General features: G+C 37.3%; 6 protein-coding genes across 8 annotated transcripts; 3 read left to right on the forward strand and 3 right to left on the reverse strand.

Moving 5' to 3' along the window:
• Positions 1-15,170: 15,170 nt before the first annotated feature.
• On the forward strand, positions 15,171-66,403 carry LOC145776935 (paraspeckle component 1-like). Of its 3 annotated transcripts, XR_014290292.1 has the most exons (15): positions 15,171-15,449; positions 16,341-16,510; positions 16,587-16,712; positions 17,057-17,209; positions 17,502-17,620; positions 18,011-18,207; positions 18,918-19,002; positions 20,365-20,440; positions 22,548-22,599; positions 22,686-22,789; positions 62,388-62,521; positions 62,681-62,777; positions 63,190-63,280; positions 63,944-65,048; positions 66,280-66,403. XR_014290292.1 is itself a non-coding variant. In XM_082588177.1 (11 exons), the coding sequence occupies exons 1-11, from the start codon at positions 15,212-15,214 to the stop codon at positions 27,738-27,740; spliced, it is 1,491 nt and encodes a 496-aa protein (XP_082444303.1). In that variant the 5' UTR covers positions 15,171-15,211; the 3' UTR covers positions 27,741-30,333. The 3 variants fall into 3 exon arrangements, 2 of the variants coding, with proteins under 2 accessions (XP_082444303.1, XP_082444304.1); XM_082588177.1 differs by lacking the exons at positions 62,388-62,521; positions 62,681-62,777; positions 63,190-63,280; positions 63,944-65,048; positions 66,280-66,403 and adding an exon at positions 27,570-30,333; XM_082588178.1 differs by lacking the exons at positions 62,388-62,521; positions 62,681-62,777; positions 63,190-63,280; positions 63,944-65,048; positions 66,280-66,403 and adding an exon at positions 27,570-30,333 and having other exon boundaries at positions 15,171-15,437.
• Positions 66,404-69,872: 3,469 nt separating this feature from the next.
• On the reverse strand, positions 69,873-72,390 carry LOC145777695 (protein MIX23-like). The gene is made up of 4 exons (XM_082589129.1): positions 72,313-72,390; positions 71,764-71,889; positions 71,170-71,316; positions 69,873-70,177 (listed from the first exon to the last, which is right to left on the reverse strand). Exons 1-4 carry the CDS (start codon positions 72,364-72,366, stop codon positions 70,070-70,072), a joined length of 435 nt encoding a protein of 144 aa, XP_082445255.1. The 5' UTR covers positions 72,367-72,390; the 3' UTR covers positions 69,873-70,069.
• A 4,713-nt stretch (positions 72,391-77,103) lies between these two features.
• LOC145777115 (delta-aminolevulinic acid dehydratase-like) lies at positions 77,104-82,269 on the forward strand. The gene is made up of 6 exons (XM_082588408.1): positions 77,104-77,247; positions 78,022-78,174; positions 79,625-79,783; positions 79,900-80,073; positions 80,556-80,732; positions 81,091-82,269. Exons 1-6 carry the CDS (start codon positions 77,154-77,156, stop codon positions 81,345-81,347), a joined length of 1,014 nt encoding a protein of 337 aa, XP_082444534.1. The 5' UTR covers positions 77,104-77,153; the 3' UTR covers positions 81,348-82,269.
• A 151-nt stretch (positions 82,270-82,420) lies between these two features.
• On the reverse strand, positions 82,421-98,702 carry LOC145777113 (chromatin assembly factor 1 subunit B-like). Its single transcript, XM_082588407.1, has 11 exons — positions 98,546-98,702; positions 95,160-95,277; positions 92,925-93,027; positions 92,574-92,774; positions 92,039-92,182; positions 87,013-87,085; positions 86,779-86,914; positions 86,035-86,173; positions 84,215-84,521; positions 83,845-83,879; positions 82,421-82,714 (listed from the first exon to the last, which is right to left on the reverse strand). Exons 1-11 carry the CDS (start codon positions 98,669-98,671, stop codon positions 82,522-82,524), a joined length of 1,575 nt encoding a protein of 524 aa, XP_082444533.1. The 5' UTR covers positions 98,672-98,702; the 3' UTR covers positions 82,421-82,521.
• Positions 98,703-106,709: 8,007 nt separating this feature from the next.
• On the forward strand, positions 106,710-112,273 carry LOC145777362 (nudC domain-containing protein 3-like). The gene is made up of 7 exons (XM_082588728.1): positions 106,710-106,961; positions 108,199-108,319; positions 109,101-109,278; positions 109,996-110,125; positions 110,664-110,816; positions 111,159-111,347; positions 111,975-112,273. Exons 1-7 carry the CDS (start codon positions 106,764-106,766, stop codon positions 112,080-112,082), a joined length of 1,077 nt encoding a protein of 358 aa, XP_082444854.1. The 5' UTR covers positions 106,710-106,763; the 3' UTR covers positions 112,083-112,273.
• Positions 112,274-128,476: 16,203 nt separating this feature from the next.
• LOC145776656 (adhesion G-protein coupled receptor G7-like) lies at positions 128,477-134,655 on the reverse strand. The gene is made up of 9 exons (XM_082587887.1): positions 134,521-134,655; positions 134,218-134,277; positions 133,377-133,496; positions 132,690-132,827; positions 132,376-132,482; positions 132,041-132,245; positions 130,865-131,006; positions 129,070-129,227; positions 128,477-128,656 (listed from the first exon to the last, which is right to left on the reverse strand). The coding sequence occupies exons 1-9, from the start codon at positions 134,653-134,655 to the stop codon at positions 128,477-128,479; spliced, it is 1,245 nt and encodes a 414-aa protein (XP_082444013.1).
• Between the last annotated feature and the right edge of the window lie 9,524 nt (positions 134,656-144,179).

Genomic DNA, 144,179 nt, shown 5'->3' on the forward strand with positions numbered 1-144,179 from the left:
CCCACCCTACTTGTTATGTACCGTATTGATTGTATTGACTTGTTAAACTAGGGATTGGAATTTTGTAATAGTTGAGGATTCGAATATATTCTAAGTTTGCATACAGACGGTGACGCAGGATACATGTCAAGTTTATGTGAGCAACATTTTAATTTAATAGTCCAAAAATAAATTCAATTCGCTTTTTATGTTTTGCTAAATTTCAATTCAATTTATTTTTCTTTGTCGGAATGCAAAAGAAACGATTGATGATGATTATGTGTCTCATCTGATACAGACGTTGGCGATCATGGTCTTCCAATCTTTTCTGTCATTTGCCATTCGTATAAAATCGTTCGTTTTAACTGTTGTGTTTGTGGCCCATTGATTCAATCTGTTTAAATAAGTTAATCTTTGACGGCCACTGCTTCTTTTTCCCATCCCAAATCTCCCTGTCGGTAAATATGACCTACAAATTGCATCTGGCGCCTTCTAACTGTTCTTATTATCATATCGTTACCAGGGCTGGAAAACATGCTTGGCTTCCCGGGAATCTGTTTTTTTGTGAAAAAATTTCCCGTTTTTTACAATCACGATAATGACATCATAATTACACATTTACACGTTTTCTGGCGAAAAACCTCACGCAAAAATATATTATAGACGGCCATCTGTAGCTTCATAGTTCCAATAAGCAGTCTTGATATCGTATTTTATTCGTAAGCAGGCATGGCGCACTGTTTGTGCCTGATATGCCCACGTTGATCGGAATAAATTGGAACAACAATAGGTATAATAAATTAGACGTCGCATGCTTACAAATTAGATCCACTGACTCACTGACCACCGTGTGAATGTCATGAAACATTACGCCATCACGGGCGGCTTGTTACGTACTTGACAAGTTGACAATAACAACACTTCATGCTCGAACGAGTTGATAGTTTGTATACTATGTGCAAGTGCAATGTGCATGAATAGCATAACCAATTAGGAAAAATGATATAGGCATTAGGCATATAGCACAAAAAACGGCCAAGCGGATGAACAAATCAATGCATAACAAGTTTCGCTGACAAACACAAGACATACCGGTAGCGAAAATTACTACTACAGTATAACTTACAAAATAACCAGTCCGCTACACGGAGAATAACGAAACGCCATTAACTTGACAACAAAATCAAAATTACGACACTAAAACAGCTGTTTTTTTAAATCAAAGAAACCGCAAGCAAGTTTCGTCCATGCGAGATTGCTACAAATAATACAATACACTACTGGGACATAAAAGATAGTGATGATTTCTCGTTGTTTAGTCTATCTACCACAGCAGACACTTTGTACATTTTCGAGCGAACGTTACTGGTAATAAAATGTCATGGTTCTCCTTTGAAATGTAGATCAAGAGCTTGTTTCACGATGCTGTTACACTTGCTTATGTGTGGCTCATTCCAGTGAATGAGCAGCTCGTCGCTAATGTCTTTAAAATCTTTTTTATTCATGGATGTTGCGCTTCCAATGACTCGACATCACTGTCTTCGACTTATTTACTACTAGCAATAACACCTGTTTCGTTTGTTTTTTTGTTGTTGTCCTTGATTGTTCTCCTCGTCTTGGGGCTGTGGTCTTTTCCGAGTGGATGAGGAAAACATTTCCGTTAGACTTATTTGACCATATTCTTTAATAGGAAAACCTCGATGTTGCTGACGGGTATGTTCGCTAAGCCTGTCCCTTCGCATAGACACTCTGCAATAGCCACACCTAATTGGAAGCTTTGTTTTAAACGTTGGCGTAGCTGCCATTATTTTATCACCAAGAATTACTGAAAATACACGCTGAACTGAAGTGAATATAGGGCTAACTTAATTTATGCAAATAGTAATAATAACGCCAACACGGGCAATCGAATAGCCGTTTAGCATCGGCAAGCGCTAATAGACGCGGGCGCTTTTTGCTTGCGTCACCGGGCAAGCGTCTATACACGCAAATTTTTGTTGCTTAACTTTGGAACAACGTTTACGGTCGTATACAGATTGTATCGCTTCGGTGAATTCCCTAAAGCTTTTGTTGTCTTATACTTTGGGTTCAATAAATCATCGTTATGGTTTTGCTTCCTAAGGAAAAAGCTGGTGTATTTACAAGCAGGTTTGAGAAATTCAGTTCAAACTGGCTATTCAATGAGTCTTTCCACGTTGATTCAAGGCCTGGACACGTTGAATTCATATCACAGCCGAAACGCCAACAAAATATTTTGCAAAAAAAAACGCCTGTTGGTATGGCACCATGACGTAAGCAAAAATGCCGACCCTAAGAAGATAGAGAAAAACTTCCGGCTGAGAAATTAAATTAACACTTTCACTGCGAAGGCTAATCCGCTAAAAGCATCCATTGACTGCTGAATTTTTTCCCGTTGTGCAAACGCCAGCATATTTTGATGAATGCAAAATAGCAGTAGGCCTACCATTGGTATACTGGAATTTAGAATTATGACATCACAATACCAAACTTTATTTCGTAAATAACGTTTCTTGTAAATACGCATTTGCAACGCTCGTATGAAGACGTTAGTAACGTGTTTTTACGGTAAAAATTTCCCGCGAACCGGCAAATTTCCCGGGAATGTCATTCCCGGATTCCCCATTTTTTCCAGGCCTGATCGTTACTTATTGTCTAGCATTCACATCCGTAGGTTAGAATTGATATTACATATGCTTTCAAAAGTTTAATTTTGGTCTTTGTTGTCATGTTGCGATTCCTGAAGACTACGCTCATTTTACTGAAAGTATCCTTTGCTATAGCGATTCTCTTTTTAATTTCAGTGTCACTTTGCCATCGCAAGTTATAGTCTACCCAAGATATTTCAATTTATCAACTTGTTTCACACCATTTAGTGCAACACACCATTGAATGTATGGTTGCAATTTGGATAAGTTTTCATTTTTGATACGGTCATACATTCTGTGTTTGAATTTAACTCTTACCCATTCGTGTACTGTTATTGACAGCACAATTTAATAAGTCCTGTAGATCGTTTGCAGATTCTGCTATCAGGACTGTATCATCATTCATCAGCGTATCTCAAGCTTGTTACATTTTGTACCCCAACCTTTACTCCATTCATATGTTCGATGTCTCTCAAAATCATCTCACTGTAAGCGTTGATAAGATCTGGAGATCGGACACATCTCTCTGTTATCATTTTTAATGTAAAAATTCCTTTTGTGGTCCCTTTGTCTGGAACAAATAAAAATTGTGCTGTTGAAATTTCCGATTGTGGTTTTGGTTTCTGTTGCTCCGGTTTTCTTTGGTAAAGTTATGAATATGGAACGTACCATATCACTAGGGATGTAACCGGTGTCATAAATATGATTTATGATCTCAGTGGTTAGGTCTAAACTCCACTCATCTAAAGCTTCGAGATCAAAATACAAAATTCTCTACAGTAAATAAACAGAAAGCGTCGTTGGATTTAGAATTTTGTAATAGTTGAGGATTCTAATATATTCTAAGTTTGCATGCAGACGGCGACGCATGATACATGTCAATTTCATCTGAGCAAACAGTAATAGTTCAAAAATAAATTTAATTTGCTTTTTAGTTTTAAGATCTCAATGGTTAGGTCAAAACCCCACTCATCTAAAGCTTCGATAATTTCAACTGTAAAAGAAATTTAATTATTCAAACATTTTTCGCTAAATTTGTCGGAATGCAAAAGAAACGATGTTGGATTTTGTTGGATTACAGAAGGATTATCGTTGGATTTTCAAAAAATTGCCGAATAGGGAACTAACCGCTAAAGACTGTAGCCCAATAGGGAACTAGCCGAATCGGATCAGCCAAATCGGACTAGCCGAATCGGGCTGTAGCCGAAAAGGGTAATAGCCGAATCGGACTAGCCGAATCGGATCAGCCGAATCGGACTAGCCGAAACGGGCCATTCCGCTGTTGTCATGCCATTCATTAACAGGCAGGTGCAAAAATTTATGGTTCAGGTTTAACAAGTTGATAAAATAGCATGAATCTTGTCCAACTAAATCACCAAGCCTTGTTGATGGCCCAAAGTGTTGTGGAAATTTTGGTTTTTCAAACCCAGATCCATGTCGCTGTTTTGGGATGGCTGAGTGTGTATCAATGCATTGTAGCATTCGATCAGCAATAAACCAAGTTTTTTCAACAGAGGTGTGTTCTCGGAATAGAGAAAGAGTAATCATTTCCTCTGTCAAGTACCAAAGGTGTCTCTTTAATGCCTTCAGAGCAATACATTTATTGATGTTGCTGTAAGTGAACAGCATCTTGTATAACTTTAGATCATTCCATGGAGCATCAGTGGGCGATGAACATGTCAACCACCACTGAGAATACACATGACATGAGTGACGAAGTTGACAAAGCCTCTTATCTTTGAGGTTTGTTGAGTGGTAGTAACAGTGCCAAGTGGAAGCTCTCCAATGTACTTTCCCAGAAGATATGTCTTAATGGAGTAAATCAGCTTTGCCGTCTATCTGGCTTTATGCAAAGCTCCTGGGTTTTTGAAGGTTATTGGATTTTGCAGTGAATTTTCCAGGAAAATACGACAGAGTTCAATGAACTCTAATTAATCACCCCTCTGGAAACTATGCTGAGCACTGAGCAGTACAGCGTAACATCAGGAGACTGGGTAATTTCAAATTTTAGATCATTAAAGACTACAAGGGACGCTGCAGACTATCTTGATACATGCTGCTGAATACATCAGAAAGTTGGACTTGGGTTATGGTATACGGTACCAAATACATGGACCAAGCCAAACTTGAGTTTCAGTTTGAACTCAAGTTAGATCTTAGAATACAGGCCTTAGTATCCTATCCATGTCCTACTTAATCAGCATTAGCTGTTGCTGTGTTACTATTCATGATTCATGTCCCACTTGTATTGTCGTCACTGAATTTTTATCTCCAGGACGGAAAAATATCATTGAAGCACAGCACACAGTAGGCAGTTTTTGCAGCACTCGCTTTGGAGTTGCCTGCAATACACTGTTTCCAGTGACTTACATTAGTATGACTGAAATTTATTCTAACTACCTATTACTGGATGGAGGCAATTATTTTGACCTTTCTTGCACAAGAAAACAGCAACACAGTGGTTTCAGTAACTAAAATTAATGTAAACACTCTTTGGTGGGAAGACCAATGCGCTAAGCGCAACACAACATCACCATGTTGCTGCCTGCTTAATGGAGGTTGTGTGAGCCCCTGCTGTGCTATTACTTATTGTGATGTCCTATTACTTCATAGATGGTTTTTGATAATATTGTGTCATGTCATATTCATGCCAACTGCTTTTCTTAGGTTGTGCAAAACTGAAAAAAAAAATTTTTTTGATCAGATTGTTATTTTGACAGCATTTTTGAATTAAAGTGGGGTATGGCAATAACTTTGATACCCAACAACCCATGTCTATCTAAAGTGGTTTTTGAGTTATGGCGATTGAAGTAGGCAGAAATTTCGGAGTCGCGGTGGGGGGAGTAAACGGGGGGCCATGAAATTAAAAATTATTTCCAGGTTATTTTTTTCCCAAATGGAACAGAATTAACTTAGGGACAGATCAAAATTAAAATAAAGGGAGCAAATGAAACACCCTAGCGCAGGTGTTAGGTCATGCAGATTTCGCAAAAAACTAAAACGTGTGTTCAATTGGGTATATGCCTTGCGACGTTGCTCCAGCACAGATTGTAGGCTGTCCAATACTGCAAGGAAAAGTTTCACCCGGAATCTGTCTTTAGGTGAATTGTCCATTGCATCTGGAACTCAACGGCCGCTGCCTACATCCTCATCGCGTCTTCGATTTCGAACAATTCTTCTTGTGCTTGTTGGTCGGTAATCCGGCACGAGTCAGCTTCTGCGCCTCTGACTCAAACTTAGCGAATTGTTTTCTGAAAGTCTGTAGAGATCCTGCCAAAGGGGCACACAACGCTGAAGCAATGTTGAGATTTTTCTGCTTTGCAGGAAAAGAGAGGCTTGAGTTGCCTGGAAGCAGTCGAGTAAGCTATTCCAAAAAAAAAACTAAGATTCCAGTTTCGAGCAACTCTATTTTCTCGAGGAGTCCATTTGCCTGCTGTCGACATTCTGCCTTTTGCTCTTGATCATTCGCAAGTTTCTCCAGTGCCTCCTTTATTAAAGGAAAACGTTCTTTAATAACCTTGATGACATCAGCTCTTGCGGATCATCGTGTTGCAGAGAGCCTCTTTAGCACTCTACCACCTAAACACTTAAGAAAGGACCACCGGTGTGTTGAAGCAGCAAAGAGTACATAGATATTTTTAACGAAGTCAAAGAACTGAACTGTTTCTGAACACGATTGTGCAGTGCATACAGCCGGTACCTCTAAATACCCATTGTCGGGCATTGTCGGGCATTGTCGGGCATTGTCGGGCATTGTCAGGCATTGTCGGCTTTTTCTGGGGTTGTGGAGCATTTTATGGGGTTGTAGAGCATTTCTAGGGGTTGTCATGCATTTTCAGGGGCTGTCAGGCATTGTAGAGTAGCTACCTTCAGGCATTGTTGGGAATTTCCAGGCATTGTCTAGAATTGCCAGGCATTGTCGATCATTATCAGTGGTTGACGGGTTTGTTGGGCATTATAGAACATTTTCAGGCATTGTCGAACATTTTCAGGGGTTGTCGAGCATTTTCAGGGGTTGTCAGCCATTGTAGAGTAGCTACTTTCAGGCATTGTTGATAATTTAAAGGCATTGTCTAGGATTTCCAGGCATTGTCGATCATTATCAGTGATAGTCAGGTTTGGTACCGGTAGTCATTATAGAACATTTTCAGGCATTGTCGAGCATTTTCAGGGGTAGTCAAGCATTTTCAGGGGTTGTCAGGCATTGTAGAGTTGACAATTTCCAGGCATTGTCTAGGATTTCCAGGCATTGTCCATCATTATCAGTGATTGACAGGCTTGTTAGGCATTGTCGAACATTTTCAGGGATTGTCGAACATATTTAGGGGTTGTCGAGCATTTTCAGGGGTTGTCAGGCATTGCAGAGTAGCTACTTTCAGGCATTGTCTATAATTAAAGGCATTGTCTAGGATTTCCAGGCATTGTCGATCATTATATCAGTGGTTGATAGATTTTTTAGTCATTATAGAACATTTTCAGGGGTTGTGGAGCATTTGCAGGGGTTGTCAGGCATTGTCTATAGGCCTAATTTGCAGGCCTTGTCTAGGATTTCCAGACATTGTCGATCATTATCAGCGGTTGACAGGATTGTTACTCATTATAGAACATTTTCAGGCATCGTCGAACATTTTCAGGGGTAGTCGAGCATTCATTATCAAGGGTTGTCAGGCATTGTAGAGTAGCTACTTTCAGGCATTGTTGATAATTTCCAGGCATTGTCTAGGATTTCCAGGCATTGTCGATCATTATCAGTGGTTGACAGGTTTGTTAGTCATTGTATAACATTTTCAGGCATTGTCGAACATTTTCAGGGGTTGTCGAGCATTTCCAGGGGTTGTCAGCCATTGTAGAGTAGCTACTTTCAGGCATTGTCGATAATGCCTGAAAGTAGCTACTCTACAATGCCTGACAACCCCTAGAAATGCTCGACAACCCCTGAAAATGCTCCACAACCCCCCAAAAAGCCGACAATGCACGACAATAGCTGATAATGCCCGACAATGCCTGACAATGGGAATTTAGACGTACCCCCTGAGAACCCCTGACACTTGAAAATGCTCGACAACCCCTGAATATGTTCGACAATGCTTGAAAATTTCCGACAATGCATAATAAGCCAGTCAACCATTGATAATGATCGACAATGCCTGGAAATCCTAGACAATGCCTTGAAATTACCGATAATGCCTGAAAGTAGCTACTCTACAATGGCTGACAACCCCTGATAATGCTCGACAACCCCTGAAAATATGTTCGACAATGCCTGAAAATGTCCATAATGACTACCAAACCTGTCAACCACCGACAATGCTTGGAAATCCTAGACAATGCCTGGAAATTATCAACAATGCCTGAAAGTAGCTACTCTACAATGCCTGACAACCCCTGAAAATGTTCGACAATGCCTGAAAATGTTCTATATTAACTAAAAAATGTGTCAACCACTGATAATGATCGACAATGCCTGGAAATCCTAGACAATGCCTTTAAATTATCAACAATGCCTGAAAGTATAGCTACTCTGCAATACCTGACAACCCCTGAAAATGCTCGACAACCCCTAAAAATGTTCGACAACCCCTAAAAATGTTCGACAATGCCTGAAAATGTTCCATAATGCCTAACAAACCCGTCAACCACTGATAATGATCGACAATGCCTGGAAATCCTAGACAATGCCTGGAAATTATCGACAATGCCTGAAAGTAGCTACTCTACAATGCCTGACAACTCCTGAAAATGTTCGACAATGCCTGAAAATGTTCTATAATAACTAAAAAATGTGTCAACCACTGATAATGATCGACAATGCCTGGAAATTATCGACAATGCCTGAAAGTAGCTACTCTACAATGCCTGACAACCCCTGAAAATGTTCGACAATGCCTGAAAATGTTCTATATTAACTAAAAAATGTGTCAACCACTGATAATGATCGACAATGCCTGGAAATCCTAGACAATGCCTTTAAATTATCAACAATGCCTGAAAGTATAGCTACTCTGCAATACCTGACAACCCCTGAAAATGCTCGACAACCCCTGAAAATGTTCGACAATGCCTGAAAATGTTCTATAATGCCCAACAAACCCGTCAACCACTGATAAGAATCGACAATGCCTGGCAATCCTCGACAATGCCTGGAAATTCCCAACAATGCCTGAAGGTAGCTACTCTACAATGCCTGACAACCCCTAAATATGCTCGACAACCCCTAGAAAGCTCCACAACCCCTCGAAAAGCCGACAATGCCTGACAATGCCCGACAATGCCTGACAATGCCTGACAATGCCCGACAATGCCTGACAATGGGTATTTAGAGGTACCTCATACAGCCACTAAATTCAACGAATGAGCATAGCATGGAACATATTCTGCAACAGCACCACATTTTTTAACAAGTGCCTGTACTCCGTTATACTTCCCGCTCATGTTCGACGCGTTGTCATAACTCTGTCCACGGCAACCGACAAGATTGATACCCTTCTCACTTGTTTGTTTATCTTTATCCTGCATTGCGGGAAAGCGGACTTGAGCGCTATGCATCGGTGTACGCCTTCCGACATACACCTGACCCACGCTGCAGCCGACGGCAATGTCTGTTTCCGGTTGTCTACTCTACTTATGAATTAAATTTGGTACTACCCATTACTCGAAATCGATTACTGGGTAGAGGCAATTATCGTAAAGTTTCTTGCCCAGAGAAACAACAGCAAGTGCGGGTGGCTGGAGTCGAACATGCAGGCTCTCGACTGCGAGCCCAACGCGCTAACCACTCGGCCACCGCTGCCGACATTCGGCCACTCATGACATTCGACCACTCGGCCACTCACTGGTGTACAGTACCAGGCTGTCAAAAATCTGCTGAGCAGTATGGCCCTCCATTGGCAGAAATGCCAGAAATCTTTCCACAGGCCCTGTTGGCTTGACATATCTTACCGTGAAACAAAGCTGGTCCGTGTGAGTAATGTCCGGGGTTGAATCTAGTGATATAGAAAAGTATTTAGCTTCTTTCAGTTCCTAACGATTATATCTTTAGCTGCTTTTCCCAATATGTTGATTACCTCTTCGCAAACGGTTTTTGATAAGTAGGAAGTGTGCCCTTTTCCACGATTTGCATTCATCTTGATCTGTTGGCACGGAATAGCTAGTTTGAATTTAGTTACAATGTTCTCTCAGAAGCAATAGGCTAAATCTAGTTCAAATCAAATGTCTTCGCCTCTTCCAATACAAGAGAAACTATTTACACAAAAAATTAACCTTAATATCGCACACAAGTAACAATTAAATTCTTCCATGTGACAACACAATGCGCGAAGTTGCCAATGTCTCGAATGTTCCCTCAAACAAGAAACAACTAGGACTAGCATCGTGGGCTAGTGGCATTCGAACAGGCGGTTGCCTCCAGCGGAAATTACCGGTTTTTTAAGTTTAGAATAATTAGGAAGGGGCAAGATGTTGGGACTAGTACTTTAATCCTACAATTATAATGTTTTCCTATACCATTCCAGTTTGCACGCCAAAAATTACTTGCCATGTTCGACATTTTTTTGCAAAAAAAATGTTTTACTCGCCAAGCGCGGGGCCTTGTGAAGCGCGGGGCCCGTAGCAGCTGCTACATCTGCTACTATAGTTAATCCGGCCCTGCGGAGCCTGCGTTTAGCTTTATGCGCTTGCAAACATACTCGATGTCGCTTTCGGGTCGACACCTCTGCACTCTGCAGTGAAATGTCGCGGCAGTGAATCGCTCGCTGTGAAAATGAACTTGAAGTGTTTGGGATCCCAGCGACCTCGGCTCCAGCGGAGCGATCGTCTTCAAAAGCTGACCTGATCGTCATGAAACTGAGATCCCGACTGACGGGTGACCATGTCGATCAGCTTGTGTTCATAAACACCAACATGGGCCTGGAGCTGTAGACGTTATTTTGTGTTCTTTTTTCGCAAATTTTTATGGCTTTTTTTTCGCGTTTTCTAGCGAATTTTCATGTCGTTTCTTTCAATAAAATCACATTTTGCAGTTTGGTGAATAGTTGTGATATTTAAAATCGAAATTCGAAAATCGAAAATAAATTGAATTTCGAATATTCAAATAATCGAAATTGAACACCCCTAACCCTCGAGTTTGTTTCAAATTGTTTGGGGAAACTCCGATCAGCGACTTCGGCTTTGTGCTATTAAACTGCAATCAGCGACTTCGGCTTTGTTTAATTTTTTCTCTCGATCTTTTCAGGGTACAAACTGACTGTACGAATGGTTCAAGGTACGAACTAGGTTGCACCCGGTCAAGTCAACTGGATGATGACATCATAATACATCACACACATTGGAATGAATGGACTATTATAAAGGAGGAAGCACGGGGTGGAAATGCACTGACAAACGCCTGAAGGAAATTGTCTCCCATTTATTTATGGCAGTGGCTATTTGACCGGCGCCGGTCTTTGAATCTGAAACACTATTTGACCAGTCATGACGTCACTTGTTTTTCTTTTTCTCTTTCAAAGCAAAAGACGAGAAGAGTGCCTAGGCTATACAAGTTGTAAATTCAACACCTATGTTCAACTGATTCTGTGGCGCGTAGGATACGTATCAGGCTGGTGCTCCAGAGGAAATGAGTTCGATACTACGTGGAAGCGTTTTTTTAAAATTTTTAGCTAAATTTTGACCCGAAGTGACTCAATCGTTAGGCTTCTGCATTTTTGTGGTTAATTTTTAATTTGAGTCGCCTACAGCCCAATTTTTCATGTCTTTTCAAATATGAGTAATAAAGGTAGAGTTTGGAAAATTTTCCGTTCGTCATAAGAGGATGTGACCGTGTTTGCCGAACGAAGCAAAAATGTAATGCGTCGTTTGGCAAACACGGTCACATCCTCTTATGACGAACGGAAAATTACCCAGAGAAATTATCAAATTCCAGAAAATTAAAAACTCTAACTTTATTACTCATAGTTGAAAAAACATAAAAAATTGGGCTGTAGGCTACTCAAATTAAAAATTAACCACAAAAATGCAGCAGCCTAAAGATTGAGTCAATTCGGGTCAAAATTTAATTAATAATTAAAAAAAAAAACGCTTCCGCGTAGTATCGAACTCATTCCCTCTGGTGCACCAGCCGGTGGGAGACAATTAATTATCGCAATCACGCCACCGAATCAGTTGAACATAACTGCCGAATTTAGAACTTATATAGGCACTCTTCTCGTCTTTTGCTTTGAAAGAGAAAAAGAAAAAATTCCTATATAGTGACGTCATGACCGGTCAAATAGTGTTTCAGATTCAAAAACCGGCGCCGGTCAAATAGCCACTGCCTTTATTCATTTGTTGTTCAATTTCAACAAATTTGTTATGGTTGGAAAGCACAAGTATAGATCTAACCAACTAAGATAATACCAAGTCCCAAAATAGTATATACTAGCTCTATCTGGTGGCCATCTAAACTTGACTAAATTCAAACCATTATCAAAAGTTTACATTAAATGATAAACTTGACCAAATTCAAACCATTATCAAAAGTTTACTTTAAATGATAAAAACATTAAACGACAACCAATTAAAAGAACATGTTACTGTGTATTGAAGTACTAACTTTCATGTTTATATCTTATTTAATATACGAGCAATCGTTGTTCGAAAACAACCCCCCAACGAAGCTTTTGCCCAATGCATTTCAATGGCGAATCGATCGTCTTTCAAGATTCGCCGTGCGTGATCGCGATAATTAATTGTCTCCCACCGGCTGGTGTTCCAGAAGGAATGAGTTCGATACTATGCGGAAGCGTTCTTTTATTTTTAATTTTTAACTAAATTTTGACCCGAATTGACTCAATTGTTAGGCTGCTGCATTTTTGTTGTTAATTTTTAATTTGAGTAACATACAGTCCAATTTTTTATGTTTTTTCAACTATGAGTAATAAAGTTAGAGTTTTTAATTTTCTGGAATTTGATAATTTCTCTGGGTAATTTTCCGTTTGTCATAAGAGGATATGACCGTGTTTGCCGAACGACGCATTACATTTTTGCGTCGTTTGGCAAACACGGTCACATCCTCTTATGACGAACGGAAAATTATCCAAAGAAATTCCTAAATTCAAGAAAATTAAAAAACTCTAACTTTATTACAACGAAGCTTTCGCCCAATGCATTTCAATGTCAAATCGATCGTCTTTCAGGATTTGCCCTGCGTGATAGCAATAATTAATTGTCTCCCATTTATTCATTTCTTGCTCAATTTCAACAGATTTGCTATCGATATTAAATATCTATCAATAATTAGTGCAATAAGATATTAAATAAGATATAAATATGAAAGTTAGTACTTCAATACACAGTAACATGTTCTTTTATTTGGCTGGACATCGTTTAATGTTTTTATCATTGCAAATAAACTTTTGATAATGGTTTGATTTTGGTCAAGTTTAGGTGGCCACCAGATGGAGCTAGTAGTATTTTGGGACTTGGTAGTAACTTAGTTGGTTAGATCTATGCTTGTGATTTCCAACGATAGCAAACTTGTTGAAATTGAGCAAGAAATTAATAAATGGGAGACAATTAATTATCGTGATCACGCAGGGCGAATCTTGAAAGACGATCGATTTGCCATTGAAATGCATTGGGCGACAGCTTCGTTGGAGGGCTGTCTTCGAACAACGATTTTTCGCATATTAAATAAGATATTTATAAACATGAAAGTCAGTCTTTCAATACACAGTAACATGTTCTTTTAATTGGCTGTCGTTTAATGTTTTTATCATTTAAAGTAAACTTTTGATAATGATTTGAATTTGGTCAAGTTTATCATTTAAAGTAAACTTTTGATAATGGTTTGAATTTGGTCAAGTTTAGGTGGCCACCAGATGGAGCTAGTAGTATTTTGGGACTTGGTAGTAACTTAGTTGGTTAGATTTATGCTTGTGCTTTCCAACGGGTCTGCTACTATTGGTGAGTTCGATTCAGTGAGTCCGATTCGGTGAGGCTGATTCGGTGAGTTCCTAACCCCTAATCCTTACCCCGAACCCTAAAACGGCAATAATAATTGGGCTACGGTACCCGATAATTTAAAAAAAAAATTGAAAAAATCCCCCGTTAAGGGATCGGACTCACCGAAATGCGCCATTCCGCTTTCCAACGATAGCAAATCTGTTGAAATTGAGCAAGAAATGAATAAATGGGAGACAATTAACTATCGTGATCACGCAGGGCGAATCCTGAAAGACGATCGATTCGCCATTGAAATGCATTGGGCGAAAGCTTCGTTGGGGGGTTGTTTTCGAACAACGATTGCTCGCATATTGAATAAGATATAAACATGAAAGTTAGTACTTCAATACACAGTAACATGTTCTTTTTATTAGCTGTCGTTTAATGTTTTTATCATTTAAAGTAAACTTTTAATAATGGTTTGAGTTTGGTCAAGTTTATCATTTAAAGTAAACTTTTGATAATGGTTTGAGTTTGGTCAAGTTTAGGTGGCCACCAGATGGAGCTAGTACTATTTTGGAACTTGGTATTATCTTTGTTGGTTAGATCTATGCTTGTGCTTTCCAACGATAGCAGATTTGTTGAAATTGAACAACAAATGAATAAATGGGAGACAATTTCCTTCAGGTGTTTTTCAGTGCATTTCCACTCTGTACTTCTTCCTTTATAATAGTCCTTTCCAACGTGTGTGATGTATTATGACATCATCATCCAGTTGACTTGACTGACAGGGTGAATTGTGAAAGAGCACCCTAATTCGTACCCTGTAACGATCAAGAGAAAAAATTAAAAAAAGCCGAAGTCGCTTTTTGGAGTTTCTGCAAACAAACAAACCCAAAAGATCGAGAGAAAAAAAAAATAGAACAAAGCCGAAATCGCTGATCACAGTTTTCTCAAACATTTTAAAATGTCTGGTAATGATCCTAAGAGTTTGCCAAAGTTGTTAATCGCACTTTCCGCAAACATTTTAAAAGGGTTAGCTAGGGTTTAGGGTTACTAGGAAAAGATCGAGATGAAAAAATTAAAAAACGTCGAAGTCGCTGATCGGAGTTTCTGCAAACAAACAAACTGAAAAGATCGAGAGAAAAAAGTAGAACAAAGCCGAAGTCGCTGATTGCAGTTTCCGCAAACATTTAAAAAGGGTTAGGGTTGATCGGAGTTTCCGCAAACATTTAAAATTTTCGGTAATGATCCTAAGAGTTTCTGTTTGTTTGCGGAAACTGCGATCAGCGACTTCGGCTTTTTAAAAAATTTTCTCTCGATCTTTTCAGGGTACGAATTGTTCAGGGTACAAATTTGGGTGCATCATGAAAAGATTGAGAATAAAATACAACAGAGCCGAAGTCGCTGATTGGATTTGCCGCAAACATTTCAAGATTTTTCCCTTGAAAAGATCAAGAGAAAAAATACAGAAGCGACGAAGTCGCTGATCAGAGTTGCCGTTCTTTCAGAGTTCTTTTTTTTGTTATACCAATAGCCTATCCATAGTTTTTTTTATGAATTTCGAGTAGGTTTTTAATCTTTATTGCTTGTGCAGCCATACTTTAGTATCACATAGAAGCAGAAGTTTTGTTTTGCAAATTCTTATAATGCCATCTAATCGTTTTGGAGGATCAGGTCGATATTATCATGGAAACTCTGATAGCAGAAACAAAGTTGGTCATCCTTCACCTTTTTCTAAAAGGAATGATCCAAAACCAGTTAAAGATGATAAGATAAAGATAGAGAATCCTGTTCTGAAATCACCAGACATGAATAGGCCAACTCCCGTTGTACCAGAGAAGTTTAAACCAGCAGAAGACAGCAATGCTACAGGTGATAACCAAGGTTGGTACATATTGATGTTTGCTTGTTTAATGTTTTGTTTATGTTGAGCGTCTGCTAAACTGAAGTTTTAAAGAAATTTAGCTGGATGCCTCATTACTAGGGCAAGTTTTTGTTGCACTAAAAACATGAGAAAGTTGCACTTAATTTTAACAAAAGTTGCAGTAAAAAGTTGCATTTATTTATTTACCTTTTTACCATTCATTTACTTCGAAAGACTAGACACAACCTGTTTCCGTTTATGCGGGCTTGGCCAAAAGCCAAGTCATACTTCCACTTCTAATTTAGTTCGGGCGCTGTCGTGCTTGGCTGAGGTTGTTGAACTTCTAGCTTGCAAGCAAACTGTTGCGTCATAGATAACATTGAGACGCAGCTAATCCATCACATAGCTTTTGTTGTGCAAATCAAAGAGAATAGAACCATACTGTACTAGAAACAGTTTTATAGCATGTTTTTTAAATCACTCCTTTACATTTTGCTCAATACTTGATAAAAGTTGCAGTAAAAAGTTGCATGAAAAATAGAAAAAAGTTGCAAAAAGTTGCAATATAAAATTCCTACAAACAGCTTAAAACATCATACTACATAAATTCTGAGTATTTAGGAAGCTGCCGGAAGCTGTAAAAAAAAGTTGCAAAAACTTGCCCTACTCATTACTTATTAAGAGCCTGCACTTGGCTGTGTCTCAGCAAAACAATTGAAGGCATGCCAGAAGGTGGACATAAAGATTGGTTTCTGTGTCTGGTGATCTCTACTGTAATCTTCAACCACCGGGGCGACGTAACCTTCAATATGATACAACACATTAGAAAAATTGAATGCATGTGGAATATTGTGGATGTGTAATGTATTTTAGATTCCTAGTTCATTAAAGATTATGGTTTGTGATTTCAGCTGCAAAAATGCCATTTCATGAACGCAAATTCACACAGCGAAGTCGTCTTTTTATTGGAAATTTACCTTTGGATATGACAGAAGAGGAATTCAAGAAACTATTCAGTTCTTTTGGAGAAATTTCTGAAACTTTTGTGAATGCAGATAAAGGCTTTGGTTTTGTTCGCTTGGTAGGTAATGTCATGCAATTGTTAAATATTACCTACCTTCCATTGAAAAAATTCGTCAAATAATTTTTTTTTTCAGGACACAAGAGCTAATGCTGAAAAGGCAAAGTGGGAGCTGGATGGAATGGCCTTGAAAGGAAGACAGTTAAGAGTTCGATTTGCAACACATGGTGCTGCTTTAAGTGTAAAGAATATATCCCCTCATGTAAGTCCATTGCTTTACACTAATAAATTTGAAAGTATGCTTAATTCAACAGAGATTTCAACTTTCTTTGTAGAGGTCCAGCATTGATTGTGAGAAGTTGCGAGCTTGCTTGAAAGATTTTTATCATATTTCTGTGATTGTCTTTTCTTTGTGTTAATATATTATTTTTGTACTGTACTTAAAGTGTTTAATTAAATAAAAGCATTATCTGTATATTACGCTTTGTAATGAAAACATCGTTTGGAAATATATTTCTTGTTGGCTTGATTAAAAGTACTTTTTGTCACCATTAAGTTTCCTGTAGATACTGCGCTGTTTTTTATTCGTTTTTTCAATACCTCCAGGTTTCTAATGAACTTCTGGAGGAAGCATTTTCTCAGTTCGGCCAAGTAGAACGAGCTGTTGTTATTGTCGATGATAGGGGGAGATCAACCGAACGTGGCATTGTTGAGTTTGCCAGAAAATCTTCTGCAACAAAAGCATTGCAGCAAATCAGAGTAAGAGCTATCTTTTTTACAGTGTTGCTTTCAGAGATGTTGTTTCCACTTTTACATACCGTGAAAGGAAAGCAAAATTCGTTTTATTTTGTTAGGTTACTACCGGGGGTTACTACTTTAATTTTTCTCAACTAAGACTAAAAATAACAATATCAGAAATGTCTCTTTGTATGCATTGGTGACAAACAAAACAAAAGGTTAAAAAACGTTTTTTTACATGACCTTGACCGGTGTAACACTAAACGGTTTGTGGATGCTTTTTTATATAACTTATAGATCCTGTATCATGCAGGATGGTTGTTTTCTTCTCACAACATCTCCTAGAGCATTACTGGTCTCTCCTCTTGATCAAGAAGATAGTGAAGATGGACTACCTGAAAGAAACCTTCAAAAAGGCCCTAATTATTTCCAGTCAGTATTTATTTTATTCACTGCTTGAAGTTGCTTGTTGGATCCGTTAAGTGCCCGTCTTCTAGTTCTTTGGACGTGATGTGTGTTACTGGCTCAAAATTGGACAGTAATATAAAATAATATTGTTGTTCTTGCAATTATAAATAAGGGCAATTACCATACCATATTCAACATTGTAAGATGCAGTGTTGTTTTTGTTGTACTGTTTCTGTAAAAGCTGTTATTGTAACTGTTATTGTAAAAGCTTCTGTAAACTGTAAAAGAAGTTGTAAGACGTAAGTATGGAATAGGGATATAAGCCAAAGATTATTAGTATTTTGAATTTAACTTTCAGTTTAGCCAAAGCCTCATTTAAAATTCGAAATTAACAATGTTTTTAATATGCATTAGAGAGCGCGAAGCACCTCCCCGATTTGCAACAACTGGTACTTTTGAAGAAGAATTTGCTCGGCGATGGAAAGCTTTGGATGACTTAGAGAAGCATCAGCGTGACCAACTGGAGAAAAACATTCAGTCGGCAAGAGAAAAACTTGAAATGGAAATGGAAAACGCAATTCATGAACACAGAAATATGCTCATGAAGCAAGGTAGGGTCTAGCTGCAAAACGAAATAGATTTGAGATTTTATCTAACTTTTTTAAAAACTGATTGTTGCATAGAGTAAGAAAATAATGCGTTCAGAAAAAGTTGGAAAACCACTGTTAGATCTCTAGTACTAAAGTTCAGGTTTAATCTTTTTTATGCACATAATTTTGACACTAAAAATTAAAAGCTTCCTAGTTTTTGAGATGTTTTCTGAACCAGATGAACCATTCGCAAAGTTTCTTCATTTGGGGCTTTTTTAACAACCGTGCTACTACACAAACTATTTTTCATCGGATGCATTGCCAACAAAAACAATATCACTACATTGTACTAATATCAATTGTTTTAAAATGAAAAACGCATTTTGCTTTTAAGGTATTTTCTGTCTATCTGGAGCTTGAAGGAGCATTGAAAGCAAAATGCATTTTTTAGAAATACAATTGAGAGTACAGTATGATACACTGGTATACTAATGATGGTTTTATAAGCAATGTGCCGATGCTCATGCAAACCGCTTCCAGCTACGGGTTCGCCTGGGTTAGGCAAACTTTGTTTTATTATGATTAGACCAATCCTTCATTCGCGTACAGCCGTACATATTCTTAATCAAATTCATCATTGTGATGAAAGGAATAGTTCCAAACTACCCATTAACAATATTAAGAGTTAGCAAGGTGTTGTTTTTGTTTTGCAAATGCTCAATTCACTGAAGAACTAATGAGACGACAAGAAGAGCTACAAAGATTGGAAGATGCCCGTAAAAGAGAATTGGAGCGCCGACAACAGCTCGAAATTCAGTGAGTGTACTCATCTACAACTCATAATTCATTTATCGTTTTGGTAGAATTTATTTGATGCCTTGCATATGAACAAACTCTTAATTTAAACAATGGTACTGCAGTTTTGCATTCATCAAATGCTGGCATTTGCAGTTTGCACACCAATCTAACCTCTTAGGCTCTTGTGTAATTTATTACGAACCGATTTCGCTATAGTAATAGCATCTTCAGCTAGCACATGTAAAAAAGAAAATTTGAAACATACGTAAAACGAACAAATAAAGCTACGGTAACTCCGATATTATCAACACTGTATATTATAATGTATATACAGTAGGCTAGTTGGTGGTCACAAACTTAAAGTTCGAAGTTTTACAAATGCGGTGGTTAACGTCTAGAAACTCAACATTTTTATCGGTTTGGGAGGTGTTGATTGAAATGACTGAAATCAGCTGATTTCAGTCATGCGACTCAGCAGTCAGCACGTGATATTCTGACCGATCTACTCGAAAGATTTTTGATACAAAGAAAATTAAGTGAATGTATCGCCACAAGCAGCGTGGCCTAATGGGTTAAGGTTAGGGCAAGGGAATAGTCATCATTTCGATTGTGTGGGTTCGATTTCCACCCTCTGCTAATGTTCTTTCTTCTTCTGCAACTGAACTGAGTGCAAGAAGGATCTTAATGACTATAATCAATTGAGTTTATAAGGAAAATTGTCCTACCTTTCTTAACCAATGCGCCGCGGCGCAATGGTGGTAGCTGGTTCGCACGGAAAACTGTCCTATGTTAAAGTGCCTACCGTTGATTTCTCTGAAAGTAAGTTTCGAGTTTTGAAACGCTGTAATTAAGCTGTGTTTTATCAATTCTGTGGTCTTTTAATTTAAAACGATAATGAACATCTGACTAACACTTCGTTGGGTAAAGCCATAGCTTGTCTCAAGAACACTTTAGGAGGACGAATGAACGAAGATTAGTTCTGCACAGTGTTCTCGTCACAAGCAATCTCAGCCAGGAATGTCAAAGGCAGAAACCCAAACTATGGCCGGCTGGCCATGTCATGCAAATTTCAATTTCTGCGCAATCAATTTTTAGGCAAACTTTGTAAATTTATTCTTTATTTTGAGATGTTTAGGTTTGATGAATTTATTTTTCTTCAAAATTCTCAATTGATTCTCTGCTATTTTAAAGCTGACAAAAATTTTAACGCGATTTAAAGTTTTATAAAATTAACATACCAGAATCTAGGACCCCCTTAAAATGTCAGACTCGGTACGTATGTTGTCACTTTGTTGCCTTTTGTGCAGTGCGGTTGTGCAAATTGTTCTGTTGATGGCATACTAGAATTTTATAAGTCGTCATAAAGATATTATTGTTTAGGCGCGAAGAGGCAAGGAAAAAGGAAATGGAAGATTTGCAACTTAAGCAAGACTTACTAAGAGCCCAGATAGATGGGGTAATTATATTGCATTGTATATATACAATACACGTTGTATTAAAATAACAGAAAGCTGCTGTAGTTTATTGCGGGACTTCAGTTTGTTAATAAATGCTGTATGGAACCATCATTACATAAAAATGTTTGGGAAGTTGATCGGTACATACTGGTGTCCGACGTTTTTTTCGTAAATAGTTCTTCGTAAGCAATTCTTTGTAAACAACTCTTCGTAAAATTAATTCTTTGTAAAACAATTCTTCCCAAAGCATTTCTTCGTGCCGGAATGGCCCGTTTCGTACGTAACGTAGCAAATTATGTTGTTTTTGGGTGCATTCAACATCTGCTGACATTGAATCGACGCAAAATGGTAGATTTTTGCAATGTCACAGGCAGCAAAATCAGTCATTTTTACATTGATTCAACGTCTGCAGACGTTAAATCAACGTAAAAATGACAGTTTTTTTGTCTGGGGTGGGATTGTAGCATCGCTACTCGTTCTAGTGATTATTTACTGCGAAGCTGTTGCGGTTTGTATTTAAAAATGTTTTCCTGCTGCCGATCGCTAGTTCATCTAATGTTTTATATATCAATGCCGCATAAAAAGTTGCTCCCACGCGGAAATATGCGTGGGGGCCTGGCCCCCACGGCTTAGGCGCATATGGTTAAAATGATTAGTTTGGATCAACAAATGTGTGACCTACACTCCTACAGCTTAGATTGAAAGGAAATTATCGGGTAGGCTACCGTAGCCTAGTTATACCGACCAGCAAAAATTTGTTCCAAGAACCCAGTTAGCCTAACAGTTCATTTTTACATTGTAGTAACAGAATGAAAAGGCTAACCAAATGTGTGGCCTATCGTTTTAACGTCGCTAAACGTTGAAATCGTGTAGAAAAGGGTGCTTTTGCTGACTAGGATACGTTGAAACTGAGAAACATTCACAGGCCCTACGATACGTTGCATTTTTAAGATAATGTATTCAGACGTTGAATCAATGTACAAATGAAATGTTATGCTAAATGGGTTCTTGGAACAAATCGTAGGGCTTCTGTGAATGTTTCTCAGTTTCAAAGTATCCTAGTCAGCAAAAGCTCCCTTTTCTACACGATTTCAACGTTTAGCGACGTTAACACGATAGGCCACACATTTGTTTAGCCTTTTCATTCTGTTACTACAATGTAAAAATGAACTGTGTTCTTGGAACAATTTTTTGCTGGTCGGGATAACTAGGCTACGGTACCCGATAATTTCCTTTCAATCCAACCTGTAGGCCACACATTTGTTGGTCCAAACTAATCATTTTAACTATTGAAAAGTACTAACTTATAGACATAAACATGATCTATTTTATTTTATTTTTGTAACATTTTCTTTGTTTTATTTTTCCTTCATATCTTAAATTTTTCTGAAAGTGTTGCGACCGTGCCAAATTTCTTTCAATTCAATAACTTACTTCGGTCACAAGCACGTTTTAACGTTCGCGTTTTGTCGCTTTTACCTTTTTCTACACCTTTGCTATGTTAACGTATTGTTTTTGATATCATGATCAGAAAGAAAAACAACTGAACTGACATGACGAATTCAAGCACGTTTTAACGTTCGCGTTTTGTCGCTTCTACCTTTGCTATGTTGACGTGTATTGTTTTTCATATGATGGTCAGAAATAAAAACAACCGAACTGACATGACGAATTTTAATTTAATAATTCAAACATTTTCTTTTTATTCCTTTCTTCACGATTTCAACGTTTAGCGACGTTAAATCGATGTAAAAACGGCAATTATAATTAGGCTACGGTACCCGATAATTTCCTTTCAAAAATTTCAAAACCTCGCCGAATAGGGCACTCGCCGAAAAGGGCTCTCGCCGAATAGGGAACTCGCCGAATCGGACTAATCGAATCGGACTCGCCGAATCGGACTCGCCGAATAGTAGCAGACCCTCTTCGTGTATGCAATTGAGATTTGATGTATACGAAGACATGCTTTACGAAGAATTGTTTTACGGATTTCATTTCACCAACAACTATTTACGAACAATTGTTTTACGAACAACTGTTTACGAACAATTTGCCTATAACCGTGCATTCTCCGTTTATTTACTCGCTTGTATAAAATTTTTGCAGGGTTACAAAGGGGAACCTAATTTAGGCTTCAGAGGGGGGCTTCCAAGGCCAGGTTAGTGATCTATCTAAAGAAGTGTGAATATCTCCATTTTTGTTGATTATGTATTATTTTCGGCTAATGCATTCGTTAAACAAAAGGTTACAGCGGTCGCCCGAACAGCCCGCCCAATCCAGGAATGCTGCGTGATGCACTCGCAGCTCGTGAGATGATGTCAGGGCAAGGTGGACTTGGTCCTGCGCCGGTAAATCATCTTGTTTGATTCTCTATTATGACATAGGATAGCCTACGCTTTAAAGTTTTTCCTGAAAGTTGCTGTTGCATGATGTGACTTGTATAGATGCAAAATGTATTACATCGTCTGAGGGTTAGGGTTAGAGACACAAAGCCTGAACACTGTGAACAGTCGGGAATTGTTGCAGGGGAATAGCAATTCACTGCGCAATGTTGTGCTTCTGGCTCAGGTTTCTTCAAATGTTGACAGTAGGTTTGTTTAATCGTGAAGTACAGATTGTCGGAACTTTGTACGTGGATGTTATTTTTCAACACAAGCATGTCAACAGTCACTAGTACTGCGATGAGATATCCTGTGTATGTTTTGCATCCACAAGTTAAAATTGAAATTTTAGAAGTGAAACAGATCATGATTTTGCCATAAAAAAACTAATGCATGGTTTGTAAATACTTTATAATGGAGATAGCGGTACAATTTGTAGAAGTTGGGCCACAGGCAAAATTAGTTGACTACGTGCCGGTATTGAATCTGTCATTTTTTATCAACCGGTCCATGCGAATAGTCGTGTTCAACTACGACTATATAGGATTGCTTCAACCACCCCTTATATTTGCTTCCAGTATCTTACTTACTTACATTTCATCGTTGCTGGAATGGATGTATTGATAGGCTTTATAATTAATTATCCTACTTAGTTGTGTATTTGACGAAAAGCACAACTGTGAAGAAGTAATTTTAGGCAGCTGTGCGAACGGTATGGCTGAACAATAAAGTTATATGGCTTGTAATTGAGGTTAGTTTTAATCTTAGATGGACTCTACCGAGTCCGACTACAAACTATCAGCTGTTTGATGACATTATTTTTAAGATTGTTCGTAAAGTTATCAATCGATGAGTTTTCTTTATTTGGCAGTAACATTACGCAGGAGCTACTACAACTGTTTCTAACGAACAGCTTTTGCAATATTTTTGGTCTTTGTTCGATTTCAAATCAAAACGATTTCTCGAAAGACATAAAACGAAGGCGATATGTAACAGAATCTTCCATCTCAGAAAGCATGGAATGGGATGCTTTGTGTCATGTTCTCCATAGCACTATTCATTCAAGCTAATTATAAAAATAATATTGAGGATTAATACCAACATTATCCAAGAGTGTTTAAAATATGTAGACTACTTTTCATAATGAAATTTTATCTCGTGTGAAAAATTTCATTTTGAACCACTTTTCTTTTGATAAAAGTTCTTTTGAACAGCTTCCTTAGTGGCTATTTAACAAGGTGAGATATTTCTTAGATTAGTAACTGGTTGACATAACGGACAGGTTGAAAAACCATGTTTGCATATCTGCAGAGCAAGCTTCAGGCTTAGTAAAGGTGTCATTTCAACTTTTGTCTTGTCTATCTGAGGCAATTCTATTACTGTTGTATTATTGTGAAAGCGACTCAGTGAGATTCGTGGTTTGTCCTTTACCTGGAGAACTGTTATTTTGTTTGTCACGTAGTAGAACATATCGTAAGAAATAATAAGGTTACTGGTCAGGGCAAGCAAAAGACTGACAAGTTGGAAATTCATGTGATTATGTAAACAGGGATTACAGTATATGTTATAGAGGTTATAATATGAGGATTGAGGAGAGGTTTCTAGTTTAGGATTCAAAAAGTAAAACTCAATCTTAGGTCAAAACTTCCATGTACGGCGGCAAATCTGTGTGATATTTCATAAAATTTGGAAATGATATTTATTTTGTTTTTTTGCTTCAAGTCATGTTCCAGTTTTTATGTAAATATCCTATCGTTGCCTTTCTGTCACAGTTATATTCTTTTGACTTGTTTACTGGACGATAGAATACTTTAGTAGGCTACTCGTGAGAAAGTTCGTTAAAACTCGACTTTTCTTATTAGCCAGGTAAATGTTCTTGCTAGCCATTAGTGGCATTGCCGAGACTTAGCTAGCTGCTGCTCTCGAATTTATTTTTATCGCATTTAATGTTAAACGACCAGCTTCTTCTAAGTCTTGGTGTATGTTGTGTAGGTATGTTTTCTAGCTTACCTCATCATCTGAGGAAGATCAATTGTAATATTGACGTTAACCACGCAGAATTCCTGTGACACAATGCATGTCTAGTTTACTGTGATAAAGTGATGTTTCAAATCAAATATTTGTAAACTTTACATTGCACACTGTAACGATGAAAGAGTGGTTGCCCGATTTATAATGAATATTGCAGTGTAATATCAGTATTTACAGTGTAATATCATTATCAGTATTTACACCAAGATGTAAGTCAATCTCTTGGGAAGTGTGATTATTTGACTGTTGTAGTGAAACTGAACAATCACCAATACATCCAATGTATTGACTAAAGAAGAAAAACAAACATAGCAAATAGTGTTGTATTTTTTTGTCCAACAATGAGATTCGCCAAGAGGTTGCCTACTTAAGGGTCATGCGATTAGCTTTTATTGCAAATTTATACAGTGTTCCAAATTAAATGCCTTTGATTTGGAATTACACCACAAAGAAGTTATATTCTTAGCTTTTTTCAGATCATGAAACTTTATGTTTTGTTGTTTGATTGGTTTGAATATATATACATTATACAGTATATATTTTTAAGTGTCTATGATTTGCTACACCAGATTAATTTATGACAGAGAGAAGTAGTTTTCCAGAGCAAAACAATTTTTTTACCAATACCATAGTGCTCTAATGACGCAATCCATAAAGCCACTATACCCGGATGGTGCGAGACTGGGTATTTTCGTGTCTGTGGTTGCGCTTGCTGTGCACACATAACAAAGTTCAATTTCTCACTCGTACCAAAGCAAAGTTAAATAGGTGTCATGTATTTCTTACAACTTGGACGCATGTCTAAATAAAAGTCTTAAGATTAATTAGATCAGTTTGGCAGGCTATCAGCAATCAGCATACTTTAAGGAGAGCACGTCTTTTAGATGCAAACAGTTAGGCGCCGGTCGAATAGGCATCCACACTGGCGTCAGGATATTTAGGTGCGGAGCAATGTAGCGCCCTGTCATTTAGGTGCTATTGCTAGTAAAATTTGCAGACTATATCAGCTTGGCAGGTAGGGCAATGCTTTTTACGCAAAATGAACAGAAAAATATATTATTTTGTTAATGCGCGTGCATTTGTTTGTTGTTAGTCATGGCTTCAATGAGCTATTTTATCCGACAATGCTTTTCCCACAAAATCTTACATTGAATAGAAAAATATATTGTTGTTTTAATGCGCATGTTCAGCATTTATTTGTTGTTTGTCCAGGTTTGCGTCGGCGAAAGCTTTATCAATAAATTATTCAAGTTTCCGAACATTACTGAGTTCACTTTTAGTTAAGTCAAATAAGATCTACACTAAACAATAATAAACATCAGTAAAAAACATACCATAACCTATATTCAAGCGGGTGGTAAAAATTTTGGTGTGCAGTGCCTGACTATGCAAGTCCAGCAAAGAACCCCTTAGCTAGCTCTTTTGTTTGAAAAGGTACATGAGGAGGTGTAATGATGAAGATTTTTATTAAACAATTAATAAATACGGAAAATGCGCAATTAAACACTGCAAATGCTAAAACAACCTGCCTAAAAAACACAATGAACATGCAAATGATATAATCTGCAGACTTTACAAGGAATAGCACCTAAATGACCGGGTGCCACAGTGCTCAGCACCTAAATATCCTGACGCCACAGTGTGCGCGCCTATTGACCGGTGCCTAACTGTCTGCACCTAAAAGATGTGGACAGCACTTTAAGTGTACGTCTCCTGGCATTCTGCATTTAATCCTGTACCCATCTACGTCATGTTAAAAGAGAAATTTAAGTTTCTCTGAAAAAAAATTAACAAAAAAATTTCATATGCAATTATCCATGTGTACTGTACAGTACATATGTATAAGAGCATACATGCATTATTTAACATAAAAATACTGTGAGAAGTGCTCACGGCCATAAATGATGGCGCATTGCATCCAATATTGACACTCTTCATTTAGATAGGCTATTGAACTTCACTATGCTAGCATTGTAAGCAATATTTCTGAACAGAGCAACCTTAACAACAGAAACACGAAATCACCAAGTTACGCTTCATTCGGATGAAGTCATTTCGATGGTGTGATAAAACTTGTGGACCGATACCAGGGCATTCAATGTTGGTTATAGACAAAGTGGGAATATCTAGGGGAAATCTTTGGCTGTAATGGTCTGTTAGATTACTGAAAACATGATGATAATGACATATTAAGTTGCTTGATATGTATTCTATGAAAATAGTTTGATCAATTATAAAAAAATATTGATATGATTCTGTTGTGATCTATGTCTTGCTAGACAGCACTACCTGTTTTTGTCAGAAAATATAGAAAAAATGTTGGTGTGTTGCATGCCACTTTGCAGCTATCTCCATACCATTGATATGGGGTTTGTTTGGCCAGTGCTGTGCACTGTGCAGTGGTATATGTACTTTAAGTATGGATGATAAAAAGTAATAAATATATTAGCATAGGTATAATATGTCAAGTTGTGTTTTTTCTGTGATATAACAAAGAAAAGTTATGCAGTACTATTCGTTCTACGAGTTGTCTTGTTTTTCAATCATGCTACTAGTAGTCTGATTATACACAAAATAATTGTAGCGTGACTAAATTTTACAATCACAATTATCAACTGCTTACATTTTGTATTTTTCTAACATTTTGTTTCATGTTTGTTCCACAATCTACGATGACGACTTTGATGAATGTGTTCCCTGAATTTCAATACGATAGTCACGCTTTGATCAAAATCGACCCATGATGGGTGGTCGACCTGGAACCAATCCTCCTATGAGCCAGCAAGTTGGTATGGATAGGGGTTATGGGCCGCCACCCCCTAATCCTGGTCAACGCCGTAGCTACGGTGAAATGGATTATGATGGGCCAAAACGACGAAGATATTAACCATGACTTCATAGAAAGCGCAGCCTCAGTAAAATGGTGTGGCACGAAAACACTATAGTTTTAATTGTACTGAAACTCCATGCAACTACTGCCTGACTGTAAATACAAGAACACAGACTTTTTATACGTTCTGCCAACGTTGGCGGACCTTTCAAACAGCGTAAGTCAGAAATGAATGCTTGTTCTGTAACTAGCTTTAAATGCGAGTTTGTGCAAATATGTCAAGATCAGGAAACTGAGAAAATGTTGAGAACATGATTGATGTGAGCATAAACTTATGAACTGGTTATTAAACTTGTCAAGGCGTTAACTCAAATGTGAACCACCTTTCAATGGTTTTCTAATCTTTAACATACTTCTGTTTTTTTATCCTAGTTGTTTAATCTTTAGTATCTTGTGGTGCATTAATACGACTTTCAAGTTAGCAAAAATACTTAGTGTTGAAAATTCAATTCGGAGACCTTCAAAATCCACATAAGCTCATATAAAATAATATTGATATGATGTGAGTTAGTGAGTATATGGAAAGCAGAGGCCATTGTGCAAATATTGCTTCAAATCTGTTTTAAGCCATTGGAATGAAATCACCAATGTAAATAGTAAAAAGTCTGTGAAAGCAGATGACCACAGAATGTATTTAGCGCGATTGTTTTCCACTTTCTGGAATTTACCTGCCGAATTGAATGAGGTGGGCTTGAAATGAACTGTCAGTGATTCAAATCAAGAGCTGGAATTATAGCTTCGTGTTTTGTTACGGTAGTACCGTGCTGTAATGCTGTATCTTAGGCTGTTGGTTTATTTAAACTGTGGTATGATTTGCATTGCTCATCTGTCAATGTTGAAAAACGAAAAAGTAAGCTGCGTTACTTTGCTCATGTTTTGAATGCCCTTCCTTCAGATACTCTCAAAGCAAATAAAATTTGTCCGAAACTGAAACAGAAGTGCAGCTGCATTTTACACTGCTGCAGGGTTGTGTTTGGTGATCTTGTATCTGGCATTGTGCAGTTACTAAGGAGTTATTTAGTGGAATTTATTCAATTTTCTTGATTTCTACTGAAAGATGTACTTATAGTGGTTTTGTCCCACTTCCATTTTGTTACATTCAAGTTTTGGCTGAAGATGTTCTTTAGCAGGACTATATTCAGCTACTAGCTATGCTTTGGCTATGAATTTGTTCTGTCCTCAGCGTTTATGATCAGTGATGATACCCAACCGGTTTATTCGAACCAGTTGTAGGAGCAGGGTAGCAGAACGCACAGAAATTTGGGTTTGTAAACTGACACTGATTCTGAACTGTGGTTTAGTCCATAAAATTGTGCTAGTATAGATTATTATGATGTATCTCACGGATATTGAATGCAGTCGTTAAGTGATGTTGTACCATACAAATGAAACCCATAGCCTACCATCATCCAATGTTAGAAACACAATTATGATTACTTGGCTGTGTGCAATTTTGTGATTTTAACACACCATAGCCATGGTTTGTCAATAGGAATTTACCGTATGGTAGGTAATTGTGGAATGGCCTGTTTCGGTGAGTCCGATTCGGTGAGTCCGATCCCTATTCGATGATTTTTTCAACTTTTTTTTTTAAATTATCGGGTACCATAGCTTAATTATCATTGCCGTTTTAGGGTTAGGGGGTAGGATTAGGGGTTAGGAACTCACCGAATCGGACTCACCAAATAGTAGCAGACCTAGGTAATTGACCAGCTGTTTGTGATGAAATCAAGCATTAAAAATATGCAGTGATCAAGGAAAGGGATTGCAAACTGACGAGAGAACTTGCACACTATTTGCTCTGAGAAAATGTGTTGGACATACAAAACATGAGTAAAGTACCGTACTAGCAATCATAATCTGATTCTTAAGACCTTTGGTCGTATATTCTTTGTAGCAATGGTGACCAAAAGATTTTTACCAATGTCAAGTCTACTCGCAAATCTGGACTGAGCAGAATGTAAAAAAGAATACTCTGAAAACCCAAATTGAATCACGGAAACTGCATTAACATGAATGATATTACAGTAGGGTAGTCACACTAGTCAACAACTTTGTTTCAACTTTAACAGAGACGTGTTTTCAATCATAGTCAACTTTTACAATTTTTACCACAGCAAAAGTTGATTTTTCAAGTGTTTGTAATTCATACCCTAGCTTGTATGTATTGTAAACACAACTATTTTGCATGAAAGACGTTGGTTGGCATTAATCAGAAAAAAAATGCAGTTTTAATTGATTTTATTAAGTGGATGACAATGTTTTTTCATTTGTAGCAATGCTTGTATGGTCACCTAGGAACTTACCTTATGTTTTCTCAAAAATTTACCTCAGATTTACTTGCTCACATTGTCCACATTGGTTGAAAATTTACATGAGTGCACATAACTGTGTAAAGCTTGTCGACAGTGTAAAGTTTTCAGTTGACATAAAAAAAGCTTGAAGCAAAAAGCTCTTTCTGCACAGTGCACACCTAATATGGATTTAATAAATAAAGGATTGTCAATGATGCGATTTATTGTTGTCTAGTAACGATCTTACATTTCACTGAGCATTTATCTTTGTAGTAGTCATAAAATACAGACTGAAACCAGTGCAAAGCTTTATTGATTGAGAAAAAAAGAACAGCTACGGTACTAGTTTGGTGAGGTATGAAGATGAAAGACCTTAGTTTTGCCAATATATTTTTTTAGCCATCTCACTTGCACAGCTACTTGTTCATACAATACAACTTAAATGCTACATACTTGAGTAAATATAAAATGGGGCTAAAAGTGAGAGTCAAGGTTTTTCATGTTGGTAGTTTTTGCCTTCCTCTAACCCCTTGATCTCCAACCTGTGTGTCGTGATCCCATGTGGGGTCAGCTAAACTTTTTGTGGAGTTGCCATAACTGATATGACTGCGGTTTTAGTCCAATTTATGTGTACTTAGCTTGAAATATTTTTCTCCATACTAGAAAACAAAATGGAGTTGCTTCTTAAAAAGGTTGGAGACTATTGCTCAAAGCGAATGCCTGATTAATCAAACTATAATAACGCTTGATAAAGAAAAATGTCCACTTCCAGAGCACAGCACATGTGGTCAGAAAGCAAATTATATATGTGCTTTGGCATAATTTGTTGTAAGAAACAGTTTGAAACAATGTTTGCTGGTAACAAAAACAATTTTTACCAAGAACTTTGCATGTTCCTGCAAAGACGCGTTTAAAAAAAAAAGCTGTTCATTGTGTATAGTGAGACAGTGTAAGGACCACACAGGACAGCTTAACGTTTCGGTGCATGAGTTTTTGGTTGGGGCAGGGTGGGATCTGGTCCTGAAGCATATTAAAATTACAGGTGGTTTATTGGGATTAATGCAAAAAAAATGTAAGCTAGAAAATGCAGCAAAGTTGTATTCAATATCTGAAACATAAATGCAAAAATGTGATTGAGTCAGTGTCAGTTCACCTCCAATCAAAGTTCATGCTCTCATGAAAGCGGCAGCATGCTTTGGACATGAATATTGAAGTTGTTTCTACAATCTTTGTAAAGAAGCACAGGTATTGAATATTTTTTATTTCACTAGATCGGGGTGGTCCAAGACTGCGAACATGAAGGGCCACATTAGGGTCTGAGAAAAACTTCATGGGCCGCATAGTGAGAAATGATAACGCGTTGCTGAAAGTAGAAACGTTGTTAAATAAAAACTTAACTAGGTTGCGATTTTGAACTTCTTTTCTATAAATTTCGATCTGTTTTAGCTACAGTCTTACTGTTCGCAGGCTATGAACATTAACAAATCTTGTCGCTGACAAAATACAGTTGCAATGAAAGGACTGAGTTTGCTGTTCTGATCGACCTAATGTTTTGCTGCAGGCCTAACTCACTTTTTAATTTCTGCTTGCAACTGAAAAAGTGATTTTCAGCTAGTAAAAAAGATGCGATACATAACACGTCAACAAATTAGCAAACCAAAACAATTTATTGTTTTTTGCTTTTGCATATAGTGTCATATAGTTTTTTCTGCTTTTGCATATATAATCGCACACTCTTTTACAATCTCCCCATCTCGAAAAGCTTTTCCATGTTTGGCGAGCGTTAGCGCAACTTCGTATGAAGCTTTAAGGTCTGCAGTTGATTCGGGTTTGGAAAAACCAATAATAATTTTTTTTTGCTTGGAATAATTGCCCTTTAACTTTTTCAAAATTGCTTTCCTAGAAGTTCCATGGTATTGGCCATATTTTTTTCTCATGCATGGTGCTGTAATGACGCTTTAAATTAAACTCTTAAGGCACTGAAATAACTTGCAAGCAAACCAGACACTGTGGTTTACCATTGCTATTGGCAAAAAAATACCTTTTCTCCCAAGTAGGATTGAACTCTCTGTTTTCCTCTGACACTTTTCTTTTGACACTCATGCTTTTAGTAAACTTTTTCCCTTGACTAAATAAATGAGTTGCAGCTAATTTACAACCAAATTCGAGAGTGTACTCTGTGCTAGCAACAAAAGCAAAATATCAACGCACGTTTGTGTCGTCACAAACTGACATTGTTCCCTCATAGTTACCTATTGACCCGATTATGCGCGACTTATTTAGAGTTGTGGCGAATGTAATGTATTTTTAAAACGTAGGTGTATTTTTAGGGTCTGCTACTATTCGGCGAGTCCGATTCGGCGAGTCCAATTCGGCTAGTCCAATTTTTTTTTTAAATTATTGGGTACCGTAGCCTAATTATCATTGCCGCTTTTACATCGTTTTAACGTCGCTAAACGCTGAAATAAGACCCTAACCCCACTCCAACCCCTAAAACGGCAATGATAATTAGGCTACGGTACCCAATAATTTTAAAAAAAAAATTCAAAAATCGACGATTAGGAAACTCGCCGAATTGGACTCGCCGAAACGGGCCATTCCGGTACTTTTAAACCTTGGATTTAGCACTGATAATTCCGGCCTGCACAAAGTGTTTGCATGCGGCCCGCGTGCCAGGGTTTGGACCACCCTACACTAGATGAATAGTTTTGCTTAAATTACGTTTTATCATTGTATAACGTTTTATCATTGTATAATGCATGTCTTTTTTACAGAAAATGTAAGAAATCAGTTTTTTGTCTTATTGTGTGATGGTTTCACCTCGAATTGTCAGTATGAGTCAATATTTTAGAGTGTAGGCTACATTTTCTCCTAGTTTCATGATACTATTGTGATGGATATTGCTCTCATTATCCATATCTGAGTTTGTAGATGTGTACTCCAATGGCTCTTTGCACTGTACAAATTAAAACACAGGTTTTTTGTGTTGTGCGTTGGTACTGTAATAAAATTACTTGAAGTAATGACTTAAACAAGTCACTCTATTGTCTAAAAAGTCCATTAAATAGGGTAACTAACAAATTATCTTCCTGTGTTACAGCAGTGTGGCATGTCAACAAAGAAATGATTTGTTTTACAGCAATGAGCAAACATCAGACGAACTACTGGCAATTGAAAAACATCTTTCGGCTTTGTGTTCGTGTGTCAAACATTTTTGAACTAAAAATACAAGTATTCTGACAGTATTCCGAAGTATTCTGACAACAATAGGCTATATCTTGAAACATTTTGACTTTTGAGAGTGGATTTTGTTGTAACTTAAATTTGTTTTTCTTTTTGCCTTGAAGTATCTACTTTTCGAATTACTTTTTTGTGAAAGTTTTTTCCTAGAACACAACAAATAGTGCTGTGTTGGGCTTGATCCTTAAGTTTTTTTTTTTTAAATCATGATTGGTTTGTAGGCTGTCCGCACTAAATTGTTGTACTAAACGACATTTTATTCAAACGTCTTCCATTGTTCTTGTCGGCAACTATGTTGGTCTTTGCTTTTGTTTGTATTCTGTAAGTTACTGAAACAAAGTTGTTTTGTTTTCTTTTCAATTGGCAGTCAAATTACTTTCCCGTAGTTTCTTAATATGTTGACGATAAAATGCATGTGGTAAATTTTGAGATAGTCAAGAGTATTTCATCCACTATCATAGTCGGCTGCATAGCCGAGTGGTGAGAGCCATGGGAAGGCAATCGAAAGGGCGCTGGTTCGACACCGCACAAGAGCATGTGGCTGTGTCTCTGGCAGGACACTTACAGGCATGCCTGAAGGTGGACACGAAGATTGGCTTCCTTGCCTTCTCGTCCACTTAATCTAAATCTTAAACCACCAGGTGTAAGCCTGGACACGACAAACAAAAAACAATCTAGATTAGGTTTTGTCTCACTAGTGATGGTGGCCAATTTCTTCCTTACGTTGATTGTCTCACTCCTTTTCTCCATCCCATTCTGTTGATTATATCTTCCTTTTTCAGTCTGCCCATGTCTCTTATTCTTCACTCCATGTTTTTTTCTGTTTCCTTTTCTCATCCACTTTCAAAGTAGATGTCTTCTGAAGAAGATTTCTTCATTATTCCTGATTAATTTCCACATTCAGAGTCGTGAGTTACAAGAGGTAAGACTGAAGTTTGGTATTTTTGATTTGGTTTTTCAAAAAAGTTTTTTTCAATGCATGTAATGTATAATTGTATTAATGGTATGTAATATCTATATATGTTAGTTTCTGGCTATGACCATTCTGTAAAAATCATATGCTTCACTTCGTGTGCTTATTGCACAACTATCACTGTTGGGGATATAGTTGTTTTCATGTATAGTGTTTTCATCAGTGAGTAGGGTCATGCGGGGTCAAACGGGACACTTTTTCAGTTTTTTGAATGCCACATAAAACCTATGATGAAATTAAAAAAAAAAATATTTACCACAGAGCATTACACCTTTCAGCAATAAAATAAGACATTTTTCAGAAAAATTAAAAACTTGCAAAGACATAAAAAAATGTGCTAAGCTGGGGTAGGTGTGGCCCATTTGACCCCATCAGCTGTGGGGTCAAATGGGCCACAACTTCTATACGTCTAAATGGTAAGGAAAGAACTTCATTTTTGCTATTTTATCACAGACCTGTTGGGTGGCATGTATTTTGTTCAAGTGATGCTCAACAATTTTAGCAATAAAGGCCTTCTACGCCCTTTTCAGATAAGGTAGAACACATAATTTGCACTGCTCTTTTTTGCAACTAAAATTGAACGATATGAATAAGGAAACATTTTACAAATGTTCAATTTTAAACGAGCAGTCATAAACAGAGTTGAAGGGGTCAAGTCAAACAGCAGGGTGTATAGTTGACAATTGAAATAGGATAATATACAATAGGGTGATTCATAAATTGGGGAAAAATTAAAAGTTTGAAATTCAAATCGGGCACCCTCTCGCATCATGTCAATACCTGAAAAAATAATCTTGTCAAATTTTTGGGGCAACTGAAAACAATTTTAAGGTTGCTACCTACTTTGAAAGCTTCACAGAATACACTAATAGCAACACGGGATTACATGATAGGAATATAATGACAAAATTACTCAAAATTAATTAGTTCAGTGTTGACAGATGTCCAGAATGTTATTAGTTATAGTTATTGCATCGTGTAGACTTATTCCTATCTGGATACAGCTGTGTGAAGTTTTAGACTGTCATGAGGAGGAACTACTTTTGCTCTTTGTCATCAGTGTGCAGAAAATTGTATTTGCTCATCACGCTCAAATTTGTATTCGCCACACTACATTCAGTTATGTCATTCACAACTCTCATACCAAGTAGAGTCGATTTTGTAGCAATGTAGGTGTCATTGGGTTCCTAAAGAGGTGGGTCTTGACTCAAAAAGTCAAAATGCAGTTCAGTATTTTTTTTATATCGTGTGTTGTTTGCTGTGATGAAGTCCTGCAGTTCTTTCCTATTGACAGTCATCAAGTCCACAATGGCACGTTTAGAAGGGTTCTCAAATCTTGGACTTTTCAAAGCCTTTACCACTTTCAGTTTATGCTTTCTATTTTCTTTTTGCTCAAAGAGAAAAGGCATGTCTAGGGCTAATCATGCAACCAACAGCTATGTCTAGGCCTGTTTACCTAAAAAATACCATATACCGTATTTTACGGACCATAAGGCGCACCGGACTATAAGGCGCACTGTCAATAAATTGCTTTGATTAGTTTTTTGTTCATACATAAGGCGCACCGGACTATAAGGCGCACCGGACCATAAGGCGCACCGGACCATATATAATAGTATATCGGTACTGGTTTTGAGTGTAGGCAATAAAGCACTACCGCACTTGATCCATACATAAGGCGCATCGGACCATAAGGCGCACGATCAATTTATGAGGAAAAAAAAGAATTTAAAGTGCGCCTTATGGTCCGTAAAATACGGTAAATTAAATAGAATTAAAAAAGTTATGCAAATGAGCTATAACTTGTCAAAAAGTCAATGTGGCCCATTTGACCCCATTTTATTTAAACAGAAAAATTACAAAAAGTAAAAAAGTGGGACTATTAATATTTTCAACATACTAATTCAGCATTCTGGGGTGAATGCTGTTTAGTAAATTTTCATTCCAGCTTAATTAGTTTTTGAGGTATACCAAAGTTTTTTTGGTAAATTTTCAAATTTTAATATTTTCACATTTTTTGGCCACTTTTTGCATCATCTAAAGTATATTTTCCAAATGTACATCTGTGTTTGTATTACATGATGCAAATCTATGGGAAAGCAGCTTTAAAATGAGCTATTAACTTCCAATTTTGGAAAAGAATAAGTAGGAAAAAAAATGTGATAAGTAAACAGAGTAACAGAATGGCCCGTTTGCCCCCGCGTCCCATTTGACCCCGCTTGACCCTATATTGCTTAGATCAGTGCTTTTTAGTCTTTTTTCTTGTGGTAGGTACTGTATACCTTTCATGTAATTTTTTAAAAACTTTGTATACCTCACAAATAGAAATGTTCAATTGCAGTTACAAAAAAATTCCTAAAATGAAAACTATCAATAGATGGCACATTAAGTCATAAAAAAATGATTGATTTAGTGTGTACTGAACTAGGCTACAATTAATTAAAAGACGAAAAAAACATGGAGAAAATGTTATTTCAAATTGGTAAGTGTCAAAAATAGATTTTGAATTATTTAAACATCAGATTCTAGGTCTTTCCCAATGTTAATATACGAGCAATTGCAGGCTCAGAAAAAAAAAAAAAAACAGCTTTGGAGGGCACCAGAGTTTTGTTGAGACAAACATTTTAAGAGAAATAGACAATAATAAAAATAGAAATCCTAAAAAGTAAACCGATTGACAGGGGTCTGGGGGGGCAACTTTGACATATCCACATTGTTTTGGAGATTTTGTGGCACTTTAGGCCTAATGTGTAAATACATTTTGTACAAATTTTAAGAAATGTAGGCTATCATATTAAAACTAGATTTGTGTAGACATTGGAGTTATGACAGAAACATTTCTATCTCGTTTAGTTTTTAACGTAGTTTGTATGACCTAGTCTTGTACAAAATTGTAGGTTACAGTCCTCTATTGAAATTTTAAATCTCTTTCGAGGTACCCTATAAGCCTAGTATTACAACCCATTGCTGAAAGCACAAAGATCTCATGCCATTGGTTAGTTTAATAGAGTGTGACTGAGCGAGGAAACGTTTTTGCAAAAAGCGGCGAAAAATCATTGTTGTTTCTCAGTTTTTAGGATCGACATGATCAAGTGCTCCCCCTAGAATGCCTAGATCCACCATTGTACACAAGTATAGGCTACTGTATTAATTTTTCATATTTATGAAAAAGTAATCTTAAACTTGGAAGTAATCTGTATGCCCTTTCTCAGTTGTATAATCCCATTTGTGATCTGGTAAAATACTGATGTAATTCGCTCTGCTTGGCTTTTCGTTTGGCATTGAGCACTTTTTGTAGTATTAGTAGCATTTATTGTTTTTACTATGTGATTTTTAACAAATAAACAGATGTGATGAAAATTAACGATGATGAAAAATGTATGTCAACAATGCTGGACAAAAACTATTTCAAGAAATTGTGCAAAGAGGCAAATGCAGCAAACCAAGTGGCATATATTTTATTTTTTGTGATTAATGTGTTGGATAGCTCATCGAACAATATACTGTATGATACTAACTAAACATTTTAAAAGGTATACCGGTATGCCAAGCATAAAAACTTGGTAAAACTGATCATATCTGTAGCTAGTACGGCCACAAACACAAAAAAAATAATGACCAAACAACAAATCCAATGGAAAATGTTGTGGTTAAACTGTCCATGCGAAAAGTGATTTCTTGTAGTTATAATGTTGGTTTGAAACTGTGGATGTGTAGTTTTTTTGTTTTTTTTTCATGTATTTATCCTGCATTGCGGGAAAGCGGACTTGAGCGCTATGCATCGGTGTACGCCTTCCGACGTACACCTGACCCACGGTGCAGCCGACAGCAATGTCTGTTTCCGGTTGTCTATTCTACTTATGACTTAAATTTTGTACTACCCATAGGGGTGTTCAATTTCGATTATTTGAATATTCGAAAATCGAAGTTCAATTTATTTTCGATTTCCGAATTTCGATTTCGAATATCACAACTATTCACCACACTGCAAAATGTGATTTTATTGAAAGAAACGACATGAAAATTCGCTAAAAAACGCGAAAAAAAGTCATGAAAATTTGCGAAAAAAAAACACAAAATGACGTCTACAGCTCCAGGCCCATGTTGGTGTTTATGAAAAGCTGATCGACATGGTCACCCGTCAGTCGGGATCTCAGCTTCGTGACGGTTAGGCCAGCTTTTGAAAACGATCGCTCCGCTGGAGCCGAGGTCGCTGGGAACCCAAACACTTCAAGTTCATTTTCACTGCCGCGACATTTCACTGTAGAGTGCAGAGGTTTCGACTCGAAAGCGACATCGAGTATGTTTGCAAGTGCATAAAGCTAAATGCACGCTCCGTCTACGTAGCAAATTATGTTGTTTTTGGGTGCATTCAACATCTGATGACATTGAATCGACGCAAAATGGTAGATTTTTGCTATGTCCCAGGCAGCAAAATCAGTTATTTTTACATTGATTCAACGTCTGCAGACATTAAATCAATGTAAAAATGACAAATTTTGTTGTCTGGTGTTGGATTGTAGCATCGCAACTCGTTCTATAGTGATTTTTTACCGCGAAGCTGTTGCGGTTTGCATTCAAAAAGTGTTTTCCTACTGCCGATCGCTAGTTCATCTATTGTTTTATGTAACATTACAGCATAAAAAGTTGTCCCCACACAGAAATATGCGGGGGCCTGGCCCCCACGCAGGCCCGTAGCCAGCCGGGAGCCAGGGGGCCTCGCCCCCCTTGACAAAATCTCAAACATTCTCGAGCAACAGCTACAATTATAATGATTTTGCCCATTTAAATTTTTTTACCCTCCCCCTAAAAAAAGTTGCCCCCCCTTGCTCTGCGATCTGGCTACGGCCCTGCCCCCACGGCTTAGGCACCTATGGATTCGGTAAAAAATGGATAAAACTGCAACAAAGCTCAGCCTACACTTTCTGCTATTGCACAACCTAGCTATCTTCATTCTTGAGGGAAATTTAGCATTAAAATGCCAACCTGGCATCCTTGGTGCGGACTAGCTGTTAGGCCCGCGAGAGCGTGTGATAGTCACGTGATCGACGATGCGCATGCGTCGAAGTCTTTTTTCGCTTGCAAAATGCGACAAGACAGATTTCGCGCCACTCGAGTTACTTTCAATCGCGTTCAGCCGAAAGGACGGCTATAATTTCGAATATGTCCGATACGAAAAACGAATTTCGAATATCACCTTAATCGAAATCGAAAATCGAAATTGAACACCCCTAATACCCATTACTCGAAATCAATCACTGGATAGAGGCAATTGTCGTAAAGTTTCTTGCCCAGAGAAACAACAGCAAGTGCGGGTGGCTGGAGTCGAACATGCAGGCTCTCGACTGCGAGCCCAACGCGCTACCCACTCGGCCACTGCTGCCGACTGTAGGAAGTAGGGTTACGAAAGAAAACCCGTCAAAAGCAACCAATTCTCATGCAAAGTCTTATTCAATGTCTCTCGAGAAACTTGGATAGATCCGTGACTTTAAGACATGTCACTGTGTGGGTGCACCTACAAGTCATGCTCTGGAAAACATGGTGATAAACAAAATGTAATATTTAACTTTTTTTGTTCAGGTTATACAGTAGCCTAAGACGTTTCATCATCGTCCAAATTCAGTTTTGCCCCCTTTGGTGAAGGTTACCAATTTTTTCTATGCAGCAATTGTTTTTACTCCTGATCTCCATCTCATTTTGTACATCACATCTTCCTTCAGCCCAGCCTTGTCCGCCTCATTCTTTATCAGTTCTTTTCATGTTTCATTTGATCGTTCCCACTTTTTCAGCTACCTTCAAAGTAAATGCCTTTGTAAGAAAACCCCCCTCTCTTTAGTACATGCCCAATTGCCATCCCATCATACTCCATTTTCCCTTGCAAGTTGGTGTATATATATTTTCAATAGTAATATATTGTAGAATTATTAGTTCCTAATCTGTTAGTAAGCCTACCTCATAACATGCTTATTGCTTACTTGCTTAGCTGTTGGAGCAAACAGTGTGACTATGGCATGGCAATGTATACATCAACTGCCAATAACAATAATTAGATGTCTAGTATTGACCAAATAGAAAAATAGAACTTCCCACGAGTTGTAACTATTAAAAGCTTGTTTGCTGTTAAAATTGAGCATACGTAACAATTAACATTTAGCAAGCTTTTTAAGCATGTAATTTTTAATATTAAAATTTTAGTGTCGTAGTCTCCACACATCAGAAGATGTAGCTGCTTCTATTTTTATATGTAGTAGGCTAATTATGAATAATTTTTTTGTTGTCTGTCTGCACTTATCAGTGTTGTCCCACTAATTTATGCTACACAGCTCTCGACTTTGTGTATTTTGGTAGCTGATAACGATGTTATGTAAAATACAAGTGGAGTGTACAAATACAAGATGAGTTTTTTGCAATGTGAATGCATGCTAGAGTGAGAGCTCCCGATGTTGGGTTGCCCAGCGAAGGCAAGTCTACCCTTGTGTTCCGTCAGAAACAACTTACGTTTGTGGTAGGCTACTACCGAAGTAAAGAAAAATTCCGGAAGCGGATTTAGCTGTTTCGTGCCACATATCTGCTATTTTGAATGAAGTAGCCTACTTAGTAAATAAGCTTATTCAAGAAAATGAAGTATCTTCTGACAGGTGTCAAACCCACAACAATGCTTCATATGAACGACTCGGTTACATGTCTTGTAATGCAAAGAAATTTATTCTCACACGAGTCAGTTCAATCATATATAGCTAAATATCGATTTCGATCAGCTAGAAGCTAGATCATCTTCAGTTAAGCTTATTCAAATAGAATAAGCTTAACTATTTGAATAAGCTTAACTGAAGATGATCTAGCTGATCGAAATCGATATTTAGCTATATATGATTGAACTGACTCGTGTGAGAATAAATTTCTTTGCATAAACTTATTGAATAATTTATGTTATGAAGCATGTGTCTTAATGTCTGATGATTAGATGTAATTTGCTTTCACACATTTTGATTTATGCTGTGCTTTAGCTTGGTGACGGCTTTATATTAATTGCAGGGATTTTTGTAAGTTACGGACAGTAAGGTTGCAAACAGCCACATTATGGGGCTATTGAAGATATCTTGTAACAATATTGTCATCCAAATAGGTGGCCAATATTGCAGCAAAGGTTTCTGCACGTGGTTATTTTATTTGGCGATTCTTTTTGACCATTTTATTTCTCCACTCCTGGAAAGAAAGTGCTTTCCATAACAGTCAAATGTATTAAGAAAACGGAAAGGTAATGTGACAGCTATCATTCTTTCTGCTGTATCAGCCAGTCTGCTACCATACGAGAGTAAGTGATTCATAGAGCCTACTTATTGGTTGAAGATTTTTAAGTGTTTCGAAGATGTGAAGTGTCACTGACGTCTATCTACACTCGAAAATTGAACATTAAAATTGACTGAAGTCGCAAATGCAAGCATTATCGACTTCGTTGATTATTATCTGACAGCACACAACTCCCAAAAAAGATATAATTTTTTTATTAAACTCCAACTACATGATAATTTTGATTATTTGGGTTTGTATTTTGCTCAAACACAATATTTGAGACTTACTATCCTAGGTACATGACTGTTTTTCGTCTCACATGGTTATATACAGTAATGTATAGCCTATGTTTACTGTCAGAGTTAAGCTTTTTGCTCCAGTCAAACTATTTTCTTAGAAATTTGAAGATCCAAGACACTTAATAGCATGCTTGAAGATAAACACAAATAATAACTTTCTTACCTTTCCGTTCACTGTTCCTCCTGGGAACCTAGAAATATGATCAGAGAAATAACATAAATTTGAAAGCAATTATTTGTTTCAGTGACTGCATACCGGTAGGCTACTTTCAAGAATTTTGAAACTGATTTTATGTTCATTGTCAACTTTCAGTGTATAAGATAGTTTTTATTTTCAATGTAAATGAAGGTGAATAGGCTTACATATATATACATTATGCATATAATGTTTGGTGAACAGTAGGTATTTCATCAAGATATTGTAATTTCTTTTCTAGCTACCTATGATTGAATAATTTGACATACCACCATTTTCAGTGACTGCGATTGACGAATGTGTATAGCAGGGTTCACAATCGTTCAATTACGCATGTCCTCCCCGTGAAGTTACACATTTTGGGTTGGATTTTTTATGGCACATTTGATAAGTTACCGATCAAGCCAACTGTTTAACTAGTTAATCATCTGAGGATCAGTAATTGGGAATTCTAATCAGCGGATTTTTGTTGGTTTGGTACACAAGGAAAAATCAATCCCAGGAAAAAGTTGCTTAATCATTGAATTATCAATTGTTAGTGCAACCAACCCAGGGATATCTAAAACCAACCCTAGAGATTGGTATCAGGGGTGGTAACACGTTTATTGAGAAAGTACTGACTTGTTTGATTAAAGTTTAAATGAAGCAATTCATTACATTTACCAACACATGACTGTTGATGGGCACTTGCTGTTTGGAAGCTTTATGGATGAAAGCCAGTTACATGTTGTCCAGTGTCCAGTAAATTATATTTGCTTATTTGGGTAAGTTTTTTGTCGCTGAAGTAAACATTGTGATGCAGTTTTTCATTTGTCATGTGTTAATCATATAAGCCAGCGTGGTCCAACTGCAGGCCCGCTGGTCAAACTTGGCCCGCAAACGGATAGTCAGCTTTGCTTTAATGTAGCAATATCACTTTAATTTTTGTTTCTTTGTTATTGTAATTGACAAAAAAAACTTTGTGAATGATCCTTTCTGATGCATAACAATACTACTTTGTTCAAAAATTTGTCCTATGGGCATGAGAGTTAGTACACAGCCACCAGAGCTTCAACTCCAATTATGTGAACTTCAGAACGATCCGTTTTTGCTGTCAAAGAAAATGGAAAATCTTGCAAGCTTTTGTCAGTGTCAAAAGAGAAATTTTCCCCTTTAAAAAATGCTGTTCTGAACCTGTAGGCCACTCGATGTTTGGAAGTAGCCTACATACATGTGCGAATGTTCGTTTTCGGCAATCAATTATATTAAAACCATAAATCGAAATCAACTTGGAAACGAGGCTCTTTACGCTTGCGTTCGCATGGCTACAACTACGATTCTCGTGGATGCCAACGCTATTGTCTAAAATTAAAATCTAAAGTTGATAAAGTTAAAGATGGCCCCCCTTTTAGGGTAAAACAAGCTGTGTAGAGGTTTTAAAAAGTAGTAACTATATGTCATAAGCTATGTATAATTTGCCAGCAATAAGCCTATAAATCGCTATTTAAAAACATTGGCCCGCAAGATAAAAAAGAAATTTTGGCCCGCGACTAAAAGAAGTTGGACCACGCTGATAAGCTATGTGGAAGATTGGTCTTATTGAGATATTTTTTTTGAATAATGTAGAAATCTTGCAATAAGTTAAAATTACACTTCTAGGTTTTGGTTGTAATGCGTCTTGCACAATGTATGCTGTGTATTGCAAATGTGAAAACACGCGTCATTCCAGCTTAAACAATAGGCCTAGTTTATAATTCCACTTATCAACAATTTCAACAAACCATTTACTTTCAGAGCAACAAATCTATGACAAAATTTGATTGCCTAGCAATGTATAGGTTTATTGGAAGTTATGCTGTTTATCATTCATTCCCATTATTACATTCGTGATAGTCATTACCATCATGAAAGCCTCGATAAAACCTATAAATCTTGTATATAACAGTTTCAGCAGGAGATCGGTTTTATGCTGAAAAGAATCTTTGTATTGAATTAAGATTCGACGACATTGATTTGGCATAATGTCAGTATGGTAGTTGAAACCCCATGTTTTTTGCCACAAAACAGAAAAAATTACATAGAAAAAGCACTAGTCTACAATCAGGCTAAAGCTAGACATACTTCCACAGAATGATTGCGCTTGAACCAACAGGTATTGGCATGTTTGGTATAGCGTCTCACTGTGGAGACAATGGTGCATAATGTAAGAGTTCAGACCTTTTGCCTAACACCTGTCAGTCGTTCCTGGAATACTAGTGTTTTTCGGATTATTATCCGTTGAAAATCACCGCTCTAACTCAAACAATTATTCTTGGTCAGACATTAAAGCACATTGCATTACCAAACCAATGTTCTTGTTTTGGTTTGAGCGGGTATTTTTCACTTTTAAAGAAGCTTAAAGGTCCATCTTAACATTTTTATCGTAAATAATTACAAACATATGGCTACTGTATTATCACCTAATCAGCTTCCATGTGTTAGGTTAGAGCTGTCAATAAAAGAATTTTATTTTAATCAACCTGTAGTTACGTACAACGGAAGAAAGCCAATTGATTCATTATTACAAAAACGACTACAATTTGTGAGTGATTAGAATCAAGTAGAGATATAATTTTTGGTCGAAATTGGTGAGATATTACAATGTGACTGATAATTAGGTTTTGTTATGGCAACAACTGAGTGAGATGAAGTTTCATACTTGATATCATTTTTGTAATCGCTGACTACAAAAGTAACTTCCATGTCTTACTTATCTTGATGTTCACATCTCTGTTTTGAGAAAATACTGACATTGAACGGAACATAATCCATTATGGCCTAAGCTACAATGCTGTTTTTTAATTTCCTTTTCATTGCACGCCGTGCTTGTAGCACTCATACATCCAGTGGATATAGGCCTAGTTTATTGCTTTAGTTTCAGAATGGAATTAACCAACATTGAGTTTTATGGCAACAAGTATCACATTCAAAAATTTGTGTTTATATCTTGTTTCATTTAAAGTTTGTCTACTATGCTAAATAGACATTTTTAGTGGTTTGAAAATGAGTATTCAAAATGTTGACCCATCATGACGTTAGTTTCCTATCCACATGTAACTTCAATCCAATCCAGTTAAAGTGAAGTTTTCAGTTGTTTCTTTAATTGCAGCTAAAAATGCTTCTTTCAAAGTTGATCCAGGTTCACATAGCAATTTTCACAATTTGAAAAATGTCTTTGAATTCACTAGCTTGTTAGTTGCTGGTGTGAGAAAAGTATTTTGATAAAAGAAAACATCATACTAAATCAATGAATTTGTTTGTATTGAAGCTCTGTTATCACCCAGGTGTGACTTTCCTGATTGTGCTGTTAAGAATGTAACAAGGGCACCAAACTTGTGTGACAGAAGCTTCTGTAAAAACGAATTCATTAGATTAGCATGGCATTTTGTTTGATCTCGTGATTTAAACCATATTAACTATGTGTATCTTATCAATATCATGAATCGTCAACCGATTTAAACTGAACGACACTTTGAAATGTTTTTATTTTTTTATTTAAGAAGTAATAGTTTTCAAGTTTCAGAGAAGCTTTATGTTGACGTAATCTGGCATGGTAGCCTGCATTGTGGTTTTCAAACTTTTTAAGTGCAGGTATCAGGTTTGAAATATATATGTTCTACACTCCACAGGACCATCGTAACAACCAATTCAACACTAAGATGGTCTACAAAGTTAATAGATGATTTTTGTAATTTCAATGTGGTATAATCAGTATGCGTTATATATGTTTTGATCACCTTTCCGGCAGAGAATTCTCAAAAACAGATCAAATACCATATTCTATCTTAAAGTGTTGACCACACGATAACAATTTTTGCCATGCTATTAAATGACAATGATGAGAATTAACTGGATGGATAAGATCACTAACAAAGAAGTGTGTAGACGCTATGGGTGGACCCCTGGCGTCCTCATCACAACTATCAAAAAAAGGCAAACGACATTTAGCGGGCATGTCTACCGCAAACGCGGTGTTGAACATTTGGCAATAATGGGGCGACCTCCTGGTCAGAAGCACCGGGGGCCTGTGGAGTCCGGCGTCCACGTTTGGAAATCTTCAAAAATCTTTCAACATGGACAAACCTAGATTTTGTAACCTTAATGAGTACTATGGGCAATCGATCGCTGTGGAGACTCACGGTAGCCGACCCCTCATTCAGGCATGGCGGTGATGATGATGAATGAATGAGTCTTCGGTATTGCAAAATACTTGACTTTAGGCATTGGGCTTGTGAACTTGTGAATCACTGTTCGACACAAAAAATCGGTTTCTTGTACTTTGACAGAAAGAAGTAAAAAATCAAAATCCTTCAATTATAAATTTACGTGAGATAGTAACCAGCAAAGCACTACCACTACATCTGGATACCACTACATCTTGCAGGTTTACAATTTTCCATATAAAATGGATTTGTTACCTGACTCATTAATGCGTCTGCTTCGGGAGCCATCCACACACCCAAACACTCAGCAGGCACACCATACTTGCATGGAAAATACTTACCAGGGAGGCGAGAGACTTACTCTGACCGAAGGGTCCCACCGCGGTAGATGGTAATCTATGAGTGTAAAAAATGATGGTTATTGGCTGCCTCAAGTTTATCTGCCTGTCTCAGCTTTCCTCTTGCTGATGGTGGAGCAGACTAGGAGATGGCGAGTCAAGATCGAAAACTAGCGCGTTTTGGTAGAGAACAGATTTTAATTTTTGTTTGAGTTCGTTTGTGTGTGTGCTTCTTCTTGATGCCCCCTTGAAGAAGGGCACCGGCTAGTGGAAAAAATCCACTGCAGTCTGACATCTCATTTGACAGAGATGCCAGCGGGAAGGTAGCTTTTGCTGACCCCAGAGTCTTCTTTGGATGGGCCGCTGCTATCCTGTCATCCCAGGGCGAGTGAGACGACGGAGAGGGACGATTAATGATTTCTCGGCTGCAATCACTCTTCCGGCATCGGGACGTTGTGAGGTGGTTTGTTATGAGTGAGAGGGACGGGTTAACGGTAGTCTGTTACGCTCCTGGCTGTCTAGACTTTTTCAAAGATGTTCTACGACCGTGCTGAGCTAGTGAGAACCACCGTTGCAATCAGTCGTCCCTACCATGAAGGACGGCTAAGAAGGGCAGTTGAAGAGAGAATCTCGACTGGTTCTTCTGACCGTAGGAGGAGGTTTAGAAGAAAAGAAAATGTCAGATGACAAAAGAATGTTATGCTTTTGTGTTATGTATTTTTTTCGTCATGATCACCCACAAAGCTTGGATAGTGGACCGTTTTGTGCTCCGTATGCATGTGTTGCCTATATCTAGAGATATCTTCTTTTGGATGATGGTATGTTTGGTGAAATTCATCATGGTCAAAAGCATTGGGTCCTTCTTTTGTCCGCCGGAGAATTGATTGTAAAGGATCATGTCCTTTGTTATTTCGATGTCTTCGTTGGTTAGGTCAGAGTATTGTTGTTTCAGGCGCTCCCATGTTCTTAGCGCAAAGGAGCACTCGGTGAGGACGAAACAAAAAATAACTTGCGAAGTGCAAGAATGTCTTGATTGAGTTAATCGTTGAAGTTCGGGTTATCTGCCATGCGTTGTAATTTAAGTTTACCAAGCTGTATTCACAAAGTGTCTTAGGTGAATTACTTTTGACTTTAATTGGCAGATGAAGTTATTACAAGACCAATAAATTATGAAAGTACACCGCCTAAAACAGTGCTTGCCAAACTGTGCTACGCTTACCACTGGTGGTACTATTTTTATATTTGTTTGACCATGAATCGGGCACCCTTTCCTTGACGATAGCTTCAAAAATTCGTTAAGCCTCCCATGCTAGAAGGATGGGTTAGATTAAAAGCAATAGTTGACAATCTTTTTAAAAATTCAAGCAAGAGCAGTTTAGTAACATTGTTAAACATATTGAAAGCATTGTTTTGCTTGTTATCGTTTTTGTTGACTTTTTATCATTATTTTTGGCCTTCGAACTTTTGTTGTACACTGAAAATAATTAAATATGGTACTTACTACTTACTGATATCTTGAAAACTTGGCGTGATAGAAAATATCTGACTTCAGATTTGGGTTCAACGGCCGAAGTTCAGCTAAGATCACCTATTTACACGATCTGCCTCAATTTTTTTTTGTTGTGGACCAATATAATCAATTGACATGAAAAAGAAGTCTTGAATATAATTGCAAATCGACAAGATTCTTCATTTATAAAGACTGTAGGCATACAAACTTGTTTGCTTTTAACTATCATCACAGGTGGAATTCTTCGAAGTGTAGGCTACGGCTCAACTCCCCACTACGCGATAAACCGTTGTTATTGACTTTGTCATATCTTTGTTTTTAGAATCAGATGAGTTAACATGACGTCGAAGTATTTGTCGTCACATCATGTATTTGAGATGTCCTATATGGGAATATGCCCTGTTTTGTGAATTTATGGATTAAGTGGATGGGAAGACAAGGAAGCTAATCTTCATGTCCGCTTTTGACTAAGTTCCTTGCCATAGACACAACCGACAAAGACTTCTTCGTTTGAGCTTCTAGGGTGAAAGTATTCTTTTATCAGCCCAAATTGATGTTTTCAGGACTGCACAAAAATGTTACCAAAGAGCATCCAGTCTTTATGTCTGCTCCATTATATGGGTTGAAGACGATGCAATAGTTGATGATATGGTTTGCGGTTTGTTTCTCAGCACCATAGCCTATTTGTGCGGGGGAGAGTCGCTAGTCCTCACACCCGTTGGTCGACGTTGCCTTACATGCGAGAGTGGGAGCTCCCGATGTTGGGGTTCTCAGCGAAGGCAAGTCGACCCTTATGTTCTACCAGAAATAACTTAGGTTTGTGGTACTCCATCAGTTTATCCATCTCCATCAGTTTACTAGGCTACTAGAGAACTTCAAAGGTTTGTGGTACGTAACGAAGTAAAGCAAAATCCCGAAAACGGATTTAGCTGCTTCGTGCCACATTTGCATGTAAAGGAAGATGTCACTCCCAATGGGTGCACGGTTGACTGGAACTACCCGGCGCCGTACAAAGACGGTTGAGGCATACATGTCCATAGCCGTAGAAGATGGAGGTGCAGGGGAGACAATCGCTCCCTCGCCACAAAAAACATCGCGAATTTAGACAAAACTCTCCAGTTATTTGGGCAAATATTACCCAAAATTGCCACGTTTTTTATAAGTGCGATTATTTGCATTAACTTTTGTTTGCATTCCCAAAAAGTTTTTTCTACGGCTATGCGGCTTTAAGGGAAAGGCGGTGTGTCGAGGACGAACGATCGGAGCCTGGTGGTAGGCTAGTTGACTTCTTATTGTGGTTGTAAAGCTGCTTTGTTTGTCACTTTCATTAAGCAGAAGTGGCAGGGCACGAATGAGTGTCTTGATTTAAGTTGACGAAATGCTCGTTTGAACGAGCAAAGACCTTGAAATGGAGAAGGTGGTTTGGCTCCAAAGCTAGTTGACGAGGGACAGGATAGCATTTCCCAGAGATATCCAGACTCCGGGATGCAAAACTTGTTTTGGCTGCAGCTCGAGGTGGAAAAATAATATAATAAAAATTACTCTCCAATGCGAACAAACTAAATTCATAACCTTAATAGAAGCACTGTGCTGAAGCTAACAACTGGAATCAGAATACTAGGAAATAAGATGATATCCAAAAGATTTTATTTATTGCTAAAGCATCGTTAATGTACACATGCTGCTATGTCACTGTTGAAATTCAAAGTGAAGAGGAGACAAAAACGATATTGTAGACTGCAAACTGCTAGGAAATAAGATGCTTTTATTCTATGAAATAGCCTAAGTATTCCGCAAGAAGAACTTTTAATTACCGTAATATGGGGTAACTTTGGTCCACTTTTTTTTTTTTCTTGAATGCTGTCACAGAATCTTTAAGAAGTGGAATTTTATTCCACAACATGGGCTTATGAACTGACATAAGCGCTACATATGTTGAAACTGAAAATTCAACCTAACAAAGGAGTTTTTTAAAAATAATTTAGGCCATGTAGCCTATATAAAATGCCTTGAATGGCAATGTTAAACCGCCTTGGGGCAACATTGGCCACCATCCAAGTTTGAAGAAAGTGTTTAAAGACTGCTAGGTCTCTGTTAATCACACTGGTACGACATAACGAAGTGGGAAATGTTTTAAAAAAAAAAAATACAATTTGAAGACACAGTAAAAGGTTAAGATACCACCCTGGCCGGTTGACACACTCTAATCTTCAAACACTTCAAGAATATTTGTACCGGTAGCCTATAGGAGTGAGAGGGTTGGTTCCTGGGATCCCACTCAGGGTCAGATCCGGAATCGGATAAGTCTTCCTCACTGGATTTATCATCGTAGTCGGCCTCGGCTTGCTCTGAAACGAAATCCTGCCGTTCATCTGCATTTGGAGGCTCCACCCCTACTGCTTCGGCAACAGAACCATTTGTGTCCAGGAGATCCTGCCGTTCATCTGTGTTTGGAGTCTCCATTCCGCCTTCCTCGGCATCAGAATCACATGTGTCCTGCTCGTCAACAGGCCCACAAATGCTATTCCCTGGCTCAACATCCAACCGACGCTTCTTTGCGGAGCTGTCCCCTACCTTGTTCCATACCGCCATTCTTGAAGATCTAGAGAAGCACTTCTGACACTGATATGTTGAAAAAGGTTTTAAATTTAGACAAACATCGTTTATACTGCATCAAACATATATTTGGCCACTGGTCAAAGTTACTCCAAAATGATGTGATTTAGTGGGAGAACTTTGGCCACCCAATAGATTGCTTTTTAATGTAACGCAAACATAATATTGCTTATATATATTATCAATAACACTTCTTTTCGGTCGAGAAAAATGCAAAAAATAACTTACCACACTGACTCAGTTTCACTGCAGAAGTGAAAGTAGACAGCTCAGAAATTTGGCTTCAAATTTCTAACCTTTTTTCTGATGGAATTATTCAGCAACAGATATCGCAAAAACAAAGTTAACAGCTTGAAATACGTTATAATGTAATGTAAAATCAGAAACAAAAGGTTATAAATGCCTAAGTTGCAAAAAAATGGAGTTGTGCAAAAATAAAAAAATTCAGATGTGGACCAAAGTTACCCCAGAAGGCCAAAGTTACCCCATATTACGGTACATTTTAAACCAAGCACAGTTTTCTCAAAACTAAGATAGGATTGTAGAATCCTTTCGGGAATCCTACAGGGTAGCGGAAAGTTTATCTATGAGGCCGCTAGGAAAGCGGGCTAGCTAAGTCAACGTAGACATGTAGACTACAATACTGTGAACTAAACTTACGATTTCTAAACGGTATTTCGTGTACCCACAAACAACAACGTGTCATAATCATTAAGGTCGGTTCAAATCATTACAACTTCAATCAGCATAAATATGATTAACCTTTACAGGCCACAAACGGCAAAAACTAACCCACTCGTCGTGCTCCTGTTTCCAGGACCAAAACATCAAAAAATGGAAATAACTTGCTGCTAGCCTTTACAGTAGGCTGACACGAGGTCAAGAAAGGCTCTGGGGTGCCAGTCACTAGATAGCAGATAATCTAAATATGGCTGTTACAAAGATAGTTTGCTCTGCCTCTACAACACGGTGATGCACAGCACTGGTCATGGAATATGCTAACGTTGATTAGTTGATCAGTAAAGGGTATCTGTCGAAAATTATAAGACGGTAAACAACATTAAATTAACGAGCGCGACAATGAACGATAGCGAACATACTGCTACGATTTACTTTTCTGAACACTTGCTACTAAGTTTACTTGTAGTAGCCTACGAGTCATTTTTGCTGGAACCTCAAGTGGTTATGAATTGAAACGCTTCAGTTCGTTCTCAGCGAAACAATTAACCCTAAACAGTAATCATAGGGCCTGGGAGGCCTGGTGAGAGAAATAATTTACATGACTTTTTTGTTGATTTTTAGAGCTGTTGCTCCAAAAATGCCTCAAATGGTTTCTCCTGTAAAACTTAAAACCAGACGTTAAGGATTAACAAGCCATAAAACATTAATAGGCTATGTCGAAAACCAGAGCACATCTCAAATTGTAATTAAGGGCCTCCGAGGTTCGGTTTGTTATGTAGAATGAACATTACAATTTGATTGACTTGTTACGCAGCCTACATTGCAAATCTTCCAAAATGAGTTCTTTTTGTTCATTTTCTGTACGGTAAGTTATAGAGTTTAAAAAATGGCTGACAGAAGGGTGTTTCGAAGGCTTCAAGCTGAGTTAAATCAGTGATATTGGCAGCAGCGAATCGTTGCCAGGAGATAAATATGTGCCCTCTGATAGTTCTGATTCGGAGGTAGATGTAGCCTTAAAGATTTAAGTAAAAGAAATGAAGAGGAAGAAACAGGTGATTCAGATAAGGAAATATCGGATTATGGCTATTTAAACGACTCCATAGTGTATTCTGTTTTGTTTTTAAGCTACTTTTGTCTCACTGGCCCCTAGCCGATATTCTGCAAGCTTTACGATTGCGGGTTACGTAGCCTATTTGATAAAGTTCTAGACATTATTGTAACATATACAAACAAAGAAACTGAGCGGGTGTTTACTGAAAAACCTATATCTAGGAGCCGATAGAAGTGGAGGTTGACAGACAGAACAAAAGTAGGCCCAATGTTAGCCAGAAGGCCTACTGGCTAACATTGGGCTTGCTATCATTGCTAGTCTATTGAAGTAGAACTACTTGGCACAGACCTCAACAATTGAGAGCGATAATGCCGCAGTATCGGTTCATCGCCTTGACACACTTCGTGAGTTTTGATGACTAAGACCAAACTTGCACCTATCACCATCAGAGGTGATTTTTTTCTTCATAATTTGGAGGATGTCGCAGGAGTTGCATCCTTCATCAATCGGACTTTACCCCGGATGGAAATCAGGCAAAGCAAACAAGTGAAAATTGTTCCTCATATCTGTAGAACAATAATTGGTAGATGCAGAGATCACAAGACGCACTTGGAAGGGAAAACTTCTACAAACATAGCCTATGCAGTAGAAGTGCCATATTAAGCAAATGCGATGTTCCTTACAGAATTCCGAGTACAAGTATGCCAAGAGCAGTGGTTGCAGCAATGCTCAAAAAGAAATGGTGTTACTTGTGTCTCTAAAATATGCCAGAATTGTCAAAAAAATATTTGAAAAGAGCACTCACAGTAGCAACCAAAATATGTTACATGTGTGAAAAGTGAGATATTGATACTGCCCTTCGATTGGGATGGAGGTAGCGGTTTAGTCAGATGATGCTCAGAGTGTTTGGGGTTAGACTTCTGTTTATCTATCATTTTAGGCCGGTGAACAAACATTTTCAAGGGATCCCAATCTCTGTCCACAATTGCCCCCTCCTCCCCCCCCCCCAAAAAAAAGAGTTTTAATACTATCACAGCGTTTTAATGACACGTTAAATGACGTTTCATAATTGTTTAGTTATATTCAAAAGCTTTATTTTTAAACCAACTCTTTATTTCAAATATTAAAATATTTGTTCCTTTCAACATTTGCTACTCCCCCCCCTCTAATATTTTTATTCTAGCTACATAACTTTTGTCAACCATTGAAGTGGTTAGCTATGGACTACTGGTTATTGAGCATTCTACCACATCTCAATTATATCACTAAGTTAGCCTATGACTGTATTTAAAGTAGTTGTGCTATATATTTTTTACCCTGTTGGTGTTGGGCTACCACGGTTCTTTGATTTTGACATAGAATAGGGGGAAGATATACAGTTTTGCGTTGTGAATTATATCATAGCCTACGCAAGTTTGGTCTAAGATTATGTTTTAAAAACAAATAAACCTGAAATAATGAACTAAACTACGATTAACCTGCTTTTTTCCATGTATGACTTAATAGAATCGGACCTCTTATAGTGCAGTCGTGGGAGCTTAAAAAGTGGTGTTTGTGGGAAAATTTTTTTATCAAGCTGATACTTTTCTCAGACCTTCCCCATATTATGCAGATGGCTCAGAAAAAAATACCCATCAATCGGATGATGGGAACCCCCCTTTTGGACCCATTTTCCAAATGACGTCACAATCCCTTTATGAAAATTTTAAGTTTTTCAAAATAGGACATAGCCTATTATACATCATTTTTTATCTTTTTTCAAGGGGAACAACTTTTTCTATTAACAAGAACCCTGAAAATGTACAGAAAAAGAGTTATTACCGATTAAGCAAAAGAATAAATCTGTCAATTTCAGGCAAATTTGAAATTATTCGTCACTGTTGGACTTATTCTTCTATATTCTATAACAAGAATTAAACAAAGTAAGCGAAATGTAAATTGAAGCTATCATCAAAAACGATAAAGATGTTGCTTTCCTCCTCGTCTTGTCCCGTTTCATATCTTCATTGTACGAGAATTTTTTTTCTTCCGTACCAACATCGACGTTACGCAAAAGTGAAAAAAAGTCTTCATTCTTAAGTTTTTCGTCTAGTCTCTGGAATATGTCGTTCATACAAATTATTACTTAGATACGAAAAAGATGTGAAACTATCTTTGTATTTCAAGCATACTTAGGCTACTATACTATTACATTCCACACCATGACATTCACCACACGAAGAAACACATGCCATTCCATAATTGCGACAGGTGCAAGTTTTCGTTTCACATGGATTTTCGTTCCACATGGATTTTCGTTGATTTCTTACATCTGCATCTAATTACTTTGGTAAATGCTTCTGGTGCTATAGGCATATCCGTCATTATTGGGACAAGTTCGTTGTTGCTATTGTTTCTCCATCCCCATTCACAAACATTGAATTTAAATTCTAAAGACGTAACCCATGGAAGCAGGCTGCTCTTTGGCTCGGTGGTAGCTTTTCGGTGCAACTATCCCTTCGCATGCCATATACATGTAATTGTCATGTCTAAAAGTAAACAAAGATAAATATTACATACAGGGTATCTAGAATTGGACAATATCTTGAAAGTGTAAACATTATTATATAATCCCTATGTAAAAATACATACCTGAGTTTAGTAAGCGTTGAATCTTCATTGCCACAATACCAGATCTTGAATGCAGTTATAGAGTAGGGTGGCTCGTTTTTGAACTTTTTTTTTAAATTCTTTCGGGGTAGTGGGGAAATGGTGCCAATGAGTGAGAAAACGCTCATGACAAAATTTGAGATTGGTAAAAAACTGTCTTCGGCCTCCTCATGGGGCCCAAAAATCGAAAAATGGGGTCAAAAACGCAATTTTTTTTTTAAATATCACTGGTCAACAGCAAATTTTAATCGAGCTCGTGATTGATTGATTCTAGAAGCATTTTTTGCGCTGATTTCAAAAATGTCTGTATTTTTTTCCTAGCACATCATGTTTTCTAGATATTTCAATTTTAAAATTTTGAAGACATGCCACATTTACAAGCAAGAAAAGCATTTTTTTTATTCGCAAATTAAGTGTGACGTCATAATAAAACAATGATAAGCCGTACAATTGATGAGCTGGAGCCGTACAATTTTACCGCTTCGTATATGAACATTGCATGAATCGATCAAGTAATAGAAACTAACGATCGTTGATGAAGTTGATGGCCCCCTGTGAACTACTTGAAGTTGATGCCCCCCTGTGCTTTTGTCATGATATTGAAAAACGTTTTCACAAATTGGGAGAAGTTCACAATCCTCATGAGTGGCGATTTTTCATCGATTCCTCGAAAAGATGCCTGAAAGCTGTTCTTTTACATAACGGAAATGAGAAGCCATCCATTCCCATAGCACACTCGGTGCACCTAAAGGAATCTTATGAAAACATCGAAAATTTTCTCAATGCTATTAATTACAGGGATTATGAGTGAAGTATTTGTGGAAATCTGAAAATGATTGGAATCTTAATGGGGATGCAAGGGGGATTTACAAAGTAGGCTACTGTTGTTTCTTGTGTCTGTGGGATAGTCGCGCTACTACTGAGCACTACCAGAAAAGAGATTGGCCAACAAGAAGCTCCTACAATCCTGGATGAGAAAGTGTCCAAAATGTCCCGCTAGTTAATCCTGACAAAATTCTTTTGCCGCCGTTACATATCGAACTCGGCTTGATGAAGAATTTTGTGAAAGCAATGGGCAAATCAAATTCAAACGGTTTTCTGTACCTCTGTAAGAAATTTCCAAAACTAAGTCATGCAAAGCTTAAAGAAGGAATATTTGTTGGTCCACAGATTCGAGAAGTTTTAAAAGAGACTGATTTTGAAAAATCACTCACTTCATCAGAATGTCAAGCATGGCAATCCTTTAAATGGTTATGCTCTACCTTTTTGGGAAATTTCAAGGCTGCTTCCTTCAGAAAAGGTGTTGAAAGGTTGCTCTCAACTTACAATGACATGGGCTGCCGCATGTCCCTTAAGATTCATTTTCTTCATTCCCACCTGGACTTTTCCCCTGAGAACCTTGGTGCAGTGAGTGATGAACAAGGTGAAAGGTTTCACCAAGATATCCATAGCATGGAAGCACGCTATCAAGGGTTCTGGAACGAAAGGATGATGGGTGATTACTGCTGGATGCTGCATCGCGATTATCCACCATGTACACCTAAACGAAAATCATATGCCCAGCGATTGTAATGCAGCAATGTCTAAGTGTCATTGCAACATTCTAAACACTATCTTTGGTATCATGCTGAGCGTTTTTCTTGTGTTTTTGTTTGTTGGTTATTTGATGTATGCAAGGTGTTGCAGCTGATCTTGTGTAGCTTGTTTGAAGCGCACATTCAGCGTCAACCATGACTGTTTGAAATATAATACAGGGAGCTTAAAAACCTGACACTTCAGTATTGTGCTAGCTCAAGTATTTAGTACCTCAGACAAGGTTTAAGAGGCATTTTTTGCACTTTAGTGTCTATGCATACATATGCGATTAAATAGTGCTGAATCTGTGAAAGCAATGCACAAATCTGAAACACTCTGCTCTCTGAAGCTAATCTAAATTTGAAAATTGTAGCGACAAAATCGGTATTTGAACGCATAATTGACGTTTTTGGTCAAAAATTTTCAGACCAATAACTTTAAAACCTGATGTGCTAGAGCAAAACTAGCGCCAGATTTGAAATCAGCAGCAAATTGTGGTCTAAGAAAAGTTACTCCCATTCTCGATTAAATTTTTTTTTCAAATTTTGTTAACCTGTGTATTTTTAGTTTAGGTAGATACAATATTGTTTAGATATATCTAATTAACCTAAGAAAAAAAATTGGGGTCATTTGAACTATTCCTTCAGCTTCCTCACAACTTCTGAAAATTTCGATTTTGCTGAAAATTTTGCATTTTTGTGGGTGGTGACATGATACATAATTGCGTTAGACATTTTGCCAGCTATAAAACGTCATTGTATTTCTCTTTATAGACCTGCCCTGAGCTGTTGCGTCATTTTTTAATGAAGTTGGGTTAATTTGGTAAGAAAAAGTGACGTCTTTTATTTGAATTTACGTTACTGACGAAGTTTGTAGTTATGTAACCACAAACAAAAATGCAAAATTTTCAGCAAAATGAAAATTTTCAGAAGCTGTGAGGAAGCTGAAAGAATAGTTCAAATGACCCCAATTTTTTTTCTTAGGTTAATTAGATATATCTAAACAATATTGTATCTACCCAAACTAAAAATATTAAAAAAAAAAATTGCGTTTTTGACCCCATTTTTCGATTTTTGGGCCCCATGAGGAGGCTGAAGACAATTTTTTACAAATCTCAAATTTTGTCATGAGCGTTTTCTCACTCATTGGCACCATTTCCCCACTACCCCGAGAGAATTAAAAAAAAAGTTCAAAAACGAGCCACCCTATTATAGAGGCTTCTCCGACCTCGTTTTGGGAACTCCAGACATTGCTGATAATTGCAGAATTCTCTTTCAGCGTTTCTGATTTTCGCAAACTTTTTTTCCCTTTTTCAAATATCGATGACGTTGTGTCGCATCCTGACCATGCATGGAGGAAAAGAAGATTTTCTTTAATATCTTTAATACTTGGGTTGGCTTCTTTGATTCTCCAGGCTTTGTTGAAGCGCTCCTTGGTCGAAGTAAATATCATCATGAGTGTCAGTCTTCCAATGATGCAGTAACATAGTAACTATATCAGTATCATCAGCAATGACATTTACTGGACCTTTTCGAAGAAGAGCATAATCAAGGGATTTCGCTACAATGGAACCGTCAGCATCATCAGAGCATTTTGCCTCGCGTAATTAACCGCCATGCGATGTGCCTTTTTCCTCTGCTTTGCAGTTTTATTCTTGTCCATTTCGTTTTTCAATATTCATTGTGTAGATCAGTTATTTTCAATGTAGATGTTATTGTAAAATCATCAGAGCAGTTGTGAACTTCAACTTCGGATTGTCTCAGAAGGGTAGAAACAAACTTGATGAATTCAGTCTTGGTTTCGATGCAGCTGAGGTAGCGATTTTGAGTAAAAGGAAGTGAATTGTTCGGATCAGTTTTCACAAACGTGCTCTGTGGAACGGAATTTCGGCGCAAGTGCTCGTGACTTTTAGTACTTTCGTCATGATAGACATCAAATACAACTACAGCATGGGTATAATGTTTTTGGATATATTTCACATACGAATTTCAAACTTCAGAAAACTTCATTCCTTTTTTCCAGCGAACTTTATGTAGTAGGCCTAATGCACCACCGTCGATATAATAGAAGTTGCTTGTTGATTTCCTCTAAGGCATGCGACGAAGAACCAGGCAAAAGAATTTTTCGAAGATAGGGTTTGTCAGGCTTTCTCATCATGCCTTCCTTGAACATCGACATTGGCTCTGAAGTCAACTCGAATTCGAAAAATTGCTCAAGGCTTTCCTCGCTTTCAGCAACAGCAAACATCCTATTGAACATTTGAACATCAATGAACATTGAACATCAATGTATCAGGTTTGGTGGCCGTGCTTAACTATATTTATCGATGCATATACCGCAATATTAGATCCTTTTATGCACGTCTTAAACCATTATGGTTTTGCCACCTTTTCCTTTTGTTGGTTTTGTTACTGTATTTCTTTTTCACAATATCATTTCTTTTGTATTCTGACAAAGAAAAATAAATTGAATTGAATTGAACATGACTTTCGAACCAATACCACTTGCACTACTTTTTGTTTTGTTTACTTCCATTAAGGATTCTAATGGTTTGAACAATTGATTGATGCGATAGTAATTGCTACCCCATCTAAACCTTTTTGGATATTTTGACCAATTTGCTCCGCTTGTTCACAATTGACGTCATCTTTTCCGGCGATGGAAACTAGACCGTTTGAAGGAGAAGATAGGTTTACATCTGGTACTAAGAATGGGTTTTTCGTTGTTAACCAGGCCAGAAACTTTTACAATCTTCGTAATCCCTCTTTTTTCTTGAAGCACCCAACTCTTCATGCTGGTTAGCCTACTTCATACAACCTGAGCCTTGTTTAGTTGCGTCATTGCTTCATGAATATTTGCCGAGTGACTCACACCAAAAACCCAAAGATGTCGAACACTTTCTGCATACTTTTCCTTCCGTCAATCCTCCACGCGACTTAATTGAGCGCATAAGAGCTTACTCGATCGCAAGATCTTTCCAAATTCCGGTGAAGTTTTTGCTGTCCTCTTTACTGTGTGCTGCTCGGTTAGAAGTTGATCGTAGGCCTACAACCATAGATGAAAAGAGAATTCTGCAAATACCAGCAATATCTGGAGCCATGGTGTCGAATGTAATAGTATAGTAGCCTAAGTATGCTTCAAATACAAAGATAGTTTCACATCTTTTTCGTATCTATGTATAATAAGTATGAACGACATACTCCAGAGACTAGACGAAAAACTTAAGAATGAAGTTTTTTTTTCACTTTTGCATAACGTCGATGTTGGTACCGAAGAGGAGTGCTCTTACAATGAAGATGAAACGGGACAAGACGAGGAGGAAAGCAACATCTTTGACGTTTTTGATGATGATGATAGCTTCAATTTTTGTTTCGCTTACTTTGTTTAATTCTTGTTAACGAATGTAGAAGAATAAGTCCAACAGTGACGAATAATTTCAAATTTGCCTGGAATTCATAAATTTATTCTTTTGCTTAATCGGTAATAACTCTTTTTCTGTACATTTTCAGGGTTCTTGTTAATAGAAAAAGTTATTCCCCTTGAAAAAAGATAAAAAATGATGTATAATATGTCCTATTTTGAAAAACTTAAAATTTTCATAAAGGGATTGTGACGTCATTTGGAAAAAGGGCCCAAAAGGGGGTTTCCCATCATCCAATTGATGGGGATTTTTTTCTGAGCCATTTGCATAGTATGGGGAAGGTCTGAGAAAAGTATCAGCTTGATAAAAAAATTTTCCCACAAAAAACCTTCCACGACTGCACTATTAGGCCGTAATCGCTGTTAGTGTCATAGAACAGTAATTGCAGTTTAAGGGTGGACTGAATAGGCTAATTCATTCAAAATTATTATGACTGTTACTGCACTTCAGATTAAGCAAATTCCGCAGACTCTGACAAATCAATGGCATGAGTATTGAGCAACAGCACAAACAAACGAGGATAAAAGAAAGAAAGCCATATTTCATGTCTGCTTTGGGCAAGACTCTACGCAAAGCAACTTTCGCTCGAATGAAACTATTCCGTCGTTGATGGCCAGCAACAGTTTCACAGGCAATTTGTGACTTTCCAAGTGAGGTATTCTACAGCCTGAGTATGGGCAGGAAAATGTGGGCATTCAAACTTTTGTTTGTCAAACTCTTCAGTTAATCCAAGGTCAAGTGTGAAAACAAGTGTTGCCGTTTCCAACACAACAACCAATCAAACAGGTGCACAGTAGACCTACTCGTGTATCAGCCTTCGCTCCTCTGATGGTCGCTTCAATAGCGCAGCACGCGATGACAGTTTCTTGCACAGGGACACCAAACGATGGCTGGACATGAGCGATCTGTCTAATGTCACCCGGAGGGACTTTGACTCTGGCAAAAGGACAAACGTTTCTGTTGTTTTTAACATTCAGCTTCCCGGTTGTGTTGATGAAAAGTTTCTGCCACAATTTTGACTTATCAGAATTTTAGTCGCTATTTTTGGATATAAGCCGAGAGATTATTTACGTCTTGGCTCAGAGTGTCTGCAGGTTTTGCCACGACGATGTGCAGTGGAGAATAGCCACTAGCCAGGTCGTCCGCATATGCGTATTTTGCAGAGACTGCTTGGCAGGTCGTGAGCGTAAATGTAAAAATGTAAATTTAGCGTAAATTAAAACTAATCCCTGTAGGGCACGACTTTTGTAGCGCTTTTGTCTGTTTGCAAGTTCCCGGTATCGAAGGTAAAGCGTTTGTTACTGATAAGCTTCGTGATCATATTAATATTATGTCTGCCTGGAAGCAGGCGTAACAGCTTGCAGGTAAGGCCGCAGTATCATAACCTGAAAAACTAGTATCGAATTGAATTGTATCCAAACCATCCTAAAGTTAATCGGCTTGTCTAAAATATGTATTTCTTGAAGTACTGTATAAGACTAATATAAGATTTTATTGCTCTTTTGTAAAATAAATTGTCTTCAACACGTTGTGGAATGTTATTTGCGCACGAATTACTTTTTGGGTCAGCATTTAACTTTGCGTCATCAATAAAACTTTATTTTTTTTTATTGCCCTGATTCCAAAGGCTGTATGCAGGTTTCAAAGAAACTAAAGGAACTATTTAATAGTATGTATCACTACAATTTAACTTGACTTGTCTTCAAGAAATCACTAGTGTTCAATTCTATGATTTATGTTTTGATTTCTAGCATCAAAAATTCAGTCGCTTAGCTGTTATAAAAAGTATAGCTTATGTTCTTTTATATCGGTTTTGGAATGAAGTCACTAACTTCTTTAAGCATTGAATGTTTGTAACTGTGTGTAACGCGATTAAAAGATCAGACCTTTTTTAAATTATTCAGTTATTACCATTAGTTACCCCACTGATGTAGGCTGCCACTTTTGAAAGTTGTTGCTAATAAGATGTTCAGTTGATTTACTTAAGTGTCTTATTTTCTATTTGATGCTTTGGTGCTTTACTTTGTGCATATTGTAGGCCTACTAAGTCTTCCAAATATAGTGCGGTAAGTAAGCTAACAATGTAATAATAAGGCTCTTGACATAATCATACTGAGGATGCTGTGATAGCGAAATCGATTTACGATAAAAAAAAATGAGGCTGGTACACTGTTTGTTGCGTTGAGTAACAGGACTATATATAATATAATAATAACTTACGATAGCAACAGTGGTGCAACCTAAGCGCAATACAGCATTACATGTTTCGCCATAAGTTTTTTTTGTAAGACTACAGTATTGATTTATACACTTTTTGTCGTTGGCAGAAGATAGCATTTTCGATCCAGTGCTATTAACATTTGTGCAAATGTGACAACTGGCAAGGCTGTTGGGCCTATTTTACTCTCGTGTTCCAACTGCCTATTCAAGGATGTCCTTCATGCTAAACTGCGTGCAAAAGGTGGGATTAAAAAAATTGAACATTTTTAATTTCAGTTGTTTTATAGGCTGTGCTATTGCGCTTTATTTGTTATATTTACCAGTAATATTTTATACTTTTTGCAAGCGTTTTATTTGTTTGGTGCCGATGTCTATTAACGATCCATTGGTATTTCTTCAGGAGAGCTTCGGAATCTAGTGCTGCGTCGCCAACCTTGGCTGACAACATCTGATCAACACGAGAGTTTAAAGACACGTATAGAATAGGATTGGAGAAGGTAAGGGCATCACTAAAGTGGATCGTTCATTAGTGTTTATGTTTTTTAAAGTTTACGAATGACGATATATCGCAGAACTGATGTCTATTCCATCAGAAAAGTAAACAACTTTGTAAAATTCAAATCAATGCACTTTTGCTTAAAGTTTACATACTAGGTTTTACGTGTTTTATTTACATGTACAAAAACAGAATGATTCATTATCCTGACAAACCGGTTGTTTGCCTAACGTGTTTCAGTTCATTGTGTGAAACGTGCTATGTTTTTTCTGCTTGGTAAACAAAGGCAGTTTTTTTTTACAAAAAAGCGTATATTTAACGTAAGTTTCACACCAATTGATTGTGGGAATCTATTACTTCGATCTTAAAAAGTCTCTCTGGATGCTTAATTTTCACAATTTCTCATTTTGCAGAGGCTTTTAACCAAGCCACGGTCACCGTGATTGACAGAAGTCTCTGCTCGTTGTTGAAGTGCTGTTGTTTGTGAATTCTTCCATTTGCAAGGTGCCACTGAATGCATTGTGCATACTCCTAAAGTTGAATCAGTAACGCTTGATCTTACCACACTTTTGTTTACAAAGTGGGGCATGTAGCCAATCCAGCTTCGTTATTATCAAGCTTGCCAAGTTTCAATTGATGCCATTGTTTCAGTCTAGCCGCTGAAGAACAAATGCAAACCACGCCGAAAACTTCCAATTTTTTTGCATGTAAACTTTTCAGGCAACGGTACTAGGCGTATTTGTAATCTGCAGGTCGCTGCACCAACCACGTCATATTGTAAACGTATTTCTAGAAACAGTTTTGATATCAGGTAAATTAAACGAACGATTCGGTTTTGGGAGGTAGTCATTTTGATGACGTGGGTTCGATTCCTACCACTCCCATTATTTATTTTTCTTGTTTTAATTACGGTACCTATAATTTAATTACCAAAGTTCAAAGCAAGAATCAATTCTCTGAGTGCTAGAAGGCTCGCCTCACAATGACTGCAGTCAGCTGGTTTATGGGGAAAATAGTCGTGTTTACCGGAGGCCTACCAATACGACAACGGTAGCCTGCTGATGAGGCAAGCTACAAAATGGTTTACAAATGCTTTTGACCTATATTAACTGTCTTTCTTTTAGCTTGTGCACTTTTGATCTAACAATATGTGGAAATGTTTTTCAGGTAAAAGTTCATTTCGCAGCTGTACCGTCTCTCAGTTTTTGAAGTTGAAGGCGACTTGATGCGGACATTGCTTCAAAATAGAAAATAAAGAAGAGTGTGCTTCGATTAAACTACTCAAATCTACTTTACGTTGAACGAAAAATATCTTGACTGAAATGTTTACGTTTCGTTATGCTTTTTCAGCATGGGCCGTATTTCTAATAACTTCACATAGCAGTTGACCGGAATTAATTTAAAAACTCTGGTCTAATTTGTTTTAGGCCCTAGTTTAGACTTAAGATTATGAAAATAAGAAGCATATTCTTATCTGACCGAGGGTAATTGTCTTACATTTCTGAAGTGAAGTTTCTTTCACTGCAGCCAAAATACTGTGAACAATTACACGTTTTTGTTTAAAAGCATACAAAGTTACAAACTGATGCAAACTTTGCATTGTTTTTACTGTTAGTCACGTTTATGGTTCAGCAAGTGCAAATAATGCTACAAGGTGAAACTAAACATGGGTTCCGTTTGAAAATGGCGGAGTAACAGAAAAAAACATGGAAGGCAAATAGGCCAATTGTACCTATCTTCTATTCTGCTGTGAGGAATACAAATTCTATAAGCAGCAACTATGGTGTTGAAGTTACAAAGAGGTCGTGTTTAGGTCATGAAGTGTTTTTGTTTGTAACTTATGCAGTGGTCACAGCGGTAAACCATAATGTCGTCGTGGGAAAGTTGTAACATAAAATTCCCGGATCCGTTCGTCTGTATGCGATGACCCCGAAAAAGAATACTCTTCTGAAACGTCTTTTTCAAGAATTGTATTTCAGCAAAAAATAGCCACCGGCTGTCGAAAATAAGAGAAACGCGTATGCACTACGCAGTAGAAAACTTGTCACCACAATACAAATTACTGAGATAAAGACGGAAATTTCGTCTAGTTGGTAAGCACCTAGCAAACAGTTAAATATTCGACCAACTTTTTAAAACGACAATTCTAAATGACGAAACTGACTTGAGATATTTCAAACGCATGTAACCAGCTTCTGTGACGTAATAGTCCATATGCATTGTTATGCAATTTCACAGGTGTTGAAACGGTTTGTGCAATGTTATGCTATAGGTCAATCAATCAATGTTTTATTTGTCAGTAACAGGAACATAGGTAGATGTTTGAAATATGCAATTAATGTACACAATGCAAAGTTACACAAGTTCCCATACCGACTGAGAGACAACGAAACGACCATACGGTCTACAAGTCAATTGCCACCCTACGGAAATGACGATTTTGCCATTTAAACTAAGCTTACAAGAGAGAGAGAGAAGAGAGAGAAACCTTTTCTTTTGTCTGTTGCGACAATACGAATAAAATAGCTATCTAAATACCACAACAGACAGGAAGCAGCGAAAGACTATATCAGTCATCGAGTCAGCTGCTTCCCAGTTCTTAATGTGACAAATGTCAAGCATCGGCAAATTACGTTGAAACAAGATAGGCTGATGTTGAGTAATATTAATGAAAGAAAAAAAAATCATGTGCTGCTGCGATCCTCAAGTGAAGTCCTGTGGTTTTTTATTCAAATATAAACTTTATTCCGGGTGATTAAAAATAGGAAAAACTTTTAAAATCAATAAACTCTTGTAGCAAGGGCGTTTAAACTTCAGTGCAACAGAGAAAAGTTCAAGCCAATAAATAGTACAAGACTATACGAGTAAAAACATTTTTAGTAACAGTATTACAATACAAAAATAATCAAAATTTAAAAAAAGGTATAGGCCTATTGTTCTGTCATAAAAGAAATGGCTGAGTGACTCTCAGTGTGACCTGTTAGGCTGCATGAAACTAGCGAACAATCCTGAAACTAGTAAATGAGAAATATTTGAGTGTAACCGAACAACACAATAGGTCAATAATGTTTTCTTCAGACGAAATTTAACAAATCAAATCCAGGCGACGTATCATTACAAAGTTTGAGCCCAAAATAACAATTTATGACAATTTTTGTCACTTTTCCACTGACATAAAGCAACAAAATTTAAAATCAATTAAAAAAAATCAAACACTTCGCATTCAAATAAAAACAAGAAAAAAAAGCACTTTTGTCGATTTAGGCTATGTGCGATTGATCCAAACTTGTCTGGCAGTCCTGCTTAAAAACTGACTAGGCTTGATTGCTGGCCAACGTTCGATTTTTATGTCAAAAACTAAGTAATTTATCATTAAAAACTCTTGCGCTGGTTTAATTAAATTGATTTATACTGATACAACACACACTAATACAGAAAAGTTTAAAAAACAACTGAATTTAAAACAAAAAATTTTAGGACAAACTTTGAACGGATTTGATTAGGTGCAATGTCTTACAGGTCTTACGAAATATGTTGCAATCTCTGCACATTTTAAAAATATTTCATGACGTAAGTTATGTGATGTCTGATTTGAAGAACGATTGTTCGTAACATGCAGGTTTCGTCATTTTTACAAGTATTGGAAGTTATGAATAAAAATCCCAAAATGAACTGTGAAACTTCGTGCGTTATCAGCTTAGGCTACTTGATTTGGTTGAAACAGCGGTTCTTAAACTGCGGGGAGGGTCGCTGGTCCTCACTTAGGTTTTCAACGAAGGCAAGTCGACCCTTGTGTTCTACCAGAAACAACTTATATAGGTTTGTGGCACGTAAATAGAGCAAAATCCCGAAAGCAAATTAAGCTGTTTCGTGCCACAAAACTAAGCAGAAAATATAGGTTTAGATTAGGCTATAACCTATAATGCATACAAAAGTGGAAGACTAGGCTATGTAAGATGGTTTGCAAAAATGGGTGCAATTAAGAGGGTGCAAAAATGAAGCCCGAACCATCTTTACACCCTCCAAACTTCAATAATTTCACCTTTGTTTGGTGTCAGTCTCATGGGGGCTAATTATCAACTAGTATAGATAAATGATATGCAAAATGGTAGTTCTGTGACTATTGGTTTGGGAGATAGCAGACATCAAAAATTGATAAAAAATTTTCAAACGTAAAAAATTTCAATTTTTAAAAGGTTCTATATCTAAAACTAATTTGAAATTAGCAATTTTGGTGGTAGATATGAAAACTAGGGCTGCTTCTTAATCAGAATACCAAATTTCAGCTTTGTAAATGCTTTAGATTAAAAGTTATGAAGACCCAAACATGGAGGAAAATTTACAGGCGAACGCATTTTGAGGGACCTTGGTGACTTTGAAGGGCTGTAATTTCTAAACGTCTTGAGATAATGAGCTGAAATTTTTTTGTGTTCATTATACATCAATATGAAACTTTAGTGTAAATTTCAAGAAAATCTTAAGAGAATCGAGCTTGCACACCCTGTTGAGTTGACATGGAATGACCCATGTGCGTATTATGTGCAGCTTTCAAAGTCGGTAGCAACCTTAAAAATGCTTTCTATTGCTCTAAAAATTTGACAGTTCAGGTATTGACACGATACAAGAGGGTGCCCCATTGAATTAAAAAAAATTTCAATTTATGAATCACCCTAAGTCGAACAGTGTTTTAAGGACCATCATAACACTGCCTTCAACGTCCTACAGCGTTGAGAGACTTTTCTCCTCAACAAACAGGGTCCAAACGCGCTTGAGATCATCTACGCTGACTGGACGCCTTAACAGCTTGACACTTTTGTCTTTTGAGAGGCAACTCATTGACAGTTCGGAGTATGATGACATACGGTACGGTAATCAACTTTTTTAACTCGAAACCTAGGAGACTCCACCTTGTGTAGAAGCTCCGGTAACACTAAGTTTTTGTATGCTGGCCCGCCGTGGCATTATTGGTGAAGGAACACCAAGATATTTCCTAGGCCCACCCATAATTTACGTTCTAAATCCGCCACTGCAAGCAAGTGTCAATCTTTGCACACAAACGTTGCCACAGTGATATCTGTCTGGGTGTCTGCTATGAAAAGAAAGAACTGAATAAACTTCACCTTGCAAAAAATTAGAATTTTTCTGAAAGGACTAGTACATTACTGTATCGATGAGACTTCTGTTGTTGTTTTTTTGAGACCAATTGAGAGATTTGAGGCTTTGTCTCGGAAACAGCAATTCTCATGTCATTTTCGCATGCAAGCCAGTTTCTTTTTTTGCTTTAACATCCACCAGAATAGAAAACGCATGCTGGCATAAATAAGTGGTTACGAATGGCATGAGAACTTCAAGGGCAACTTCTGTAATAAGAGGATAACTTTATATTTGTTGGAACCAAAACGATAAAGAATTGTTGTGTTGAAGTTTCTGTTTTACACCGCGCCTTCTTGAAGCTCGGTAATGTCATCCCAGTATGGACTGTTTATATCTGCTGTTGTAGTGTCATAAGCAAATGGTTGACATATCCATGCTGGATATTGCGTTTTTTCAGGAAAGTACTGTAGTTTTGAAATGAATTTTGCAACTTCTACAAATGCTTAGTAAATACTGGCGCAGAAGGCATCATTACATCACACGTCAAACACACAGATGTTTATTTACCATCACGCAGAAATGTAGCCTACATATACGCCGCAAATTCTACGCCGTAGACTTTTTGTTTAAGCTAACGCTTACGGCCACATTTTTTTGGATAGTTGTCGCTTGAGGCTACGCCGTAAAGTTTTCGCGGTTTTTTAGCGTATAGCGTCAACGTAGACTTTTTAATGTCTTTTTTTCGCTACAACACGCCAATACCTTCCAGCGCTGCAGTTGAAAGAATGTTTTCAATGGGCAAAGACATATTGAAACCAAAACGCAGCAAAATGTCAGATGAACACTTTCAGATGCTTGTGTTTCTTCGTGGAATTTCAAAATAAAACTTGTTTGTTTCGAGTGGCTTATATCGTGTCAACTGTCAATGTTTGGCACCAAGCAAACAAAATGAGTTTACGCTAGTGTATGCGCTGACGCCGTCAACTTTTTTTACAAGTTACGTTGAAGCAATGGTTTTTCGAACGTTTTCGTTTACGCTGACGGCGTCAATATTTTTTGTATTCGCGTACATCACTGCCATCGCGTAAGTCACAATAAAGTTTCGGCTGGACGATATTTTCCAAAACTATTCGCTGATAGCCTAGCCCTATACCATTCAGTAGTCTGTGTGCTTATGTTTCAGAGGACGTTCGCGCCGAACACCTGAAACAGCTTCGTCGAACAGCCGGGCAGTGCCGGTCTTTGGGGTGTGCAAACCGTGCGATCGCACAGGGCCCGCAGATTAGGGGGCCCGCAATTTACTCAGAAAATGCAGTAATTTTGTCAGTTTCAATGGAAAAATTCAACAAAGGAATTAGCAACAAGAAAACATCAACTCAAGACTCAACAAATTCAACCTATTTCGTCCCCTGAAAAGATCGAGAAAAAAACACGACATAGCCGAATTCGCTGATCGGATTTGCCGCAAACATTTCAAAATTTCTCGATCTTTTCAGGGGACGAAAATTTTCAGGGAACGAAAAAAAAATCATTTGTTACACGATTTCAGGGTATGAAATCGGGGTACGAATTTTTCAGGGGACGAAATAAGTTGCATCCAGACTCAACATAGAGACATAGCTTTATTTCCGAAAAATGCCAAAAAAAGCATGGTCTTATCCTTTTGCTATACCACCGGACAGTACCATTTTACAGTAATATTCACACCTAAATTTTTGTTGAACATGCTCTCAGAATGCCCCAAATTCAAAGTAATTTTTCAAAATTTTCTGGGGGAGGCCCCCCAGACCCCCCGCCGCTGGTTGTCGTCATCGGCGATCACGCCGCCCCTCCCCTTTCAAAGTACCTAGTTACGCTACTGAATTGGATCATTGTCATTGGGGCCCGCAAAGCATATTCCGCACAGGGCCCGAAATACCCTAAGACCGGCACTGAGCCGGGGTTCGATCGAACCCTGGTTAAAAACCACTGGTGTACCCCAACGGTTCTAGGAGACAAAAACGTGTGTTTAGATGCAACAGGAACATAAACAACTTGCATGCCTTGTAAACAATTCCATTTTAATATCACGATGTAAATAAAAAAGCATTGGCATTTTTCAAAACCTGTTTTCCTGATTTGATCTAACAACTCGTCATTTCAAGCAATTTCATAACATTTTTCAGTGACAATGATACACTTTTGAAACGTCTATTTGTGTCAAGACCAATCTGGACGGTAATATTCCCTGCAACGTTCGTAAAAAGCATTCTGTGCTCTATGCTGGACAATGTTTTCGATTTCTAATTCTTGTTGGAACAGGCGAAACTGCAACATAAAAAATGTTAAAGTTTGTTACAAGAATGACAACATCAAGTAACAACGGTTCTACTATCAGGGTGTGCGAGAGCATTCTTCGTCAGCTCTCCATTTAGCAACACCTGGTATATGAATAATTTACAGAAAACAACACTTCAGCAAGCGAAAACAACACTTCAGCAAGCGAAAACTTCATTTTGTCTATCTCGATGAAGGGGCCTTCGCTGGTGATACAAAGCCTTTTCGCGAGTATGCGAAACAGCCAGGATTACACTTCCAAAGAAGCGTTCTTAGTCCGAGGCAAGATTTCCACAGTCAATGTAAGAAATATGGCCGAGTGTCACCGATACTTGAGATTTGTCAGTTTAATGTCGACCAAACGGACGTAGTGGTTTGGCAAGACAGTTAATGAAACGTATCAAGAGTAAGACGGGATCCTTTGCTTTCGCAGTCACGAGGATAATACAAATATTCAGCGATGACATACAAGCCTCTATACGATTCAAGGGGTAATGCAAAAATATTTACTGCAACGGCTGTTACAATATATCATTGGGATGTCAGAATTGCCGTGTCGTAAGCTAGTATATAAGTTTGTAAAAAGTGTTGTGTATGATAATGAGGTAACTAAAACCCAAGAAAATGGCGTCATACAACCAGAGCCACTATCGATTTGCACTCAAAAATAAGGACGACAAAAACGTTTTCGGTTTAAACGTCACAGTCATTCACTACCATATTTTCTACCAAAAACAAAATTTGCCAATAATTCTTTGTTCTTAAATGCATCTCACGGCAGTTGCACTCTTAGTTCTTACTGTGTTATTTTTGAATTTTTAGTGTGTCTTGCGGCCCTCGGAATAATTTACTAGTAATAATTTGGCCCTCAGAGCAATTTGAGTTTAAGACCCTTGCTTTAAACTGTAGGGTTAACTTTGCCATACGCCTTGAGTAAAACAAATATTATCACTGGTTGAAAACGTTAAAAAAACATTCCATACATTGGATTGCTCCCTTCCTAATTGCTTTTTAATTTTGAAATCCTCTGGATTGCGTTCTCGTTCTTCCATCAAGAGCTTGGTTTTTTTTAATTGTACGTCAATACATCTTTGAATAGCATCATTACGAGTTGAATGTGCATCTTTTATCTGCAAAACATTGTCATAAGAACAAAAGAAATAAGAGCTAAACAAACACATGCTTTCATATCAGGACACCTCACAGGCTAGTTGCCTGAAGTGGCAGCCACTAATTAGAATTCAATTAAATTTTTCATGTATTATTTGGTATATACACTGTTTCTAAAAAAAAAAGTTAACTTATAGGTTAAATTCCATACCATAGGGGCAAGAGTTCTTTTATTATATTTCACAATATAAAAAACAAAACAAATGATTACTCTGTGTATCAAACAGACTAACAGAGCAGAATTTCCACATGGTTTGGATGATTGGACTACAACGGCTGCTTAGTGCTCACAAGCAGTTTTTCAAGGTAGTACGGAAAAAAAGTTGCCAATAATTATGCGGTGGTAACATAATATTTAGGTTCAATAGTTCTTTTGATCATACAATCCTCAATATTCAATAACTTACCTTTGTATGCAAAGATTCACATTGTTGTCCAATGTCTACACCCTGTGAAAATGATTTTGTAGGAATGGTGGTATTCAATTCATGAATAATTCTATCATCAATCAATCGCGCTTCTTTAAGTCGACTCTGAAACCGCAAAAACACATGAAAAGTATATATATACGACTATACGTATATATATATATATATACGATAAGAACATGATGTTAATGTGATTTCATTCTTCACAAGCAAAACTATTTATTTTAATTCATGAGACAAGCAAATCTATGTTGACCACCACATGTTTCAAACTGAAACATTACCCACTAATTTAGAATACAGATTACAGACTGAGATGGTGATTTCACAATGTTGGTGAAATCTGTTAACAAAATACTTTAAAGCAATCAATAAAAATATTTGTTGAAGGTGAGATGAAAATGACACAGAAATATAGGAAAATATCTGAACTAAAACAGCTGTTTATTCTATGCAATTGTCTATCTTATGCAAGGTCTACTGTGCTAATAACAATGACACAAGTATTAACATAAAACAGAAACTTACCATAAACTGACTAAAATCTGAGCAAAGTACAGGATTTTGTAATGAACTTGTCATTGCTTTTAAATTTATTAAACATGAAATTCTGTCAAAAATACAAACAAAAATAATATATAAATATCCATAATGATAAAAAATGTTTCATCATTTTGCAAGTTACATAGCTTCAAAATAAGTTGTTGTTTCCCCTGATAAGCTTAGCTCCTCTCCAGGATTAAAATCCTCATACATTGGGTTGGAGTAAGTCAGTTTTGTGAGCTGTGTTTTAGGATGGTGCTGATGCATATACTGTGGTCAGGGTCATGCGAGCAACATCTTGCCCCCCCCCCTTAAAATTATTTTTATTTTTGGCCCACATTAACACGAAGATCACAAAATGTGAAGATAGAAGATGGAAATGAGGCTCCAACTCATCCGATGAGGCTCCAACTCATCTGCAGCTAATTGAGCATATCTGCAAAACCATGCCATATTTTAAACTGATTGTCCTGCTTTGCTATCATACATGCTATAACGTCCACGTTTTGTCGCTTCTACCTTTTTCTATACCTCTGTTATGTTTGTCATTATCATACTGTTCTTTCGTTGTGATGGTCAGAACTAAAAACAAACTAAACTGAACGGCCACAAAAATATGTAGCCTAACGATTGAGTCACTTCGGGTTAGAATTGAGTTAAAAAAAAAGTTACCTTTCGGTGGAATCGAACTCATATCCTTGCGAGTATGAGCCAGACAACGATCGCACGCGCCACTAATTCACTTGGCAAAAACAGTTGAATTTAGAACTTATATACACACTTTTTTTCCAGCAACAGCGCGCTTGCGCAGTAAAAGCAACGTAGATTAAAAAAAAGGCATGGAACGGCTGTATTTACGGCGCCGTAAATGCAGCCACTTCCTTCAATTAAACCACAAAGGAAAGCTGGGAAGTAACTATGACAGTCTTCGAGTCAAGCAGCTACCCATACTTAGCCAGGTCGATGTGAAACATTTTTATATAATTAATAATAATTCTGTTCAGTCATGCATTAAACTACGTTCATATCAAAATCCCTCTATTCAGACAAGGCTATGCTGAAATTGAGCTTTGAAATCGAAGTGAGACAAGCATAATTGCAAGCAAGAAGCAACTGAAACTAAATGAGTGATCATTGGCTTATTACTCACGAACTTGTGCTATGTACTACTTATTAACGACTGCAATCTTATTAACTGTACTGTACTCAAGTCGGCCTATAAACTGACTGATTTTGTTAAAGTATGAATTTATACAGATAGGCCTACTTTTAGTGTTTTTGCTTCGTCCTTTATGCTAGCAGTTAACAGCTGTTGTTTTTGCATAGGTGTTTTTTTTCTCATACTAACTTACTTTTGTAGGGCATGATATTTTTTGATGTTACAATGAAACCACAGGAATCCACTTTTTTGTTTACATTTTTGCGGAACTTATGCTTATCTTGTTTGCAACGTAATGCCGATGTTTTACATTTGTCACATTAAAAACACGGGAAGCAGCTGACTCGATGACTAATATAGTCTTTCGATGCTTCCTGTCTGTTGTTGAATATATTTGTACCGGTTTATAGTTGTACCGTATACTATTTTTCGCAGCAGGCAAAATAATAAGTTTCGCTCTCTCTCTCACTGAAGCAAGTAGCTGACCTTCTGACCCTGGTAGAAACTTAAGTCATGCGTATGACTGTAAAAATATAAATGTTTGAGATTACAAAAAGGGCCAACCAATCTGAAACTCATGAAATAATAAGTAGGTCTTTGCTGTTAGTCATTTAAATTTTTGTTGTTACCGTACATTAAAAGACAGTTTTTCACTTTATCAATTCATCTTTTATTTGAGTTGGATCCTGTTGTGGTCTACAAAACATTCTAAATAATTTTATCAAAATTAGGGGAATTCCCGAAAATAACAAATTTGAAACATCTCAAAGTTGCCAGATATAGGGTTCAAGAAAAAATTGCAAGGAAGACCTAAAAACAAGGGTGTCCAAAGTCCGGCCCGCGAGACGTTTTTGTATGGCCTAGGCCCCAGGCCTGTTGTTGTACAAATGTACAATGTGTTATTTTTGGCTCGCAGATATACAGAAATCATAGAAATTTAATTTGCACTTTTTTGAAAATTAATCAAGACTGCATTCAGTTCAGTTGTTTTTATTTCGGACCATCACAGCAAAAACAATACACGTCAACATAACAAATGTCGAGAAAAAGGTAGAAGCGACAAAACGCGAACGTTAAAACGTGCTTGTGACCGATTTTCTTAGACAAAAGCCAGGTGAAAAAAAATTAAAGTCAATAGTCATTGTTTCGTCATTTGCGAAATTATTGGAAAAAAATACTAGCCGCGGTTTCTATAATTCACGAAAATACTGTACAGCAGTGGCGTAGCCAAGGGGGGAGGGTTTGGGGGTTACAACCCCCCCCCTTTGGCACGCGTGTGACGTCACGATATTGAGAATGATGTTTTCAGTCTAAAAAAAAATTGCCTAATTTTAAACAAAACTGCTAAAAGAGCAAGTTTTGCCAATACCAAACATCTCAGCCAGCAATTAGCAACAAGAAAACATAGAAACTTAGCTTTATTTCCGAAAAATGCCGAAGAAAGCATGATCTTATTCTTTTGCTATGCCACCGGACAGCACCATTTTACAGGAATATTCATACCCACATTTTTGTTGAAAATGCTCTCAGTATGCACCAAATTCAAAGTAATTTCTCAAAATTTTCTGGGGGATAGAAAAAGGTAGAAGCGACAAAACGTGGACGTTATAGCATGTATGATAGCAAAGCAGGACAATCAGTTTAAAATATGGCATGGTTTTGCAGATATGCTCAATTAGCTGCGGATGAGTTGGAGCCTCATCGGATGAGTTGGAGCCTCATTTCCATCTTCTATCTTCACATTTTGTGATCTTCGTGTTGAATATGCCACAAATAAACCTAAAAACCATAAGCTAAATTTAAGCTAAAAATTTAAGAGCAGTATATTCCTAAGGATTATGTACCATTTGAATTATTGTTTGAACGTACTGTTCGAATAATTTCAGCAAGCAATGTAGCCTAATATTTTGCATGTCCGCCCCGATAGCTCAATTGGTTAGCTCGTCACTTCCGGAACGAAGAAGCTTCAAGATGAAACGGCGCTGGTTCGACTCTCGGGGTGTGCGCTTGAGCAACGCACGTTAAGGACTGCTCTTCATTCAGTGGTATCTAATGGATGGAATAGTTCCCCGGCAACAAGACTTCAACAATCATAAAACTTCACTCTGTCAATCTCGGTGACCGGGCCTGCGTCAGTGATTAAAAAGCCTCTACAACAGGGGTCGGCAAACTTTCTGTACTACTGGGCCAAATCTACAAACTTCCGGTAACGTGCGGGCCGCATAAATTTCAACCTATAAACAATCGCCACATTATCCTTAAAATCATGGCGCACCTGCAACTCCTATTCTTGTGTCTATTGCACAATGAGACGTGTTTGTTGCCGTTTCATATTTATGATCAAACACGAATTAAAACGCAATTTATTGTTTTTATTTACTTATCATTTATCAATGTGAAGGATGATGTTGTTTCTGTGTCATGGCCAAGGTGTTTAAATCAACTGGCAACTTTGTTGATGATATTTGCAATACGTCATTCAAATGACGATCTGACAGGCGAGTGCGAAGTTTATTCTTTGCGTAATTCATTTTTCAATTTTGAGAGATTTTGTAGCATGCATAGGAGTTACCGAGCAATGTCGGGACACATGTTAAAGGGCTTTTTGTTATGATATAAAATAAATTCATGCGTAGATAATGATGAAACTTTAGTTTATGCAATAAAAGTAAGATCGTTCGTGGGCCGCAAAAAGTTTGTCTGCGGGCCGCAGTTTGCTGACCCCTGCTCTACAAGTATGCGAAACTGCCAGGATTAAGCTCTGCAAGAAGCTTTCCCAATCCGAGGATAAAGATTCAATCAATCAAATCAAATGTCCTGATAAAGTGTTAGAAAGTTAATGGTGGAATTTGTCTTCCATCCCATCACATCAAGATCTTCCATCCTTGACATTTTCCATCCCAAAATCTGTCTTCCATTCCATTCCCTGCCTACAATTAAGTAATTAGCACTTGCAAGAGCAACAAGGGCGATTTAACACAAAAGAAATTCAAAAAGTGACAAATTTCCTGAAGTTTTTACTATGTATTTCTTTATTTTTTCTTAATTCTGGTACTTGTGGACTGTGGAGGTTTTAATAAACCACTGGCGCTGGTTTGGTAACGAAGATTGACAGAGTTTCCACTTGTTAAAGTGTTATTTTTCTATAAAAGCGTGTAGATTTGTGGCACAACATCAGATATATATAATATTATGTTTAGCAATCCATGATTGGTGTTTTGTGGTCATAGCTTTTCTGTAGAGCATTTGGGCCTGTAAAGAGTAAGCTAGCTCAGGTAGGCTATCTTTGAGTTAAACTGCCATTGTTAATGAGGAACACCAATCACTTCTATCCAGAGTGTAATATATTAGGTGGGCGTAGTTGCTGAAGGAAAGGGGCCAGAGAGAAAGGTACTGGTCATTTTACTCTTGTTACAGTAGTGCCGAAGGCTTAGTATACCGTATCATTTTTAATATGAACTTTATGGGACTCACTTTTACATACACATCACTGTACATGTACAGTAAATTATATCATACTTGTGATACAGCCACAGTTTTTAGGATAAATGCTAAGTAAATACTTGGTGAATAGCTCATTTTTACTTTGTTTTGTAAATAACTGTTGAAGTTGCAGGTATCTAAGAACTGGATTTGATATTATTTAACTAACTGCTATATTTATATTATGGATATTGAATCATACAAAAGTCATTTACACAGCTCGTTTCATCATCCAACTCTGCGTTTATGGTGTTCGATGGACACCACCTTGACAGCAGGTGAAAATAATTTTGTGTGATTATAATAGTGCAAGTAATGGAATAAAAGCTGTTGTCTTAATGTAACTTTCTCTCTGGATGCAACAGATTTTGACTATCCTCTTGCTGTAAATAATTTTAATGCACTTTGTTTAATATTTAATAATATGGTAATAAAACTTTAAAGTTTAAAAAGTATTAATAACCCAACTTAAGTCCATCTGTTGTTTGTTGTTGTGTTTCCTTCTTTATATATATACGAATTATATTAGACTGTTTTATATCTTTCAACAAATGATTCAACAATCCCATGTTAGCATTTTAACTTGTCTTTATATTCCAAATGAGAAACCCTGATTAGAGATTTAATTTTCTATCACTGAAGTTGTCAGTGCGAAGAAGTGTTTACTTGAAATAATGTTCAACTGCACAATGCACATGCTAAAAGTTGAGCGATCATTTCTTGATCTTGTCATTTTTTGTACCGGTAGTTGTATTTATTTTATTGGTGAATATTTTATGTCATAAATCTCTTTACTCTAATAAAAGCAGCCAATGGTAGGCACTTGTAAGTTTTAAGCCCGCGCCTGCTAGTCAGCAACGTCTATCCTGTATTTCTCATAAAATGGCTGGCTGCTAATAACCTACAAGCCCCAGATGGTCTTTTAGATTGTAAAGTTTATTTGTCAAGTTGCTAAATTTTAAATGGTTTTGTCTAATATATATTTCTTGATTTTGCAAAAGCAGGCACAATGTCTAAAATGGCTTACTAGTACCTTTTAAACATATATGCAGACAATTTGATGTATCCAGTGTTTGTAACGGACACAAATGATGATGCCTGTGAACCCATCACTTCTCTACCAGAGCAATCACGTCATGGTGTCAATCATTTGGTTGAATATTTGAAACCTTTTGTTGTAGGTGACAACTGTCTACCATTGAAAGGTAAAGTGATGTATTTAGTACATTTTACAATAAATTGTATGGTACGACTTTATGCACAGTGTCACTGAATACCGGTAATGATTACTGACATAAGTTTTTACTGAAGCAATTATATCAAGCACATTGTGCACAAATTTTTAATGATCCAAATATTTACAAAACTACAACCAGTGATTTAACTGTATTGTCAGTATGGTACCCAAAGATAATGTGTCATGTGTGTGTGTTCAAGAATCTATATTATATGATAATAATTAAGCTCTAAACAATGTGTAGTTGTTGTTGAGACATTCCGTTCAAGTCACTGCACATCGTCACTACAGGGAGTCGCTGTAACATAATAACCTCAAAGTTATCTTGTTTGTGAGTTTTGCTGAAAACTGAAATAATTGTGAGTGGTTGGCACGAAGTGGAGTTTCGGTCAATGGGAACGCACGTTTGGAGAAGCGTAGACCTTTGTGGAGAAGGTGGTTTGGCTTTGAAGCTTAACAGGTTGAACGTCTGCAGGAATAAGGACATCGTCCAACTATATAGGATGTGGGCATCTGGTGATAATGCACAAGCTGCCATTGATGATCAGTGACCATTGCCCAACTGAAAACATGAACAGTACTATAGTCTACATTAGAATAGACAAGAGCTCTGTACGCAATGTAGCTTAACCGTTTATGCCACAAATTCAAGTGACCATGTTAAATTTATTGCATTTCAATCATTTAAACTCTTTTCAATTCTGAATGTCTCATTTCATTCCCCTGCTTCAACAAACGTCAACTTCTCTGGTTGAGACATATAATACGACATCCAGTAAACTCAGTTTACAATGAAACCAGTGGCGTAGCCAAGGGGGGGTTTTGGGGGTTACAACCCCCCCTTTGGCACGCGTGTGATGTCACGATATTGAGAATGAAGCTTTCAGTCTAAAAAAAATTGCCTAATTTTAAATAAAACTGCATTAAAAGAGCGAGTTTTGCCAATACCAAAAATTCAAACATCTCAGCCAGGAATTAGCAACAAGAAAACATAGAGACTTAGCTTTATTTCCGAAAAATGCCGAAGAAAACATGATCTCATCCTTTTGCTATGCCACCGAACAGCACCATTTTACAGGAATATTCATACCCACATTTTTGTTGAAAATGTTCTCAGAATGCACCAAATTCAAAGTAATTTTTCAAAATTTTCTGGGGGAGGTCCCCCAGACCCCCCGCTGCTGGGTCGTCAAAATCCCCCCTTTCAAAATTACTGGCTACGCTGCTGTATGAAACAATTTAAGTTACAATTAAAACTGGAAGACCAGCACAAATCTTCATGTGAAGGGTTTGATTGCTCACAGCCCGAAAAAGCTGCGACAGTTGGCTGAAAAATTGCCAATTATGGAGACTTTTAATTGACGCTGTTTTGCACTCTACTGGTGCGAAATAAATTATTATCATTAAACTCATTTCAGCTGTGATTGTCTTTGGCGTTCCCACGAAGGCAACAAAAGACTCAGAGGGAAGCAGTGCTGATGACAGCAACGGTCCAGTGATCAGAGCAATCAAAAAGCTTCGAAGTGCCTTTCCAGAACTTCTTATTGCAGCAGATGTCTGTCTCTGTGCCTACACAAGTTAGTTTCTTACATTTAAACTTGGACATAAATGATACCGTCTGTGACACATGGACCGCACTTAATTTTTTTCTTGTAAGTCTGTGGCCAACCACATTGCTGTGTATTCATTCCAGAACATGGTCATTGTGGTATTCTTTATGATGATGGTTCAATTAACAATGCCTTTAGCATCAAACGCTTAGCAGAGGTGGCTGTCAACTATGCTAAAGCTGGAGCGCACATAGTCGCACCAAGTGACATGATGGATTCGAGAATATTGGCTATAAAGAAAGGATTGCAAAATGCTGGTAATTAGATTGTTCTTTGTTTATAAATGCACTTGATGGGAATCAACCGACGGGTAACACAATAGGGTTTGTTCACAACCGCTTATATAGACGAAATCTTGTTTAGTCCTAGGCACTAGGCAAGTATGGGTTTAATTTTCTGGACTTGTTCAGTTCACTGATCTGAGGAAGCCGCTGTCATTTTTAATTTAATACAAGACTTAAAAAAAAAATCACGTGAAACGCCCATAATGTTATTTTTAGTAAAACGATTTGGTTCTCCAAGGTTAGTGACCCACACGAGTATTAGTTTTACTATTATTGAGTATTGTACAATGTACATTTCTTTTTTTATTGGTTTCATTATTGTATGATGTCATTTTTTCGCCTTTTTATAACTCCAATCTACAGCGCAATATGACGGTTCCGACAAACCCACCCAAAAACGTCATATAACAATAGTATTTCAAAAAACTCTTTTCATAAACACTTTTTACACATAGGTCTTCTGGGAAAAACAACTGTTTTAAGCTACAGTGCAAAGTTTTCCTCCTGTTTCTACGGACCGTTTCGTGATGCAGCGCAATCCGCGCCTTCCTTTGGTGACCGAAAGTGCTACCAACTTCCTGTTGGTTCTCGTGGACTGGCATTGAGAGCCGCCGATCGAGATGTTCAAGAAGGTACATGGCAGCACTTACTGCTTAGTTCTCAGCACAAAAGTGGAGTTAGAACTAAAAATCATCTTAAAATGGATTTATGTCAGGTTTTAAAAATTTTATGTTTAAAATGCGAAGAGAAGACATTTAGGCAATTTTGAACGTCCTCGGAGGACAATTTATTTTTTATTAACGAGGAAGACATGTCCTCCATAATAAAGACGTGCGGTAACCCTGGCCTATAAGAATGTTGAACTGCTGGAAGTATATTTTCTCTTAAATGGTAAACTCCAAACTGAACCTCAATGTTTACAGTACGGTATATACTTTTTTGCCGTCAATGAATTAATTATCAACAGCACTTATTACATTTTTTTTACAGGAGCCGATATGCTCATGGTAAAACCAGGAATGCCTTATCTTGACATCATCAGCCAAATTAAGCAGAAGTATCCAAATTATCCAATGGCGGCCTATCACGTATCTGGGGAGTATGCTTGCTTATGGCATGGAGCTGCAAATGGGGCTCTCAATCTCAAAGCAGCAGTTCTTGAAAGCTTTACTGCTCTACGTCGAGCAGGAACAGATGTTATAATCACTTACTACACTCCAAAAGTTCTGCAGTGGCTCAAGAATTGATTTAACGCACTGCCAATCATCAATGTTCTGATATCACGTTACTATGCACTATGTAGTTGTTAAAAAATCGAGGTATTGTTTATAGGTTACGGTATGTGAAGTTTCCTGTAAGGTTGCTTGAAGACTTTCTACATTCAACCAATTACAGACATATACAACCAAGCAACCACACGGCATTTAACATAAGGGAACGTTCAAATATTACGTAACGCTTTTTTTCCGAATTTTTGACCCCCCCCTCCCCCATGTAACGCCAACGTAACGCTTTTTTCAATCCCCCCCTCCCCCATGTAACGCTTTTTCACTACAAATTCAGCACAAAAAAACACCATTCCGTACTCGAAAGCGTTACGTAACGTTTTGCTTGAACCCCCTCCCCCCCGATGTGACGCTAACGTAACGCTTTGCATAAATCCCCCCCTCCCCCTCGAAGGCGTTACGTAATATTTGAACGTTCCCTAATCCATTAAAATTGAACATAAACTATAAGCTACAAACGTTTTCGGCCATACACACGTTAGCCCTTACCAAGTAACAAAAAATAACTGCTTATCATATCTACACGGAAAATGAATAACTGATCTAAACACTGAACACAGTTATTCATTTTTAGTGTAGATATGATAAGCAGTTATTTTTTGTTACTTGATAAGGGCTAACGTGTGTATGGCCGAAAACGTTTGTAGCTTATAGTTTATGTTCAATTTTAATGAATTATGTTAAATGCCGTGTGGTTGCTTGGTTGTATATGTCTGTGGTTGAAGAAAGTGACCTCTTTACCAAAATTGTTCAACCAATTATGTTGCAGTTTTTGACTAAGTTTATTTATCATAGTTTACTGACCGCAATACGTACGTTATAGTTGTGCTGAAAGTTGTATTTACAAGAGAAATTTATGAACAATACATGTCAATAATGCAAAGTACTAAATATACTTGAAGTCTCGTTGAAAGTGCTCTCGGTCTAGCTGTGCTTCTTAACACGCGAACAGTTATTAGGCTTATACAACGGATCACCCGGTGAGCATTTTTGTTGAAATAACAATAAATCTAAGGTTTCAAAATCATCGCGGAAAAATTCTTCAAATGCTGTGAATGATTTAGTCTATCTACCGGTGGAAAGAAGAAAATATTTATTTGGGTAGTTTTTAAGAATCATGACTGATAGCGCACAGTCAAGATTCCTTCGGTGTTACAGAAATCAGAGCGATGCGTCTGGGCGCAGCCTTTTCTGTTAATGTTTCACTGCCTTTATGTGCTGGCGATCGGGAGTTGGCAGTTGATACCAACGGAGCTTTATCCTTTAACAGTGGTGACGGGGAACTTTTTGAAATTGTTTTGAGAGTAACTCTTCGCGGTTGCGGGGAACTGAAAAAGAAAAATTGTCTAAGTTGGTGAGATTTGTTTGTACGTAGCCACTAAAGAGCAGTGTATGTGGCCATTTTTTCTAGTTTAACGCAGTATGGCGGTTTCAAAAACCTCCAAGGGAGTTATGATATCTGTACAGCGGCCAAAGCAATTCATGGGTTTTATGACCATCGAGGTTTAATTTTAATTATTACTTGATCTAAAGTGCTGTTAAAGAACTACGGTACACGACCTAATGGCGCAATCCCTATGCCGCAAGACAAGAATGACGCGAAATTATTTATTTACGTTTGTTCACGACAGCGAGGAATAGATTATTATGTAAGGAAAGAATACGCCATATTTGCTGGGTTTGCATACGGAAAGCTAAGAGGGAACCTGAAGTAAAAAAATTATATTATCTTTTTTGAATTTTATTTCGATATATCTTTCTGTTTGGTAACGAAAATCGCCCAACGGATGACGTTATGTGTCGTGTGGCGTCATCGGGTGGCAACCAAGATGGCAGCTTCACGCGCTTGCCTTGGAAACGTCGCATGGGTCATTGTATAAATAGTTAAATACAGAATGAAACTGTTTATCTGGCATTTTCATTATAAATTAATTTCTTGGGTTCTTCCGGCGACTGTAGGCTAGACTATCAGAAGATCTTAAAATGATAACTAGCTTTGATTTCCGGTGTTCAAAAAGGAGTTCTACATTGCAACCATGCAACCAAATCTTTATTAATTGCAATTCTGCTTGACTTTGTGTTTCTCGGCAGTCGAGTTACGAGAATACCAAGAATTGACAACGATAGACACGTGCTTCGCCCGACGCCCATGAGGTCTTGATAAAACTAAACTGTAAAATTCATATATGAACAAAAATATTGAAAAGTGTAATTTATTACACTTGAAAGTACCTGTAATTTGAAAATTTCATAACAATGTAGTTAAAAATTTTTATGATGTAATTGTAATGTAATAATTAAACTGAAAACTGTGTAATTGATCCAACTCTGTTGGTGACTGGCTTCGTTTTGTGGTCACAATCGAACAGTAAATGATAGACAAATCATAACATGGTCAAATGAACAATGTACCATGTGAAACACTAACCCATGTGAAGATTAAAACACATGTACTCACCCTGTGATAATGTTCTTGCTGGTGGTCTTTGGAACCTGAAACAGAAAGCATAAAAATTCCTTTGCGCAAAATAATGTCCTGAACCGATAAAAAAAATCTGCTTGAACGGCAAGACATCAAACAAAACTGATCCTGATTACGTCTTCTTTCCAATTAAACTTCTTCCCCAAAATTGTAAAATTTATGTAGAAATGGAAAAAAAGTTAGTAAACTGATAATGTCACCATGCTTTGTGCTTCCTTACAACATATGTTCACATAACAGGCTACTAATTCTCTTGTTTACGACAAGGTAGTAAATCAGAATACAGGACAAAGGGCCTACCGTACGGATAAAATGTTTAATTGTCTAACTGCAAATTCACTCTGACCTTATTTTCTTGCTTGGGTTTTTCATCTATTTCTTCATCTCTTGTTTTACACGCATTTGTATTTTCTACTTCTGTGTCCATAGTTTCAACTTGTGGTCTTCCAACATTTGCACATGGCTGAGCAATATTTTCTCTAACACCATCATTAGCAGTGATTCCATTGTCAATTTTAGCAATGGGAAGCCCTGGTGTATCCGCGACGGGACACGCAGGGGTGTACTTGACACCGAGTTCATTCTTTTCAAAATGCACAATGGAACAAAAACCATCTCGAGAAGACACCGCCAGAAACGAAGCGTCGGAGCTCCTGAAGATTCAACGCAAAACTGCTTAGTATATATTTTTCTGACAAACCAGAAAATTGCCAAAAAAATTGAAGGAGAAACGAGTCATTTTCAAGCGTGACACAAAATTGCAATTAATCACCAATAGGCCGTTGCGTTTTGAGGTCAATTTAAAAAAAAAACAAGTAATAGGTTTGGCTAGGTGGGAAATCACATAAAACCACCCAAACCAAATTTGAGCAAAAAATATCAATGTTTAGGGGTCCCTCTGCCTCCCTGAAAATGTCCTAGCCCCATTTTTCCTTAAAATTGCATAACTTCTAAACCGCTTGAGGTAGAAACTTTGTTTTTGGCGCCTCGCTATGCTCGTGTGAAATATACCCAACCGTTATAATCGTATATTCCTGCTGAGTCTGGTAACTGCCTATTTCTCTTCATGACTTTGCGCAATGTGGCTTACTTGATACCTAGATACAGTGTATCTTTATGTTTTCTTGAAGGTATCACAGTTGTGATGTGAATTTGTTGCATTCAGTGTTCGCTAGCAGTTTTACCTGTTTACAGTGTTCATTACGATTCCTTCAGTGTTTGTTTCTGTTCATTCAATATTCTTTAGCAGGTTCCTCTCTCAGTTTAGAAACTAAATTGGATTAGGCTACTGTATGTTGCTAGTTAACGTTGTTCTTTTCATTTTGTTACTGAGCTGACACATGCATTTCATAAACATGCACCTGAATTTTTTTGTATTTTAACTTAAATGCATTCCTGAGCTAAAGATGTTTTCTGGTAGAATGACCCCAATTTGGAATAATTTAGAATATTCACATTTATTTTGATATTTTCCCACAGTTACTTTGTTTACTTATAGTATACACAACACCTTTCAACACAAGTTACTCTGCAACTAAACATTTGTTTTTAAAATATGCATGATTGATTAGGCAGTTACTATAATTTTTCAAAGTCTCGAATGCCCTGAAAATCATTTTTTGGCTCATAACTGTTTTTCTCAACACTTTAAAGAACACATTCCTCTTAGAGCAGATAGGAACATGTGACTTCTGAGTCTTTAGAGCCAAAAACAAAGTTTCTACCTCAAGCGGTTTAGAAGTTATGCAATTTTAAGGAAAAATGGGGCTCGGACATTTTCGGGGAGGCGGAGGGACCCCTAAACATTGATATTTTTTGCTCAAATTTTTTTTGGGTGGTTTTATGTGATTTCCCACCTAGCCAAACCTATTACTTGTATGTTTTTTTTTAAATTGACCTCAAAACGCAACGGCCTAATTACGAATGCTGATATTTTAAAGATGTTGATTTAAAGATTTTAAAGATAGCCTAACACGCTACGTTTTGCGTAAGACTAAATCTAAAATGATTCATCAAACAGAAAAAATCGTCCCCGTAGCCTACTCTAGTAGTGACTTTGAACAATCAATTCTTTTACAAACTAAAAGGATGAGACTGTAGACTATAATAATTAAACTTCTTCAACCGAAAAAATTAAAGCAACAAATTTGCAGTTTATTTTCATACCAACTTAAATCTGTTATTGAAGCGTAATGAATGTCTGAAATCAAGGCAAATGGTGTTGTTTGTTGCGTATCGTACAGAAGAACAGTGTCACTCGAAGCAACGGCAAATATGTGGCGGTATTCCAATTTGAAGATGGGTTCTGAGAAAACAAAATAACGTTGGCCATATATTGATATGAATATACAGTATTAAGCAAATAAGTTTAGTTTAAAGGCTTTACAAGTCTGCGAAACTGCCAGGATTGAGCAATTTTACGTGTATTTTAAACGGATTGTCCTGTTTTGGTATTATGCACAGTGTTATAACGTCCGCGTTTTGCTGCTTTTACGTTTTGCTATGTTTGGCATATGGATAATTATATTGTTTTTGTTGTGATGGTCAGAAATAAAAACAAACTTTTCGCAGTCTGAAGCATAGCAAAGGTCGCCATGGTCTGAAAATGAAGATGTCATCAATCAACGTTTATGCAACAACCGATTATTACACATTCATCAAAATTTCAAATTAAGCGTATCATCCCAGTGCAAAGAAATAACTGCTGAGTGTTGACATGTCAAATCAAGACATCTCTCGACTGAGTGTTTTGTTTAGCCATTTTGTCACTGCAGTTTACACGCAGGACATCACGTTCGTTTGAGAATTTTAGAATTAACCCTGATTCAAATGGCATTTGGTGACAATTTTGTTGGAATATTAGAATTGCACTGCATACAGCTTCATAAAATAGGTCTTTCCAGCTCTCACCTTTACCATTCGTGACAGAGCGAAGTTCAAACAAAGTCGGACAGCATGCCACTATACCGGCTGGTTCTTCCAAACCGGGCAGAAAGGCACATGGTTTTGATAAACCGCTTCTAGGGAATATCATCGCCGTGTTGGTCTGGAAAACAAAACAGTTAGCTGGATTGAAGGGGAAGCGACAATAGGGAATGACAATTGTTGATGCGACCCTTCTAGATTCTCTAGAACGGCACATACTTGCAATGTTCCATTCACTTGTAAACACCCAGCTGGAGTGATTAACATTTTCCCATCCACTGTGAAACTTAATCTGAAAAACAGTTTAATGCAATGAATCGTTTATACTTGATAATGGTATATTTTTATGTCACACTTTTTCTTGGCCAACACTTTCAAGACATCTATTCATTGAGCGATTGCACTGTTTTGAAGTTCTTTTCGGTTGAAACAAGAAGATAAACTTTTAAAAATGAAATTTGTAAAGCTTCTTTTCTTATCTTGTGTAAAACAACTTCAAAAAGCCACCCGAACGTGAAAAAGACTAACATTCAACTGATACCTTGTACCGTAACCTAGTAACAACGGATCTGCTACTATTCGGCGAGTCCGATTCGGCGAGTTCCCTATTCGGCGAGAGCCTTTTTCGGCGAATGCCCTATTCGGCGAGTTTTTGAAATTTTTGAAAGGAAATTATCGGGTACCGTAGCCTAATTATAATTGCCGTTTTTACATCGTTTTAACATCGCTAAACGTTGAAATTGTGCAGAAAGGAATAAAAATAAAATGTTTGAACTATTAAATTAAAATTCGTTATGTCAGTTCAGTTGAGTTGTTTTTATTTCTGACCATCATATGAAAAACAATACACGTCAACATAGCAAAGGTAGAAGCGACAAAACGGGAATGTTAAAACGTGCTTGAATTCGTCATGTCAGTTCAGTTGTTTTTATTTCTGATCATCATATCAAAAACAATATACGTCAACATAGCAAAGGCGTAGAAAAAGGTAGAAGCGACAAAACGCGAACGCTAAAACGTGCTTGAATTTGTCATGTCAGTTCAGTTGTTTTTAACGTAGAAGCGACAAAACGATAACGTTAAAACGTGCTTGTGACCGAAGTAAGTTATTGAGTTGAAAGAAATTTGGCACGGTCGCAGCACTTACAGAAAAATTTAAGATATGAGGGAAAATAAAAAAAAGAAAATGTTACAAAAAAAAATCATGTTTAATTGTTTATATCTATAAGTTAGTACTTTTGAATAGTTAAAATGATTAGTTTAGATCAGTGTTTCCCAAACTTTTTTTTAATAGCGCCCCCCTGGACAACAAACAGAGTATCAAACGCCCCCTCAACAAAAAAGTAAAACCAAAGTTATTTTCCATTCAAGTCCAAGTCTAATGAGACAGATGAGGTTGGTGCAATGTCATCAGTCTCTTGACATCGGGCTTCAGTTGCATAGGAACAATCTTAAGTCTCCCTCTATCTAAGTATGTCAAGACGGTTTCTTTTATTATCCAGAAGCGTTGTCACGGCACTGAAAGCACGCTCCACCAAGTATGAGCCGGGAAAGACTATGATAAAAAATTTGACCCGATTCCACACGTGAGGGTATTTCTCTTTGATTTGGTTCTGTAACCAGAACTATTGGTGCGAGATATTGAACTTCGGTTTGAGAGCAAAATCGCCTTGCAATGTTATCAGTTCCTCCTCAAGAATTCCATGTTTGGAAATATCACAGAATGGGTCAATTATCTAGTCAGAGATTATCCAGTGAGACTCCGCAGCAGTGGCCGAGTGGTTAGCGTGTTGGGATCGCAGTCGAGAGCCTGCATGTTCGACTCCAGCCACCCGCACTTGATGTTGTTTCTCTGGGCAAGAAACTTTACAATAATTGCCTCTACCCAGTGATCGATTTCGAGTAATGGGTAGTACCAAATTTAAGTCATAAGTAGAGTAGACAACCAGAAACAGACATTGCCGTCGGCTGCAGCGTGGGTCAGGTGTACGTCGGAAGGAGTACACCGATGCATGGCGCTCAAGTCCGCTTTCCCGCAATGCAGGGTAAAGATAAAACAAACAAACAACTGAAATACATCATGGAATCGAACTCCCATGTCTTTGTGTACTTCTTGAAGATGATTGCTGTACGTCTCTTCATCAACATCAAATATGCCTCTGTCACTGGTATCAAGTTGATGCAAGCTTGAGATTTGGAACAATTCTCGTCTAGCCAAATTTTGCTGATAGAACGCGAGCTTATCACTGAACCCAGACGGTGCCGATTTCACCTTGATTAGGTTTACTTCGTTACCGTGAAGGGATAGACTCATTAAATTTGGAAAATATGTCTGACAAGTAGGCGATATCATTTCTCACAACCAAGACGTCATTCGCAAGGCCAGGGTCACAACTCTATGGAAATTCCACGACCGTTTCAAACAGCGATTAAAGTCGTGCAAGGCAATTTCCCTTGGAAAGTCATCGTACTTCGGTGTGGAGTAGTAAGCGCTCAAAAGATCGGGTTTGCATATTCGCAGTGCTTCAAAGTAAGTCATGCGTTACGACCTCAACAAACTTGTAGGGTACTGCGAAGCGACGTTGCCAACATAATTGCATGACAAAATCCTTTGCAAACTTTTTCTTGTCACTGCCCTGGTTTACTCTTAGCGCCCCCCAATCGCCCACTTTATAGCCAGCGCCCCCTTCATGGTCGCAAACGCCCCCAGGGGGGGCGCTGGCGCCCACTTTGGGAACCGCTGGTTTAGATCAACAAATGTGTGGCCTACAGCTTGGATTGAAAGGAAATTATCGGCTACCATAGCCTAGTTATCCCGACCAGCAGAAATTGGCGTTTTTACATCGTTTTAACGTCGTTAAACGTTGAAATCGTGTAGAAAAGAGAACTTTGATAACTAGGATACGTTGAAACTAAAAAACATTCACAGAAGCCTTTCGATTTGTTCCAAGAACCCAGTTAGCCTAACAGTTCATTTTTACATTGTAGTAACAGAATGAAAAGGCTAACCAAATATGTGGCCTACAGCTTGGATTGAAAGGAAATTATCGGGTACTGTAGCTTAGTTATCCCAACCAGCAGAAATTGCCGTTTTTACATCGTTTTCATCATCATCATCATAATCCATCGTCGGTTTGTTCCCCACTAGTGGGGGTGGCCGATTGTTTCCGCGCGGCAATTGTCTTAATCCCTTTTCTCCATTTCACCCTGTCCCTTGCATCTTCCTCCTTCAGTCCGACTTTTTTAAATTCATCCTTCACTTGTTGTTTCCACGTTCTTCTTGGACGACCGCGTTTCCTCTTCCCATCCACCTTTAGATCTAGTGCCTTTCTAAGAAAACTTCCTTCCTCCCTCCTTATCACATGTCCATACCATCTTACTCCATTTGCCCTTACCAGTTGGTCTATGGTCTCTCTCATCTCTAGCATATCCAACAATTCTTCAGTCCTTTTTTCCCTTCTCGTTTTCACCCCACACATTGCTCTCACCATTGACCTTTCCGTTCTTCTCAGGATTGCCAGTTCACTCTCTCTCAATACCCATGTCTCTCTACCATATAGCATTGCAGGCCGCACACAGCTCCGATATACTTTTCCTTTCATCCTTAGTGAAAATTTTCTGCCATACAACATTTCCCCACATTCCCTGAACTTTTCCCAGCCCAATCTTGCCCTTGTTGTCACCGCTGCTTCACATCCACCACTTCCATTTATCCGATCACCCAGATAACAGAAGTCTGTCACTGTTTCGATGCCATGGCAGAACTCATCATCATGGCCTTCCACTTCATTCCTTACTTTACTGCATTTCCCACAAACAAAACACTTCGCCAATCTTGTTGCGGCTCTCTTGACATTAGCACATCTTGCATGTACCCACTTTCCACATATTCCACAGGGATCTACTTTGCTCTTAACAACTATTCCTTCTGCTCCACTCACCATCACTTTTGTTTTTTCAAGATTCACCTTCATACCCTTGGTTTCAAATGCTTCTTTCCATTTCTTAAATTTTCTCTCCATTCCCTCCATACTATTACTTGTCAAGACCAGGTCGTCTGCATACAAAATTTCACCCTTCGATTTGTTCCAAGAACCCATTTAGCCTAACAGTTCATTTGTACATTGATTCAACGTCTGAATACATTATCTTAAAAATGCATAATCTTAAAAATGCAACGTATCGAAGGGCTTCTGCAAATGTTTCTCAGTTTCAACGTATCCTAGTCATCAAAGTTCTCTTTTCTACACGATTTCAACGTTTAGCGACGTTAAAAGTTAAAACGATAGGCCACACATTTGGTTAGCCTTTTCCTTCTGTTACTACAATGTAAAAATGAACTGTTAGGCTAACTGGGTTATTGGAACAAATATTTTCTTTTTTTTATTTTCCCTTCATATCTTAAATTTTTCTCAAAGTGTTGCAACCGTGCCAAATTTCTTTCAATTCAATATACTTCAGTCACTCACAAGCACGTTTTAACGTTCGTGTTTTGTCGCTTCTACCTTAAAAACAACTAAACTGACATGACGAATTCAAGCACGTTTTAGCGTTCGCGTTTTGTCGCTTCTACCTTTGCTATGCTGACGTGTATTGTTTATGATATGATGGTCAGAAATAAAAACAACTGAACTGACATGACGAATTTTAATTTAATAGTTCAAACATTTTATGTTTATTCCTTTCTGCACGTTTAGCGATGTTAAAACGATGTGAAAACAGTTAGGCTACGGTACCCGATAATTCCCTTTCAAAAATAAAATTTCAAAAACTCGCCGAATAGGGCACTCGCCGAAAAAGGCTCTCGCCGAATAGGAAACTCGCCGAAAAAGGCTCTTGCCGAATAGGAAACTCGCCGAATCGGACTAGCCGAATCGGACTAGCCGAATCGGACTAGCCGAATCGGATTAGCCGAATCGAACTCATGAATATATTTCTTTATTCATGAATATACAGTTACACACATTTCAAATGAAAACAAAATGGTTGTGACCAACACAATGCTGAAAGCATAAATACGAGCAGCTGATTCAATAACAACATTATACAAAACAGTCTTTCGCTTGCTTTTTTCATTTTTTTGGAGTCTGTCTGTTATGTCGCTTTTGCGTCAGCGCGATTCCCATGTTCTATGTAATGTTTTATGAATTTATGTAATGAGAATTGCCACAAGAAAGGCAAAATAATTTATGAAAAGTACCATTGCACACAAGTAAAAAATGCAGCGCCGTAGTCTACACTCTACCTTCGTCTAACGACTGTTTCATCATGAAATATACGTTGTGGTTTTTGTGGCTGTGCGTCTGATTTCGAATCCTCTTTGTTGTAACTCGTTTTGTTGACGCAATAAACAAGTTTCTTGGTTTGTGAGTTATAAATTCTCAATGACCTATAAAACGTAAAGAAAACATTTATTCAAATAAGAGTCAGAATATTTGGAACACCATGCTCTTGGTAGCAGATTGATTTTGATTATAATGTAATTCGCAATGGCGTTATGGTTAGTGCCATGCCAACTTCGGTTATTAATACTAGAAGTTAACTGTTATATCAATGTTTATTTAGCACAAAATTGGAGCATTGGTAGTGTATCCAATGAAACACAATTTTATGTTTTATGTCATAACAAAATCTGACTACCTTGAAGCTTTGTAAAAAGTGCAACTTTAGTTAAGTTGTAACGGGACTTTTTTTTTTTGCATAAACTGCTCATTTTATCTATATGAACATTTGACAAAGTGAAACAGATCTAATAAGTTAAATTTCAACTACCTACTCACCTATCACAACTCATAGTAGCAACATATTGACCTAAAGGATCCCAAGCGACTCCATTAACAAAATGTTTAGCATCAGACAAAATTGCTAATTTTTGTCCCTTTTCAACGTCCCACAATATTGCAGTATGATCCACTGAGCCTGTCACCAAGTACAAATCATCAGAAGACCAACTCAAGTCATTAACATCTTCAAGATGGCCCCTGCAAACATGCAATCAATCTCGATCATGTCTTTTTTAGGCTGCATTGTTTTGTATTAACTGCCCAGTTTCACTGCAAAACAATTTGAATATACTCTTCTGCACTGACTAATCGAATTATGATACTAACGTTAAAGTCACTAATAGCCACCTTAGTAATTTAAATGTACTCCACACTTCTTTATTGTTTGCTTCATCAAATATAGTTTGTCCCTCTTCTTTGTCATTTAATCTCCAAACCACAACTGTGCCATCTGCAACACAATTTAAGTGTATTTTTATGCAGTGAACTTGGGAATTTTTGACACAATTTTAATATTTTCTGTTCAGCTTCTGAAATGATTTCAATGTACAAAGATTTAACAGTAGAAATAATATTGAATGCTTTTTTCAATTGAAGTACAGTAAGGTTTATTTTCATTGAAAAACTCAGTTGTGAGAACACAGCAGCGTCTCACAGAAGAATGACAAAATAGATGGACAGTGGACACCTGTAACCAATGTAATAATTCAGTTTACCAGTACAGTTAATTGGAACAGAAAAACTAATAATAAATTGAAACTACAAAAATCTGTTATCATAAGCTGTACCGTCTGGGTTTTTTTTTCTCGGTCATTGATCGATCATTGACCGATTTTTTAGCAAAATGTCCGAAAAAATATAGTCAATTCGGTCAAAATGTCCGAAAAAATACGTACGCGCTCAAATCGATTTCAGTGATTGCAAAGAAGCTTCTTGCGCCACTGTACGATTTCTTGTCAATCGAAAATACAAGACGTAGACTTAGTGTTTAAACGTTGATCCAATGTCTTATTATATGTGATAACGCAAATACAGAAGTCAGTCTTCGAAATTAGCGTGGGCAATCGGCACTTGCCGAGGTGATTGCCGACGCAGATGCGTGAATGGCGCATTAGCGTTGGCAATAAAAATGCTGAGGCCACAGGAGCGCTTGTAAAGACCAAAAGATTACAAAAAAAAAATAATTTTCTTGGACTACACCAGACTCTTACTATTGCTGGATGTTTTATTTGGGTTACTTCCTACTTCACCGGCGCTTAGCCAGCTGAAAGAATTGAATCTTTCATAAAAATATCATCCTATTTGCATTGATTCAACGATGGTAGACGTCAAATTAGTCTAAGCATCTACGCCTTATCGCGCCTCGCGACTTTGTGTTGCTCGCAGTATCTCAATTGTGCCGAAATTATGTTAGTGTAAACGTAAATCGAGGCAATCTTTTCGTAGGAAGCTATTAATTTGTTACTGGTACCTGCTTGAGCAATTAACGTTATTTTATGATAATTCAACGCCACTAGATGTCGAATTAATGTAAAACAAACGTAAATTTCTTATTGGGTACTGTTGTTACGCAATATAACCCGCCGGGAATATTAAATCGATTTGTGCTGACTCGAACATTGAATCAACCCAAAATTAATTACTTTCCCCCCCCGTCAGTTATATAACGTTTATTACTTAACAGCGTGCGTATCGCGTTGCTCGCTTTATCGCTAGTTTTTGGTATTATTACATCACAACAAATCAAACAGTGCGGTCGTGATAGACTACTCTAGTATATATTTTGCTTTTCGCTTTACATGTTTTGGTACAATTTTTTCGTAATAAACGCAATTTTTCGCAATAAACTTTTCTCAGATAAAACACGACAACGTTTCTCAGCGAAACTTAATGTTGTAGCTAGTCAGGAAGTGCAAATTTTCGTTTGTATCAGCTACTTCAAAAGAAATATTTTCATCAGAAAAAATGACCGAAATAAATAAAAAATGACCGAATTTTTTCAAGTCATTTCGGACAAATGACCGAAAAGTCTCAGCGAAAAAAAAAAACAGTGTACCGTACAGTATCTTTTTACTTTGGCCATTATCAGATTCCCATTACGGTAATTTATATGCGTTTACTTGTGCTGTAGCACAATATTGTAAATGTTTCTAAACCAATTCATCGGAAATTTTTCATTGGGAAAAAAAAGGCTATTTATGATAGAGAACAGAGGTTAATAATTTTTTTAACGTCAAAACAAATAACTAATTTACAGTGCATGTGAATGAAAGGTGCCTGGGTTCATAAAATTCCATGCGACAAAATAACTGATCCTTGTAACCAGATAGCTGATTTTGTCATCACAAGAGATAATCTTAATAATGCATAAAACATAGATGATGTGCATGCAATGTACAATTGTATAATATATGTTGAAGGTTTTGACCAAACAACTGCAGTGCAAAGGCTCTTTTCTCAATGCATTATGTACCAAACAATCTTTATAACAATCTGAGTTGAAAAGTGATGTGTATTTGTGCAGAGAAATGCAACAACTACCGTTGAAGTTAAAAGTTACAACATAAATATATAATATAGTACCATCACCACCAGATGCCAGTAAAGAGCCACTTTTTGAAAACCTCACAATATTGACAGCTTTGTCATGACGGCTGAGATTTGACAAAAAGACGATTTCTTCTTTTTTTAGTTGCCATATCTAAAGAAAATGTTAGCATTAAATTCACAATTACACAATATATATAATAAATATGTACATTGTACATATAAAATAATCACACACCCTGGGTATTATTCGAATGCACTGACGAAGCCAAAACAGTGTCTGCAGTAATAAACCAGTTATATATGTATATTGTATAAGCTACTATCAACGTCAACATCGCAGTACTGTGCGGTCAAGGTAAAGCAAAAATTTCATGAAAGAAACTTGTAGCCCTGAACATGGACTCTGCCAACCCAATGGACCGCCGGTACACGACAACTGGGCGAGACAAAGTGGGCGATGCCACCTTGGGCGAGACCAGGTGGGCGACGGCAGCGAAAGTTTAGCCAGTCGGAACGGTGGTGACATATATAATTTATGTAGTTGCTTTGTGGCGTCACGGTTTATCGTGAAGCTTAAGAGAATAAAGTCATATTTTCTGTTTTAGATCATAAAATATGACTTTTTATTTTTACATTAAAATGCAATGATTGAACCCTAGTAACTTCCTAAATGCAGTTCAAACAGCTTCTGTAGACATTGAAATTTGATAATTTGTGGAAGAGAGGCGATGGGAGTTTCACGATGTTAATTTGCATTGTGACATCATCTTGACACATTATTTTGCAACACACAAACCAGTCTCTGAATATTATAAACACTTGCGTTTGGTCACTAGGTCAGCCAGTGCTGAGATCTTAACTACTAAGTAGCTGGTTACATGCATTAGACATTTGAATTTTGGCAGTGATTTTCAAGCGAAACCGAAGTTTTTTGTTAGTTGTTGGAGTGTGTTATTGTTCAAAATAGGCCTACATATAAAAACTTACATACGATTCATTAACTACGGAGATTAGCATAAATTTGATGCTCTAAAAATAAAGTCATATTTTTCAATTTTTAGGTCATAAAAAAATTGCCCTAGTGAATAGTAATGACTTATTAACTTAACAATGACTGTTGACTTAACAAAGCAGACCAACAAACAATTTTTTAAAAGTTGTTTAGATTTTTCATTGCATTATTTTATATTAATTCAACATCTTTGTTTGCAGTACAACATTTAAACATAAGATTATGGTCTGGGATTACAGACATTTGTCTTTGTTTTGATCATATGCGTCTGTCCCACAATCATTCGATTGGTGACCTATATATATGTAGGCCACGACATTCTGAAGAAGCGTGCTCACAAATTGAAATGACCTGAATAATTCGTATAAAACATGCAAGGCAAGTCGTAGTTGTCATCACAATCGATTAGACATTTCAATTTTTGTAGTGATTTTCAAGCGAAACCGAAGTTTTTTGTAAGTTGTTCGAGTGTGTTATTGTTCAAAATAGGCCTACATGTAAAAACTTACATACGATTCATTAACTACGGAGATTAGCATAAATTTGATGCTCTAAAGATAAAGTCATATTTTTCAATTTTTAGGTCATAAAAAATGGCCCTAGTAAGAACTGTCAGTCACAATGTGTTCCGTAAACTGCTGATGCGGCTACGCAGCGTCTAGACTTGAACATTCGGATTAAAAAATATTATCAGTTGACAGTTCGTACCGAAGTATTTTTCTGACTTGTTTGTTAAAGTAACCGGTAGCTGAGTATCGTTCGAAACTCGAAAGACACTTTCGATTGTGATGACAACTACGACTTGCCTTGCATGTTTTATACCAAGTATTTCAAATTGTGAGCACCTTCTTCAGAATGTCGTGGCCTACATATGAAGAGCTTGTTTCCAAAACCGCTTACATCCACTTTCGTGATTTCGAGAAAACAACGAAAAACGTGATGGCGCGTAAGTGGTTTTGATAGAAAACGCAATTTTTAGTGTCGAATTTGAAGCAGAAAGAGAAGGTTTTAGAAAAAAAGAAATGGATAGTAGGTACCTATGGTAATACTCTACCTAATGACACTCCAAACTCAATTTTGTAAAAATGGCGCCTAAGCGGTTTTGGAAACAAGCTCTTCATATATATAGGTCACCAATCGAATGATTGTGGGACAGATGCATGCGATCAAAACAAAGACAAATGTCTGTAATCCCAGACCATAATCTTATGTTTAAACGTTGTACTGCAAACAAAGACGTTGAATCAATATAAAATAATGCAATGAAAAATCTAAACAACTTTTGAAAAATTGTTTGTTGGTCTGCTTTGTTAAGTCAACAGTCATTGTTAAGTTAATAAGTCATTACTATTCACTAGGGCAATTTTTTTATGACCTAAAATTGAAAAATATGACTTTATTTTTAGAGCATCAAATTTATGCTAATCTCCGTAGTTAATAAATCGTATGTAAGTTTTTACATGTAGGCCTATTTTGAACAATAACACACTCGAACAACTAACTAAAAACTTCGGTTTCGCTTGAAAATCACTGCCAAAATTCAAATGTCTAATGCACGTAACCAGCTACTTAGTAGTTAAGATCTCAGCACTGGCTGACCTAGTGACCAAACGCAAGTGTTTATAATATTCAGAGACTGGTTTGTGTGTTGCAAAATAATGTGTCAAGATGATGTCACAATGCAAATTAACATCAAACAGCAAGCGCTATTACAGCATGCTTCGTGAAACTCTCATCCTCTCTCTTCCACAAATTATCAAATTTCAATGTCTACAGGAGCTGTTTGAACTGCATTTAGGAAGTTACTAGGGTTCAATCATTGCATTTTAAAGTAAAAATAAAAAGTCATATTTTATGATCTAAAACAGAAAATATGACTTTATTCTCTTAAGCTTCACGATAAACCGTGACGCCACAAAGCAACTACATAAATTATATATGTCACCACCGTTCCGACCGGCTAAACTTTCGCTGCCGTCGCCCACTTGGCACGTCGCCCACTTTGGCCGTCGCTCAGTTTGGCCGTCGCCCACCTTGGCCGTCGCCCACTTGACTCGTCGCCCACCTGGTCTCGCCCAGGGTGGCATCGCCCACTTTGTCTCGCCCAGTTGTCGTGTACCGATGGACCGCAAGGTATGGAGTGGAAGATTTTGCTCTCTTGGGCTAAATAGACAGGCCACATCCTCCAGCTGAGGATCAATTTATGGCCTGTATAAACAAAATATTATTGATTGAGCCTCTAGAGCTAAGAGTCTATACTTTACAACGTCAATTTTATTATTCAATCTACATTTCAAAAAGCTTTTGTTGCCTACTTGCTATTTGAGATTTAATGGTAGATATAAGTGTGTGAATGTAAACTTATAATCATATTAATAGGTTACATTGTTCTAAGCAACACACTTACTCGCACATTACTGTCCAGTCCAGCAGTAGCAAGTCGTTTGGGTTGTCCTTTTATTAAACATTGGACATCAATTGAAAATATAGCATCTTTGCCATGCCAAGATATTTCTGGTGTTATCACTTTCATTATATGTATTATATATTTGCTAGAGTAAATTTTGCATTCTAAAGTTATAAATACAACATACATTGATACAAGCAATAAAAGCATGCACACAGAAATTGCACAAGATTACATACGGTACTGTACTATGCTACTTGTGATTTTGCCCTGTTTGTCGGTTCTCCTAGTTTGTCACTTAATTCTTTTGAGATGACAATTCTAACCCGAACCTTGAAATAATAGTTTATCAACTATTAAATTTCAAGATACCAGTACCTTAGGCTAGGTACCGGTACCATACTTAGCGTGGTCAACTGTTTCAGCAACAACATCTCCGATCAGCGACTTTGGTGCTTCTATATTTTTTCTTTTGATCTTTTCAAAAGAAAAATTTTGAAATGTTTGTGGCAACTCCGATCAGCAACTTTAGCTCTGTAGTATTTTTTTCTCAATCTTTTCAGGGGACGGAATAGGTTGCACCCTCAAAATTCTGCTAAAATTAAATGAGCTATATTGGAGAAGCCAATATTGGGAATTGGTTAATCCGATACAACCAGATAAGTTTCCTGCAGTAAAGCCTAAACCTATGCAGAACAAATTATTAAGTAGGCAAAGTAGCACAGTTAGAAAAAACAACATTTTTATTAAACAACCATACCAAAGTACGGTATGAATCTGATATAAGGATTGATTGATTGAATTTTTATCCTCGGGTTGGGAAAGCTTCTTGCAGAGCTTAATCCTGGCAGTTTCGCATACTTGTAGAGGCTTTGAATCACTGACGCAGGCCTGGTCACCGAGATTGACAGAGTGAAGTTTCCGATTGTTGAAGTCTTGTTGCCGGGGAACTATTCCATCCATTAGATGCCGCTGAATGGAGAGCAGTCCTCAACGTGCGTTGCTCAAGCGCACACCCCGAGAGTCGAAAAGCAATTATAGTTACGGTACCTCTTAAAAAACTTATTAGGCTTACTTACACGGGCAATTGGTGGTATATTCTTAAGGAAGTGGCTACATTTACGGCGCCGTAAATACAGCCGTTCCATGCCTTTTTTTAATCTTTACGTCGCTTTTACTGCGCATGCGCGTATTTTTTCTTCTTTCTCAAAAGAACAAATGAAAAAAAGTGCTTATATAACTTCTAAATTCAACCGCTTTTGCCAAGTGAATCTGTGGCGCGTGCGATCATTGTCTGGCTCGTACTCCCAAGGATGTGAGTTCGATACCACCAAAAGGTGTTTCTTTTTTTTAAACTAAATTTGAACCCGAAGTGACTCAATCGTTAGGCTACGCATTTTTGTGGCTGTTCAGTTTAGTTTGTTTTTGGTTCTAAACGCGGACGTTATAGCGTGCATGATAGCAAAGCTGGACAATCTTTAAAATATGGCATGGTCGTAACACCTAAAAATTTTATGAATTTAGAATTTTTTTTACTCATATTAATTGTTAAAGAAAAAAACTCACTAGCCTTTTTTTTTTCTTTGTTCTCAATTTATAAAAATTTTATTAAAGATGTTACGACCGTGCCATATTTTGAACTGATCGTCCTGCTTTGGTATCATGCACGCTAGCCTATAACGTCCGCGTTTTGTCGCTTCTACCTTACTCTGCTGTTTGTCATATATTGCTTTTTCGTTGTGATGGTCAGAACTAAAAACAAACTAAACTGAACGGCCACAACAATGCGCAGCCTAACGATTGAGTCACTTCGGGTTCAAATTTAGTTTAAAAAAAGAAACACCTCTTGGTGGTATCGAACTCATATCCTTGGGAATACGAGCCAGACAATGATCGCATGTGCCACAGATTCACCTAGCAAAAGCGGTTGAATTTAGAAGTTATATATGCACTTTTTTTCATTTGTTCTTTTGAGGAAGAAGAAAAAATACGCGCATGCACAGTAAAAGCGACGTAAAGATTAAAAAAAAGGCATGGAACGGCTGTATTTACGGCGCCGTAAACGTAGCCACTTCCTATTTTTAAAGTTCTGGAAGACTTGCATAAACAAACTCAGACCAGCTACCAGCTTCAATACAGCAGTTTGATTCCCGCCAAATCTCCTTGGCAGCACAAAGTTGCCAAAAATATTTCGTTTTTTAAATTCAGTTTCGAAATTGATTTTTTGCGGAGTCGGGTTTCAAATTTTTCGAAAGTCTTAACAATGCTTCACTGAGTTTGCAATCCTACGCAAAATGATTTACTTGAACGTAAATATGGATTTATTTAGGCCTACCATACTTTTATCCCTAAAAAAGAGGACAAGCTTTTTCAGCATACTAAATGCAAGATTGATTGATTGATTTTATTTCGTTGTAGGTAAATATAATACAATAAACACAGCAATAAAAAAGGAATTTCTAGTAACGGGAATCTGCGAAGAGACCATGGGTCTTCGAGTCAAGCAGATACCCCAGATTCTAATAGAAGTTCTAAAATTGCGATAAGAATAATTCAATAACGAAAATTGAGACAAGGTGTTAGAAGATGGTCACAGAGAAATATATTTAGTAGTCTATCGGTAGCATAAAGGTAATACAAAATTAATCGTGCTAATATTTGGCGATGAGTGAATATTTGTGTTGTTTTTTAAAAGAACAAAATGACAATTTACGCAAGCTCGTTGGTAAGGAGTTTCAGACTTTCACTCCGGCATATTTAATGCTGCGCTGGAGTCGGGATGAGGCGTAACGTGGGACAAAATAACAATCATTGGAAGAGTGTCTAGTAAGACGTGCATTATACATGAGTTTGGTTTTTTCAAAGTAGTGTGCGAAAGGCAGAGGCAATACATCCGTATCAAATTTAAACATGAATTTAGCAGTTTCGTGTTCGTACAAATCTTTAAGCTTGAGTATGTTAAGTTTCTTATAGAAAGGTGTGACATGATCAGACCACCTGCCACCTGCTACTATTCTGACAGCCTTATTTTGCAAGGTGCTAAGCTTGTTCATTTGTGTCTTGCAGCATGAACCCCAAATCGTTATCCCATATACGACATGAGAATGTACCAGTGCGTAGTATAATTGTAATAATGTTTTGTTTGGAAGAATGTATTTGAGTTTCGACAATATCCCTACAGATATAGAAAGTTTCTTGTGGAGCATATTAATATGAGGTTCAAAATTTAGACCATTGTCAAAAATAATGCCAAGGTATTTGGCAAACTTGACTTGTTCGATCTGAGCACAATTATAAAGTACATTGATATCTTCTGGGTAGCTGCATTTTTTAGGAGGGATCACAATGACATTTGATTTGGAAGGATTGATAACTAATTTATTGGCATTAAATCAACTCATGCGAACGGACTGTTATTATCAATCTTTGTATTTGGTTCATTACGACTCAGCTCTTCGGAGTTGAGTATCTGCTTTGTTTCTACTTTCTAGGCTATGTGTGATTGTGTAATATGGACCATCTTGAGTCTGATGCAAATAAATAAATAAATAAATAAAAATAAATAATCCAGTTCTTGATGTTAAATAATTTAGACGATATTTCCTTTTCTAAGTAGGTTGGATTAGGAGCGTTAATTACCAGGCAGGTATCGTCTGCGAAAAGTCTTGGAACAGAAGACGTGCAGTTTGGTAAGTCGTTTACGTACAATAAAAACAGTAATGGACCCAGCATTGAACCCTGAGGTACACCGTGTGTTATGCATCTCTGTTCAGATTCCTGTTCATTAATCGCGACATACTGCATTCTGTCTTTTAGGTAGGAGGAGAACAATTCGTTTGCTGTACCTCGGATTCCATAGTGGTTGAGTTTGTATAGTAGAATGGGATGGTATACCGTGTCAAAGGCTTTTTTGAGATCCAAGAGAACCAAACCTGTGTACAGGTTGCTTTTTACGTGTTCATAGGTGGCACTAACAATATCAATAGCGGCATATGAAGTAGAGGAGCCAGACCAAAATCCAAATTGCGTAGGAGCAAGGACAGACTGTTTGTCTAGAAAGGAAGAGACCCTTTTATATATGAGCTTTTCCAAAATTTTTTCGAAAGAAGATAAAAGAGAGATAGGTCTATAATTATTTACCTCAAGTGTGTCTCCAGATTTGAAGACGGGTACAACTTTGACAAGTTTAAATGTATCTGGGAAAATACCGAACTGAAAGGAATAGTTAATAAGATTTGAGAAGGGCAGGGCAATAATCACGGAGGCGATCTGTATGAAATATGCTGAAATGTCATCGTAGCCAGTTGCTTTGTTGGGTTTTAGAGCTCGGATTTCTTTGAGTACCTCATCGCCAGTCGTTGGTTCAAGAAAAATAGAAGAAGGAACGTGGTTTGTAAGGTAGGATGTGAAGTTGTTATCGTTGGCAAGCGGAACGCTGTCAGAGATCTCTTTTCCAACGTTGCAGAAGAATTTATTGAATTGGTTCACCATTTCGATGGGTTTGTTTGATGACACTCCATCAATATTAATGGAATTGATTGTTTGCTTTGATTTTTGTTTATTTGGCAGCAGTGAGTTAATGACTTCCCAAACTTTACGTGGAGAAGATTTGTTCAGTTCAATTTCCGAATGTATATAATTTTGCTTGGAAATGTATTTCAATTTGGTGAGCTTATTTGCGTATTTTTTGTACTCTAGCCTGTCTGTTTGATTCCCTTTCATGTAGTGCGATTGGTAGGCTAAATTTTTTGCTTATTTTTAATTGAAGTAAACAACCCACTGGTCCACGGCTTCCTTTTTAACTTGCACATTTTCCTTGACATTTTTTTCAGTGGAGCGTATTTGTCAATTGCGTTTTTTAAAATCTGTAATAGTTCGCTATATTTATAATTCAGTTCCTGAGGTTGTAATGATTTAATACCCAACAGAAACGTGCCTAGTTGGGAGTTCAAGTCCTCAATGAAGGAAGCCGAATCAAGGTTACGCTTGTCTCTGTAGAAACGAGGTTTGTGTTGATGCGAGTTGTCAACATGGGAAATTATACAAAAAGTAGTGTAGGCCTAATGATCAGAGATGTCAGACTTAATTATTCCAGGTAATACGGAATGAGAAACATCGTTCGATAAAATGTGATCAAATAGTGTTGACGATTTATCAGTAACTCTTGTTGGCTGAGTAATTATAGGGCAAGTACCATTGCTGTTTAGCATATTTAGATAATTTGTGACCGGTGAAGGGAGAACGTCATTTAAAATATTGATATTGAAATCACCTAAGATATAGTAGGTTTGATTCATTTTGTTTAAGTTACTTAGCACACTGTCCAGAGCATCAACAAGTCGGCAGCAGTGGCCGAGTGGTTAGCGCGTTGGGCTCGCAGTCGAGAGCCTGCATGTTCGACTCCAGCCACCCGCGCTTGCTGTTGTTTCTCTGGGCAAGAAACTTTACGATAATTGCCTCTACCCAGTGATCGATTTCGAGTAATGGGTAGTACCAAATTTAAGTCATAAGTAGAGTAGACAACCGGAAATAGACATTGCCGTCGGCTGCAGCGTGGGTCAGGTGTACGTCGGAAGGCGTACACCGATGCATAGCGGTCAAGTCCGCTTTCCCGCAATGCAGGATAAAGATAATAAAACAAAACAAAAAAAACAAAACGTTGGATATTGGTGTTTGGGTGACGGTATACTAGGCCTACGCCAATTTTCATGTTAACGCTTGTGGTGGTGTTACTTATATTAACAAATAAGCTTTCACAGTCAACACAAGGCACTTCAAAAGGTTTCAAGGGTGTGATTTATGTTTGAAATTATATTTTGGTTTAGTTTTGAATCTTTATCCTTGGACTGACAAAGCCTTGATTGGTTATTCCTGGTAGTTTCGCATACTTGTAGAAGCTTTTGACACAGGGCCGGTTACCGAGATCGGCAGAGTGAAGTTTTCGGTTGTTGAAGTGTTGTTGCCGGGGAATTATTCCATCGATTAGGTGCCGCTGAATGGAGTGCAGTCGTTAGAATGCGTTGCTCAAGCGCACACCCCGGGAGTCGAACTTGCGCCGCGTGATCTTGAGCCGGGCGCGTAACCACTGAGCTAACGGGGCGGACTAATTTTATATCTTATTGGAAAATTAGAATCCGATAAAGCAAAATTGAAGACTGCATCTTTTTTTGCACCATTGTGGCTTCATCATTCAATAAAAACAGAATAAATGTGACAGGTTTTTCACATTCATATGGAAAGTTTTTCAGCGTTAAAAATATTGTTTTTCTTCATTGCACCTTGCAGTTGGTGCATTATTGTGGTAATATATATTATATAAGGATGGTTTTATTAAGATTTCAAATATTAATTAGCTATCTAGGCTAATTCATTCATAGCTTGTCACGCCAGTGTCGAAGCCAAGTAAGAGCATTGTTTGTGATGTTTTTGAGGTCGTTGTCAGCACATGAAGGGCTAAGGGGGCAGTTGGTGAGGATGTGCTTCATCATCTGATTGTCTAGGCCGCAATCACACGTAGGGTCAGGAGTCATCTTCCATCGGAAAAGGTTGTTTTTATTTCTCCCGACTCCGCAGCGGGCAGAGAGCACATTTAGGGTAGTAAAAGGATAGAGTTAGACCCTCGCCCCTACGATGAAAGTAATTAGCTATCTAATGAAATTATATCTGCCTGATGAACATCCTAACTAGTTTGACTGCCTGACTCCATTAAACTATTTCCACACAATTAGGCTATTACTCGAATTATTATTTTTAGTTATCACAATGTGTTCATATAATATTGTAGGTGTATAACAAAAATGAATTTAAACATAGAATAACGAAACAATAAGAGGTTACGAATCACCGTATCACGTTTTAACTGTCATCTAAATTGTAGCCTATACATTCTAATTTTTATTCTTTCTGGTGTCGCTGCTCGTCTTTCTCCTCAAAGGGCGAGTGTAAACAGTTTTATTTTCTGTTCCCTATGTTAGGCCCTACCTTTTTTCTATTTAGAACAGCTGAGATAGAAAAATACAAAATCTTTAGGAAATGACGTACCGTATAGGTAAAATTAGTTCACCTGTTTGGAAGGAAAACGTTTTGGCGTGATAGCCTATTGGATTGCTACAGAGGTCCCTCAAAATTGGAGCAGAATTGGAACCAGGGGTAGGCTACCAACTTTAATTCAAATTTAGAGAAACAAAAACGTTAAGACACAAAATTGTAACACACGTAACGATTGCCAGCTCCGCGTTTTTTAGCGGAATTAGGCTAGTTTTGTTTTGGAGTACTGTTTCGGTAAAATTTTACCAGTCGCGTTATTTTTGTTTAGTTTCGTTACATTTTTATCAATTTTTTTTTCTGTTTTGGCTATATTTTGCACAAAATTTGTTATAGCCTACTTTGGGCTACTTTATGGCTTGTTTTATCACTTTTGACAATTGGGCTAGTTTTAGTCTACCGTAAATAAAAGTATAATAATACTGTAATAAAAGGTTTTTCTTTCTCTCTCTCTCGCTCTCTCCTGTTAATTTTATCCGCAATTTAGTTGGAAATATCAAGAACATCTGGCAACCTTTCTACTGCCTAAAACTAAATTACTGAGTATTGTACTAGTACTCGCTCCATAACTCATCAGGTCTCATCTTTACTGTGAGCAAATAGCCAAGCCATTGCCAAACAATAGCAGTTCCATGGCATTATGTGCCCCAAAGGTGTTTTACTTTCTCTTTATTACCTCGATCACATTGAATTAGCAAGCTAGGGCGAAAGGCCAGTGTAGAGGCAACCAGTAGATTGCCCAGAGGAGACGTATGAAAAATGTAATCAGTGATAGCCCAATAGAGCAATTATTTATAACAGTCAAAAGGCATAAGTTGGAGTTTATAATCCCCTTTGACTATGACACTTGGATGAATGTGTGTTGCATCAATGGGATAGCCTCCGCCAGTGGATTTAAGGAGAGCGCAGAAAAAGGTGGCATGTCTTTAAAAGATGAAAAAAAATTCAAGTTTTGAATAACAAAGCTCTTCACTTATGTTAACCAAATTATTGTGTCTTATTTTAAAAATAAATACTGTAGAACATACATATTGCTTTAGCCTATTAATATACGTAATTAGTACCTAGATATTCTATTGCAACTTGGGAATTATTTGATGTATTGTTCTATAGGTGTTGATTTATTTAAATGTGGTTTTTGTTAGTACTCCAATAGTACAGTAATACTATTAACATGGCTCATAATGAAAAGATGCTTGCTGCTTATGACAACACATTGTTGGGAATTCTGCAAAATGAAGGTGGTCTTGAACAGTTCTTGGATGTTATGTTTGGTTTCTTATCTCGTCGAACTGATTTTTTTATAACAATGAAAACAAAAGATCAGAAGTTTGGTTTCCCAACAGGTGTTGCTCAAAATATGGTTTTAAATGTAAGTTGTTATAATTTGCACATTTATAAAGGTACTGTTACAAAAGAACAATAAGCTTTTAGGCTACTTACTGCTTTCTTATGTATTTTCACTACAAATTTTTATTCATTACACTCGGTGACTGCACGTAAATGGAATAACATCACTGCCATCATCTCGCACGTTAAATGAAGAATTACAAAAGCTAATAAGATTTTTTCTAATGAGTGGACAAACTGGACATATTCACGTCACTGTGCATAAATTCAGTTTCATCCAAATTCTTTAAATTAAAATTCAAACATCATTAGTCCACTAAACTGTTAAACAGCCATAGTTTATGAATACAGGCATCACTATTCTGATTGGGTAAGCTATGTCATGGCTCAGTTTGGTTAAAAAAGATGAAAGTACTGTATCACCATACACAGGAGTAGGACTTGTGAATATGTTGTAACACAAGACATACACATTTTTATATAGATCGTGGCTACCTAAAGATATGGCCTGATTTGTCACATTTTGCAGAAATTTCCAGATTTTGCTAACTTTGGGTGGATGTTTAAATGATTTTTTTTTAAATTATATTTTGATGCTTTCTTTACTAGGCTATTTTCCCAGATGACACAATTTGATTTTGAAGATTTTAGTCAGACTGTTAATTTTTCAATATCAGTCTGATTGAGCGTTTTTCAACTAACTTTTTCTTATGTGCTACTGCTTCTCCAAGGCAACAAAAAGCTTTTTTATCATTAAGAGACAGCAAAAAGTAAAAAAATCTCAGAAAATGTCAATCAAACACTACGATAGCAGTAGCGGTAATCAAAATCTACAAAATGTGATAATTCAGGCCACATCTTCAGGTGGTCATGTATAGACTAAATTCAAGTGAAACATTGTGATTTAATCATTCATTGTAGGAATTTTTGCCATGTTGTTTGTTTCAATTTCAAAAGCAGATTGGTAGAATGAAGTTTTTTTGCTTGTTGCTGCCCATCAATCATTTCATTCAGTAAGTGCTGTTAATTGGAAAGCGCTTAGAAATATATGTACCACTGAAAAGTAGCACTACTTGAAATTTAAGGTAATTTTCATTAGATACATGAGCATTGAGCAGGAAATGTTTACTTGCCAATATTCTGTAAATAAGCTTACAAATACAGATCATTCTACAATCTAGAAACTTTTCACACAAATGTGTGAGACACATGCAAGTGGTATCCTCTCATTACATCATAATGCTTACATGAAATTTCAGTATTTCAACAAGTATCGATCTGCTGTACTGCAATTAGAGGCAGAAAAAGACGTGGAGAAAAAGCGAGCTGAAGAACTGAAAGCAAATGAAAGTAAAGTGAAAGAAATTTCAATTGTCAAAGGTATTGCTTTTAATTCATCCCATAGCCTACCTGTGTTTTGACACTGAGGGATTTTGTCATAATTGACTACCAACTGTTGCTTAAAAAGTTAAAATTGTAATAAAGTAGGCAAAAGAATGCAAAACTAAATGTCAATTGTGATTTTGAGATAAAACGTTTACAGAAATTAATCTAGAAATGAAGTGTCTTCTGACAGGTGTCAAAACAACTGACAAGGTGTCTTTGCATTTCAGAAGTTAATGCTTACATACGGTATAATACTATTAATTTTTGATACAGTGTATCTGTATAGCATTATCGTACACAATGTCCTTGAAATGAAAATGTTTGAATACTTGACAGATGAAAGTAAATTCTTGATTTTTCTTACAAAGTATGTCATTTTAAACAGGTTTTTATAGGAATAAAATTTTGCTTATTACAACAAGAAATGCTTTTTCACAACCCTGTCATTTATTGTGCAACTAAATAATAAAACTGCTTTGACTCAAACTTTCATTCTACCCCACTAAAATGTAATAATGCAAAAAGGAGAAAAAGCGAGCTGAAGATTGTTTGAGGAGCAGGAGCCATGTATTATACTTAAAAGGCTGTAGAAAAAGGAAGAAATAGAACCACAATGCAAGACATGGATGATAAAAAAAGGAATGGAGTGAAAGCTTACAACATCAAAATAATTGCAAAGTTACTGAAATCATCGCATGGATCTTTCACTCTATTTTTGACTAAAACGTGGTGCAATAATTGTATTAACACAGTATTTTTTGTGTACATTTTGTAGAGGAAACCGATGCAGATGCCATGTGCCCTTCAAAAGTTTTAACAAATGGAGACGCAAGTGTAAAGACCAAGTCAGCTACAAGTACTGAAGTTGAAAGCATTGCTACAAAAGATGTATCTGTCAAATCAAAATCCGTTGATGTTCCATCTCCACTGACAGAAGCTGAAGCGCAAGACATGTATGTGAACTATTTTATCATCGTGTTTGTTTCTATGCAATGGTTACTCTATAAGTTTTGTGTACTCCAATGCCTTTACTTTTTGGTCAAAATTCTCTTGCAACTATTTACGTATGTCTTATGTGAAACTATGTCTAGAGCCAATTCTTTGCTGCCACTATTCGTTGGGACAATTGTGTACGAGAAATGACCCTGGAACTCAAATAAAAATATTATTTCTACCTTCGAAATTAGTATAGTTTTAAGACGGCAAAATGATTGCCATAAATTACGAATCCATAAACGACGTTGACAGTTCCCGAAGTAGCTACAACTTTTACGGAGCTGTAGGGTAGGTAATGAAATAGGCGCTGATGTCTCAACTTGTGTCCTGGTTTCTCGATGTTATTGAAGATAAAAAGTTATAGTAGGAAGTAGGATCCTTCATTTAGGATACAACTGAACGATTAAACATAAGTAAACAAGATCATTTAGATTCGTGAATTTGTATAATTAATTGATAACTCTAGCTTTCGCCACCGTCAATCACGTCGGAAAATGTCGTCGCCAAAGTCGAAAGCAGATGAAGACAGGGGCAGCCAAGATACATAAAATTTCTCACAAACTGGTAGACTTTTTATTTGCTTGTATGACTCTACCAACGGAACTAAAGTATGTAGTTTGGTTGTGTAAGACACTACTTCCTTGTACGGCAATCTAATTAGGTCTTTGTTGCAGACAATCATATTTTCAAAGCAATCCTGACAGCTACAATGGCGCTGTTCGAGACAACTATCGCTGGTCACAAAACTATGATGACGTTGATATCAAAGTTCCTGTCGCTAACACCGTCAAGCGGGGAAAGCAGGTTTGTACGCACGCCATAATTATCCTAAGCAAATGCGTCTGCGTACGTTGCATCAATGCAAAAGGACTAAATTTTGTTGCTTCAGCTTTACCCCAAACAGCAAAAGCCGACATTTTTACTTTGATTCAACGTCTGGTTTGCTGTCTGGGACGGACTGTGCTGTCTGGAACGGACTGTGCTGTCTGGAACGGACTGTGCTGTCTGGAACGGACTGTGCTGTCTGGAGCGGACTGTGCTGTCTGGAGCGGACTGTGCTGTCTGGAGCGGACTGTGCTGTCTGGAGCGGACTGTGCTGTCTGGAGCGGACTGTGCTGTCTGGAGCGGACTGTGCTGTCTGGAGCGGACTGTGCTGTCTGGAACGGACTGTGCTGTCTGGAACGGACTGTGCTGTCTGGAACGGACTGTGCTGTCTGGAACGGACTGTGCTGTCTGGAACGGACATGCTGTCTGGAACGGACTGTGCTGTCTGGGACGGACATGCTGTCTGGAACGGACGTGCTGTATGGGACTGTGGTTGCCATTAATTGCCTACTTCCAGGTATTTGTGGAAATTCAACGAAAGCATTTGAAAGTCCAAGTCAAGCAAAACGAAGGCGACAGTGAGTTTGTCACTATAATAGACGATGACATTCAACATGAGATCAACAAAGAGGACAGTATGTGGAATCTCGAAGGGGGAAAGGAAATCAATGTGAGTTAATTACAATACCAACTCAATGGTAGAAGAGAGAAGTGTTAAGGGTGCACAGAAAATAAACTGCTCTTTATTTTAATAGTCAAAGCACAACATTTGGGTGCGTAGGCACCTACGTGTAGAAACTCCATTCAACAGCAAAACTGAAAATTTGCTATCCTATACACAAAAGAATAATTGTTTCTCCAAAATATAAAACTACAGGCAAGCTGTAACTTATATAATATTTATATTCACTTGTATTGCGGTAACTTAGAACAAGAAATTAAACAAAGTGCATCACTTTTATTACTTATGATCTTTCACTTGTTTGAAGTTGTAGTCATCTTATTTTTTCAGATAAATCTCACAAAAGACAAAAATATTTGGTGGACTATGCTCCTGGTTAATGAGGAAGAAATCGACATCCAAAAGATCTGCCCCGAGCGCTCTATTGCCGACATGGATGAAGAGGAAAAGGCAGTCATTAACAAACTCCAATTTGATGATCGGCAAAAGAAACTGGGTCTTCCCCAAAGTCATGAAATGGTGGGTATATAATAATTTTATAACAAATTTGGTTGTGTGTCTGGTGCAGCTCATTTTGGATGTGGGCGAAGTTTATCTCATAAGATTAATACGAAAACGACCAAGACGTTATTTTGACCGTTATTTATGTCTATCTGCACGTGATGATTATGTGCCTGATCTGATACAGACGTTGGCGATCATGGTCTTCCAAACTTCTCTGTCATTTGCCATTCGTATAAAATCGTTCGTTTTAACTGTTGTGTTTGTGGCCCATTGATTCAAGCTGTTTAAATAAGTTAATCTTTGTCGACCTCTGCTTTTTTTTCCCTGTATCATCCCCAATAGAGCTAATTTTTCCAAATCTCCATGTCTGTGAATATGACCTACAAATTGCATCTGCACGTATTTCAGTTATTTATCTGTTGTCATTACAAAACATTTCGATGTTTCTGATAATGCGATGTTTACAAAGAGTAGGATTGTATCACAAGTCTTCAATTTCAAGTAATTATCCAGTTAAGTTTGTTCTGGTCGTCTCTAGTGGTTTTAGTCAATTGTGTGTAATTATTATTAGTGCTACTGCAGCTTGTTAAAAAAAATGGTTATTTTTTCCGTTAACTAATATTTCAACTTGTTCCCACACAGAAAATGCATGACATGCTAAAGAAAGGTTGGGACGCAGAAGGCTCTCCATTTAAAGGACAACAATTTGACCCGAAAATGTTTAATATTTCTCGTGGATCTGTTAACTAGACAACAGTTTTTGTCTCATTTTGAATTGTCTACTGCGAAAATATTTTCCGGTCCAGTTCCACTGATGCTGGTTTGTTTATATCTGGGAGCGAGTGCTTTGCCGCGTTTTGTTGCTTCTTGTATTATATTTTTCTCCTTTTGTTTCTACTTTTTCTTGTTTATTGCCTGCAAATAAATAAAAACAAAGCCGACTTCGTGTTTGGTCGAATGTCCACAAACTCTGGCATACTGTTGTCATAGCCGGATAGCCTACTGAAAGAGCTGACATGTTCCATATTTGAAGAGCTAATTTTTCAAAAGTGGGCTATACTTGGTGAAACACACTTTCGTAGTAATCAAACACATGCTACATTGCTTGCGAGGTGAGCCTTGTCCTCATCAGCCAAACAGCTCACCGTAAACAATTAGAATTCAACTGCTTTCCTATTGGTTTATTTATAAAATCTCACTATAGACTGGTCGAGCACCTTTTCGAAAGCAAATTTGATTTACCGGCAAACGTATTTATAATTTGCGGGTCGCTGCAGCAGTGACGCGATATTATGAGCGTCTTGAAACACTTTCGATATAGCCTAAAGTCAATTAAGCGAATGGCTGGCTATGTTCAAATTGGCCTCAAACCGCTAAGCGACGCTGCCGACGGCGAACCGTTCACTTAATTTAACTTTGCATTGCAAAAAGTCCAGAAAGGGTTGAATTAAATCAGGGATTGTCCAAAGTCCGGCCCGCGGGCCAACTCCGGCCCACGAGACGTTTTTGTATGGCTCGCGCCTGTTGTTGTACAATGTGTTATTTTTGGCCTGCAGACACACAAAAATCATATAAATTCAACTTGCAGTTTTCAGAAAAATTATTGTGGCTGTTGGCCCGCGAACACTTAATATCAAATCTGGCTCGCGTGGGAAAAAGTTTGGTCACTCCTGAATTAAATGCTAGGTTGAACTATTTTCGTTGCCTGTCGGCCTATTGTGTGTTTACAATACATTCAAGACATTTTTAATAATGTGTCTTTAATAAGTAAAGAGTAAAGACATTCAAGAAAATAATACGATTTTTGCATAAAGATCACCTCTCCAAACATCTTCAAATAAAACTTTATTCCGCAACACGTGCCACTTAAATTTTGCATGCATCGGATTCAGTATTAAATTACCTTTCCAGAGATGTGCATCATTAGGTGGGCATTTGGGAGGAACGTCCAGCAGAACGGTTCAAACATGGAGGATATTCATAAGATATTCAAGAAAATAATACGATTTTGCATAAAAAATATTTCTCCAAACATTTTCGAATAAAACAATATTCCGTAACACGTGCCACTTAAATTTTGCATGCATCGGATTTAGTATTGAATTACCTTTCCAGAGATGTGCATCAATAGGTGGGCATTTGGGAGGAACGTCCAGCAGAACGGATCAAAGATGGAGAATTTATTTACGATATTCAAGAAAATAATACGATTTTTGCATAAAAAACACATTCCAAACAAATGTCTTTAATAATGTGTTTACATTTTAAATAACAATCATTGCACAACATATTGGAAAATTCCACAAAACTGCCGAACGATTTTTAACTGGGGGAGGGGCAGGATTATGAAAAAAGAGCAATTTTGTTGCTGAAAGGCTTTTTTTTTTTAAGTTTTAAGATATAACAATACTGTTCATCCATCAGCTCACTATCGAGTAGTGATACAAGTGTCCGGTATACAAAGAAGGGCATCATGCTATGTTACAATGATGTAACCTACTGTGTTGCAGAATTTTGTGCTGTCAATATTATTTCGAGGCAAAAATTAAAGATAATTATAATTAAGCTTAAAGCGAATAGCAGAAATTGTTATATTGCAAATTGTGCAGTAGCTTACATGACCTTAAAAGGGCACCATTGCCCCTCTGCCCTTCCATCCACAAAAAATTAAGGGCAGGGGGCATCCGCCTCTACTTCTCCCCCCGCTTCCGGCGCCCCTAACTATGCTACAATGTTCTTAAACATCTACAATTCTACAGTATAACACTGATGATAATAAAGCTACAGACGTACAGACGTAAATAAAGCTTTTCTTGTTACTGAACAAATTTATACCCTCACATTGTGATATTTTATAAGAAGAAATTGAGCACACAACATTTTCTGAAGATACGCAATCAGAAAAATGTTCAACAAAATGATTAGTCCATTGCAATGCGTATACAAAAGAAAACATCAGTCTTTATGGCTTTATGTACGTAAATTACATCATGGGCTATCTCTTAACTGTGGATTTGCAAACAAATTCAAACGTAGTTTTGAGCTAAATTATTTACAGTTGGTAGGCGTGAGTTAATTTGTTTGTTGTGTGTCATTACAACACTGCGGCATCTACTGCTGGCTTAGATTGTCCGCCTATGTCGTCATACGGCGGAGGTGCTTCACTTGAAGAAGACGAAGAGGTTTGAATCATTGGATTTTCTCCGCAGCTGTCGTTCAATTCGCATCGGCCGAATTTACTTCTCAAGATCTTGCATTGGAGGATCGTCATCGCAAAGATAGCAACTCCCTGTTGGGGTAGTTAAAGTATGGATAAGTTTTAACAAAATCGTATTTTAGAATGATACTGCAATGAATTTAAAGTGGAGGTTTAAAGGGACATAAAGTTTCGATTTTGACTTTTTTTAGTCTTATTTAGTACCAACAACCAACATGTTCATTTTTTTGAAAGCATTGTGGAGACTACTTCTACTACATCTTTCTGTTTTGTTCGTATGGTATAACAAAATGTAAATCGGCCACCTGATAGCGCTATATGCCCTGTGAAGTAATTGGTTGACATCTTAACACATTGATTGTAGGCTATTAATTGTGGATGTATAACGTTAAAATGTTTTAGGTCATAATATTTTTGTTTAACGTTTCCAAGATAAATAATATGACCTTAAACATTATAACGTTATACTGTACATCCGCGATTAATACAATCAAATGTTCGTTAGCTCCAAACTGCTTGGAATGGAATTTTCCTATTCCTTTCCCTTTGTAAAAAACACATTTAATTTATCCAATCATCGCTTGCTACAACACTTGCAAATCCAGTGTCAAAGGGAAATTTTCTTCTCTGTGTACAAATACTGTACTGGCTTATGAACAAAAATCTAAATCAGCAGTTACTGTGAAAAAGCAATATTTGATTATTATTAATATCTCACCAATCAGACAGTTTAAATAAGTTACATTAAGCATTGGGTTGAAGCAGGGATATCTATAGGGACGGTACATTACGGGACGCGCAACTCCGTTGTTCCTTCAACATTAGAAGGGTCAATTGCCAATTTGACATTTTTTTATGCTTTACTGCAGGCTCGCTTTCAACTAAAAACCTTAAATTACTTTAAAGCCAACTTAACTCTTCTTATATAACCCATAAAAAGGAAAATATTTTGTAAATTAGAAAAAAACGTAACCCTTCTAGTGTTGCGGATAAGCCAAAAGCGGATGAAGTTTCGCATCCCTATGATCTAAAATCCCTAGATATCTAGAACAACGGGATTGCTGACTCTGTTTTGAAGTAGACAATAGGAGGGTTACTGCATCATTACTGCACAGTGCACAAACTAAAATGTGGATTTCTCAACATGCAACCCATTTCTTGTTTTTAAAATGATGCTTAAAGATGAAATAATTTAAAAAAAGCAAAAAAACAATTGAAAATCTGGCCGTTTTTCTTCAAACCGCCACCAAGTGGTAAAAAATACAAATTTTAAACACAAATATTTTCCCAGCAAACATTGATTGCTGGGCCAGCGTTGGCTATATGCTGGATATATTGGCACAAGGCTGGCAATTTTGTCCAACATTGCCAACATTACGCCAACAATTTCAATACTTCTTATTATGCGTTCAAAAAGGTCTTAAAGATTTTGTTTCAGATTTAGGGGAAGGTGGGGTAAAGCGGACCAACGGGGTAAAGTGGAACCCCGCCTTTTTTTGCTGTTAAAGTTTCACTACTGTGCGGATACCATTAAGTTTAGTGAAGCATGACGAAAAGTAGCTGCACACGCCATTATTCAAGGTTTCATGGTTTAGAAGACGCAAAAAAGCACGGAAATTACTTTTTGCACCCTCTGATCTATTGAAAGGTATGTATGGCAACTTACATTATATCTTATGTACATACGGTAGAAGTTTTTTTGAATCATAAAAATGAGCCTCACTATATCACGTACGCATTATGTAGATTCACTCTTGTTGCTGACTAGCCTAAATTTGGCCAACAGTTAAATTAGTAGTAATGTAGAGGTGGGGTAAAGTGGACCAGTGGTGATCCACTTTACCCCGTCATAAATATTTTTCTTGTTTATGATTTCTTGACCAAATTAGGTGCTGTGTTACTTATAATCTTGTAGCTTATTTTACACAACAGCTGTGTAGGCCTAATTAGCACTCAAGTGGATAGTTGTTCTGATATGGTTGGTTGGTTAATGGTTATTGAATCTTTATCTTCGGACTGACAAAGCCCTGATAGGTTATTCCTGGTAGTTTCGCATACTTGTAGAGGCTCTTGACGCAGGGCCGGTTACCGAGATTAGCTGAGTGAAGGTTCCAATTGATGAGGTGTTGTTACCTGAAATTATTCAATCCATTAAGTGCTGCTAAATGGAGAGCAGTCCTGAAATGCGTTGCTCAAGCGCACACCCCGAGAGTCGAACCAGTGCCGCGTAATCTTGAGCCGGGCTCGCAACCACTGAGCTAACGGGGAGGAATATCCCACCAATCATGATCGAGTAGACGAGCTGGTTCTTAACTTAGTTATATTCTTGTTTTTCAGAATGCCTCGTTATCACCAAAGGACATCCTGTGGGGGCATGAAGCCTGCGCTGGTTGCAATGAAGAGGATGGCAACTTTATCTGTGAATTCTGTTTTTTAAAAGAAATTTCAAAGTTTGGTCCGTAATGGACTTATGAACTGCAGTTGTGAAGTTTCATAATGTCTTCACTAATGATGCTAGTTGTAAATAATTTGATTGCGTGGAAAAAAATTACAAAATTTGCTCAAAACTTACAACGGTCCAGTTTACCCCACATATGTGGGGTAAAGTGGACTATTGGAGGTAATTTTAAAATTAAAAAAATTTATATAAAAAAGCTGGCAGTCATCAAAAGCGCACTTTAAAAATTGTCGAAACAGGTTAGAGTTAACACTCAAATAAAAAAAGTTAAATTTTTTGGTAAAATCAGTGAACTGTACTGAATTAACCCTTAGGTATTCCACTTTACCCCACCTTCCCCTATTTGTTTAAAACTGTAAAAATACTAACACAAACCTCTTTTCTTGTGGTATTGCTTCAAAACACAGTTGTGTGATTGGCTGACATCGGTCAGAAGCATTGCCAGCGTTGTGCCAATTCATAACAATTTCGGTGTTTTCTTCAAAATTATGCAAATGTATACCATCATTTTGCTACAATTTTACATTTTAATAATAGGCTATCAATGCTGTTATTATTTTCTGATACCGTACCTACTATGAATACTTAAGATCAGCGTTGGTCAGAAGGGTAGCCAATAGTTTGCCAACAAAGTAGTTTCATTTTAGTTTGTTTATGCCAAACTGAGCAGAGGTCTAGAAAAAGGTTAGAGCAACAAAACGCAAACGCGATAACGTGCTTGATACCCAAACAGTTTAAACTTTCCATTAGCCCTACACGTTTCCACAAAATAAACAATTGCAACGTCGGCTATATGCTGGATGTGAGGGCACAAGATTGGCAATTATGTCCAACATGTTGCCAACAATACGCCATCAGTTTCAATAACTTATTTCTTATTATGCGTTCAAAAAGGTCTCAAAGATTTTATTTCAGGTTTATTTGTTTTAATCTTTAAAATTACTAACACAAACTTCATTTCATGTGGTATTGCTTCAAAACACAGTTGTGTGGTTGGCTAACATCGGTCAGAAGCATTGCCCGCATTGTGCCAATTCATAACAATTTCGGTGTTTTCTTTAAAATTATGCAAATGTATACCATGATTTTGCTACAATTTTACATTTTAATAATAGGCTATCAATGCTGTTATTGTTTTTATAATACCGTACAAGTATTACTATGAATATTTAAAACCAGTGTTGGTCAGAAGTGTAGCCAACGGTTTGCCAACAAGGTAGTTTCATTTCAGTTTGTTTATGTCAAACGGAGCAGAGGTCTAGAAAAAGGTAGAAGCAACAGAAACGCGAACGTGATTCCGTGCTTGATACTGAAACAGTTTAAGTTTCCATTTGCCCTACACGTTTTCACAAAATAAACAATTGCAATGTCGGCTATATGCTGGATGTGAGGGCACAAGATTGGCTATTATGTCCAACATGTTGCCAACAATACGCCATCAATTTCAATAACTTATTTCTTATCATGCGTTCAAAAAGGTCTCAAAGATTTTATTTCAGGTTTATTTGTTTTAATCTTTAAAATTACTAACACAAACCTCTTTTCATGTGGTATTGCTTCAAAACACAGTTGTGTGGTTGGCTAACATCGGTCAGAAGCATTGCCAGCGTTGTGCCAATTCATAACAATTTCGGTGTTTTCTTTAAAATTATGCAAATGTATACCATGATTTTGCTACAATTTTACATTTTTATAATAGGCTAGCCTATCAATGCTGTTATTATTTTCTGATACCGTACAAGTATACTATGAATATTTAAGACCAGCGTTGGTCAGAAGTGTAGCCAACAGTTTGCCAAGTTTGTTTATGCCAAACTGAGCAGAGGTCTAGAAAAAGGTAGGAGCAACAAAACGCGAACGCGATAACGTGCTTGATACCGAACCAGTTTAAATTTTCCATTCGCCCTACGCGTTTCTACAAAATAAACAATTGCAACGTTGGCTACTTCATTTCAGCTTCACTGGATTTATTCTTTGAAAATATTAATAGCCAACAATAAAATGACTCTTTAACTAAATGACTCATGTGGTTTAGTGGAAAAACACAGTTTCTTTAGCATACCGTATTCTTGTACCAACAACGCCATGATAAAAATCGTTTGTTCATATTCAATTGCTTCAGATAATTTAGTGCAATAAATGTCCTGTGATTCAGAGAACACTTCCAGAAAGTTTAGGCTTTGGCGCCTCCAATACCCAGCTAGCATAATCCGTTCTTTTTACATTGATTCAACGTCTGCAGACGTTGGTAAGGTAACTAACAAGCGATAAACTTAAAAACGTGGTTGCTAATTCAAGTTGCCAGGTCTTAATTTTTTTCTTGTGTTCAACAAAAGCTTTTTTAATTTTCAAGTTTAACTATACTAAAATGTGTTGTAATATTTTTGAAAACATTTTTTCAGGACTAACCTCAAAATTTGCGTGCAGTTCAAGAAAATTTAAAACAACTTGTAAGCTTAATCGAATTCACTTGTTGATGTTTGGTAGCGCTCGACACAGCAGCATGATTGTGGTGATCATGTAATCATTGAGTTGCCGCTGCACTGCCGCCGCGCTGCTGACCTGTCTGCAGACGCTGAATCAATGTAAAAAAAATCGATTGATGCAGTATCACTTGTTGATTTTGTTCTGAGAGCAGTCTCGCTCACTGTCTGATTTTGACCACGTGGGTGAGATTCTCGTGTCGCCAACAAAGGGGCGTCTTTACTTTAAATGTAGCAAAGCTTGCACAATAGGCCAGCTTCAGGAGCAGTCATGTTGCGTCGAAGTCTCTCCTCAATTTCTTGAAGAGAGATTTCACAAAACGATCGCTACTTTTACTTTCAACGATCCGGCGAATCGTTTTTTCTCCTCTCCCGGTGCATAGAACCATAGATATCTTACATATAGATATGCAACTCAGCAATCGTGGAATTATCGTCACGCTCGACTGACTTTATGGACACAATCAACAATCAAGGTTGCCAGCTTGGCTAGCGTATCTATGGTAGGCTATTATTGTACGGTTTGGGCTTGGCGAGTGGTGGCTTTTGAGCTCCTTTGGAATATTTTGTTTGGCGTATATTTCAAGTTTTCACAGAATAGCCTACTATGAAAAATCAAGACAATAATCTTTCTTCACGTAGGTTATGCAACTTCTGTTTCATGATTGTTGGAACTATCATTTAAGCTTATTTCCAGTGACTCATTAAAGCTTGTTGTAGGCAGTTTACAAACCTGAGATAGAGGGGCGCCGGAACGATTTTAGGGTGAGATATACGGTAGCGATAATGCTGGGCAACTCGTTCGTTTTCCCGCTATTATAGCCATGAAAGTCGAAATGTGAGACAGATGAATAATTGCAATAGCTTGAACAAGAAACGAAAGGTAAATTTCACATTCATAGCATCACAATCTGCTGCAAAGTATAAAATGTGTCCACGGGATAATTTGTGTGGGCCTACTCTAGGCTATAGGCCCTATAATTTGGCTAAAAGCAAATAGCAGAAGTTGTTAGCCTATATTGCAAAATTTGCAGTAGCTTACATGACCTTAAAAGGGCACCATTGCTCCCCATCCAGAGAAAATTTGAGGGCAGGGGGCATCTTCCCCCCTGCTGAGACAGCTTCATTAGCATCACGGATCAAACCGCCAAACCAAGACAATTTTAATGTTTGGTACACACCATAACTAGGCTACCAAATGCTATAGCACAGCTTTCGGTAGCCAGCAGTAAACTTTCATTTTGGTAACACTCAGTAGATTAATTGAATAAAACTTCAGCTTGTCCTGGAACTACAGCTCCAAAAAAGGTTTTTACCTACTTATCAATGGTTGACAGGCTTGTTGTTAGGCATTGTCGGCAATTTTAAAGCATTTTCAGGGGTTGTCAGGCATTGTAGATTAGCTACTTTCAGGCATTGTCTAGGATTTCCAGGCATTGTCGATCATTATCAGTGGTTGACTGGTTTGTTAGGCATTATAGAACATTTTCAGGCATTATCGAACATATTCAGGGCTTGTCGAGCATTTTCAGGGGTTGTCAGGCATTGTAGAGTAGCTACTTTCAGGCATTGTTGGGAATTTCCAGGCATTGTCGATCAATATCAGTGTTTGACAGGTTTGGTAGTCATTATGGAACATTTTCAGGCTTTGTCGAACATTTTCAGGGATTGTCGAGCATTTTCAGGAGTTGTCGAGCATTTTCAGGGGTTGTCAGGCATTGTAGAGTAGCTACTTTCAGGCATTGTCGGTAATTTCAAGGGTGTCCGACGTTTTCTTCGTAAACAGTTCTTCGTAAAGCAATTCTTCGTAAGCAATTTTTCGTAAAACAATTCTTCGTAAAGGTAATTCTTTGTAAAACAATTCTTCCCAAAGCATTTATTCGTGCATGCAATGGAGATTTGATGTATACGAAGAAATGCTTTACGAAAAATTCTTTTAAGGATTTCATTTCACCAACAACTGTTTACGAACAATTGTTTTACGAAGAATTGCTTACGAAGAATTGCTTTACGAAGAATTGTTTACGAAGAATTCGACTATAACCAAGTTCAAGGCATTGTCTAAGATTTCCAGGCATTGTCGATCATTATCAATGGTTGACAGGCTTGTTGTTAGGCATTGTCGGAAATTTTCAAGCATTGTCGAACATTTTTAGGTGTCAGGGGTTCTCAGGCATTGTAAAGTACTTTAGATTCTTTCTGGCAGGCATTGTCGGCAGTGGCGTAGCTAGGGAATGTGCTGCCCGGGGTGGATTCAGATTTCAGGTCATTTAAACGCTGCTGTGTTTGTGTATACCGTAAATACGTTTACAACCTACGCAAAATAGAAAGGGATCATTCTGCTGCGCATGCAGAGCTGGGAATAAAAATGCATGAAAATGTTCGACAATGCCTGACAAACGTGTCAAAAACCAATAATGATCGACAATGCCTGGAAATCCTAGACAATGCTAGGAAATGCCCAACAATGCCTGAAAGTAGCTTAATCTAGAATGCCTGACTACCCCTGAAAATGCTAGACAACCCCTGAAAATGCTCGACAATGCCTGGCAAACCCGTCAACCACTAATAATGATCAACAATGCCTGGAAATCCTAGACAATGCCTGGAAATTCCCAACAATGCCTGAAAGTAGCTACTCTACAATGCCTGAAAACCCCTGAAAATGCTCGACAATCCCTGAAAATGTTCCATAATGACTACCAAACCTGTCAAACACTGATATCGATCGACAATGCCTGGAAATTCTAGACAATGCCTGGAAATTCCCAACAAATGTCTGAAAGTAGCTACTTTACAATGCCTGACAACCCCTGGAAATGCTCGACAATCCCTGAAAATGTTCGACAATGCCTGAAAATGTTCCATAATGACTACCAAACCTGTCAAACACTGATATTGATCGACAATGCTAGGAAATCCTAGATAATGCCTAGAAATTCCCAACAATGCCTGAAAGTAGCTACTCTACAATGCCTGACAACCCCTGAAAATCCTCGACAATCCCTGAAAATGTTCGAAAATGCTTGAAAATGTTCCATAATGACTACCAAACCTGTCAAACACTGATATTGATCGACAATGCCTGGAAATCCTAGACAATGCCTGGAAATTCCCAATGATGCCTGAAAGTAGCTACTCTACAATGCCTGACAACCCCTGAAAATGCTCGACAACCCCTGAATATGTTCGATAATGCCTGAAAATGTTCGACAATGCCTCACAAGCCTGTCAACCACTGATAATGATCGACAATGCCTGGAAATCCTACACAATGCCTAGAAATTCCCAACAATGCCTGAAAGTAGTTAGCCTACTCTACAATACCTGAAACCCCTGAAAATGTTCGACAACCCCTGAAAATGCTCCACAACCCCCCAAAAAGCCGACAATGCCCGACAATGCCTACATTGCCTGACAATGGGTATTTAAAGGTACCCTCTGTGACTGTGATTTGTTTTCAATCGCCAGAATCTCCATAAAGCAGTCCATGCGGAACGAAAATGTGACGTCATCACAAGCAATCCATACGTCAACTTGAAAACAAAGAAAGTTTTATTTAAACAAAAACCAAAAAAATATATTAAAAATAAAGTTGTTTTGCTTTGCCAAGTTTGAAGTCAATGCATACAGCCATAGCTACGCTGTTAGCCTTCAAACATTGTTACGCACCACTGAGTTGCATATCTAAATGTAAGATATCTATGATAGAACCATGGACTTGATAGAACAATACTGCAGGCACAATAATTGTTGTGAAAACTCCATTATGATGTCACTACTTAAACTTTGACTGATCAATATGACGCGTTGAAGTGAAAGAGGCAACAAAGCTTTAGAATGCGGCGATGTGTTATATCATGGTTATATCAACGTGAGGAGATGCAATTTAGCAGAAGAACTTGTTTTTTTTATGAAGGAAGACAAAGGCCATGACGTAATCCTTTGCTAAAGGGATTATGACGTCACTCGATTCACTTCGACTGTTCAAGCATGGCGGTTGTGCTCAATACACAATTACGTGGAGAGCCGAAAGCACAATGCTTATGTGAACAGCGCTAAGAGGAATTTTCGCTTCTTGCATCGAAAATATAAAAAATCGAATTCAATTGAGATAGGCTAATTACGGCCGAAAGAAGTTTTAGAAATGATCAAAATGAAACTATAGGAATGACTTACGACAATGTTTATGTAAACCTGGTAAGTGAATGTCTTTTATTCATTGAACCTGAAATAATTGTGTAAAGTCGTTTTTGTCACTAGGCTACGTTTACACAATTTAAAGAAAGTTATAAAACTCAATTTAGAGAAAGTTATAAAACTCAATGACCAATGGAAAACTTTCATATGAAATATTCTCGTGACAAATTTAGTGCCAGTGCTTCTAGATGAGTGCTAAGAAGATATCAGCAAAGTAGCAGAGCTTGTGATGTCCCACAACATGTGTAGGGTTCTGCTCAATCTTTGATTTTGCTGCTCCGGCAGTGTTTGCCTGACTGCTTGAATGTGTTTGTATTTTTATGTCGTGTGGATAGGTCTGTGATGGTTGTAGAGTATTTGCAAATGTAGCTTTCATTGCCGTCAACTGAATAATAATAATAATAACATGTTTTATTTTGCGCCCATTTCGACAACATAGCCTACAGTAGCCTACACTGCGACCTACATACGCAACAAAACAGACGACTGGAATCCCAAAATAAACTTTAAACGTTGGCTGTCATTTGTAACAGTCGAAAATTTCTGTAACAAGTGCTGAAGCTTTTCAATATGATGGATGAAACCCCTGTCATTACATTCGATTTACATTTTGCAGGTGGCAAATTTAAGTCAAGTTGTTGGCAAAAATGCAAGCGATTGTATCAGTGGACTTATTCCAACTATTATTATCGAACACAACACAGTTCAAGTCATGTCGAGAAAAAAGAAAGAAAAAAAAACGTCGTGAAGTCTAAGCACTCGTTTGATTGTTTAAAAGAGAATCTGAAAAAGATTGTTCTTGGTGAGTACGGATAAATGTTTTTACTACGACTAAATGATTATGTCATAACTATGCCATTTTGTTCTTTTGATTAATGTATGATGTAATTGTGAAGAGTATTGAGTAATGTATGAAAATGTTTTAGTGGTGTATTCGCATTGATGTGAACAACGAACATGGTGGTTAGTAGGCTATGTCGGCATTTATATACTGATTTAACATTTCTTTTTTTACTTTCATGATTAGACATGGTGATGGCGCACGACAAAGCTGCTGCCGTGCAGCAAATTGATGAAGAGTTTCAGAGTGATTTCGAAATTGGAAAGACAGGCAAGGTGGCTGAAAACGGCAAAAACTAACTTTTGGTGAGCTTGTTATATGTTTGAAAGACAACTGCGAATGTGTTGCTTTAGTTGTTGAATAACTACTGTACACGCAATTAGAATGTATTGGAACTTGATTATTGCTCTGCGTGGCGCAGAATCGAATGATAAGTTTTTGTCACGCACGTTGGAGAGAGGGATATTACATTGATAATGCAGATTGTCAATTAACTTCGTAGTATCCTGAACGACAACTGATCAAAATCCTACACAGTGGCGTAGCCAGAAAAATGTTTTGGGGAGGGGAGGCCAAATATTTGATGAATTGAAGAGAACAACAAAGTGTTTGATTTAAAGCCTTCGCCACTTGATGTGCAGTGGCGTATCCTGGTGGGTTGAAGCAATAAAACTGGTAGCGGGGTTAGAGCGTGCCGAAGGCACGCGTATTCTAAGGGGGTCCGGGGGCATGCTCCCCCGGAAAATTTGTGAAAAATTACACTCAAATATTGGATTATAGTGCTTTCTGAAAACACTTTTAGGGTAATATTTGTATGAAATTTATTAGCAGATAAACAGCTATTAACTTATTAAAGATAGCTCTTACACACAAACTGGCAAAATCTGCGGCTAAATTAGAGAACACCAAAAACACAGCTAAACAAAAACTCAATAACTACACAAAAGCCCAATAGAGTAAGCCATTCTGAAATTGCTTCCACAAATTAGTTCAAAGAAATGTAAATCGCGTAAATTTTGGGCGATTTACGATTTGGAAAATTTATTGGTGTCTTTCTGTGTGTCTAAAACAAGTCCTTGGGGGTGTTAATAGCCAGATGTCTTGGAAAACGATATAAATTTCTACAAACTTTATTGCATTTTCAACAAAGGGCTCAACTTCGGAATCCAAAGTTTGAAAATTTGGGGGGGCATGGCCCCTTTTGCCCCCCCTGGCTACGCCTATGATTCCTACACTGTTGCCAAACAGCCCTCTTGAATTAAATATTTTTGTTTCATTTGCAGGAATTCACAATGATAAAGATACACAAGAAAAAGCTGCTGATGTGCAATGAATCTCCATCTATCAATATGATTTGATGTGGCTTGTTTCTAATAAATGTGAAAATATACGAAGCTCGGCTGTTACTTTGCTTTGTCACAAAGGGAGAAGTGTTGCTTATAAATCCGTGTTGCTGCTGTTCTTTCGCCCAAGGATTAGCTAGGTTCAACAATAAACTTTTGGTGATGAGCGAGGTTTAAGTACAGAAACGTTTGGCAAATGTAGATGCCAATGCTGTTCAGATGTTTTATGCACCAGCTTGCTTCGCATGGCCAACCTTGGTCAAAGCGCGGGCATCACAATAGTCAATAGATCAGATAAAGCAACATCATGGTGCATAAAAGTCAACCAGAATTTAGGCGCCAGATGAAGCAAAATGGTGCACAAGCCATCTTGCCAACGTTGGCCAGATACAGATGCCAACGTTGGCAAGATGAAGCAAAATGGTGCATAAAACATTTTGCCAACGTTGGCAAGATACAGAAGCCAACGTTGGCTAGATGCAGAAGTCGACGTTGGCTAGATGCAGACGCCAACGGTGGCCAGATGCATACGCCAACGCTGGCCAGATGCATCCAAATGGTGCATAAAACATTTTGCCAACGTTGGCAAGATGCAAAAGCCAATGTTGGCTAGATGCAGAAGCCAACGTTGGCAAGATGCAGAAACCAGCGTTGGCAAGATGCAGACGCCAACGCTGGCCAGATGCATCCAAATGGTGCATAAAACATTTTGCCACCGTTGGCAAGATGCGGAAGCCAATGTTGGCAAGATGCAGAAGCCAGCGTTGGCAAGATGCATAATCCAATGTTGGCGTCTGCATCTTGCCAATGTTGCGGCCAACTTCTTGCCAATGTTGCCCCAACAATCAATGTTTACTGGGTTTAATACCACACAAATATTTTTAATACCACTTACTGGATTTAAATCAAATTTTAACAGAATGTTTATAATTATCAAGACTGAAGCTCTATGGAAGGAAATGAAGATATTTTGAGAAAATAATAAGTTATTCGAATTGTTGCATTTTTTCAAAAATATTTGATCCTCGGACATGAAACAAATGGGTACCGACAGCATCATGGACAAAATTTTCAAAATTCTTTGAACAGAGGCTTTGCATGTTTACTCTGTCTGATAGTGTTAAAAATTTGAAAGCGATTGGCAAATACATGAAAAAGATATTTGGGATTAAAATTTGGTACTTGCTCAAAAATCACATTTTACGAAAAACAACAATAAACATTTTCAACACCTTAAAGCCTCCTTTATCATAAGTAGACCCTTTTTCTGCCTCTGCTTGGGTTTATAATTTTTTCTTAAGTGCTTTTAATATTTTTTTCCTGGCTTTGGATGTGTCAAAGCTTCTTTTTCTTGATTTGTCAAATCAAAACTTGTCGAGTATTTGGCAGATTTCTGAATATGCAGAGATTTCGCTACCGGTACTGTCTTGTTTTCCTAATTTTTTTTTGCTGAAGTAGAAGGTTGGCAAAAAGGGTTTTGATCTTCTGTTGTTGGATGGCTTTCTGGTGTTACAGGAAAGGTTACACTTGTGTTACAGTAACAGTTCATTAAGTCTACCATCATTGTTAGACTTACAACCAACCTTATCCAACTTTCTTTGTTTAGCAATACCACGAAATTGAATTTTCCTACTTCTTTTCATGTTTTTTTTATTTCCTATTTTTGATGACTAAAACTTGCCCAAAAGTGATGCAATAATCAATTAAATATGAAAACTAAAGCTGTGTTCAATAGCCTACTCAATAGTCTTGGATGACTAACAGCAAAAGTTTGCTTTAAAATGATGATCTTAAGTTATAGACAAGGCCAGCCATTAGTTGTTGCTATGGGCGTTGCTAGGAAAGATTCCTAGAAGTGCCCACTTTCAAGACCTTATTTTAGCTTCACAGCAGGGATATCTAGAAAAGGCGACTTCTCAACAGCGTAATTGACACGCGCTTTCGCTTTTTTCATTTTAGGACGTTAACAGCGCTGACCCTTCTAGTGTCCATCGCTTTATCGAAATTTGCAAAGTCAGCAATCCCGTTGTTCTAGATATCCCTGGGTTGAAGTAGTTTTTTCTAGCAGCCAAATCGGTGTTCCAATTACATCTGAAGTACCTTGCTTGTTCTAGCCTACATTGCACAATGAAGAGATTAAGACATGAAAGTTGAATTAATATTGCACTGCACTTCACACGGCAGTGCTTTTGTGCAGATGGGTCTTTGAGCTTCATTGCAGAGATTCACTTTTCTAGGTTGTTCTTGGTATTCAGAAGTAAGCAATGAAAGTGCAGCGCTTTAACGATTTCCTGGCCACTACTATCTGGGGCCGTGCAAACAAGTAGCCTATCAACAATGTAAAAATTGCCAAATATAAAATCTACTTGTTTATAATGCATTTGCATTAGAAATGGTGTGCCTAAATCCGCATTGCCAACCAATGACGTTATTAAAATTTTTGAACAATCGGAATCACGCAAATCAAAAGAGCTGCTTTTAGGTTTTTTAAGTTTTGACAACAAAATTTTGCATGGAGATTAATAAAAGCCAACGCATTGTGGTTCCAGTCCAACTTTACCACTTTTGGACAGCATTTTCTAAGCGTAGATTTATTGCAAATTTATATTTTCACCTGAAGCACAACAAAAGCAGCGAATAAACTTCTGAAAATTGCAGCAAATTCTGACTCTGGTGTTATGAGAATGACGTATCCCAATCCCCAACCAATCCCAATGACAACTGGCAATGTTATTGCAGTGCCAGCGGTATGCTTGGGGGTAGAGCAATCTGATGTTGATGCCTGCATTACACAAAGAAAAGTTTCAAACCTTTGTTTTCATTGCAATCAAAGCTGAAGTGAAAAATTGCAGAAACAACTTACCCCATACTGTAAAAGTGACACTTTTCAACGTCCGATAAATACCAGGACACTTTCAACAACTATGGAAACTTCACTCTGTCAATCTGGGTAATCGGCCTTGCTCCAGTGGTTCAAAGCCTCTACAAGTATGCAAAACTGTCAAGAATAACCTATCAAAGGCTTTGAAGTCTAGAGATGAAGATTCAAAACTTTCACTTCCCCACAAAAATAACTAACCATTGGCGAGAAAAAGAAGGCAAAACGATATTTTTCCTTTTACAAACTCACACTGAGTTAACAACTGAAGTGTGTAATTACATCCTATATTGCTGGAATGCGTGAATAAAGCTTACCTCAACACTCTTCAAATTTTTAGCAACTTGGACAAAGACAATGACGTTGTAGACGAGCATAACGGCAACTGGAAGTAGAAATCCAATCAGCAGCGAATACCCGTGAAGCCAACAATAGTTATCGGACCGATAAGTAGATGGGGCCAGAGGGTCTTGAGCTATGGATAAATTGTTGAATTAGTCAAAGCAAATTGTGAGATCTCTAACTGAAGTCGAAATTTGTCGTTTAAGTTAAGAGCAAGAGTTAAATTTAAACTACAATTTGGGTAGAGAGGTAACTCTTTTAAACCATAAACAGACATAATCTGTTTAAAATTTAAACTAATCAAGTTTACTCCAAATTAATGGTAAAATTAATAAATTTCCTGTAGACCTAATGCAAATCGAGTTAGCAAAAATTGGAACCTTAACCCTGGAATAAATGAAGAGAAATGAAGTTTCATGCAATTTAAAATCACACTTAACAAATCAGAGTGTAGTTTTAGGAAAGGCTGTGGAGATGACAAAAAATATATGGCCCCGACTCCTCGAGTTATAACTGGTCGACTCGGACTCCAGCTTCAATGTTGTCAGATTTTTAAGGGTTGCCAGGTTTTATAATATTTTTATCTTTTTTATTATTTTTAATTTGATTTCACTGAAGTTGCAATCAAAATTGATACGGTGGCTTTCACAAAAACTGACAAGAACAAACACTTCTATTTGTTGTTGAAGTTTTAGATCGGAATATAGAGAACAAGAAACAATATTTAAAAAAAAAAATTTACGTCGTGGCTTTAGTGAAGTTCCGACTTTAACTGCATACACTTCGGCATCAAACTAACTTATGGGAGCGCAGCAGTCGCTGGAGTGGGATTAAATTTTTTAATCACAAATAGGCCTATAAGAAGATTGAGTGGGTTAGGTACCTCTTGGATATTATTTGATGTAAACAATTATTTTCGTCGCTATATTTGGAAGAACAGGCATCTAAAGGCTTAATGCGCAGACTTTGTCCCTTTTCGTCAATTTAACCATTGATTTTGCGTGTGGTAGATGTTTTCTGCTAGCTGATCGAAATCGATTTTTAGCTGTTTATGATTGAACTGACTCGTGTGACAATAAATTCGTTTGTATTACAAGACATATGTAACCGAGTCGTTCTTATCAAGCGTTGTTGTGGGTTTGACACCTGTCAGAAGATATTTCATTCTATTGATCAAATACAAGATCAATCTTTTACACAATATAAGCAAAGATTTATGCAACGTACGCATAGTAGTATTCGAGCCAATTAATCAATCGTTTTTACTTTCATGCTACGTCTACATACGTTGAATCAACACAACAAACAACCGATATTTCTGGCTGGGACTTGGGAGAGCACATCAGTTGTCGAACAAAATGTGCTTTTTTGTTTAAACTTTGTATCAACTGAAAGTTTAACATTGCATAAAGCACAAGAGTTGACCGACAACAAGTTGTTATAATTATAAAGTACAGAAAAAAACTCAAACTAGATGTGCATCTCAAATATGAAAAAACACAATTATTGTTGTATCTTATTTATTTGCATCAGACACAAAGTCCATAGAATTCAAATTTTTACCAGTCATCACACAAAATAGCAGACTAAACAACACCATGCAGGCCAAATCAAATATACAAAATGCTGTTGTAGTGATTATAAAATGTAGAATTGAAATAGTAAACCACCATAATGTAAATTCTGATAAACGATTCTTGATGCATCTTAGGATTAATCGACAACTTACAAATTTGAAATACATAAAGGATTGAAGGTTTTATATCTTACCGTCATCACAAAATACGCTTGGTTGTTTTTGATCCAGGATTCCCAGTGTAACAATAGTTGTTGCAGCCACAATAACCAATGGAATGCCATATCCAAACATAGCCGTTTTTTGAGAATATTGTGTAGGTTCATCATGGGATGTCTGGATAAAGGAAAGTATAAAATATTATCAGTAAAATCAGTCTTCGTTAGTTCAAGAACTTATCTAACTGCGATTCCCCATCATCTGACAGAATCATCTGATGAGAATGTCAATCGGAAACTTTACTGAATCGTTATTGTTTGGGAAAACAGAATAGGTTGGATGAATGACCCAGTTAGTAAAACCCACCTCTGGTGCAATACAAATTCCAACCTATGCAAAAAGCTTAACAGTGTTGGAGAATCAAAATTTTAAAGCAAAAAAATGACTCGCCCACACAATTTCAGACAGCAAAATCCGTCGGTTTTACATTGATTTAGCGTCTTCAGACTGACGGATTTTGCTATCTGGAATGTAAGTGGTCTTTTTTCACATTGAACAAACACCCAACTTTACTGTATAACCAAAGAAGTGCCAAAATCAAGTAACTTTGGCTCAAATCTCGTTGCGCGTTGTTGAGCAGCACATTTCAAGGAAAGTCATTTTTCTTCAATGGCAATTAGTGACTAACTTAAGCCTAAGCCTAACTTACAGAAAGCAAAGCTTCAAATGGGTACAAGCGGAAACTTCACGCTTTCGATCAAAGTCATCTGGCCGGTGTTTGCGTCCAACGCTTTTATAACCTTGCGAAACTGCCAGGGTTTCAGAAAAGGCTTTTTTACTTTAAACACACAATATTCCGCAACTAAATATAGTTATTACTTTTTAAAACCTCTACAGCCTGTTTCACCCTAAAAGGGGATCATCAGAAGGTCCTCATTCAAATAGAACTTATTTTAGGATTTTTTAAGATTCTATTTGGATGAGGACCTACTAACGATCCCCTTTTAGGGTGAAACAGGCTGTAGAGGTTTTAGAAAGTAATAACTATATTTGTTGTAATTTGTTTCGCTTGGCTTTTTTACTTAGCATTGATCACTTTTTATAGTATTAATAGTATTTATTGTTTATTTCTCCATTAATATTACAGATTATATGATTTCATTCAGAAAAACTTGTGCCATGTTTTCGATCAAGAAAGTAACAAAGCTTACCAATATGCTTCTCCTCATTTCATAGCAATAGACGACCATCCAACACCAAGAAGTCAGTAAGAAATAATGCAAGAACACAGCAACAACATCACAAGGTGTCTTGTTGGCAGTTCGAGAAATTCCACCAACAAACAGGGAATAAGCGACAATCAAGTTGAAGCAAATTTGGATGAGAAATTGAGTCTGACGTAGCTTCCGAGATTCTCTGCATATGTAAAAAATTTCAACACAAACTATTCTGCTTCATACACAGAAATATCTTCTTGAGTTTGTGACAAGGCACCAGATCAGCATTCCGTAGCTGGTTTATTAATTTGTTTAGCCGCACATTATACCTGAAGCAGAGGTTGATGACAATTGTAAGGAAAAGACCAAGTATGGACAAATAGCATCCAATGTCACTCACAAGATCAAGGACTACATTTGTCGATACTCTTTCAGACTGGAATGGAAATATATTGTAAGTTATTGTAAAAGATGATTCAAATATTTAATCAATGCACCTTTTAGAAAATTATCTTTCACAAACATTGAAAGTGTTATAATCATCAATACTGAAATAACTCACGCTGAAAAAAGCAAAACATGGATAAATAACAGGTTTACATTGCTAAAAGCAGGAGTTAAAAAACCGTTGCAAATTTCTTACCACAAGCAAAGCAAAACTAGCCAAACGATCGCATGAACACTGAGGTGGATAAATATCCGGCTTTAAACAGCAGCCATTTGACTCCCAATCGCCTGTGTTTTCGTCCCAGGAAGCACAACTCAACTCCGTGGTGGTGACCTAAGCAGGGATATTATTTAACGGAACTTGTCTCTAAAGATTAAAATCTTCATTCAACTTCTGACTCTCCAAGCTTTACAGTAAAAAAGTTAAAAGCATCTATCAATGGATTAATTACGTGATAACCATCTACTTTCGCAATAGAAATATTTTTTAAAGTATAACCTGGTTGTCAAATGCTCGACTGAGTCATTGTGCATGACATAACCATTCCACATCATGCTTTTAATACAAACCCCCATTGTATCTCAAAATCGGTACAAAAGAAGTCCATTCTAGATTATAGAGCAAGCAGACATATTGAAATTTGATTTATACAAAAGTAGAGAAGTGGGCTTGAAAAACTAGTGATCATATATCAAATCTCTGAGATCTCTTGGAGTTAAAAGTGATTATTTGATGCAGTTTAGTCTTCTGATAAATTTTTCATATTCATAACTTGATTGTGTAGGTTTTGAAAATTCATGTTCTGATCCTTTATAGTTCGGCCATAAGCTTGTATGAAGCAGGAAGATAAAAATATTGAGTCGAAATGCATGGTCATCATACTCGAGCAGGTTTATCCGGATTAGTTTGTCTTCCAGGCTGGGAATCTACTTTGTGTTCAATCGTCACCGGAGTGGTAAGATCCTTCACAGAGCCAGGTTCTCCAGCACCAACGTTGATCACCTTTAAGATAAAGAAGTTTTCGGATAAGATTAAAATTCACTACACAAGCCAACCAAATAAAAATTTCTCGGGCCTAATACTTCTGCCGCAAACCAGGTCGACTTCCTGGCTCTGTTCGGTGGAAAAGTCGTTAGACTATGGTTCGATACCTAGTTGGGCCATATCAAACATTGTATAATAAGCAGCAGAGAACCTTGTTTTTGAAGCTCTCAGTATTTAAGGAATTGATCCAGATCAATTATGTATTTCAGTAGCTCATTTATAAGGCTTCGTTGAAAATGTCTGTCTTGTATAAAGCAGTGGGAGCAACAAATACCTGAGGTAACGCTTATTTTATTTGTTTTCGCAAAAAGCATTTTTGGTACAATCATTAATATACAGTCAACCTTATTGGAAAAATAAAAAATAAAGGTAAGAAACATGATCTATACTACACCATGGTACTTGATATACACCAAATCATTTAAAAGAAATAAAATCCATTATACAATGAGAGTACAGTGTGATTTCATATTCATTACTTTTAATTGTATTAACCTCAAGCACCGGTACGCTTTTCTAAAAAGTCGAATCAAAACACATATGAGCGTACCACGTCGAAAAAATCTCAAGTTTTAAAAAGAGTGGTATCCTCAAACACAATAAAGGAAGCAGCAAATTGTTCTGCAGATTGTCTTTTTCTTCTTCGTTGTTTCTTGAAGATATCATCAGGAAGATTTACTTTCACAGAACTGAAGTTTGCTAGCAGTCCTTGCCCTGACATTTCGTTGTATTTCTGAACCTGTTTAGAACAATGCAAACATAACATCGGATTTTTTTATTTAAAAAGCACAAAACTTACAAAGGTACATAAGATGGACAAGAAGACATGTTTCAAAACTATTTTTGAAAATTTTTATGTGGCAGAATTGAATGTCATTATTTCTGTCAAAATTTGTGAGCATGCAAGCAAGGACTAATCAACAGAAAGAATATAAACTTATTTTGTGTACACAAACGAATCAAAAAACGATCTTTTTCTTACCTTTATAGTGAAACTATCAGCCTCTTTTTCGTAAGTTTCTCCTTCAAACTTCAATACACGTGCCAACCCAGTGATGGATTGGACAATATTTCGTCTTGCTTCTCTTTCGGTAGAGTTTATTGGGATTTCTGACATTTTGCTTTTAAAGTAAGTCTTCGTTATCCTTGAAAAGATATCTGCGACTGGTTCGAGAAGATTTGGAGTTACATACAAACAGTTGGATTTAGCAAATTCGCTTTGGACAATTTTGAAGGCTTTGCAAAAATTGGAGAAAAAATGGCAACCAACTTTCCATACACTGATGTGTTGGTTAGAAAAAGTGTGGTGAACTGCAGGATCTTTTAGATAAGGTCAGGTTAAGCAGTGAATAATATTGTTTGCAGTTACATCTTGCAATACCAAAAATGATGATCATTAGCAAAGGATGAAATTTCTTTACGCTTAGTCTACGCATGAACGGAAATGTTGTTAGAAGTTTTGGTAGCTTCTGCTATCTAGGTAGTGTTATTACAGGCACTTAAGGGGATAGCATAAAAAAAAGACGGATGGCAATGGTAAAGCGGTCGTCGGACCACTCGGCATACGACAGCTCAGCAAGTACATTTCAGCTACTGCCAAGTCAGCAAATGAGATTTGCGTGCTCACATAGAACTTGCTTGGTCATCGCTTACTAAACTGAATTTGCTGATTTGTGATGTGCCAAATTTCATCTTGCTCAGTTGTTGCTTGCTCATTTTCATCATTTACCAACTTCAGCCACTTGCTCAAACGTTGCTAGCTCAGTTGTCACTTGCTCAATTCACAACTAAGTTACTGACTTGTAGAAGACTCCGTAAAACAGTTGTGACTTCATTTACAATGGTGTGGAAACAGACGTCAATTGGAAAAAATAAAAAATGAAAATTACTGATTATTACTCTCGTATTTCCAATTGGCACATACGAATGCGAAATTTGGACATGGAAAAAACGTGACATTAAAATGTTTTGAAATGTGCTGTCACAAGAGGCTATTAGGCTTCACCTTAGGCTATTAGGGTTCGCCTTAGCCAGATAAAAATAAAAATAAATGAATTTTCTATCCAAGAGACAATAACTCGAATCTAGTTTAGTTAACCATATAAACCTTACAAAACTACGATATTAGGACATATTGCAAAAAGAAACTTATTGGAATATGTAATATTGATTGGGATGGTGCAAGGCAAATGAGTAATAAGATGACAAATTCACACCAGCTACCCAAACATAATATTTTGTCGATTTCAGATCGAAATGTAATAGTTTGTTGAAAAGTCAAGGTGTTTAATGGATTATAAAAAGTGTGTCATGTTTTTTGGCGATAGGAAAATCACGACAAATCTGTCTAACTTTTGCTAAAGACGATTTAGCTTGCTTAGGCATTTTTGAATTACAGAATGTCAGTAGCCTATTCAATTCAATTTTATTTTTTATTGCTGGCGCGAACATATAGAGAACGATAAAGTAAACATACGAATTTACACCAACACAAGGAAAAGATGACAAAACCAAAAGGTTTAAAATATGCGTCAACAAAACAGTGTTTGAAAAACATAATCTTAAAAATGCACAGGCACCAAACCTAGAAAAGAAAGCAAAAAAAGAAAACTTTTATTTTGTCGATTGTAAAATAAACCTACAATTAACACTTGCAAGAGCAACAAGGGCGATTTAACAAATTCCTAAAATCCAAACTGTTGATCTTCGAAAAGACCACATTTGTGAAGAGGAGTGTTTTATAAAAAATATTTAAATACGTAACAATGAATAAACATTAAACAAGGACAAGTTGCCATAGAAGTTACTGCTGATCTTAGTGCGCATTGTGACATATTTCCTGCTTTTATGGGTTAATATGGTTTAATTGTGTTGCAGTTCCTGATTTACAATGCTTCCAGGAGGATTTTGACAAAAATTACTCTCAAGAAACACAAAAAGTTTGTCAAAAGCCATAATTTGACAAATTTTGATTTTATTGAAAATTCTGACTTTATTTTGACCTATAAACTTCTTCGAAACAGTCCCCTGGGTCAGGGCTTTCCAAAATTGTTTGCTCGCGACCCCTTTTAATCTCCTAAAACTTTTCACGACCCTTCAAAGTTAAAATGATAAATAGCCTAGTGCGAAATATAGCCTACGTTTGTGATATTGATGGAAAGGTTTTCAAATAAAAACTTAAAACAAGCTGACAGTAGGTACTCAATGACTGTTACTTTACAGTTTACACGTAGCCTACTGGAAACTAAACAAAGAACCAAACACATTTATTCAGATGGATATGAGTGTGATGGATGCGACCGTTTTTTGCTACAAAGCAAGTCCAGCCGTGGCTCAATTGGCTAATGCTGGTCCCAAGGCGGTTTCAATGTTGCTTAGTTTTGATGGTGTCTGTTCATCAACGTTGAAAAAGCTGACTCGCACTGTAGGCTCCAGCTCGTGTCCGAGTATTGGTTTTATTTCCAGTCGGGTGTGGCTTTGGAGGCCTATTACTCTACAGTGGGAAAGACGTGGCGACAAATCACATTGTAGCCTATGGAGAGTTGGGAACGTGGTTGTATTAGCGTTTTTTCTAATGTCTTATTTTTTCTGAACCTTTTGTATCCTGTTTTGTTTTTTTTCGAAAAATTCCATGCCTTCCCTCGTTCTCTTCTTCCAGATTGACTTATCACTAGCAAGTTGTTCCCACTATTCTAGATCAATGTTTTCTGGGTTGAGGGAGACTTTAACTGATCTTTGTAATTGCGTCATTGGTGAGACGATCCTCTCAACCAGTACCCAGCATTTGCCCCAGTTTCCTCTGCTGGAAATTTTCAAGACAAATACGTCAAAAGAAACGACTGGAGTGCGGTTAGGCCAACTGCTGAATCAGGTCATGGTAGATAATCCGCTTTAACGTTAAGCCAAAAAGTGTGTTTTTTTGCATAAAATTTATAAACTTTCACAAAATTTAAACTTTAAGGCAGAAGATAGATCAGTAATTTCTTTCTATGAGAGAAGTGCTCGGTAGGTTAGCTACTTTGTTTTTGCGTTGCAAATAGGTTTTGGATTCAATATAATTTGGTAGGCTATTGTCCAATTTTGAAAAAAAAAAACTTCTGAAACTGTTAACAGATTTGACAAACGTTTAATAACCAAAGGCTTAATAACGTTTGACTTCACATCATTGTTAACCAATGTTACGGCCAATCTCTGTACAAATCAAACATCATATAAAACCGTTCAGGTCTACTGAATCTTAGCGTATTACGTCATGGAATTTTTCCTAAAAATGAGCCAAGATTGCACCATCGTTCGTAAGACTTGTATCACACCTGTCGAGAATTACTTCACAATTTTTCACTATGACGTCACAGTAACTGCGTACGTGAGTTTGAGATGTTGCAATGTATTCTGGTCATTCGTAAATTGATTGCTTGAAAATTGGTAGCATATTTAACTGTTTGCTTAGTGCTTGCCAGCTGGACGAAAGTTCCGTCTTTATCTAAGTAGTTTGTTCTGTAGTGACAAGTTTTTAGTGGTGTACGGTGTTGCATCTCGATTTCAATAGCCGCGGCCTAATTTTACAGGAATACACTTTTTGAATAGACGTTTCAAAAGAGTGTTTCTTTTTCGGTCATTACATACAGACGAACGGATCCGGGAACTTTATGTTACAATTTTCCCACGAAGAGATTATGGTTTACCGCTGTGACCAACCAAAAACTTTCAGTAAATGAGAACATTTCAAATGAATAATTTTCAACTTCTTGTTTCCAGACGTTTAATGTGTTGATGAACGCTTTAATTTTAGATTTCAATGTAAAAAAAATGTAAAAAGATAGATGTTTTCTCTATGGAGAGACAAATTAAGTTCGTTCAGTTTTTTAAGAAAATCTGATAAATAGCTTAATTTCAAGAACCAGATGTCATAGCGAAAATGCTGGGCAAAGTCTGCATTTTGTTTTTCGTTAGAAAAATCACAACTTCAATTTTCATCACTAATGACCTTTTTAGCTTCAACTTTTGAAAGCCATCTTACTTCACATTGCAATAAAAGGGTTTTGAATTCCGATTCCATTTTACCACACCAATTTGCGAAAATACGCGTACTGGATGAGTTACTCGCAACGTGTTTGGTTACAGTTAATAACTTGCACAGAAGTGTTAATATGCAGTACTTTGAGTAAAATTGGCACACTTTCTGCGACCCATGAAGTTCGTTACGCGACCTCTTGCGGGGCCGCGACTCCCAGTTTGAGAAGCCCTGCCCTAGGTGCTGAAAACAACTTTATTCTTTGATTCGTGGATAAACGAGGTCCTGAAATAAAAAGCATGCCAGAATTACAAATAAAAACAGATAGGCCTAACAGAACAAAATGGAGTTATTTCATAAAGAAGATCAAAGCTAACCGATCTGTTGAAGAAAACAGTTAGATGAAACAAATATGCTTAATAGCCTACATCAGATATTAAATTTAGAATTTGCAAAAATTTATTAACAATGTTTAATCAGTCAATGGAAATTATAATTACCACAAAGCTTCCATTGATAGCTGCAGATGTGATGTTATTCTATGCTGGAAAAACAACGGATTGATATTCTTCTTCATTTATGTTGTAAAAAAAAACAAGGTTCTTCAAACCAGATGCAGCAACTGCGGCTGATTCTTTGTCGGCTACTTTCGCATTCTGCTATCATATAAAAATCATGTTAAACTGTAGAAACAAAATACAACAATAAAGCCAACAACAGAAAAGGTGGCAAAACCATAATAGTTTAAAGTGAAATAATCAACACTTCTAAATATGCAATAGGTATTTGGTATGATCAATAACTTCATACTATAAAATAACATTTAGGTAGTAGGAATGTCTTTGAAGTTCTCTAGTAGTAAACTGATAAAGGAGATCTGCCTGACTATCTGAGCTGCTACTATGCTGCGACGATCCTTTGTCCATTACTAGTTGGCCTGTCTGCACGGTCTAAGTACCAAAGGATCGGTCAACAGTCTCAATACTTTATGAGAAATCGATTTCATGAGAGGTCGTAGCCCTCACAAGGTAGTAGTAGGAACATGATAGTAGTAGGAACTTACTACTTAGGTAGTAGGAACTTGATAGTCAACTAGTCATTTTACTCACTGTCACGATTTCTTTCTATCTCTTACCAGGAAAAATACTTGGAAAGGTTCAATGACGTAGTTTAATGGGTTAAACCCGGGACTACAGAGAAGGGGACTTCCGACTGAACAAATTTTGTTTCTGTGATCGGGCTTTAAGAGGGTCGTTGTGCGCATGCGCGAACTTCTTAATGGCGTGTTCAGTATTGGTTTGTCAGTTGAAAGAAGACTGGAGCCTGGAGGTAAACTCATTAAGTGATGTAGTAGTCTAAGTTTGCTTTGCTTTAAAGTTAAGACAAGTGTGCAGAGTAATGGTGAGAAAGACTTGAACAAAAAGCAACGTTATAAAATGATGATTTAGGCTAGGCTTTTTGAGTTTTTTTTAGACAGTTCAGCTGCAATTACTGTGAGGCTATTGACAGAACATGTTTTTAACAATTTTGGCTGATGTATTCTAGGCTAAAATTACCTGCAAACATATGCTTTTCAGTGCTTATTGTATATTTGTACATTTTTTGTCACAATTATCAGCAATATGGTTAATACATGTTATGTACCTCAATGCTAGTCAGGTTACAAATCTAACCGGAAAACCGAAAAAGAAGACTGAAAAAGAATGTGTAGTAACTCCAATGATTGATGAAGTGTACACTGCACAAAGAATAGAAAGAGTATTCGAATGGTTCATTCATTATAATAATAATAATATATGAGATGTTGTAAAGCAGAGTGCTTATTCATCTTTCAATCATGTACAGTAAACATTGGCCTCACTGAAGATGGCATACCTGCAAAGACAGTGTTAGCATTCATGGTTCAGTCTGCACATGGCCATTATAAGGATGTTGTTTGTCTCGTTCCTGTTAACAGACTGGATACAGGAATTTTACACAAGTGGTTTAAACAGGTTATGCTGTCTTTGCATGACTTGCTTATAGTTGTGGCGGTATCGGTTGACAACCATGTATGCAACAGGTAGGCTTCCTTACTTATCCACCTAAGAACCATTATAGTGAAATGATTTTATAAATAGGCTGTGGCTATATTTACACTACCGGTATATAGTGTAATAATAGCCTCAATAGCATTGCCAGATAAGGAGTTCTTCCCTAATTTGAGAAAAGTTTAAAGCTGTTGAAAACAAAAACTTGTATTTTGGAATTTTTTTTAGTCCTGGGCAAAGATCAAAACCCTAACCTTAATCCTAACCCTTCCTAACTTCAATCCTAACTCTGGCAACAACTGAGCTGATTATAACCATGGCAACAAGTGTGTAAAAATAGCCACTTCGTTATAAATAAATTTTGCAGTATCCAAAGCAGCTTTTTTAACACAATGTGTGGTTTTGTGCAAACTGCAGATTACAATGGCTACAATGCGCAATTGGTGATAGCACAGATTACCATTACTTAAGGGTTTAAGGATAGGTTTCCTTAAGCTGCCAAGTGTGCGTATTTTCAGCTCCATGCATTTTTTACAATAATAATAGCTGCAAAACAAGGTCATAGGTAGGTGTATAATTGATATAATTGAATAGCCTTGGGCTACAAAGGAGAATGTTTTAACATATTGTACTTTTTAACAGAAAAATGTTTATTGATTTGTGTGGAGGAAAGCTGCAGCACAGCATTGTTCATCCAACCAGGCCTGGGGAGAGATTGTTTCTGATATTTGACTTCACACACAATTTTAAAAATATTTTCAACAATTTTATTAATAAGGATCGCATGTGTATTCCTACATCTGGATATCAGGATTTACTTGGAGATTCATGTACTGGGAATTTTTTCGCACATTAAACACCTGTATGCTCTTGAAGAGCACAAAATACTGAAAGTGGCATTTTCATTGAAGAAAGCTTCACTCAATCCCAGCATCATAGCAAGAACTTATCCTCAACATGCACTCAGTAAGTATATATTGTTTTTACTTAACGAAGGTTAGTATCTTAATATTAATGGCCATATGTGTAACACTAAATTTACAGTTTTACATGTCAATGAATTGTTCGTGTTATATTTTTTAATATTGCCAAATTATTAGCAACGTTTGCTTTGATTAACCTTTGAAATAACACGTTAATCTCTTCCAATCATTTAGCACGCTTGCATGCGCTGAGTTATTTTCTTGAAAGCTTTAGGTTTTGTTTAAATTGATGTTGCAGGTGTCTTCAGTGAGTCAACTGTCCGTGGTTTGGAAGTTTATGGGCAATCAAACCCTGCATTTATTGAAACATCACGATTTGATCTGATGTTGATGCTAATGTTACATACTTTGTTAGTGGATACATTGGACATAGTGTATCTCGCCGAAGAAAGTGCTCTGCTTGCAAAGAATTGCTTGTGAAAGATGTAAATGTATATACATAAAATCCAAGACTGTGTACCAGAGAAATATGCCCAGCTGTTTGAGTTAGCTGATCGTGGAGGTTTGTCTGCTCCTACAGAGAGCTCTTTGCTTTGCTGTCACTGCTTTGGCTGTTCAAAGCTATACAGCTCTTGTAGCCGATGAAGCCGTGAAACACAAGCTGTTCACTTTGTGAAACCAGCGTTTTGCTTTCACTTCTGCCCTAATGACATCAGTCGAAGCAAGTGGAAGTTTTGGAACAGCTTTAAAACAAAGATGTTCATCTGGACACTGCAATTTTGAATGGATTATTCGTTCTGCATTTAATTGCTTTGTCCAAAATGAGTTAAAACGTTTCAATTCTTCAAAAGATGCTCCTTCAAGTTTAGTTCCAAGCCGCAAAATTCGAAAACTTCAAGGTGGAGGAAGCAACAAAAAGTAAATGCAGGTGAATAGTTAAACTGATAGGTAATAAATTTATATTGTCTTATTTAAATTCGTGCCTGCTTTAACGATTACCGCAGTTAAAAACTCCAGAATTTAGCAAATGCTACTGTTGACTGCTGAGGTCATAAATACGATGCAGATTAGTATATTTTGTATGTATCACTGCTCGACTGCACTACATTATTTTCTATCTATTTGTGTAGAGATCCTACCCCAATCAAAGAACTTCAAACATCCTCCGAAACCAGGCAACAATGAGCGACTTGGCAGTCGTGAAACCCCCCTTTCAAGGGTTAATATGCTTGCCCATGGCAGCAGGGGACCTGGAGCCACCGGAAACACATAGGCCTAACAAAGTCGGCGTTGCAGCAGTATTCATCATCTTTGTTTAATTTTCCAAAAAAGGAATATATACGGTCTTATAGTATTGGCGATTCCATGTAGCCTTATGATTTTAAAAGTTATAGTGAAATGTTTACGTTACGTTTTATCTGTGTTTGCATATTTTTTCTCACCATATACTCAATTGGAAGGGGCTATTTTTCCACACTTAATGCCATGGTTACAATCAGGTGTTGCCAGAGTTAGGATTAAAGTTAGGAAGGGTTAAGGTAAGGGTTAGAGTTAGGAATAAGATGAGCGTTTTCATCTTTGCCCAGGACTAAAAAAATTTACAAAACTCAAGTTTTTGTTTTCAACAGCTTTAAACTTTTCTCAAATTAGGGCAGAATTCCTTATCTGGCAACACTATTGAGGTAATGATTACACTATATGGTGTAAATATAGCCACAGCTTACTCAATTTTGTGCTGAGTACCCGTAAAAGTTGTTACATGAAACAGAAAGACGTTTAGATGTTATCTTTTGTCGATTTTCGTTTCAGCGGTAGTAACCCTCTTAAGGCCCATGCCGTTTTTCAGTCGGAAGTCCCCTTCTCTGTAGTCCCGGGGTTAAACCGAAAAGCAGTCAATTAAATGTCGAATAGTTCTACTAGTGAAATGATAATCTAACTTCTTGAAGGACTTTAACGAACGGCTTCTCAAATAACTCTAATTTCGAACACAATTTATATCAGCACCAATTCTCATCTACTTGTATTCAATTACTTCAACTCTCAATCAACAATAATTTCTGCACCAACTACCAATCCACATCTCATAACACAACTCTCATAATAAACTCATAATAATCAACTCATAATAATCATTACGCAAATTACACCACTATTTATAGAAGGTTTCTCAGTATAGTAACTTCGAGAAGGTTACGCAATGTTACAGCACTCATTGTTCTGTCAAGTTGCATTAAATGTAAACAAGCAGAAGCTCAAAGACGTTCAAAGAATGTCACGTAGGGTAGAAGATTCTTACATAATAAATATTTCGCAATCGGACATCTACTAGTAAACATCCTTATGACATCATGACAAACGATATTTGGTGATTGAGAAAACAACAGAATGTTCGAGGTCGCATCTTACAGAATGGTCCAGAACTACGTTAGATAACAAAGATTTCAATCAAAGGTTACTTCAGGTCATAACCGATAATAACACATCGCACCAGAATTTTACAATCAAAACACACGCTCGTTGAAGATACAAAGCAGTCCATCGCGAGGCCTTGCACATTGATTGTGACATACGCCTCCCCTTAGAATATTGTTGCAAACAATACAACAACACAATCAACACAAAACACATTACAAAAACAATTAGTTACTCGATAAATCAATTCTCATAAGTTATC

The sequence above is a fragment of the Aplidium turbinatum genome, chromosome 9 (assembly GCF_918807975.1).
Source record: "Aplidium turbinatum chromosome 9, kaAplTurb1.1, whole genome shotgun sequence".
In the NCBI taxonomy this organism is placed as follows: domain Eukaryota; kingdom Metazoa; phylum Chordata; class Ascidiacea; order Aplousobranchia; family Polyclinidae; genus Aplidium; species Aplidium turbinatum.

Coding starts and splice junctions, on each gene's coding strand:
- LOC145776935 (XM_082588177.1), top strand. CDS start 15,212: ATGCCATCTAATCGTTTTGGAGGATCAGGTCGATATTATCATGGAAAC. Junction 19,003..20,364: donor CGACAACAGCTCGAAATTCA/GTGAGTGTACTC, acceptor ATTATTGTTTAG/GCGCGAAGAGGCAAGGAAAA. Junction 20,441..22,547: donor TAAGAGCCCAGATAGATGGG/GTAATTATATTG, acceptor AAATTTTTGCAG/GGTTACAAAGGGGAACCTAA.
- LOC145777695 (XM_082589129.1), bottom strand. CDS start 72,366: ATGACAAGTTCATTACAAAATCCTGTACTTTGCTCAGATTTTAGTCAG. Junction 71,317..71,763: donor GTGAATCTTTGCATACAAAG/GTAAGTTATTGA, acceptor AATGTTTTGCAG/ATAAAAGATGCACATTCAAC. Junction 70,178..71,169: donor TAGGAAGGGAGCAATCCAAT/GTATGGAATGTT, acceptor TTTATGTTGCAG/TTTCGCCTGTTCCAACAAGA.
- LOC145777115 (XM_082588408.1), top strand. CDS start 77,154: ATGGATATTGAATCATACAAAAGTCATTTACACAGCTCGTTTCATCAT. Junction 77,248..78,021: donor GGACACCACCTTGACAGCAG/GTGAAAATAATT, acceptor ACATATATGCAG/ACAATTTGATGTATCCAGTG. Junction 78,175..79,624: donor CAACTGTCTACCATTGAAAG/GTAAAGTGATGT, acceptor AACTCATTTCAG/CTGTGATTGTCTTTGGCGTT.
- LOC145777113 (XM_082588407.1), bottom strand. CDS start 98,671: ATGAAAGTGATAACACCAGAAATATCTTGGCATGGCAAAGATGCTATA. Junction 86,915..87,012: donor AAGTGAATGGAACATTGCAA/GTATGTGCCGTT, acceptor TTTGTTTTCCAG/ACCAACACGGCGATGATATT. Junction 83,880..84,214: donor AACCCAAGCAAGAAAATAAG/GTCAGAGTGAAT, acceptor TTTCTGTTTCAG/GTTCCAAAGACCACCAGCAA.
- LOC145777362 (XM_082588728.1), top strand. CDS start 106,764: ATGGCTCATAATGAAAAGATGCTTGCTGCTTATGACAACACATTGTTG. Junction 109,279..109,995: donor GAAGCTGAAGCGCAAGACAT/GTATGTGAACTA, acceptor TCTTTGTTGCAG/ACAATCATATTTTCAAAGCA. Junction 110,126..110,663: donor CCGTCAAGCGGGGAAAGCAG/GTTTGTACGCAC, acceptor GCCTACTTCCAG/GTATTTGTGGAAATTCAACG.
- LOC145776656 (XM_082587887.1), bottom strand. CDS start 134,655: ATGTCAGAAATCCCAATAAACTCTACCGAAAGAGAAGCAAGACGAAAT. Junction 132,246..132,375: donor GTCATCAACCTCTGCTTCAG/GTATAATGTGCG, acceptor TTACATATGCAG/AGAATCTCGGAAGCTACGTC. Junction 131,007..132,040: donor AAATGAGGAGAAGCATATTG/GTAAGCTTTGTT, acceptor TCCTTTATCCAG/ACATCCCATGATGAACCTAC.